The following is a 144,179-nucleotide window of genomic DNA, read 5'->3' as shown; positions in this document are numbered from 1 at the left end:
GCCGGTCTGCTCCAGCCTCTCCCCATCCCAGAGAGACCATGGTCCCACCTGGCCGTCGACTTCATGACCGACTTGCCACCTTCTCACCACAACACCGTGATCCTCACCATCATTGACCGGTTCTCCAAGTCATGCCGCCTTATTCCGCTTCCCAAACTTCCCACTGCATGGGAGACTGCTCAAGCCTTGCTCAACCAGGTCTTTAGATTTTATGGTTTGCCCGAAGACATAGTCTCGGATCGAGGACCCCAATTCACGTCCCGTGTGTGGAGGTCCCTCTGGTCTCAGTTAAATGTCAACGTCAGCCTCACGTCAGGGTACCACCCGCAATCCAATGGACAAGTGGAGAGGCTGAATCAGGAACTCTCTCGCTTCCTACGAGCTTACTGTCACCTCCATCAGGAGGACTGGAGCGAATACCTCATGTGGGCTGAATACGCCCAGAATTCCCTAAGGAAGCCCTCTACCCAACTTACCCCATTCCAATGTGTGTTAGGCTTCCAACCTCCACTATTCCCGTGGTCCGGGGAACCTACTAACCTCCCCGCAGTGGACACCTGGCTACGGAGGAGCGAAGCTACCTGGGATCTAGCACACACCAACCTACGACAGGCAATCCAACGAGTTACCCGCCAAGCCAATCGCCTCCGGAGAGCCGCTCCCCCATACCAGGTCGGACAGTGGGTCTGGCTCTCCACCCGGGACCTGAGACTCCGACTCCCCAGCAGAAAGCTTAGCCCAAGGTACGTGGGTCCGTTCAAAATCCTCAGACAAATCACTCCTGTGTCTTTCCGTTTAGATCTCCCATCTCATTACCGCATCTCACCCACTTTTCATGTTTCCCTGCTCAAGCCCGCTGTGGAACCGGGAGGAGAGGGGGACCAGGACGAGGCCGCTCCGGCAGAGACTCCTCCCCTAATGGACGCAGAAGAGAGCATTTATCAGATCAACCAGATATTGGACTCTCGGCGCCGAGGCGGGGTCCTCCAGTATCTCGTGGACTGGGAGGGATACGGCCCCGAGGAGCGGTCTTGGGTCAATTCTAAGGACATGCTCGACCCCCAACTTACTGCTACATTCCACCGGGAACACCCGGAGAAACCCGCTCCTCGTCCTCGTGGTAGACCTCGGCGCCGAGGAGGAGCTCACGTCGGGAGCCGTTCGCAGGGGAGGGGCTCTGTCACTAATAGCGCCTCTGTGGCCCTTTCCGACCGAACACAGCGGGAACCATCACCCGAATATTAGTTCCGCCCGGACTCTTTTCTCACACGGACCCAGTACTTTTCCGTCTCAGCTGTGGCTCATCATCCAATTAGTTATTGCCTTTATAAGGCACAGACTTTCTCTTGTTCATTGCGAAGTCTTATCGTTCCCTATGGTCGTAATTCTGAGCGTTTATCTCTGTGTTGGATTTTCTGTGTATGACTCTGGACTGTGTACCCCGTTGACGATTCCTGCTACCTGCCATTGCGACCATTGCCTGTCTATTGAACTGTGTCCCGGATTACCTACGTTGGTCCTGTTTTCTGGTGATTATTCCTGCCTGTTGACGATTCTTAATAAAGCCTTGCAGATGGATTCGAATGTCTCTGACTCCGTGTTACAGTACGTTTCTGGTAGAATGTCCAGTATTTAAGCAGAAATTAATATAAATGTGCAATTAGTCGACCGGAAAAATCTTTTGTCTGGTAACTCTAATCAATACATTTACTATTTACTTAGTTATAAGTATCCAGTTATTTAGCCTATATTGAATTTGAATTTGTTCCAAGTGTTTAAATATGTGTTCTGTTTAACTTGAATGCTATTTTTTTGCATTGTGATTTTATTTTCTGTTTTAGATGCTCTACTCAGCAGATGGGGACAGCCGCCGTCACCCACAGGCTGTGCAAAAGTGGCTGCGCTATGCGCCAGACCGGGCAGGAGGGACTGGACGACAAAATATTCGGCATCAGAGGACATTGAAGTGTAAATAATTAAATAAAAAGGCTAATAAAAATGAATTTGTTTTAGTGTGGTGTGTTCAGTGTTTTATACGAGATTTCAAATGTTCTATTACTACTGGCTGTAGATTAAGCAGGCTATTTAAATTATGGCATTACATTTAAAATTAACATTTAAAAACGATTGAAATTCCATTGAAATCACGTTGATCCTTAGTTTAGTTGAAATTTCAACATTGTTTCAATATTCCTGATAATTGAAATACCATTGAAATTCCGTTGATCTATGGACAGGATTTCAACATTGTTTCAATATTAAAACAGGGTGCAAAATGATGTAGAATCAACATCAGAGTTCGATGTTGATTCAATGACTTAAAAGGAATGTTGATTTAACATATAGTTTCAATGACTGTTTGCTATCTGGGTTGTTTAACCTGTTTGTTATAGTTAATTTGACTATCTTTAAATCTAGAGAGAATATTGGTCAAAACAGCATGCCTCTTTATACACAATTATGTTTTCAAATGTAGCTTAATGTTGTCAATATTCAATTGATAATTAATGATGGCATATGTTTTGGATAACATTTGCCACATTTCTTTTTAAATCATGCTTTAAAGCCAAATATGTCGTTCTTTTGACAAAAAACAACATAGAAAACTGTTAGTGTTTTGTCGTGTTTTATGTTTCTCTTAAAGCAGCTAGGGTTAGATGTTATCAGGGGGTTGGGGGCAAAATGCCAGCAGAATTAATATGCACCCAAAATTCAAAATGTGGTGGAAAAATTGCCCTAGTATGAGTTATTTTTATAATTATAACATATGATATTAAAAAATATTTCCAGAATATTGGCGTGATTGCAAATGTGAGAATGATTTTATAAAACAGTTCAGTAAACAAAGAGTGAATATTGTGATGTGACATTTTAGACATAATATTCCAAATATTCTCTGTTTTTGCTCTATTTCTCCAATGACAATAGCTCCAAACAAGCCACAGAAAGAGTTATGCGTATTTGTGATTCAGTGACCTAGTTGCTTAGTTCCAGAACGAATCTGCCGTTTTTAACAAATCAGTTGAATGAATGATTCTATGACTCGTACATTAAGACAGTGATTTGGCGCCACCTATTGGCGGTTTTAACTTAATTAAAACATATATAACTTATATAAAGGGGATGCCAGTTTGAAGAATGCCATTTGGTGGCATAGGAACCATTATACTTGAATTGTGAATTGTTTAATACCTTAATGGTCTTCTGCAATGTTTGAGGCATATTTATTTTTTCATGCTTTAATGTTGGCCTAATTTCAGTTACATTTACATTTTAGGCTATGTAGTTTGAAATTTTATTTATTTTTTAGATTTTTATTGTAGTAACCACTCAGCTGTATGTGGAAATGCATATTTAAAAAAATGTTGCAAATAAAACCATAGTCCACAACTTCTGTAGTTTTAACTTATTTTAATATATAAATTGAGTGAAATCATCAAACGTTTGAATGACTTGCCAGTGACTTGTGACCCAAGCTACGACTTGAATTGACTTGCTTGACATAAAGTAGTGACTTGACTTGACGTGACTTGCTTTTCACAAAATTGACTTGGACTTGCTTGAGACTTGAGGTTAAGACTTGAGAATTGCTTGTGACTTGCACATGTGTGACTTACTCCCACCTCTGAAAATATCACACAGTATAGCTTTAAGTAGCCTAATGTATTCCTGTGATGGCAAAGCTGAATTTTTAGAAGCCATTAAGTTTCACATGATCCTTCAGAAATTATTCTCAATGTTGAAAACAGTTGTGCTGCTTAATATTTTTGTGGAAGTGGTGATACACTACCATTAAAATTTTTGGGCTAAGTAAGAAAAAAAAAGATATGCATATTACTTAGAGTAATTTTCTCAATGGCGGTCAATTCTAAGCACAAGAAAAGCTAAAATCGGGTTAAAGACAGAAAATGCTTTTTCCACAATAAGAAAACTTTATTTAATTTAATGTGAAAATGTAATTGTATCTCATTATGGAGGTCTTCGCAATACTTATCCAAGAATAAAAATCCAAATACATGACAGGCCTGAGCTTTGACAATTCTTTTTGTACACCACGTACAAACCACTGAAACCCGGTTGATAAATGCAAAGGTTTTTTTTTTTTTTTTTTTTTTCAGAAAACACGCAGCTCACCCATTTATTTGCATTTGTTTACAGCACAGTCTTGCCCTCAGCAATATGGCGGACGCGTTGACGTATCGTTCCAAAGCGGCCAATAGGGCGTCTATGTATTTATCATGTCTATGCCTAAACCCAGAGCCATATCTCTATATCTATATCTCTATATGGCTCTGCCTAAACCTACCCGTCATTGTAACCTTAATCAATGAAATAAGCTGCAGAGCGGGATTTCCGCATAGGCTAACTGGTCTGCGCCAGTGGGATTTTTTTTATAGAAAGATTAAAAATAAGGGAGAAAAACGGGAGGGTTGACAGGTATGGTGATTACTGATAGGCCGTCTGTCACCCGCAAAAAAACAATCAATCACATTTTAGAGACGGAGAAAATCATGCCCTGACTAACATTAACTATTTTCTACTCAAGGACTTTGACAGAAATGTAGTGGAGTAAAAAGTAAAATGTTTCCAGAAAAAATTATACTCAAGTAAAGTGCAGATACTCAAAAAGTGTACGTAAGTACAGTAGCCTTACTCAAGGAAATGTAGCCTACTTTGTTATCTCTGCCAGGTACCTGCATGACTCGTCATACAGAGAGAAGTAGCGTGATATCACATTCAGGTATAAATTCCTTTTAAATGAATTATTAAATGGTTTAATTATGGTTTATACATGCTAGTTTCCATGTCAGAGTTTCAGATAAATCTTTTCATTACTGGAGTTGCCAGTTTGCAAAGTTTCAAATGATTATTACTTGTTTATTATTTGCTTACTCATTTTCATTCACTCCTTCAAGTGGACTATAAAAGTGGACAAATGTAGGGAACATTGAAATGGTACATCAGAGCAAAGAATGCAAAAGAAGTGCTGTACTATTTTGAACACACCCATTTACAGTCATCTATCCTATATTTTCATTCTCGTAACTTCCTTCTCTCGTGAGTTTACGGGTGTTTGGACAAACAACATTCTTCTTTCACTTTTGGGGAAATCCAAAGGGGTGTCACTGTCGAGAAAGAAAAAAACAAGTTCTGTGTTTGTCAGAGACAAAGAGTGTGAAACTTTGCTGGATTGTAACTGACTCCGTCTCATTCAAGGTGAGTTTAACACTGTCTTTCTCGTGCGATCTGTAAATGATTTGTAAATGTAGATTGTAAATGTAGGCTAGATAAAGAATAATAATTGTGTCGTGGTGAAATCAGGTAATAATTGTATACTATATTTACTATATATACTATATTTCACTACAGACAGAGTAAAGTTAGGACAGGTAGGATACATGCAGCAAAGCAGAGGGTAGAGCCTCAATATGTTTTATTAAATGAATGAGGCAAAACAAAAGTTACAAGCAACAGCGACTGTGACCAAGTACAAGGGAAAACACATTATACACTAGGGCTGATGAATAGCAAGAAACAGGAACTAAACCAACTCAGGAATAGACAGATAGTGTTGCTATCTATTAGTTAAAACATTAGAGATTTCATTATTTTGTTATTATAGATTAAATAGCTTGTAATTTAAAAATTACAAAATTAAATGTAACCCTTGAATACAATTTATTTTAGTTATGAATGAATGCTATTTATTCATGAATTACAGAAAGCTAAATTGTAATTTGCTGGTTTAGTATGGTATCTATGGAAGCTTGTTTCTGCCACAGAATAAATATAACAGAATAAACATCTTGCAATTCTGTCTTTTTATCTCAGAATTGTTTTATATAAAGTCGCAATTGCAAGTTATAAAGTCAGAATTGCGAGATATAAACTCGCAATTCTGACTTTTTTTTCTCAGAATTGCATGTTTATCTCTTGCAATTCTGACTTAATGACACTCAATTGGGAGATATAAAGTCAGAATTGCATGTTAAAATTCAGAATTGTGAGATATAAATGCAATTCTGAGGAAAAGTCAGTCTTTTTTTCCTTAGAACTGGACTTTATAACTTGCAATTGCGAGTTTATATCACAATTCTGGCTTTATAACACGTAACTGTGAGTTTATATCTCACAACTCTCACTTTATAACATGCAATTCAGACTATCACGCAATTCTGACTTTATATCTCACAATTCTGAGAAATACAGTCAAAATTGCAAGATGTAAACTCGCAATTGTGAGATAAAAAGTCGCTGTTATCTTTTAAAATGTTTTATTCTGTGGCGGAAACAAGCTTGCATAGGTAATGTTTCCGCCAATGTTAAAATTAAAACTGCACCCTTGCCTGTAATGATACATTTATTTAAATACTTATACTTTGGCTGTACTCAAAATTAAAAGCAGTAAACACAAGAGCCATTATTACCTGTTGGAAGGTTAAACTCTCTTGTTTCTATCTACTCAGATTTGCAGGATGTCTCTGACAATGTCTCAGGGTGAAGGGGTGACAGTGATCACCATCACCTCAAACCCCAACAGCAAATGGCCGATACTGTGCCAGATCCTGGGCACTCTGTGTTACAGTCCAGTGTGTGCCGTGTCACAGCATGTGAAATCAAAGATGATGGGCATCTATACGGCGCTTGGGGTGAGATAGACGCAGAAACAGACATTACAACAAAAGGCTGAAATACACTACATGACTTTAGGCCAGATCTTTGCCCTGATTTTCAGCATTTGGAGTTGACAGGTTTTGCAGAAAATCGTGTATGATGGTGACCAGATTTTTTAAGCTTCAAGTCAGTGACCAAAGTCGCTTTAAGGCAAGTCATTTCACTCGGCGGCCATCTTTGAAACGTCTCTCAAGCAGCTATTTCAGTCATGCAAGTACAGCTCCTTTTTATATAGGAGGGAAACATCAATTCTCCAAAGCTGTTCACCAAGCTTACCATTAAATTTCATATTTGAAATCACCAATGAACCAGGTTTTTTTAGCTTCAAGTCAGAGTATAGCTGCTTTACCCCCATCGGGCCGAATGTTTTTAAGAACAGTGAGGAACGGTTCCAGTTTCCACTTGAGCTTGGTTCGGCACGGCATGATTACAAACCGTTCTCAGCCCGGTGTTCTCAGCACAGTTTCCTTAACCGTGCTGGTAGAATGAGTGTAGTGAGGTTGCCACTCAGAATTGTTCACTTGTCTGTTGTCTGGCTGCCAGTTTCTCTGTGGCTGGCCAAGCATGCTATTTGAGTGAAGTTAACACAAATGAATAATAAAATGAAAAGAAATATCTGATCATCCTCCATAACGTGGTCACTATTTACATCTCATATCGTCTGTAATTTTAGAACACGCATTGTTTTCATTTGTCTATTCTTATTTTTTTTCCAAATTTTCGTAGTGTTTTAAAATCTCTTCAGATTTTAAAAGTCGTGTAGTGTATTCCAGCCTTGACTATTTATCATATGATGATTAACTGATTGAAATATTGGAATAAAATAAAAGTAAATGGCGTTTTTTAAACATGACAAACATAGATTCTATATTTCAACACTGAAATACAAGTAATTAAACTGTATAACATTTTTCACACACTTTATGGACTTTATATTATGTTAAAAAGATGTGTTTTTCTGCTGACTCATTTATAAATGGTTTTCACCCATGGGTAAAACTCATACTTGTTGAGCTTCAATGATAAATTAAAGAAAAGTTATAAATGTTGGATTTGAGGCTAGATCTAGACTTTGAAATGCAATTGCATTGAAAGTGATGTAATGTAATTATTGGACAATGCAATGCAAAACATGTAATGATGTACATTTTGAGATTCATCACAATACAAACTGGTGTATAAATTGTTCTTTCATTCCATAGATTGTGCAGATTATAGTAGGAATCCTCAATATTTTGACCGGGATTTTATTTTTAAGCTTTGGGATACATGATCACATTATGATGTCTAATGTTCCAGTTTGGCTTGGTGGTGTGGTAAGAATTATTCCTCATTCTGCTTATTCTTGTGTTTCTAAATTGTGAAATAAGTTTCACAAAGTTAATCTGAATTAACAACCAGGGTGTTGTTAACATGAAGTTCACATTTTGATGATTTTCAGAATGATGGGAAGTTTGCTGATTTTCAATACTCTAATTAATCTTGTCTGAACTTTCGATGGACAAATTTGAAGAATTTTTTTGCTTTTATTTTAGTTCCTTCTAGTTGGAATCGTGTCTATTGTTGCAGCTCAGATTCCCAGTTATTTTCTGGTAGGTCTTTAACAGTCACATAGTATTCTACATTCAGACATCTCTGATTTGGAGAGGGTATTTTTAAGATGTCATTGTGATTTTATGTATTACAGAGTCTCGTCGCTGTGGTGCTGAACAAAGTCAGTGCTGTTCTGGCTATGATAGGCCTAGCACTGTATTCATGGGACTTGATGAGCTTTCAGGGTACTGAAGTTCAGTACTTTGAGCATATGAACTATGATGTTAAGGTAATTATCCTTTCTTTTATTTAAAAGGCTTTTATAATTGATTTGCTTTTTTCAGTTACAATTTCAAGTCACACAAAGACTCTCAATTAGTTGAAACCAAAGTCGCTTTAAGGCAAGTCATTTCACTCGGCGGCCATCTTTGAAACACCGCTCGGGCAGCTATTTCAGTCATGCAAGTACAGCTCCTATCTGTTTGAGTGGGGAAACATCAATTCTCCAAAGCTGTTCACCAAGCTTACGAGTAAATTTCATATTTGAAATCACCAATGAAATCCCATAATGCTCAAATCATGACGAAAAACTGCATTTGTCAGGCTGAACCAGCCAATGCGCGTGTGCAGTCATAAGTGGGCGTCTCAGAACAGTGACTGTTTCAACCCTATCTCACTGCAATTCGTACATATTTTACAAGGTGGCTAATTCGTACAAATTCATATGACCTCACTCGTACGAATTCGTAAGATTTTTGCTAAAAAGTACATATTTTATGAGTTGCCTAATTCGTATGAATTCATACGAATGACCTACCCCTGACTCCGCCCCTAAACATACCTGGATTGTAAACATAAATTGTACGAATTCATACGAATTAGCCACCTCGTACTCACACAGTGTTGGACAGTTTCTAAAGCAGCTGGAGCTTCTAACGGCAGCTGCAGTGGCACAATGACTTTACCAATTACTGATTGGCTCTTTTACTTAGAAGGCGGGACTTATTCCGCCATATTGCGCGTTGCACTTTCTCTCATTCATAGTATTATGAGTGCACCATCTTTGTATATCTAAAGTCTTTGTTTATTTATGAATGTGGCCCACAAATCAATTTTCATTTTCTGGTTTGGCAAGAGTGTGCTAAGGGGTCTGTGCAAAATATGAGAGAGACAGAGAAAACAAAAAATATTTTACAAAATGTATTTTTAGGGCTGTCAAAGTTAACATGTAAGATTGAGATATTCATTTAAAGTACTTTTTAAATTAATGTTTATCATTGTAATACATAATAAAGCAATACTTTTTAACACATTTTCCAAATGTTATATTATTACTGATACATTTTAATTTTTTCATTTATTTGATAGCCCTATTTTTTAACAGTAGGGAAAAACATGCATCTTTCTATGGGAAAAAGCAGAAAAGTAATGAAATTAAAATGCTAAGTGATCATTTCAGTTTCCTTGAAACAAACATAAGCATATTTTTTTCTCTCCCTCTTTTCAGGTTTATCTAACGTTAGTCTAGATAAAGAGAGATACACTATCACTTAATACAAATGTTATATCTCCCAGATTTCCAATTTGCTTTGGCTTCAGTACAGTGACAAGTCACTTGGATTGAGACACTGTGTAGGAATCTGCTGTCAGATTGCTTTTATTCACTGACACGCTGATCTTTCCCAACTCTAGATGATCCGTGAAGGAGTGGATGTCACTATGATGATCTTTTCAGGCCTTCAGCTCTGTGTGACCCTCAGTTTCACTGTCCTGACTTTGAAAGAATTGTTTGTGTTTGACACGGGTGTGAGTGCAAAGGTGCGGTATTATCACTACTATTAAAACAGACCAACTGCAGTGTTCATGGTGATTTCAGAAAGCTGTTCAGTGGATTAATCTTTCTTTCTTTTTTGCAGTCTGATCTTCACTTTTACAAGCCACTTAAAGAAGAGCTCACTGTCAGTCATGTATGTTAGAAAATCAACATAAAAAAATCAAATATGCATTGTAGCGTTATATACATGTACAATATTTCTCTCTTATGGAATAGCAAAAATCTCTTTTTGCAAAAAGACAGCTGCTTTTTTTGAATCAGTGACTAATTTTCAGATTTTAATCTAATAAAGATATAAATGCTAAATGTATTGTGGCAAGATTGAGACAATAGCACTTTAAAAATGATAAATTACTGTTCATATGTTTGGACAGTCAATTTATATTAAAAACTGACTTTAAAGAAATTGATGTATTATTTCTATTTGACCCCTGCATATTAATGTCCCCGTCACAAACTGTCACAAAAAAAGTTGTTTTTTTTAGTTCAATATAAATAAATGTTACATTTCCATGAATGTTATATTTAGACATTTCTCCGGTTAAGGACACCATATTATTTACATTATATAATATTATACATGTCCATATTAACTTGTGTATGTTTTTAAACACTGATCATTAGTCATCAGATCCTCTATATACACTGCAAGTTTAATGATAATCGCAGGCTCTGAGATGCAACTTTCATTATATGCCTCCTCTCACCTGACTTGATTTATGTATTTCGCCCTCTCACATTCATGCCATGCTTTGAAACGCAGTGCGTTCAAGGCCAGAACTGAGCTACTAAACTCATTGTGAATGGTAAACATTGCCTGCCAATCTCATGCTCCAATTTAAATCGAATGTCTAAATGAAACTAAATCGATTGAATAGTTTTATCTCCATGCTAGAGTACGGATGCTTTCCTCAAGTAGGGCAAAAGAGATGCTGGCTCCCTCGAAACCTTTAACAGCTCGTGTTGTGGTTTATATCTTTATAGAACCTTAAAGCGTTCCGTCAGGCACTTCATAGAACTTTTTAGGTTTCACATCAAGGGATCATTTTATGGATTTAGTTTTAATTCATTCATATTTTATATATATATATATGGACCCTGGACCACAAAACCAGTCACATGGGTCAATTTTTGGAATTTGAGCTTTATGCATCTTCTTAAAGCTGAATAAATAAGCTTTCCATTGATGTATGGTTTGTTAGGATATAACAATATTTGGTCGAGATACAACTATTTGAACATCTGGAATCTGAGGGTGCAAAAAAATCGAAACATTGAGAAAATCGCCTTTAAAATTGTCCATTTATGTTGGCGATTGTGCTGCATTCACTCACAAAAATAAATGTTTTATATATTTACGGTAGGAAATTTACACAATATCTTCATGGAACATGATCTTTACTTAATATCCTAGCGATTTTTGGCATAAAAGACAAATCGATAATTTTGACCCATAAAATGTATTGTTGGCTATTGCCTCAAATATACCTGTGCTACTTCTGACTGGTTTTGTGATCCAGGGACACATATTTGAGGGTATTTCACTATTAGAATTGTTGTGGAATGCCTAAAAACACACAGTCTTGCACTTCTGGACTATTGCGGCGGAGCCATTATTTATTTTCATAAAAGCGCCTGTTATCATCTTCCCTCACATGCTGCAGGATCAAAACAGCACAAAGTCTTTTTGAAAGAAATTCAATTAGAAGTTTTCAGTCTCTATGTTTCGACCATATAGCTAGAATGTAAATGAATGGATGCCTCACAAAATCATGACACAAACCTAGAACTCGACAGGGATGTCCCCTGTCTCCTACTGTTTACTGATTATGTTTGATTATTATGAGTCTCTTGCTCAGGCAAACAGACAAGATGAGAAAATACTAACAATATACAAGCATATAAACCTTCTTTATGCTGCTGATACTAGTGTATCTGTTCAATCTTTAACCTAATTTGACCTTCAATGGTGTTTTGATGGTTTTTAGTGCATTTTATGAGATTATCTTACAGGTCGTATGAAGATATACAATGAAGATATATATATATTTATGTAAAAGACCTACAGTGGACATATCTTTAAAAGCCATTGAACCATTCAGGGTGTGACGTTATGCAGTGCACCATGGTTGTTACCATGTTATGATGCAACATTCACAATGATATTTTAATATTCTTTGTTTACCTAACTGTCATTGGCTTACATTACACCTCATTACACCTGAGTAACTTTTTCCAAATATATACTTTTTTTGGAATGATATATTCTTGTTTTAGCAAGAGCAAAATAAGAAACAATAAAAAGAAAATAAAGAGAAACAAGATATTTTTCACTGTTCGCTGTGATTTTATAATTCATCCATCAGAGAGTTCAAATAGGGAAAAGAATTGGATGTCACTCCTGAGCAATGGGACATAGTGTGCACTTCTCAGCACACTTCCACAAGCTCGAGAGTGTGGTGTGAGTTCTGTTGGAAATAGCAAGCACTTTTTTTTTTTAGTAGCCCAAGAATTAAAGCTGTACTCCTTTAGCTCGGCTCCTGTGCTGGAGAAATTGTAGTGAGAAATGCTCATCATTCTTATATTTTTTCACAATGCCAAACACTAAATGACTTCTACTCTCCAAATGGGTAGGGTCAACTATTAGTAAAAGTTTGGACTTCTACTCTCCAAATGCCAAAGTGCTTTTCTGTCCTTCAGTAGATAGTCCGACAGAAACAGAAAAATAAGTAACAAGCAGTGTTAAAAAAGTAATGCATTACTACATTATTTTACTCTATAAAAAAGGAACTAATTGCGTTATTTGGTTACTTTTAATGGAAAGTAATGTTACATTACTTTTGAGTTACTTTTGTGTTACATTGTGTCTCATGTGACGGGAAATTCATTCATTTTGAGTAATGCTGAATCTGTTTTTGTGCAAGTGAGATGAGTAAATACGCTCACATTTAGTTTAGATCTACAGTAAGCATCGTGTTCACACACACACACACACAACGCCTCTGCACTTACTCCTGATTTCTCTGGACAGGAGAGCTCTCAGTTAATTAATGGGAAAACAAAGTAACTTGCATTACTTATTTGAAAAAGTACATTTTTTGTTGTAAATTTAAAAGTAATCCATTACTTTACTAGTTACTGGAAAAAAGTAATCGGATTATTAAACTTGTGTTACTTGTAAAACGTTACGCCCAACACTGGTAAAAAGTAAATGCGACCGGACTCACGACTATGTTTGTTTGTAAAACAGTATTTCAGTAACAGTATTTTACACTTTAACCGCATTTCAAATACAACAGAATTATGATATAGATATAAATATTATTAAAATGTTCAATAAATATTAAAATTATAAACAAAAAAAGTTGGTCAAAAAAGTAATTGCAATAAATTGTCCAAAAACATTACATTCCTTTTGCTGTTAAGTATATTCAAGTATGTTATTTCTATAATAAGTACATAAAGAGTGCACTTCTTTTTCACAATGGAAAGACGTGACAATTACACCAAAACATGAGTTTAAAGATTTTTTTTTTTTCACACAGCTCTTTTCTATACAAGGACAGTTAGATAACCATCTGAAATTACCCAAAATGAATCAATATATTCCAAGTCTTTTGAAGCATATGTTATCTTTTTATACACAAAATCTTCCCCATTTCTGAAGCATTCAAAACTGTTTTGTGTACACATTGAAAAAGAGACGTCATTGAAGCCCAGTGCCATCTTCTAGCATGTGTTACAATCAAGCACAGCACGCCAGTTGAAATATTCGAGAGCTGGAGGAACATTTTCAGGGAATAACGAAATTTCAGTACGTTCCTCAAACAAAGCTTTCGATTGGTTCAGAAGGCTTCATATGGTGCACAAAACCTATAGACCACTATTTTGGTACTTCATTGGTATGTTTGACCTTTTTGAAGCTTTGTATGGAGATGAGCTGCATAAGATTCTCTAAATAACTGCAAATAGCATGAGAGTGAATACATTTCATTTTGGGGGTAAAAGGAGTGTCTTTTCTCAAATTTCTCGTAGTATGCAATTTTATTTCTGTGCAGATATGCTAATGACAATATGCTGCACATTAATTGCATATTACCCTCCTGTATCATCTTGAAAAGCGTTCCACAATGCTAAGTTGTGTGATTTCCTCCTAGAGAGCTGGAGCGGAGCCAAATCCTCATGGAGGAACATAACAAGTGGAAACATGCTGTGCACCGTGAATCTCAAAGACTGAACGAAACAGTGCACTTCCACGTATCACTCGAGTCTGGGTAAAACATGCTGATTTATCACATATATTCAGCGGTTCACAGCTTAATGCTGTGAAAGTTTTGCAACAAAACCAGCATCATCCTCAAAGCTGACTATGAGAAAACTACAAGCCCTTGGAATAGGGAGGTATTCAGATAATGTTCTGAGAATTATGACTGTTGCTTTGAGATAAAGTCAGTCTGTTGAGGACAGAGCTAATGTTCAGCGAGTGGCCATGAATAAATGGCCCATTTAACTGTTCTTATAATAAATTCATATAATTAATGGTAACACTTTACAATACGGGTGCACTAATATGCATTCATTTGTGCTCTAGTATTAACTAATAGTGTAGATTAATGTGTTTTACCGGGATTCTGCTGAGCCAGATGAACTGGTGCATGTTACCTAATGCCTTGTTGGTTATGGCACAGGAATATTTATTTATTTTGATGATCTGATTTAGATATTCTATACTAATAAGTAACTTTGGGTGACACTTTAGTTTAGGGTCCAATTCTCACTATCAGCTACTTGCTTATTAGCATGCATATTACTAGGATATTGGTTGTTTATTAGTACTTATAAAGCACATATCAATGCCTTATTCTGCATGACCTTATTCTACATCCATTCTACCAATGCCTATACAATACTTGAACTTAACAACTACCTTACTAACTATTAATAAGCAGTAATTAGGAGTTTATTGGTCCAAAAGTCATAAACGCTTGAACTTCTGATACTAAGGACAAATGGATTTGCAACAGTCTCATTGTTGCGTCCAGTGTGGACTATGGAAAGCCAAAAGGGTCAGAATTACACTAAAGATAAATCATGTTTACATCCAAAAATGACATATTTGACAGTGCTAAAACTGTTTTAAACACCAACTTTTCGGATGTAAGCACATCTTTTATAGCAATTATCATAATTATGACCCTTTTGGCTTACCATAGATCATAGTAGATTCTGGTGTGAGTGTGGATGTGTGGCCTGCCATGACAATTATGGCATATTACCTAATAATGAGTAAGGCCTATAGTCATGTGCCTCAACAATTAAAGTCATAACATAATGTTATCTTTGAAAATCATTAGCTAATGATTCATTAAAACAGGCGGTTGGAAGTTGAAATACTGGTTTTGACCCATTGTAGAATTTAACACATTCATTTATTAGTAATATGTCAGCGAGTGTGTCTAGATAAGCGCACGACGAGCAGGATAATCCAAATGGGCTTTTAATGGAATAATGAACAAAATAACCAGGAGAGTACTAAGGAGAAACACAACCACGTAGCACATTGGCATTAACAAAGAACAGACAGAAACAGAGGGCTTATATACAAGGGCAAACTGAGCTGACAGGTTAATGAAACACAACTGAACTGAACTAACACAATCAATTAGAAACCATAGTGACAAACTGACAGGGGACAAAGGATGGCAGAACTAATTAACAACTTAAGCATACTAGACATACAACAAAGAAAAACAGAACACACATGACATAATACTAGATGTTTAGGGATCCATGTTTAAAGATGTTTATAATCCATGTTTGTTAAATCCATGATGAAACATTTTAATTAATATCAATTAATATACTTTAATCTATTATTAATATACACTCTTTCTCATTTAAGAATTGGTTTAGTTCTTCATACACTCAAGATTATCTGTGCTTTAGCCTATTTGAGCATGAATGAATTCATATTAGTCCAAAGGAATTGTGAAGTGATATTGTGTGGTTCTGTTCATGGTCCTGTTATTCCTGAATGTTTTGTGAAGATTTGAGTTTGTTCTTGAAAATTAATGTTAAAAGCTACTGCACTTAGATCCTGATTCATCTGTGCTGCAACCAACGCTGACAACACCACACTGCAGCGCTGATCATTTGCAATGGCCTTGAGTGTATATGGATTTAAATGAATACTGTGGGGGATGTATAAGGACAGCTGAAGAATGATTTATTATTTCAGCCATATTTATTCACTTCTTTTTCAGTAAATGTCACAGCTTTCATGTTTCCCACGTGTCATGTGAAATATGCGGTAGCTGTTTCTTTGTGGTTTTCTGAGAATACTCAGTATTTTTCATGCACAGCTGCTTGTGGGCCGTGTGGTCTTGTGATTTTAAATTATAACAGGAGCATTGAACAAGAGTTAAAGGAAATGCAGCTTTTTCTAGTTTCAGTTCAATATTGGCCGTCTATTGTCACGTATGCAGTTTTATTGAAAGGGTATACAATCTCAGTCAAATACAGGCAAGAGGTCAGAGCACAGTAAATCAGTCCAATCAAACTAACCAATCAATCTAGAGAGTTAGACAGGAACGGGAAAACCAGGACACAGGCAGATATCAAAAACCAGGAACATGGAAAACAGTGAAAATGCTCAAATTCATACGTACAACTAACAAGACATCACAGAGACTAACAGAATGAAACAGGCTTTTATAGTGTGAGCTTAACAGGATAATGAGACACAGTTGAATGTGATAATGGATGATGGTCAGGGCAAAGGATTATGGGAAATGGAGTATGTGGATGTGTGGTGATTGATTTGTTTTTACATTAAAATACATTTAGATGCCATTGAGGAGAGTAAAGGACTGCTTTTGAGCTAACATAAATTATTTATCCTTGTGAAAATTAATCTTAAGCTTACTCTTCTGAGTTTCTGGTAGCCTGTATTATTACATTTTTCTTTTAGCTTGGTATGCTTGATTAAATATTTGGAAAATTAATTTAATTCAGAGGAATGCATAATAATGTAAGATAATTTAAAAGGGGGGGGGGGGGGGGGTTCTATATAAACATTTCTTCTTTGAAAATATTATTTTAACTTTATATTCAACATTTGATTTTGCATGTATTGTATACACTAATGTTCAAATATTTGTGGTCTAAAGATTTTTTGAGATTTATTAATACTTTATTATTCAGCGAGGATGTATTGAATTGATCAAAGTGTCAGTAAAGAAAAAAGATTTGTTTAAAATGAATGCTGTTCTTTTGAACTTTCTATTCATCAAAAATCATAATATGAAAAAAAAAAGTTTTCCCCCACACACAAAAAACTTTATAAATCACAGCTCAACTGTTTTTTAACATTGATAATAATAAGAAATGAATTGTTTCTTGAGCAGAAAATCAACATATTAGAATGATTTCTGAAGGATCATGTGACACTGAAGACTGGAGTAATGATACCTAAAAAGCATTGCATCACAGGAATACATTTTATTTTTAAAATATATGAATATAAGAAAATATCATTTTAAACTGTGATAATATTTTACTATATTACTGTTTTTACAGTATAATAAATGCAGCCTTGGTGAGCATAAGAGACTTCTTTTAAAAACGTCTAGACCTGTTATTCATGTATTTTGGAAAGACATAAAAGGGGAGGAAACGGTCAGGACATTCTGAGAATGAAGCAGAAGAAGTTTGTAAGGAGGAACAGAAAGCAAATATTACAGTACATACCTGTACATGAGACCTGCACATCATTTTCTATCCTTTTTTATATCTACACAATTTAGTAGTGGCCCTTTATTCCTCTTTTCAGAATCAAGTGTGGATTTTGAATGTTTTGTTTGCACTTTCTGTTTACTATGGCAGTTGCTCAATAAAAGCCATTAAAGATTGACGGATGCTTTTTTTGCCTGGCTATCCTGATGGGCTTCAGCACAATAGTGATTAAAGACGTCTCAGCTTGTTGTTGCTCTGGTTGTATTAGAGTGTTTATAAACTCAAAACTACTTAGTCATTGTGAAGTATAATGCAAAAAAAAAAAGTAAAAATCCACCATCCAAATCCATATGTACATTTATACAACAACGATGTTTACTAAAAATGGAAATGTTTTTTCTTTGCGTTTGCGGAATAACGTTAAAATCTCGTTCACGGTAGAGAAAGCGGCTTATATGTACACAGGGAAAGTAACCATGAAGACTTAGGCTAAAGGTAAACACAGCTTTTGTGTCTTTATCAGCTTTTCCATATATACTGTCCCTGATAATAATCACATATACTTACCGCTTGCTCCATTTCTGCAAATCAGTTTTTGTGAATGAATGACTCTATCTAACTGTTTCTCTGGTCTTCGTCTGAGGACGAGTAATAGCATAGCAGATGGAGATTATACATCGGTACTACTATTCCTGCACTTCCCAGATGTGCAATGTTGAATTTTCTGTCGAACTTGAACCACTGAATTTGTGGAAGTGAATTTGTAAAGCGAAATAAAACGGACCGAAAATTGCCTGTTGATATTATAGGTTTTATTTTTGGAAGTGAAATGTGAAAGGTGAATATGTATTATTGAATTTTTAATAATAAAAATGTGTGTGGAATGTTTTGAATTGAAGTGTTCACATCTTAAATATACGACCATGTTGAATTTCAGCCCATATATAAGCCCTAAAAATACAATGCATTAAAATGCCAAGCACATTCTTTTTTCTTTCTTTTTTTCAATTAATGCAATTCAGCTAGCTTTTTTTGTTTCAAATATCTTTGTCATTATTTTACTTCCATACAAAACACATTTAGATGAAAACAGTGTTGTACAAATGGCCCCTTATTCGAGAGATCAAGAAGGATTTCTGATGTGGGCCAAAGAAACTTTTTAAAAGGGATTCAGAGATCAATTTTGTTTTGTTTCCACTCCATCATACTGTTGTAAAAGTGAGCCTGACTTGCTTCGCACTTGCAATGGATGCTATAATAAAGCCTCAATACAGCACTTGAAAACACCCCAAGAATAAAAATGGCACTTATTCTCCACTTGTCTCCACATGTTTAAAGGAAACTGAAAGTATGACATGGTAGAAAATTCTCAAATGAAACCAAGAGCTGAGGCAAAGTCCATATGTGATCTCTCAAGTAATAATCCGAGCTTCAAATTTGCAATAAAACAACCATTGTCTTTTTTTTTTTTTTTTTTTTCTCCCTGTATGGGTTTATCCATGTCATAAATATTTATGTTGTCCAATCCTTCAGAAAAACAAAACAACAACAAAAAAGCCTAATCTCTCTTCATAAAATATTTGAAAAGCTAGCTTCAGCTAAGGAATATTAATGCATTAAGGATTTTTCAAAAGAAGTACCTTGTCTGCCTATGGATATTAGTGTCTTGTTGAGGAGAGCTATTCATTTTCTATGTGACCATTCCTGCCAGACAAAAAAATAATAATCCCACAGTCTTGCAAAGATAGTGTGAACTAAGCCATATCTAGGAACCAGAACCTGCAATGCCCTAGCAACCATCAAAAACACCCTAGCAACTTCATAGCAATTCCCTCGCAACCAGACACATGAATTTTGCATTTAGCTTTGAAATCACACCTCTCTTGTGTACAATCTTGTGAACCTCCCTCAGATGTATCAGATGTTATTCTATTTTTAAAAAGTCATGAAATGTTCACTCATGCCCTGTGTCAATGAAATTAGCAACTTGTTGTGGCCTTTTAACATTATATAAAGAGCCTTTGATCAACAAGAAATAAAGTTTGTAGAGTGAGGGCTGCACAGATGCCTCACTGCTTTTATTATAGTGCTTATTCAAGTGTGTTTCTCTCCAACATCCTCTTAACTTCAGCGTTCAGATTGGATGACACACATGGATGCCACAAATAATTAAGACTGAAGTGTTTTGGATGCTTTTAGAGTGCCATGCACATGCTATATATATAAGTTGGGGCATTCAGACTCTTCCATTTCATGGCTATGTGTCTTGATAAATGAAAGTAATGTTTTTTAAAACAAGGTTGTGGCCTCTGATATATTGTCATTCGTGACACTGAATTCAATCTTGCTTTGTGAGGTTTGACATTATAAAGGTGGTTCAGAATCCAGCCAGGAAACAAATGTTCATGTGGCCAGTAAAAACTGATGTTTTAACACCAAGTTGTTTTAATAACAGCGGATAATACAGGTAATGACAAGCAGAATTAAGAATCAAGTGTATTAAGTTTTTTTAATGCCAAACTTTTAAATGTTATACCTATTTTGTATTTTGTACTAGGCTATATGTGGACTATATATGGTCACACTTTAGTTTATGGTCCAATTCTCACTATTAACCAATTATTGACTATGGCTTTTGATTCAATAAACTCCTAATTACAGCTTATGAACAGTTAGTAAGGTAGTTGTTAAGTTCCAGTATTGCGTAGACATTGGGTAGGATTAAGGGATGTAGAATAAGGTCATGCAGAATAAGGCATTAGTATGTGCTTTATAAGTTCTAATACACAGACAATATCCTAATATGCATAATAAGCAACTAGTTAATGGTGAGAATTGGACCCTAAACTAAAGTGTTACCATATGGCTTTGGTTGAATGAATGATTCAATGATTCAGTTATAACAGTCATATGTTTTGCATCTATTTCACTCACCAGTGGATCATGGATTTAAAGCAGGAATGAATGATCATGGCACAGTCTACAGTCTTGGATTGGATTTTAAAATCAATGGTCGATAATGATTGACCTTTAAGGTGAACGTATTTGCTGATCCTGGAACAACATTGCAATCAACCAATCAGATTTGAGGATTTGAGGCTTAAACCCAGAGTTAGGAGCTTCTACATCAGTGTTATTCACCTATCATTTCCCTCTGATTTTAGGGGAAAGTTGTTGGGTTCAGTTTAAGGGTAGGGATAGCGTCAGGACTAAACTTTTGGACAGGACTGTTGTTCCAGAATCAACTAAATATGTTGATCCAGGAAAATGTCGAACTTGGCAAAATCACAGTGACCCTTTTTAGAGCACCTTTTTAGAGTGGGTGTTTGGTCAATCTAAGAGAAACTAGTGAAGACAGATTGACTTTCGTCCATGTTTAATTTTGTTTTGTCCAACTACTTGACCTTGAACGAAAGAAGACTTTGCACATCAGCACAGCTTTCATATATGAGCCACAGCACGAGCCAGTAATCCACTGTAGAGACAAGCCAGAGAAGGAATAAGCTCCATCGCTCACCTCTACCCATTTCCTTGGCACAGAAACCTCTGCACTGATTGCAATTGTATGTAAGGATGTTGATTCTGCACTCATTTATGGCTTGGAAATTGAAGCTGCACATGAGGCCCTTGGGGCACCTCAGACACAGTGTGATCTCTTTACAGAATGAATCAATTGAAGCCTAGTTGCCTGCTTGCTTTAACAAATAGCTCTGAACAATAAAGGGATATTTGCCTTTGCATCCACTGAATATATTAATTTGAGATTCTTGTTTCCGCTGCTCCTGCATGCTGAACAATGAAACGGTACATAAATTGCTTATCATTCAAATTTGATGACTTTTTCAAGGACAGATTGTAATTGTATGTTTATAGGCTGTAGTGAAGGGCATGCCTGGAAGAGAAATGCTTTCCAAACAGTACCGTTTATTGGAGACATGTTTTCATTTGAATACTGAGTAGTTGTTTAGCGTTAGAACAAATGTTTAGCAGTTGTATTAAAAGTGAGGTAAAAAATGTTATATTTATGCACCACTAGAATCAACACATTACAAAATACTGACTATTTTAAAGCAGGGTTGCTCAGCACTACCCCTGTCTGCCATTGGTAAAAAAAAATCAGAAATCCCGCCTTAAACTCACTCTATTGGTTGAGCTGATGTTGCTATGCTGGGCAAACAGATCACTGTTTTGATACAAAGACTCTCACAGTGTTTGCACTTGAACGTGCACTTAAAGGGACATTGTGTAGGAATTTCTCCCATCTAGTGGTGAAATTGGATTTTGCATTCAAACCATAGACTGAAAAAGATTCAAACGAATAGTGCTCTCCAGCGCCTCGCTTTTTCAAATGCGTGTTGCATCTACGGTAGCCGTTATGTACCAAAAAGCTATGACAGGATGTCTTCTAAATAGCACTTCATTGAGCTTTCCTTCAGGTGAACAGGTTTGTTATTTCAAGACCGTAACATTGACTTACCTGTCGAGAAGAAAGCAGGCAACTACAGCGTCTCTTTTGAAAGCTTTCTGCTGCATTAGCTCTTTCCACCTGGAAAAAGCTATCCTGACATTAACCCTTGTTTTTTGTAATCTCCGGTCACGTTTCCTTTTACGGACTATTTTGGACTCCTTATCCTGTGACTCAGCATATGGTCCTCCTCCATTATAAATAACCGTACAGTGCAGGCTTTTAAACTTCCCGGGCCAGTGACAAGCGCCTCTCACTGCTCTGCTCCTCCGCTTCTGCTGGCTTCAGTCACGTGACGCTGGCTCTGAACGAAACCGCGTTGTGGAAACGCGTTGGCCTAGTACTTTTTGTGCCTCTCTGCTATTATAGTTTTTCAAGATGGCCGAACTACATGGAAGCCTCCATGGACCTACCCATCCCATGTATATAAAGATAATAAATTCTTTGTTTACGAGGATAAGTCAGATCATTGGCAGAGGTATTTGTACACCATTGAGGACATATTTATGAATAAAAATATTGATTTTAGATTATAAAATACCTAAAAAATTACACTTTTAAAATATTAAAAGTAGGCTATATTTACATAAAAAAAACTGTATTGTAGATATAATATTAATTAAATAAAAGTCCACTTAAGTAGAGTACACTTTCATGACTGTTTAACAATTCTTTAAAAAGCACTTTATAATAATAATATAAAATCAAAGGTTTTACATTAAAGTACATTTTTAAATCATTGTTTTAATCTTTGTAATCCTTTAAATCCTTTGCCTTGTTCACTAACACACTAAAGCACATGTAAAGTACTTGTTTAGAATTTTATCTAAAGTGTTTTTTTTAAATTACATTTAAAGTTAATATTCTTTATATATACTAAAACGTCATCATTATTCATTACAAATTAATTTAAATACGTGTCATGAACTGCTCTGAGACACAAAGGCTGAGGACCCAAACGCAGTTGTTTATTAAGGGGTAATCCAAAATCGTAAGCCTACTATACTAAGCCTACTAAGGTCAAAACTAGTGATGGGACTGTTGATACTGGGGCTCCGATGCTTCGACGCAGTTTTCAAAGCACTATTGTATCACACACTGTACCGGTGCTTGTATCGAAATGACAATACCACGTGATTGATTGATAACGTTTGAAGCTGCGAACAACAAGTGTGACCACCAGATGTCACTAGCGCGCATTGTATTAAAAGCTTTGAGTAATTGACCCTTCGTTAAGCCCCGCCCTCCTTAGTTACTGTTGCTACGCACCTGACAAGCTTTCGTGTCTGGCATGTTTAGTACAGTATGTATGCACCGGTGTCAGACATTCCCAAGGAGATAATTAGTCATTTTTGGCAAACAGGTGAAATATCTGAGAGAGCAAGACAAAACGAACTGCAGTATGCATTTGAGGGATATATCCACGACATAATATGCAACCGATATTCATCAGAATTGATGCTAAAGCCTATACTGTAGGTCCCAGCGCAAGCAGCAACCGCCATACGCTGACCATTCAAATGGGAAACACACAGATTGAGGAAGAGCTATGTTCATGCACAGCAGGGTAAGTGACATTTGAAAATAATCTAATAATTATAACTCAAACAGCTTATCCATAAATCTTGTGGAATAAACACAGGACATTAGCCTGACCACTTTGCAATGATAACATTCTCCCGCTTATATTTTTAGTGCGCCAGGCTAACTTTACTGCTCACACGTCGTGTAGCAAACGTAGGTGTTTTTGTTAATCCTGTCGACATTTAGTTGTGAATGGGGCCTCCCACACTGCTTGATCCACGCCCGGCATTTCTCCCCTTGGGTTTTAGGTTTCGGGAAGGGAAAAAATTCCATCCCCCTGTCCAAACTTTTGGGATACCGAGTATCAGATTTTCACAATCCATACGCATAACGCTTCGGCATGTCTCCCTCGCTCGAAAGCTTGCCAGACCTCCCGCGCCTAGTTACGGTTGCTAACCCACGATTGGCCTGTGGCGGTTTTCGGGCGTGGCTTAGCAAAGGGTCAATTAACCTTTTTTCAGCACAATTTGATGAAAGCCTCAAATGTTTCAGAAAGCCTCGGTTTCCAATCACTAGTCAAAACCACGGGCAAACAATCCAGATTGCAACAGAGTTCAAGACACATGCAAACAGGCAATGGATCAAGACCATGACACGGAAACAGGATAAAGCGCTCAGAATTGTAGTATGACACTAAACAAGACTTCGCAATGAGTGAATGAATAAACAGGGCTGATATCAGTAGAGTTAACAAGAGTACTGAGAAACAGGTGGCAGTGATCAGAACATAATGAGTCCAGGCAAAGTTTTATGGGAAATGTAGTTCATGATGGAATGGCAAAGGACTAGGGAGGAGTGCCCTCTGGTGGAAATCAAGGACACTCCAGCAAACATGACTACAATAGAAAAGACATTCAAGTATATTTTACCACATATGCTTGTCATTAAATTCAACAGTACACTTTAACCATATTTCAAATAAAAAATATAGTGAAAATACAAGTGATCATGAAATTACTTATAAATTACTACTTAAGTGGGTCAAAAAAACACACTCTAATGTGCAATTAATTGCATTTAATATACATTTAAACTATAATACATAATTTGTTTGTAAATAAAATGCAATTAAATGGTGTACTAACACATTACAGTTTGCACTCAAGTATTCTTTTAAAGTGTATTATTTAAGTGCTTTTTAATAAGAGTATAATAAGTACAATAAGTAATTATAAGTACTCTTTTTAAACACTTTTTAAAGTACTTTTTTTAAATATGCTAAAGTGCATAAAGTGCATTAAAAATAATAATAAAAGTAATTATTCATTTATTTCTAATGTGTATAATGTAAAGCATGAAGTTAAGTGTCCGAAAACATTACATTCAGTTCACACTTAAGTACATTAACTATATTATTTCTGTAATAAGTACACTTTTTTAAAGTGTGCTAAAGGAAAGGAAAGGCACTTTCCTATAGGGTAAAATTCTAAAAATGAATTAAACTCAAATCAGTATTTCATGTCCACATATTTATTCATTTGGTAAGTTTATTTTGCAGTAACGACTGGTTGACTGTACATCATCCCTTACATATTAACCTGAGATAGATATATTTTAATATTAAATAACATAAATCTATTTTATTGCACACCTCAGATTTTATTAACTTAACGCTCCCTTGTCTCCTATACAAACAGATACATCTGAATCAGCATCATGAGCGGGAGGAAATGAAACATCTCGTGAGATTACAGCATCTCAAGAGTGTTTCCTTTCAAGAAACATTGAACCTCCTGCCATTTTATCACGCTCCTGTCTCACAGCAGCCCAACCCGACCTGACACTGTAAGCGTCTAGGAAAATGAATTGTCGTGCATTTTTATGCTTTATTATGCAGTGAGATACAGCGTGCCCTTCACATTACACCTTCATCTTCAGCAGTCTAGAGATGTCAGCCGCAACACAGCTTTAAGAGAGGGTGTTGAATTGATACACAAAGCTGCATTCTTCAGTGATGTTTGCACGCGCTTTGTCCTTTCAACAAGTTTCAGTCGTCATTCTGTATTTTATTTTCATTTAAGTTGGGCAAACATGGCAAAAAGTATGTTCTTATAAGTCATATATTTAATGGATTCTCTTATTTTAGAATTGATTATATGGCTCATAACACAAATAAATAAATATAAATTTAAAAAATACAAAAGTTCAATTTTACTTACACAAAGATGTAATTTGAGAGATGATCATCAAGACCTTGACAACTTTTTGTCCGAGAAGTTTCATCCTTTTGCAGATCAATGCCAGTTCTTGTGAAATAAAATATTTCTGCACTAGACATGGAAAAACTCAAACTATCGATTTGACAATGGTCCTGCAGGGAATGTGTTATGAATATTTAGTGTGTATGTTTGACTAATGAATTTTGCATTGGACTTGTAATTAACAACTAAAGGACATCTGGGTTGACAATTGGATTACAAAAGTGTGGCCAAACACTGTCTATGATATGCTCACATATTTTCAATTACATACAAGTCTTTTGTCTGTTTAAATCATGCCTGGCACACAAAATGATAACAAACAGAATGGATGAATAAACACATTTTGTTATGTTCTCCGTCTTTATCTGCCAATTGACTTTTAGGGCTTAACACACTCCTGCCTCAGCAAGAAACATAATTATTTTTCCATTAAATTTGTGCAAGATAAGAGTGGGAGTGACTTATGTTTGACAGCACAGCAGGGAATAACTAAAGAATGGGGCATGAAAAAAATATATATTTTCACTACAAGTACAGAAAAGTATGGAAACATCTATACCTGCAAAAATTGGAAAAAATAATAATATAGCACAAACAAGAACAAGCACAATGCTTGATCGTGCTTCACAATAATCTTGACATCAGTTGGTTCAAAATAACTGCAAAAATGGCTTGGAAAACTTCAGGTATTTTAAAGAAAATGTCTAGTAGCATTTGTTTGCAGATTCCACTTGGTTTGGTATTGGATCCGTGTGTCTGTGATGGCTAAAGTCTTAGAATCTACCTTTTGAATTCATGTTGGTTTTATTTAGAAAAAGCTTTTATATCAATTCCAAGAAACATTTTTTTATTTAGTTTGACTCTAAAAATGTCATGTGATGTGGTGTAACTATCAAGTAAAAAGTACAACCTGAATGCATGTGAGTATCCAATCTTAAAGTCCCCCTGTGGTGAAAATCCAGCTTTTAATGTTGTTTATATGTCTATGTGGTGTTTTTAATATGCTTTAAGACAAATGTGTAAATTCATAAGTTAGCATCATTGTTGAGTATTTTCTCCTTAAAACTGCAGTGAACCAAAGACAGTCTCAAAAACACTGGTGTTTCTGACGTCACAAACTACCTTGTAACCAATCAGATCAACGTGTGATCGTCAACGAGTGGATCTCTGAGCTGGTGTGAGTGAGTGGAGGCGGGGCTAATTAGCATATTCATAGAACCGCGTATACTAAATGAGGCAAGGGTGTAGAGATTTTTTTTTTCACAGAAATTTTTTTTAAATATGTACTTTTGGTGATCAAAGATGAGTTTTAAGGCATACAATTAGTGACTACAGGGGGAGTTAAATTATTTAAAAATTTGTTTAAATAGGCTACATTAAGGTAAAATATGTGTTTTTACACATATCGTGAATTATTCATTTGTAAGTATCTTCAAGTCTTTTGGAAGTCCCACCACTTGACATTATACAACCTGAACTGACCTTGACACACGCCCCTTACTTCTGATTGGCTACAAGTGTGTTCTGGTGTTCGGTCTGATCCACTTAAGAGCGTTTTTCAAAAATCGCTTACTGCACCTTTAAATATTGTATTGGCCTCTCTGTCTCCTTATTTAATACTTAACCAAAATATATTTGACGCGATACAAATAAAAACACAGACTGCATAGAAAATCTGTTATTTATACGAGGGGGAAAGGGTGGTCAGTGCCTGCTGGCACAACAAATGTTGATTAGACGGCACACATGCACTCCTGGCTGATCCGGATTCATATCCGCTGGATTCTTTTTTGCATTGTGACAGCGCTGAATGGAATCAAAGTGTGTCTTTTACTTCAAAAGATGTAATGACAGCTCAGTGAACCGATCATCCAAATGCCTGAATCTCCTTTGCATATTTGAATATTGAAATAGCATCAGCACCACATGTAACAACAGCTCAAAATGGAGGCGAGCCGAGCGTTATTGAGGCAGATGGTGTCGGTTTTTTCTTTCCAGTAATATTCCAGCTCTCTGGATTTGTCATTCTGCTGTCTTTCACAGAGGGTGTGGGGAATGTCATCCATCACACGTATCATTTAATGCCTCAGACCTTTATCAGAGTAGATTCACATTTAAGGTGGAGTTTTTATGCACTGACATTAAGCTCACATGATGGATGATATGCCAAACAAAGCCTGAACTTCAGTCCTCAATCATACAGCTGCAGGTAATGATTCCAAATGTCTACACATTCACATTTAATGATACAAATGTTGATGTTTACCACCCAGCCACAAACAATATCCTTAGATTATTTATCACTGTGTTATACATTACAGATGGGCAGGAAGCTTCCCAAAGATTCTTGATTAAATATTCCTTCTGTGAACTATATCTCAAGGCAACTGTATCATGCACTCAATACTCAGATAATGGAAGACTGAAGACATTTGCCCATGTGTTTTTCACAGCTGCGTGGCAAAGAACTTTAATTTTCAGAGCAAATCGACAAGAACATTTGAAGAATAGTTTAAAATCGTTTTAAAACAGTCAAAAATGGAATTCTGCCATTATTTACTGCACGTTCATTTCGATTCAAGCCCATATAATATAATATGACTCTTTCTTCCATGGAACACAAAAGTAGATGTTTATTTAAATGTTCCGGCTGCTCTTTTCCTTACAATGAAGGTAAACAAAGAGCTGTCTAGCCCCAGAAAATGCCAAAAATGTATTAAACAGTATTAAACATTTGAAGTTGTTAATATATATATATATATATATATATATATATATATATATATATATATATATATACATATACAGTATATTAGTGATGTCAATCAATTAAAAAAATTAATCACATTTTTCTGTAATTAATCACAATTAATTGCACCAAACATTAAAGTTTTTAATATATTTTTATATTGTAATAATTTCAGTTAATCTCCAAATTAATGTAGAAACAACAATAAGGACAGTATATTTTAAATATTTGATTTAACAGGTAGGAAATATACAGAAATTGAATAAAATTATCAAACACTCAAACACAATCTTCACTGCATAAATTATCATTTAAATATAGATTCATCTTTATTAAAGCCACGAAAGTTATTCAGTCAAGAGCAGTGAATGATTTTCTCTTTTGTATTTTGATTTGCATTAATGACAGACAGCAGCAGCAGGTTTATTACGCTGCTGTCACTTTAAGATCTGAAGCACATGACACGGATCTGACACATATAACATGGCCTCACAACTCTTTATAGTCATTTAAAACTTTATTTAACTCATTTAAGACTGTGTTTACGAGGATACTCGACAAAGCTGGCATTTTGGCATATACTTTTGTGTGTTTTTGTCCGTTCAAGCTCGAAAGAGAACTCAATGTGGCCAGTGCGCTGTCTGACGCAGCTTTCTGTGCGCATGAGTCCTGTCTGCTTCTGTCACACAGACAGGAGATTCACAGACAGTGTACCAGTACAGATTTACCTTCTTTTTTTGCATCTTATCGCACTTGAATGCTTTAATAGAAGTTGAATGAATGATAGTGTGATCGTATACTGTAGCGTAGCCAAAGGATGGTGGGAAAATGTATACATATATATCTGCATAATAGTTTGTTTCTGGAGACAGAAAGTGCTTAAAGATGTTTCAACAATGTTTCGGGTCCCAGACCCAACCTCGACCTCCTGGTTCTACATTTATCATCCTTTAGTCTGAGAGCCATTGCTTTGACGTAAAAGAATGTGGGACTCTTGGTATCTGACTCCATCTAAATCAGATGCACACAGAAGCATCAGGCATCAGTTTGGTTTTCACACTGAGAACCACTTATCTCAGAGGTAATTATGATGGGTTTTAGGGGATACAGAAAGTTACAATACATGAAAGAATGAAAATCAGTGTGTCACAGTAAATTGCTCTCTTTTGGAAAATACAGCAGTCCACATTGAATTCAGTCTGGCACTTCTCTCACTGAAACTTGAGTTCAATTTAGAGTCCAAATGGACGCTATGCGAGGCCAGCCACAATAAATAATCTGAAAATAAAATCAATAGGCAGCGCAGAGACTTTCCTGACAAGAGTCACTAAAAGGATTTTCTATTTAAAAAGTCGCTATCCGTGCCTTCCTCAAAAATCACATGGTTTTCATATTCACTGTAGTTTATATATATATATATATAATGATGTAATGAATATAATACATTAAACTAGAATATTGTTAAAAAAGTAACCATAGAAACTAAATTCATACATTTGATAAATTAAATTAGAAATACAGATTAAATTCGTTATCTCTGTTTAAAAACAACTAATTATTGCCTAAGAAGTTCATAAGTGCCTGATTAGTTCATATGTGAGCCTATTTGCACATACAGTACTGATTTTATCTGCTCATAATATTTATTTATTGTAAAATCTGTGTGTTTTTTCCGGTGTCATTTATATTTTGATTAATTTAAGCTATTAAAAGGTGCTATAAGTGAACACTGCACAGCGCCTTGTATATGTTTGTTGGCTGACACATTTTGGTGGACGGGGTTGTAGAGAGAGGGCTTGTACTTGAAAGGATGGGTGGTCTAATTCAGTGGCTAAGTCTAGTGAAGGTTTGACTTACATCTCGCAGACTTTTGCTGTGTTCACGTCATGTCGTAATTACTGTAATTTCAAGGTGACAAAATGTGACGTTCTACTCGGAGCTGGAATAGTTTTTTTTATGGCAGCACCATCAACGCCTAAATGAATCTGCAGCGCTCACGTGACACAAGCTGAAGCCCTCAGAAAATTCCCAGTTTCCAAGTTGCAATTACAAGTTCTACAAGGTCAAGTTGGAAATCTCCCAATTACAGTAATTACAACATTTTACGCACATATTATAACTCGCAATTGTTTATATCTCGCAATTCTTACTTTTTTCTCAGGAAACATCTTTGTGAGATATATACTTGCAATTGCGAGTTATTAAGTCAGAATTTCGAGATATAAACTCAGAATTGTGAGATAACTCAATTAAGAGAAAAAAAAGCCTGAAATGTGAGATAAAAAGTAACAATCACTGTATCTTTTTTTTTATGGCGGAAACAATCTTCAATAAAAATTGCACAAAGTAAAGAAAATATGTATCAAATTTATATAGTTTTTATCTCACAAACTTCCCGAACATTTCTTTCCTGAGTTTCAACAGAGAGCATGCCTCAGTAATCTATGCTTTCTAACAGTTTGTACAAAGTGCTCTTGACAGTAAAAATATGGTGACTGCCAGCACTGGTGAGCAATTCACACAGCTGTTTGACTAACTACCTCAAGTGTTTGAGTGAATGCAGACCACATACCTGGAATTAGTGTGAGAGGCAGGTAATGAAATCAAGGTCCTTAAAATGGAAAACAACAGCTTTGGTGAAATCTGTTGCTATGTCTCCTGAAGAGCTGGTTTGGAGACAAGCACCCATTAACAGCTAGTAGCAGCATTTACAGCTCTGCTTTGGTGGAGGTGCTCTACAAGACATAAGAGCTGCACAGGCCTTGTTTATATATAGATGCAGTGGATCTGGGGCATCATGGGAACCCAGGGTAAGTGTTTCAATGCAGTTTTTCCTCCATATCAAACCCTTGAACAAACAGCATTGGTCTGGTTCATATTACAGCTTTTTGCGTGTAAGAAGCATCTCCAAGTAGCATTGGAGCATTTGACTGCATTTTATTTATAACATGGCCATTCTTTTTTTTTTTTTTTCATAAATCAAGGATTATTATTCAATATAAGACCAAATGCTACCCAATTATATATATTTGTTTCTGCACACTCTTAATGTTCTAAATAGAACTAGGGTTCTTGACTCCATTTTAAAGAACACCTTATGCCAAAAAGGTTCTAAGGACAAATGCTTTAAATGATTGCATAACATTTTCATGTTTAATGTTTTTTTTTTTAAATTAATTCAAACTAAATCCATAAAATGATCTCATCATGGGACGATTGAGAACCAAAGGTTCTAAATATGAAGCATCTAACAGAACAGTTTAAGGTTCTATATTAAACAGAGTGAGTTTTAAAAATGCAATTATGAAATAAACTGTATTTCTCGTACAGAATAGCATTCATCACTGCACTGAACCAGTCAAAGATATTTGGAATAGCATCTCAAGGACTCTGGAAGCTTAGACATACACAAACACAAACACAAACACATGCACGCACACAAACACACACACACACATTCTCATCTTCTTTCAGGCCAAGGTCATCATTTTAAAGCAACAACATCTCATGACCATTCTAGTCTGCAAACACATCCCACAGGAATGAACTGGATTAATTAATGCAATGAAAACATTATTGTAAATGGCTGTACATGACTAAAAACCATTTAGTAGTTAACTCTCAGTCATATGTAACTCATAATCCTACACCAGGGTCACTGAGAACGATGCAGCCAATCAAACATCTCAAATTGTACATGCAGGGTCACATGAGTGTAAATACACACATCATAAATGACTTGTTCTATAGAACATATATGATGTGGATTCAATACATAGATCCTGCATTCAGCTGCCTATATGGACACAAAGATCAATGAGAACTAATTGAATGAAAATAAAAAAAACTAATGTTAACAAGTGGAAACTTATTGTTAAGTGTTACAATGTACTTAAGTAAAACCTTTATTTGACATTACAACAAAGTGTACTTTTTAAAAGTGTACTTAAGTGTGCTAAGAGTCATAGGCCTGGTTTCGCAGACAGGGTTTAGATTAAGCCAGGATTAGGCATTAGTTCAATGATGGCATTTAAGTAGCTTTATAAACATGCCTTAGAAATAAAAACATTACTGGTGTGCAACAAACAAAGGACAACATCGTTTACAATATTTTAAGATCTGTCAGTGCAAGTTGCTTTCAGTTAAAACAGCTCAAACGTGCATTTTAGTTTGGGACTAGCTTAAGCCTTTTCTGTGAAACCGGGGGTACGTCACTAAAATGCACTTTCTTTAAGTACACTACAAGTGCACTTTCAATAAAATTAAGCACACTTCTTTTTCACAAGGGTATTTTTTTTATCACATGTCTTGATTAACCCACTGTGCAGATACAACCCAAAATATTTGAGCAAAAATACAATAAATGACACCACAGTATTCATTCTACATCTGCACCCCTCAGTCAATCGCAGCAGTTATGGCTATAATAGCTATAATATGTAGTCTGTAGAGTATTGATCCAGCACTGCTCCACAACCCATGCAGTATTGCCGTCTGGTGGCACAAACTCTTGTCTCAGAGGTAACATTAGTGCTCTTTACTGAATGATGAAAGGAATGCTAATGTTTGCACAGGTATTTTTGTATTTTGTGCAACTTGGCACAACTTTCCAACAATTATGTATCACCCTGGCTCTGTGCAACTCCAAACTCATAAGCAATTTTTTTGAGTTGTTGTCCTCATAAAACTTTGCTTTGAGGTAAAAAAAAAAAAAAAACTGCACGCATTTTGTGGAAGAACATTGTTTTGGTTGTGCTTAGGTCAAGTGACGTATGCAATTTCCCATGAAAACCATTAATTAAACTGTTATTCATTTAGTTAATTTTGAACAAAAAAAACAAGTTACGTAGTGTAGCTTTCATTTATTTTTGCTTACTAAATGCAACATGTCTCACTCAACCAATAAACTCTTGTCAAGTCAACCACAGATTTCTTATTCAGCTAATTAGCATTTTGAAATGCAAGACATTTTAATTGGTCACCATTTCATTTGCATCAAGGATGTATAAGAGAACTGGGCAATCTTACAAACAATGACATTACATTCAATCATTTTATAAAAATGCACATGTGGCTGATCACTTAATACACAAAGCCCAATAATCAAAAATATGAGCTCCTAACAACACCAAAAATCACATAGCAAATAAATAACAGTTATGATGTCAACAACAGCATAATAATAAATGCAGAAAAGAATATAACACCAACTGCTTAAATTAGTCATGCAGCAATGCATGCTGGGAGGTCGCAAATCAGCAACATTATTCAATATGAACTTGCTTGTTCAGACAACTAGGAGCTGTGAAATACTGTTGCTCCAACATATGATTCAAAGTAATTAATTCCTTAGTATCTGTGATTCAATAAGCCCCGTATGCTCGATAAACCACACAGATTACTGGAGACGAGCTTATTTAGAGTAGAAGTGCATATGCAGATGAGTGTCCGGTGTGTTATAGCACAACAACCTAATTGAGTCAATACGCTGTGAACCCTCGGCATACAGAGTCAATATAGTTGATGTTAATATAAATGATTAATAAAAAATGAATAAAACATCAAATAGATTTGAATGCACTCAGAGTTCAGCATTTTTGAATATACCCTTGTGAAAAAGTAGGGCCTGCCCTACACTTTAGCATACTTGTAAAAAAAAAAAAAATAGATAGGCTATAACGACGAAATAATAATTATACGCAAACTGAATGTGATGTTTTTGGACACTTAATTTAATGTTATTTACAATTAAATGACAATGTATTATAGTTTAAATGTGTAGGAAATGCAAATAGTTACTTAATAGTGCTTTTTGACCCACTTAAGTACTTAAGTACAATTTCATAAATACGTGTTCTGCCGAATGTACTGACAAGCATTTATGTTAAATTAATGAAAGGGTTTTCAATAACAATCTGTGTTTTACTTTAAGAAAGCAAAAACATGGTCATGAAAGTGGACTCTCTTAAGTGGTCTTTTATTTTATTATATTATTACTGAAAAAAAGGCTTACTTAACGTGAGTTAAGTTATTTTAAATTGTAATAATATATCACAATATTACATTTTTTTCTGAGCAGAAGAAACTTCAAAAACATTAAAAATAGTAATGTTTCCAAACTTTTGACCTGTACTGTATATACTGTATGCTGTATGTATATATATATATATATATATATATATATAACTTCTTTTCATCATGGGTAGTCATCATGACTTTACAACATTTGTTATAGCAAATCACTATCTCAGGCCTGTGGGTCTGCTGCCATTGAGCTCTGTCTAGTTTGCAAAGAAATTAATCATGTGACAAAGCATAGGATTTAATCTCTCACCCATACAGCTGAAGATAAATTATTCATAATGGCAAGCATTTGAAGTGAGTATAATTCATGTAAGCAGCTATGAGTACAATCTATTATATTTGCATAGGAGAGTAGCAGATTTAATGTATAATTGTGTCCATAGTTTCTCCACTTGCAATGGATCTGAGCTCTTTTGTCCTCTGCTGTGACACAAAACCAATAAGCCCTTGTCTCTATTTGTATTTATGGTCTTGTAATAGCTTTTTTTTTTATTACTTGATTTAAAGGAAGGTTCACTTTGTAAGCATGCTGACAGCATTACAGAGAAAAATAAATGGCACATCACAGTGAATAGCTGCTATATCAATCATCTCAGGGAAACTCTGAAAGATCACAACAGAAACACACATTTATACTATGCAAACTGTTAAAGTGGGCCATTCATAAACATTAACAAATTTAGATAAACAATATATTTAGATTGTCTTCAGCATAGATGTGGATGATATAGAATTTTATTCAAAAACAATGATTTGACAATGGTTTTTAAATCTTAAAATAACAGATTGGGTTTTTTTTATCTGAATTGATTCAAAAAAGAAAGAGCAGATAAATCAGCAAGGAAAATCATTAAAAAGTCACTGACCCCATCTGCTGGTTAATGTTGTTCAGCTCAGTCCACATCCAACATATATCACAGGCGTTCAGGGTTGCCAGTTCTGCGCACAAGGGAATATTAGTTTAGTTTGAACACTGGGGGGGTTGAAGTGTAAAACCGTTTAGTGGGGTCCCAGGGCATGCTCCCTCAGGAGGTTTATTTGTTTGTTTTTGCAAAATGGTCTTTTGTGGTCTCATCCACACATGCATTGAACAACTACAATAAAGTAATAGCCTAGTTAACAATTACTTGTTCACATAAAACTAGATCTTCAACCCGCACGGGGAAAAAATCAGCCCACGGCAACATTTTGATATTTGCATATGGATGCTGACTGAATCCCCTGAACATAAGGTGAAATCAGGTAAATAGGGCGACATTTTGACTGTAGTGTAGTCTCAGATGGCAAAAATGGTCTAATTTAGACACTGCATCTAATGGTAAAGGTACTATATACACTATGGACAATATTGGGACACACGTCTTAATTATTAAATTCAGGTGTTTCAATCTGACATTTACAAAAAATGGGTCGTTCTGAAGAGCTCAGTGAATTCAAGCATGGTACTGTGATAGGATGCCACCTTCACAATATATGCTAGATATTCCATGGTCAACCATAAGTGGTATTATTGGAAAGTGGAAGCATTTAGGAACAGCGAAAAATAGGCCACATGGTGCGTAAAAGTCACCAGTGTTCTGCTGATTCCATAGATTTCCAAATTTCCACTAATATCAGCACAAAAACTGTCCAGCAGGAGCTTCATGGAACGGGTTTCCATGACTGAGCAGCTGCAAACAAGCCTCACATCACCAAGTAGAATAGCAAGCGTCGGATGGAGTGTAAAGCATGTCGCCACTGAGTGGAAATGTGCTCTGTGGAGTGACGAATCTGGGTCTGAGTTTGGCGGATGCCAGGAGAACATTACCTGCATTACCTGCCTGACTTCATTGTGCCAACAGTAAGGTTTTGTGGAGGATAATGGTGTTTCAGGGGTTGCGCTTGGCCCATTACTTCCAGTGAAGAGAAATCTTAATGCTTCCACATACCATTTTGGACAATGCTATGCTTCCAACTTTGTAGGAACAGTTGGGGAAACCCTGTTTATGTTCCAGCATGACTGTGGCTCAGTGCACAAGTGCCCATAAAGACATGCTTGGATGAGTTTGGTGTGGAAGAACTTGACTGGCACAGAGCCCTAACCTCAACCCCATCGAACACCTTTGGGATTGAACTGGAACGGATTTTGTGAGCCAGGCCTTCTGGTCCAACATCAGTGCCTGACCTCACAAATGCTCTACTGGATGAATGGGCAAATATTTCCACAGGAACACTCCAAAATCTTGTGGAAAGCCTTCCCAGAAGAGTGGAAACTATTATAGCTGCAAAGGGGGGACCAACTCCAAATTAATGTCATATGTATTTAGAATGCTGTCATTACAGTCCCTGTTGGTGTAATGGTCAGGTGTCCCAATACATTAGTCCATAAAGTGTATAGGTAAACTGCTAAATAATATAGCCTAATAATAATAAATCTGTCCTTGTGTTAGACAGTCAGTAAACTTGGAATTAGTTCTCAATGGTGTGAGTATTGGGGGTCCAAATGGCACCATGGTCTTCCTTGAATCCACACTTTCATGATGTAATGCTGCTTTGACTGTCAGGTAGAAGTCTGCAGAAGTGCCATTGTAAAGGCCAAAGTATGGGTCTATCCCAATACCCACACTTGCGGTCTTGGCCACTTGAGAACACGTACATGTTGGGCAGTAAGTGCGCAAGACTGTCCCAGGTCTGGAAAATGCCAAAGCTCAGTGCTCTTAATGCACACTAAAACTAATCCACACTATCTCTATTACCGCTTCGGAGTCAGTTCTGTCATTCATCATAAGCACATGTGCCCTGAAAATGCAAGATTTCAAAGGAAACTTTCCTGTGTAAGTTGAATGTATTATAAATCAAACTTGGTAGTAAAGCATAAAGTGTTGCACATTTTATTGATGAGAATGTGTTTTTGGTAAAACATTTGCAGCTGCTTTTTATCACTTAATTAGAAACACCACAATGAGTAAAATGTGATGTCAGTCTGTTACTGTTACATAGAGACTAACAGACATAAAGGGCAAGACCGCAAGTATGGGTATTGAAACAGACCCTAAAACAGGCGTAAACTTCATTGTTTGTGTACACTTGAGTATGTACAGTGCGTATACTGTATATTTCATTATCTGCATATTATGTGCATTGTACACACAAGCAGACAGATTTTTCTAAGCCCAAATAGTTTATTAGTATATAGTAAGTAGAGTTTAAAGCATCTCAGCTCCACCCCCCTTAGGATGCGAGGGGAGGCTGCAAGGAAAGAAAATGAGGACGGAGGAGTCGAAGGAAAGCAAAGCAAGTATATTGAAATATTCTTGAACACTTGAGTGTCACTTCACAGCGTCATCAGCTACGCTCAAGGGATCTGCCCTAATGTTGTTAAGGTTTGGTTTGGTTTGAAATTCCTAATAAATAGTAGGCTAATAACACAAGATGCCCTGTTCAAATTTGTGAGATGTATGGTTTATTTAAACTGCAAAGGAAAAGCATAAATTAAAATGCAGTAGTCAACATTTGAAGTTTTGGTTCCACTTCAAATGTTGACTACTGTAATTGTGACAAATGTGAAGGTGAAGGAGAATTTACACATGCGTCAGGTTTCGACAAGAAAGACTACAGCTGTGCATCCTCGCTCATAGCTCCTCTGAAGCTTCCTCACTCCTCATGTCCTTCAAGATGGCTAACTTTGATTGGTTTCCAGGAGGTCACGGGCTGGAGGATGGAGGAGCGAGGAAACGAGGAAGCATCAGAGTACGGCTATTGAGAAGCACCCAGTAAGTTTTGAATGCTTACATATCTTCTAAATGCAAATGTTGTCATTGTTTTGGAGCACACTAGCTTATAGATAACCGTAAGACACATATTCATAGCTTACTAAAAGCCAAAAATTCAATGTTGATGTCATGGGGACTTAAAAGATTATGAAGGCACATGAATTCAAATAAAATAAATTAAAAACATTGATGCGGACGGATAAATAATTTATATTAAACACTGCAATATTCCATAAAAAAAATAAGATTAGACGACTTTAAAGAAGTAAATGATTCAATGACTCGTTCAAAAGTCGCCACCTACTGGCGAAACGATAACATGCAGAAAAAAAAGACCACTGAACAAATCTCAGCGGTCATTGATGAATCGAAATCCCCACCACCACCACCACAACTCAGCATCCTAATTTTGTTTTGTCAAGTGTGTAGGTGCATTGAAACTTGATGATGACGTGCCATCCAGCATGTTTGACGCGTCCCATGAATAAAGTTGCGGCTGTCCGTGACGTCAGGTCACACAGTTCTCCTCCTCACACCGGTGCGGCCAGTTATCTCAAGGCGCACTGTTCCCTAACCATACTATTATTAACGTTTAAGTACAAATCGTCCTCTTTTCTCATCTTTTTTCTTTTCCTTTTTGGTAACCCACCATCATCAAAGCTGAAGTTCTTTTAGAAAAGGTAAGATGTTTCTGACTTGCGTTAGCCAGTGGGTTGCTGCTTGTAAAATGGCTCCGATTGCTCTCCTGTTCTTGCTTTCTACCTTTACTAGACTATGACCGCTTCCAGTCAGTTATCCAGGCGAACTGACCGACGTTACCGGGTTAAACCTAGAGGTTTAGTGCTGTATGTGAGATACTGTGTGTTTATATGTTAACTGTTTGGCTGTACCGACTCGCTTTATTGTCGCTTATGAGAAAATGGCGTCTGGTTATTAAATCAGCTGTTTTCTCGCACCACCCTGCCGGTAAACCGCACATTTGACCATAAACCGGCGTGTATTTTAACACCAAGTGATCCGTTATCAAACTTGATGTCTGGTTTAAGTTTCCACTTGTTTATATAGCTGACTTTAAACGTTGGATAGCCCGATCGTGGCTGTTTTGTTGTGTGTGTGATAATTAGCCTCAATGCTAATGGCACGAGAAGAGCTCTATGACAACAACTCAGTGTGATTTGTCTATCATTATCATCATCAACGTCGTCATAAAATGTTAATTATTTTACTGCTCCGATGCCGCCTTTCTTAATTGATCATAAACCTTTAACGTTAAGTGAACACAATTATAATGCCGCTCAAATGTGTTGTTTAATAAATCAAGAGTCTTTTGTGAAATCTGATCTCATGGCAGAGGCCTTGTGCTTTGTTCAGATTTGATGGCAGTTCAGTTCTTTACATTTATCCTCGTCGTTTTTCTCAGGAACTGAAGAACCCTGTAATCTCTGATATGTTTTAGTTGATGTTCAATGCGTGTCATTTTCCTTTATCGTGTAAATCTAATAAATAATGTGTTTTTTTCCTCTCTTAGGCCGTGTTTCTACACCCCCACCCTTTCACTCATTCTTTTTGAGGATCTTTCATTGTCAAGCCGCCAAAGTGGAGAGTGTGATTGCAGAGGGGGGTGCTTCTCGTTTCAGGTACAAATTTCACTACTTATTCACTGTTTTTCATGTACCTTATGCCATTTGAGAAGACTGTTAACTTAGCTTAGGTTAAATTAGTGAAGAAGTAAATATCTGAAGCTTATTAATTAAGCTTGAGAACATATTCAATTCACATTTTTTTATATAGTGCTTTTCACAATACACATCGCTTCAAAGCAGCTTTACAGAAAATGCATGCGTCTATATTACAATTTCAAGTGATCTGTTATCAGAGGTGACTGTTCAAGTTATAAATTTCAGAAATGTACATACAAATCACGCAGTTGGCTAACAATATATTAATTTAAACAATGTATTAAGGCAGAAACAATGAGCTCATTGAAGTAAAGAGTAAGTTGTTAACAAAGATTAGGATATATATAGAACATTTTTGCATAACATGTACATACCACTTCCTGGGGATTTGGGGTATAAGGAGTTGCAAGCATTTCAAATAAAATCTCTCTACCCCAATTTTCACTTTTATAGTGCTTCTTCGGCCGGAGGAGGAGGTAGGGGTGCACCTCAGCACTATCCCAAGTCTGTCGGCAACAGGTTAGTTTCAACCGTGTAAACTTGGTTGATTTGTAAGTGATAGTGCCGTAGACATTGGCTATGCTTCCATCCACGTGTTTTTATGCGCATTTTGGGATATCACATTTAAAAAAAAACTGCTTGATGAAGACATCAAGATGTGCATGAAAAAACGCATGCGCTCGTTTGAGTCAGATAAATGTATCTGTTAAGAAAACATGTGCATAAACTACAATGGAAACACATTTACCGAATAAATCCCTAAAAAAAAATTTGACTGTGCGATGGGACTGCATAACTGGACTAACCAGCAGACCGATCTCGTTGCACAGCATTTGAAATGCTGTATTGGTCATTCTGAAATGCCTGAGCAAAGTGTGTCATCAAAGTGGTTTGGTATTTATAATTACGTGACAAAAGGAGATTGAACCCATTATAATCAGTGATGCGACACGACACAACAAATAGTGAACTCATGCAACTGACACAGAACAAATATATTTGCAACGGTCGCTTTGCCACGTCCAGTGTAGACAGCCTCGAGCTGTTTGCGCACATTGCGACTTGACAGCTGTCACTTCCAGTGTAGAGAGGGTGTCAGAGAGGCAGAAACCTTTCTGTGTTCTTATCTACATCTAAGGGGGTCATTAAAACGGTGCCAGATTTACGTTCACAACCGGTCCATGAACAGTTTGAACTAATTTCCTAGTAAACAAATAATTTGTTTGGACAAATCATCACTTTGGTTATGCACATCACTTTTATGTCGGAAAACAATTTAACTTTGAAAAGCTCCGCCTCTACATCGTGACCATCAATTACACCTGTGGTATTTACTAGATTTGTCAGATTCATTGACTCTTCTGAATAGCTGCCAGCAATGATTAACTGCACAAAACTAAAGTTTTACTGAGGTATTTTCTTTTAGTTTGAAGCATAAATAAGATGGTTAAATATGAAGTCACCATGAAACCAAGAACGACAGGTTGATTTATTTTCTATGGGATATTGCAGTATAAATTATTTATCCATGAACATCATTATTATTATTTTTTTTTAATGCATGGGCCCTCATAATCTTTAATCAAAATAACTCCCCCTTCCAATGACACTTCTGATGTTTTTACTGGCACAAAAATTCAGGAAGCGGTTTTACTCATGTCACAACAGGAAAGAAAAGATTATCAAACTTGTTTCATGCCAACCTGAAAGTGCCCGTATTGTGCTTTTTCAGTTATTACCCTTCATGTATTCTGTAATAAAGCTGATTGTGAATGTAAAATGTCTGCAAATTTTCAACGAACAAAGTGTACAATAAATGGAGTTAATGTCTCCCAAAAAAAAGTCTTCAGTAATGCCCGCCTATGGTCTTCACTGGTTGCCCTTGAACAAAGTCTACTTTGACCCGCCCTCAAACACAAAAGAATGAGGACTCGGGCTTGAATTGATATGATGAAACCAATGCCATTGTTCTTGTTCATATCACTGTGTGTGCAAGGAAGAGCTGAAATTCAGATATGGGAATGAGCGTTTAATTTCCAAAACGTGCTGTAAGCGGTAGACCAATCGCAACAAACTGGGCCATCTGACCAATCAGAGCAGAGGATGGTCATGGAAAGGCTGGTTTTAGAGAGACTATGAGAAAAGAGGTGATGCTGCAATGTATATAATGAGAGAATGAAAGTGTTGGATGCATGTTAAACTATTGTAGGAGACCTCCAAAACAAAATTAGGAACCTTTAAAATGGCATAATAGGGGCACTTTAATGTCTTGTTTACTAAGTCACAAACATTAGTAGCTTGTGAGGTAAAATGGTCTCGACCCCATGTGATGATAAATAAGAGAAGGCATTTAATTGTCTTAAAGTAGAAAGTAGAATCCTTTCCGATTGGCTCAAAGATATTTTAGTGTTATGTCTGACATTAGTAAGTCATTGAAGCCTTTTCAAAACATTAAACATGTGGCTTTGTTTCTAGCGAGTTCCTGGGGAAAACCCCAGGGCTTAGCGTTCAGAGATGGGTTCCTTCACGAAGCACTAGACGAGATGTCAACTCCTCCAACGAAAAAGAACGACACGATGCAATCTTCAGAAAAGTGAGAGGGTAAGGCACTGAAATTAATCGCTTCAGTAGAGTTTGCCCTGATTTACCTTTCAAGAATGATGTATTATACTACAGAAAGCAGAATGCGCTCCCTAGTCCTATTCTAGACGTGTATAAAGATAAGCGTCTGGCATAGCAGAACTTTTCCTCTTAGATTTGAATATATCCTTGGTTGCAAACACACTTGAATTGGCTTTTTTAATACTATTTGCAACAAAAGTTTCTGAATAAGTGACTGTTTTGCTTCTGTGTCTTTCTAGCATACTTAATAAACTGACCCCTGAAAAGTTTGACAAGCTATGCCTTGAGCTCCTGAATGTGGGCGTAGATTCAAAGCTCGTCCTCAAAGGAATCATCTTGCTGGTGAGGATTTGGTCCATTTATACATGTAGACTAGAGTTGTAATTAATTAGTGATTTAATTAATCACTCTTTTTAATTAGTTTTTTTTTTTTCCAAAATGAAAACAATGTCTAGCATTGATTTTTAAAAGCTCTAAATTAAGCAAACTGTTTTTCCAAGCAATTCAAGTTAACCATTTGTAATAAAGAAACTAAGACCAGTCATTATATTAGTATTATTATTAATATTAATGATTAAATTGAACATGGCTTGTCAGTTTGGCTGCATTTTATTATTTGAAGTTGCTTACCTAAAAGACACATGCTTTCAAATGATGTTGACTTTTCTACTTGTTCGCTTCAACTAGATTGTAGACAAAGCCCTCGAAGAGCCAAAGTATAGTTCGCTATATGCTCAGCTATGTCTGCGTTTGGCAGAGGATGCTCCAAACTTTGACGGCCCATCAACAGAGATCCAAACATCACAAAAACAGAGCACTGTAAGATTTTCCTATTTATTCATTAGCAAGAAGCTTCACAACACACAGTGCTGTATGGGTACATTTATTTCACTATTTCATCATGCTCCTACAGACATTCAGGAGACTTCTGATTTCCAAACTTCAAGATGAATTTGAAAACCGCACCAGAAATGTTGACAGTAAGTAGTGGAAGTGCTTACATTATTACTGCTGCTGTGCTAAATTGCCAGATATTTACTTATGTATTTTTATTTTTTTAAGTCTATGATAAAAATGACAGCCCTCTCACCTCTGAGGAGGAGGAGCAGCGTGCCATTGCCAAGATCAAAATGCTTGGCAACATCAAATTCATTGGAGAACTTGGCAAACTCGATCTCATTCATGAGTCTATCCTTCATAAATGCATCAAAACAGTGAGTTATTCATAAATCCTCCATTTAAATACTTGTCGGCCGCTCAATTTCCATCCTAATGTTGCTACATGTGAAAACTCTTAAAGCTTCTGGAAAAGAAGAAAAGAGTCCAACTTAAGGATATGGGGGAGGATTTGGAGTGCCTCTGTCAGATAATGAGAACTGTGGGGCCAAGACTAGATCATGACAAGGCCAAGGTAAGCTGCTTTTAGACTACCAGGGCTTTGAATAGGTTAAGACGCATGTATTTCCTTAACACCCCTTTCTCTCGTAGTCTTTAATGGATCAGTACTTCGGCCGTATGCGATCCTTAATGAACAACAAGGACTTGCCTGCTAGGATTCGTTTCCTGCTTCAGGATACTGTGGAGTTGCGAGAGAACAACTGGGTGCCTCGGAAAGCTTTCATTGATAATGGACCTAAGACTATCAACCAGATCCGTCAGGATGCAGTAAAGGTGAGTTTAGGATGTTGCCATAGACACTGGTGTTGTTTCAAAGCAACATTGCTAATATCAGAATTTTCTGAAACCATTTCAACCTCTGATTCCAAGAAATTAAGGAGAAAAATTCCCAATGCTGACATTGACCTGCCGGCTTAATAGTTATTTTTCTCTCAGGATTTGGGTGTTTTTATTCCACCGATGACTCAAGGAATAAGAACTGACTTCTTTCAAGAAAGTCCTTTCTTGCAGACGAGAATAAAGCCTGATCGAGAAACTCTTGGGGGATTAGCGGATATGTTTGGGCAGATGCCAGGTATGTCCTGTAGTGCGTTGACATTTCTAGGACAAGTGGTGCATGACTGGATTTGCACTGGTTCATTGCGAGCTTAATAACTCTGTTGTCTGGTTGTAGGCGGTGGGATTGGAACTGGCCCCGGGGTCATTCAGGACAGGTATTCCCCCACCATGGGCCGTCGCACAAACCCTCTTTTCAACGGGCATGGTGGTCACATGGCCCCTGCAGCCCAGCCTTTCATGAAATCCAACCAGGTAAATGCCAATCTACTAAAGAACTGATGTTTCAAGGCATCAAAATATTAGTCTGACCTTTTTTTCCTTTTTTTATTAATCAAAGGGGCAGAATCCGCTTTTCCAGAACCAGACTCATTCATCTCAACAGCAAGCTCAGTCCAAGGATTTGCCACCACGTTTCATTAAGAAAGGACAGCTTAATGCTGATGAGGTATGAATGATTTTCACTTCAGATGATGTACTTGTATAGCTGTCATTTGTAATAAATGGTAACGCTTTTTATTAGTTTACACCAATTTCAGTGTTGGGTACAAAAAAGTCCAGACTTTGTAGCTTATCAAAAGTAACAAGTCACAAAGCTTATTCAACTTACTTAATAGTAGGTGCCCTACAAATAATGTTCAGTGAAGTTTTGTTCACGCATCAGCTGAAAGCAGAATACTCTAAAAAGACTAGGTTCAGCAAAATGAACATTGATTAAAAAGGAACCGATATTGTCAACCCAGCGCTTGCGTCCATGCAGCTGACGTGTGCCTGTTGTAGTGTGGGCTTAATTTGAAGAATTTTTTTTGTGATCTCTGATTGATTGACTCCCATTAATTTATGTTTCAGATTAGCTTGAGGCCTGCTCAGTCATTCATCTTGAACAAAAACCAAATGCCAAAGTTGCAGCCGCAGATACCTACCATGATTCCTCCTAGTGCTCAACCTCCACGCACATCCACACCACCTCTGGGACAGGTAACGAGTACTACATTTCACATAGAAATGGAATTTCTTTTTATTTTAAAGGTGTGTTTAACTCTTTTGGTTGTTTGCAGCCACCGCAACTTGGCCTGAAAACCAACCCGCCTCCAATTCAGGAGAAGCCACAGAAGACGACTAAGAAGCCACCTCCTGCTGAGGAACTGCTTAAGATGACTGTACGTACCACTCAACAATTCATTTATGAAAATTGTTCTCTGAAACCTTTGAGTGAGTTGTTCTTTAAATTTGTCTGTGACTTGGCAGGAAGCTGTTGTGACCACTTACCTGAGCAGCAAAAACATGAACGATGCAGTGAATGGTGTGCGAGAGATGAGAGCTCCCAAACACTTCCTGCCTGAGATGTTGAGTAAGATGATTATGTGCTCACTGGAGAACCCAGATGAGGACCGAGAGCATGTCAGCACTCTGATCAACACGCTCCGCGTGGAGGGACTGGTCACAGGGGAGAACTTTATGCAGGTTTGTGTATACACAATGAAATTTGCCTTCACTGCGTCTTGACTCAAATTGGGACTCATCCTTTCCTTAAATGACACGTTTTTACAGGCTTTCCTCAATGTTCTGGACCAGTGTCCCAAGATCGAGTTGGATGTTCCCTTGGTGAAATCTTACCTGGCTCAGTTTGCTGCCCGGGCAATCATTGCTGAACTCGTGAGCATGGCAGAGTTGGCCCACCCACTGGAGAACGGCACCCACTTCCCACTTTTCCTCCTCTGCTTGCAGCAAATGGCCAAGCTGAAAGATCGAGAGTGGTTGACCGACCTGTTCCAACTGAGCAAGGTCAACATGCAGAAGATGCTGCCAGGTTGGTGCTTTTGTGTCCTCCCTGTATGGAAACGGGTCCCTTCAGTTAATGCAATGACTAACACTGATCAATAAATACTCTTAAGTGATCAGGTCCATGTAAATATCAACAAATAAAACCTTTGATTTTAGTTATGTATTAGTAAATGTTGAAATTAACCAACAATAAAAAATACTTTTATTAATCTTAGGGGTGGTTTACACGGTTTTACAGTTTTCAACTAAAAACGGAATGGCCGGTCATTCACACAACAACGTTTTGGGGCCCTGAAATCGCGAACTTTTGAAAACTGGTTTCAACACGCAAGTTTTTGAAAACGATAGCATTTGTTGTCTCGGTGTAAACTACAAAAAAAGTGAATTTGTGAAAATGGTGGCATCATGCGCATGAGTATTACATGTTCAGTCTATAGGCGTATAGTTTTTCTTTACCATGTTACATTGCTAACTACTGGCCTGGCAGCAGAATACAGTGGTTATAATAGTTTTCGTGGATCCGTGTGAAAGGGGATCATTTTGACAACATTGTTGTCTGTACAAAGAAAAATGCAAAGGAAACACTTTTAGTACATGGAGTGCATTGAGCAAGGCACGTAACTCCCAATCGCTCCCCAGGCGCTGCAGCAAAATGGCTGCCGGGTGTGTGCATTCACTACTCGCTGCTCCTAAATTGTGTGCACAAGGGATGTTTTCCCACCGGTCAATCGACGTGTGACTACCTGTATCACCGGCTGTTTTTTTTTAATTGCTAATTTGAAAGCGAAACTTAAATGCGCCCTTGTGGCCGTGCATATTTTAGTTTCGCTTTCAAATTAGAGCCAATTCGGCGGCGGATTGCCTGAATGGTCATAGCCTATTATTTCTTAATGAAAAATACAACAACAAAACATTACAAAGACAAGTTTGCTTAAATGGGCGCTTTTACATTTCGCTTTGACGCCAAATATTCCGCCATCTTGTCAGTCAGCTCCTCACTCTTGCGTTTTTCACGCACTTTCATATGAATGCCTTATTTTGCATGACTATATTCTACATCCCTTAATCCTGTCCTATACCTAAACTTAACTACCTTACTAAGTATTAATACGCTGTAGGCCTATTTAGGAGTTTGAGGCAAAAGTTAATAGTCTAAAGTGTGACCAAAGTCTGTTTTTGTGTATCGTATCTTTAGTTCCATATGTTATCAAAACGTGTTTGTCAAAATGACAAATATTACAAACACTTTACTTACTTGGTTTTATTATTAATTATAAAACACGAATTAAATGTCAACACCTTTCTCGGTCTATGATTTCAGCCCTCAAACTCTTTCAGACTACACTACATCAGCCTGATTTTGGACTAATTTAATAATTGAAACAATCTGTATTGTAGAAAGCGCTATATAAATAAAGGTGACTTGAGTTGATTTAGGAGTCAAAATTGCGTAATCTGACACAGTGACTATTGTAACAAAAAAAATCATGTAGTCTGAACCTGGCATAACATCAACAAAGCAAATTACTTTGTAATGTAAAAGGAATGAGTTTATTTGGTGTGGACTCATGTTCATTTCCCATATTCCCATCTCTACCCACAGAAATAGATCAAAACAAAGATCGCATGTTGGAGATTCTGGAGGGGAAGAGCCTGAGCTTCTTATTCCCTCTCATGAAGCTGGAGAAGGAGTTGCTGAAGCAGATCAAAGCAGATCCGGCCCCGCAAACCATCTACAAGTGGATCAAGGACAACATTTCTCTGAAACTGCACACTGATAAGGGTTTCGTTAACATTCTGATGACCAGGTATGATGATGATGATGATGATGGACCTGCTGGTCGAAAGCATTTAAAGGGTTATTCTATGTACCCTTGATTAACCCCCTCCAAATTCTTCTAGCTTTTTGCAGTACATCTTCCATGAGATGTATTCCACTGAAGAAGAAGAAGAGCAATTATCTTCACCTACGAAAGAGCAGCTGGACCAGGAAAAGCAGCTGCTACTCGCCTTCAAACCGGTGATGCAAAAATTCTTGCATGATCACGTGGACCTGCAAGTCAGTGCACTGTATGCCCTGCAAGTCCACTGCAACGCCCATGCTTTTCCCAAAGGTGCGTCGAAAAATGGAGGAATATCTATTTATCCATCTATCAGAGAAAAGGTTTTTCATTTGTTTGTTTTGTATTATAAAAAATAAAATGGAAAACTTATTTCAATATATTTTCATTAGGTTTTTTTATTTGTTTAAAAAAAAATTGTGAATTTAATTTTTTTAAACTTATTTATTTAAATTTATTTTCATTTTTTATTTGAATTAATGTTTGTTTTAAATGTTTTTTTTTTATTTATACATTTATTTTTTCATATATATTTTGAATTTATTATAAACAAACTAAATACACTTTATTTCATAAAATAAATCAAAGTAATAAAAATATATTAAATAATAGAAAAAGAAATATTTAAAATTTGGTACTTATTTGATTTAGTTTGTTTAAAAACGCACCTTATGTGGTGTGTTTTTTTTTGTTTTTTTTTAAATAAATGATGCAGAATGATTGAAAGTCGTGGCAATGCATTGGTCTAAAGGTGTGGGAACCGTGGAGTTTGTTTACTGAGAGATTTTTGAGAGTAATAAGAGGAAATGCTTGTTTTCCTGTTTTTAATCGTCTCTCATCTCCTTAGGAATGTTACTGCGCTACTTTGTCAACTTTTATGATATGGAGATAATTGAAGAAGAGGCCTTCCTAGCATGGAAAGAAGACATTACCCAGGAGTTTCCAGGGAAAGGAAAAGCATTGTTTCAGGTAACGCGCGCCACCATTATCCTATTGCTTTCATCGGAAGACACGCCACTTACATGTTTTTCTTTTCCTGTTGTTTAGGTGAACCAGTGGCTCACCTGGCTGGAGACGGCAGAAGAGGAAGAGTCTGAAGAGGAAGCCGACTGAAGAACCAGCCAAAGCCTTGACGTGTCATCTCTCCCGTTTAGTTTCACGATCTCCTGTATTAACCGCCGCACTGCTGTTTTCTGCAGTGTCAAGCCAACGTATTACGTCACGCTTCTCTTTGACCTCATCGTTTAAAGCATGTAATGACTAAGAACCACAGATAAATGGTATTAACAGCTTGAAACTGCATCGTTTTCTTTTTATAAATTTTGCTTTTACGAACATGCATTTGCAAGAGCCTTTTCTGCTGCTGTTCATCTCAGCACAAAACCATAGAAATGCACTTTTGCTCAGTGTCATATTTTGAGTTACTGCAATATTCACTTTTGTTTGTTACAAAGAATCCTCAGTAATCATTGGTTACCATCAATGCTTTGTTCATACCTCACAGTAGTGGGCGTAGTATGCGGTGTGTGCGTGTTTGAGTCAAATGAAAACTCTCCAGGTCTGCAAGGTGCTCGAGTCTGAAAAATGGTTTACTTTCCAGTTGTTATATGATTGTAAAATGTATTTTTTTTTTTTTCTTTTTTTTTTCTGCCCTCCTATGTCTTATAATAATGAACAAAGCCATGTGGGAGTGATGAAATTATGCGGCCTTTTTTTAAAAAACGTGTTTTTTTTATTTTATTTTTGCCTCAACCCATGTTCGTCCCCTCCACTACTTGTCAAGCTGATACTTGAATTTTTTTTTTTTCTTTACAGCACGTTCAGGGATTAACAAAACACAGCCTGTTTAGATGCGACAATTTGATCCGAACAGAAGTGTCTTTTTTTTTTTTTTTTTTTTTTATGCATTTTAATTGGTAAAATAAAGATGAAACGAGATGAGAAATTTGTTACGGATGTTCAATTTACAGTCACTGTTTTACAACCTAATGTTTTCCCATGATGTCTATGGATATTATACATATTTATTTAATCATGAGGGGGAAGTCGAAGCTTTATCATTAGGTAGGACGACAAACGGTGACCCACTCGTGGCCTCTGTACAATGATTTGCTGTTTCAAGTGTTACTGTACGGTGCAAGAGCTCAGAATGTTCATTGTACCACTGTTGCTTTCAATAAAGTTACACACCAGCGTTTATCTGGCCTTATTTTAATGTGTGCTTGGGCGTGAATTTGTGGAACAATGAATTTTTGTCATCAACTGAAGGTCAATCTTCCAGTTTAAGAATAATTGGTGACTTGGAAATAGAAAATGCGTTTTTCTTTTTTTTTTTTCCTTTTTTTCTGGATGAAAGTTATGAGGACAAATTTGAACCTCTTATTACATTTATATCTGATAACACTTACAGGCCTCAATGTTCAGTTCTGATTTTTGTGCTCAATTCCAGTTTCTGAACACCCGAATAACAACTGAATTCATACTGTCACGACTTGTGTAATTTGATAATGTGTACTTGCGGAGTGATTCATAAATGTTTATTCAGGAGTGAACTAAAAACAATGGAAATGCAATGTAAGATGATGTTACGGTTGAATATACTGTATTGGTATATGAGACGCCCCATAAATAAATAATGCTTTATGTAAGTTTTTTAAAGATGTTAATTTTTATCTTGTTTTTCTGTAGTTCTTATGTATCTTTCTCATTCGTATTGTGCAATGCTTTTAATAGTTAGGCTATTATTGTGTTATTGATGCCATGTTGGAAACATTTTCTAATAAAGTATGAGGGAAAAAGGCACACTGGCAGACTAATTGCATCTACTGTTCAAATATATATTTTTTTTTTCTTTTATTCAACAAGTATGCATTAAATTGTTTTAAAAAAATGACAGTAAAGACATTATTAATGTTCGTTTGAACTTTCTGTTTATCAAAGAATCCTGAAAAATCTATCATGGTTTCCGCAAAATATTAGTTGCACAAAGTTTTCAACATTGATAAGCAAAATCAGCATTTTAGAATGATTTCTGAAGGATCATGTAACACTGAAGAATTGATTTTGAAGAGAATTGATGCTAAAAATTCATTGGTGACATTTTAAAACAGAATACAGTTACTTTAATATTAATTTTTTTTTTTGAACAAATAAATGTAGGCCTATACAATGTACATATATATAGAGAGAGAGAGAGAGGAATTGGAGAAATAATATATTTTTTAATTATTATTTATCAATGAATAAAAAATTTAAATATTGTCGCTGTCAGGAACCTTTCGACATTTTTATTTGTTTATTTATCATAATTCCACTATTTGTCACCCATCACTTCAGTCTGTGGGTTTAACAAATATTTAACCAATAAAAAGTACTAAAAAGAGCTTGTGACTCCATTGGCTCCTCATACGAGGGACATTTGGTCCTCACTAGCGCTGGTTACGTTTTCATCACCTGCAAGCTATTAAGTTTATTGTAGCTATTCACTTATTGTGAAATATTATGACACCCAAATAGTGAGGACATTTCACTGGTCCTCACCAGTTAAAAAGGCTTATAAGTCGGCCAAAACATGTTTTTATTTAAATCCAGTGTTTTGCACGTTTCTGTGAGGGGTTGTGTTAGGTCATGGAAAATATAATTAACCTAATATACTGAAAGAAACGTGTGTGTGTGGGCAATTTGCCTATTTTTGTTGGCTTACGTACAAATTCAGAATATGTAAAAAAAAAAAATAATAATAATAATAATTTAAAACCTAAACAAACTGCAAAACTACCAAACAAGACAAAATAGAAAACATTTTCAAAATACTTTTTATTCAAAGGGATTTGATATTGTACACCAACTCTGAATCACAGTGTGTGATTGTCCCTTAAGATCAGATAGCACAATATATGCCGCAATGCTCATCAAAAACGTCTGTTAAAGAGGTTTGAACATTTCTTACTCAAAAGACTAAACAGAAAACACGTTCTCATTTAAAAAAAAAAAAAAAACACAAAAAAAACCCCCTAAAATCTGAGAAACATTATCCTGGATGACATAACTCCGTACGCTGTGATCCGAACATTACAAGAACAAAGGCTTTTGGTTTCCCCCAACCGACCGAACGCTCAGTCATCTCAGTCGCTGTCGTCATCAGATCCTCTGTTGGAGGCTTCATTGTTGGACCCCTCGGGCTCAGATTCGTTCTCGGACCTCTGCGGAGAGCCCTCGTTCTCTGACGCCGGGGCCGGAGACCCGGCCGGAGACCCAGCCGGAGACCCAGCCGGGGATTCATCATCAGAGCCTTCGGAGCGGCTCTTTTTGCTCTCGTTGTCCGACTGCTCGGAGTCGGATTGCTGCTGCGGTCTCCTCCTCTTCACCGGGCGATCACTGCCGGACTCATCCTCGTCTGAGTTGGCGGAGCGCTGGGGGCTGCCGGCCTCGCTGCCGGATCGGTTCCGCTCCTCGTTGGAATCGCTGTCAGAAGCGATGCGTTTCCTGTGGCTTTCGTCATCGTCTGAACCCGAGCCGCTGTGCCTGGTGTTCCTGGACATAAAATCCACAACATTAGGAAATGAATAAACTTTAAGTAGCGTTGAAACTGAAGTAATGACATAGGGGTGGGCGACACCGGTGTAGATTTTGGACTATCGCGTGTATCGCGGTTACGCTCCCGTGACGTTTGCATGTGTTTTTAAAGCTACACTGTGTAATATTTTAAGTTGATTTTTTAGCAAAAAACACGTTATTTCAAAATGATACGTTCTCATTAATGTGTAATCACTTCAACCAACTAATTAAGTATTCTCGTAAGTGTATAATCTGCCATTTAGAATACATATGAGCGAGTCGCTCGAATGGCGGAAGCCATGTTGCGCATCCAAATTGAAAATACATTAGATAAAGAGGGACATACAAGCTTCGTCTTTCGCGTTCTTACACGCAGTGGCACCGTGATGAATGCGAGAGGGAGATTTGCTCGCGTTTGCCGGCAGATTTGAAATAATACGGCCACCGTAGGTGTTAAAACGCACTCGAAATGGGAGGAGCTAGAAAGTAATATTCAGTTGGTAGTCATATACAATTTCACCGCTAGATGGGAGTCCTAGATGGGAGTTTAACAGTTACTTAATTGTCACCATAATGTGCCGTAATGATGTAATGGATACAATTTCAAAGTTATTTTCAAAGGATGATTTACTCTACTTTTATCGCTACTGTAGACATCAGTGTTTATATCCGACCTATAAACTTCTGTGATAATATGAACATTTGTAACAGAAATACTGATAGTGTGATGTTGAAAAGATGTGTGATTGTGAAGCTGTTTAATGCCTATACATGACAACTGCTCTCTCTGGGTCAGCGGGATTTTAACGATTAATCGTGAAGCTCTAATTAATGCAAGCATTTAAGTTCAGATCTATGCATGACAGTTAACAGGCTCATTTAAATAATGAAACGCATGCATGGAGGAAATATACAGGGTGGATTCCTCAAGTGACCGTCTCTTACCTGTCTTCTGCTATTTTCAGGCCATCCTCATCGGAGGAGGAATCGGAGGATGAAATGATGGCCTTGGACTTGATCTTCCCTTTAAGAGACGGCGGCATGCGCTCTGGCTTGGACTTAAAAAAAGAAAAATGCAATTAGATGTAAATCTCTACATCCAGGAACACTTGCACATTAAGCGGAGCATCTGTACCTTCTCGGCCCTCTTGCGCTCTCTGGGTTTGCGCTGCTTTTTAGGCCTTGAGCCTCCTTCCTCATCATCTGAACCAGCTGGTCTGTGGAGGCAAGACAAACACACTGAAACTCAACCTGGCCCAGCTTGAGTCGGCTTTAACTACAAATCACTAGGGATCAGAAAATATATCATTATTAATATTATTAACATCATTAAAAAATATTTGATTTATAATTAAATTTAAAGAATTTATAACTACTCAATTAGATGACAAAAAAACTAACAAATACAAGTTCAACATGATCATATTTTGCACCTTTTGAAGCAAAAGAATAGCATTGCTAAAAAAAAAAAAAGATTTTAAATTTAAATGTATAATCATTCAGTTACATAAATCAAACTAAGGTCAAAACCTAGAGTTAAGGATTTAAGAAAGTTTCTGAGCTCGGTCATATTTTATTGCACTTTTTCGCCTATATGTAAAACTCTTGATCATATGGATTCCTATTGAAATTACTGGATTTTGCCCATGAAATTTTGATTAGCAAGGGTAAATGTGTCCACCGTTGTTATTATTAGATAAAATAAAATTAGATTGTGTCAATTAGTTCCCAAGGCAGCATTTCTAATTTTTGTTTAGTTTAAGTTCAAGCACTAAAACTACTAACTAGAAATGAAATAAATCAAAACTAATGCTGAACTAAAACTATAACTGAAATAAAAAAATTAATTAAACCTACAGTGATATAAAAAAAACTAATAAAAATGACAAAAGCACATAAACTTAACTTTTTAACTATACTGAGAGTATAAAAATAAAAGCCAATTCACAATATTAATACAAACTATAAAGGTTTATGAATAATGCTAAAATAACACCGCATTCCACCACAATCTGCTCTCGTTAATGTTTACCTCCTCCTCTTCTTCCGGGGTTTCTTCTCTCCATCCTCTCCTGCATCCTCAACTTCACTGCCGCTCCCAACTTTCTTCTTCTTCTTCCTCTTCATTGGCAGGTCTTCATCAGAGTCATCATTGACAAAGTCATCAAAATCGCCTCCTTTTTTGCGCTAATAAAGAGTTAAAATGAACATGTAAATAACTGTCTTGCGTTTTTAATTACTAGATCCCAGCTCTCCAGAAAAGCTCACCCGTCCACTGCCTCCTTTCCTCTTCTCCTTTGCCGAATCCTTCATTCCCTCAGAGAAGGTGAGCAGGTTCTTGGTCTTCTCCACATACTGGGCTCTCTGCTCGAGCAGCTTCTTCTGCTCCTCAGCCACTCTGCTCTTCCTCTCCTCCTGTTCTTTCATCACTTGCTGCCGCAGTGTGTCTCTCTCCAGCTCCTGTTTGGCACGATGCTCCTTCTCCTCCTCATCTTGTTTACGAGCTCGGGCCACATGGTACTGAGCCTGGCTTAGCAAGTCAGAGCACTGCCTGAGAGACAAAACATACATCTATACTAATCAGATCGCTGGAGATTCTGTCATCATTTATTCCCACTCAAGTCATTCAAAAACCTTCAAAAATCAACCTTTCTGTTTCCAAAAAACAGATCCCCAGTTTCACAGATGAGGCTTAAGTCTTATCCCAGACTAAAATGCATGTTTGAGCTGTTTTAACTTGTATTGACAGATATTAAAATATGTCAGTGTCAGTGTTTTGTCTCAAGATGCACACCAGGAATGTTTTTTTTATAAGGCCCATTTATAAAAGCTACTTAAATGTCCTAATTGAACTAAGGCCTAATCCTGGCTTAATCTAAACCCTGTCTGTGAAACCAGGCCAGAAAGAACAAACATAGAAAGGAATGAAGAATGGATCGAACAAAAGACCCATAATGGATGGAAGGAAGGAAGGAACGAAGTATGGAAGAAATGAAGAAACAAAAGAGGATGGATGAATAGAAGGATGGGAAAAACTAATGATGATGATGGATGGAAGGGAGACCAAACGAAGGATGGAAGGAACTAACAAACGATGGATGGAAGGATGAAATGGACAAACGAATGAAAAAAGGATGGATGAAGGAACAAACAAATGCACGATGGGTGGAAGGAAGGAAGGGACGGACGGACGGACAGAATGGATGAACAAAAAATGGATGGATGGAAGGAATGAACGAACAAAGGATGGATAGAAAGGAGGAAGGAAGGATGGATGGACAGACAGGTGGAATGAATAAACAAACGATGGATGGACAGATGGATGGATGAAAAGAACAACGAAATGAATGATGATGAAGGAAGGAAAGAACAAACAAAGGATGGAAGGATGAAAGGGACAAACGAATGAAAAAAAGATGGATGAAGGAACAAACAAATGCACGATGGGTGGAAGGAAGGAAGGGACGGACGGACAGAATGGATGAACAAAAAATGGATGGATGGAAGGAATGAACGAACAAAGGATGGATAGAAAGGAGGAAGGAAGGATGGATGGACAGACAGGTGGAATGAATAAACAAACGATGGATGGACAGATGGATGGATGAAAAGAACAACGAAATGAATGATAATGAAGGAAGGAAAGAACAAACGAAGGATCGAAGGAACTAACAAACGATGGATGGAAGGATGAAAGGGACAAACGAATGAAAAAAGGATGGATGAAGGAACAAACAAATGCACGATGGGTGGAAGGAAGGAAGGGACGGACGGACGGACAGAATGGATGAACAAAAAATGGATGGATGGAATGAACGAACAAAGGATGGATAGAAAGGAGGAAGGAAGGATGGATGGACAGACAGATGGAACGAACAAAGGGTGGAATGAATAAACAAACGATGGATGGATAGATGGATGGATGAAAAGAACAACGAAATGAATGATGATGAAGGAAGGAACAAACGAAGGATGGAAGGAACGGACAATCAAAGGATGGATGGATGGGATGAACGGATAAACAAAGGATGGAAGGAAGGATGGAAAGAATGAACAAATAAATGATGAAGAAAGGAAGGAACAGATACGCAAATGATGAAAGGAACAAAGAAACGAGCAATTGAAGGAAAGAATGAATAATGGAACGAATGAACGATCGAAGGAAGGAATGAACGAACAAACAATGGCTGAAACCAACGATGGATGGATGTATATATATACATATATCTATATAAAAACATTAAGCATGCCATATTTTCAGACTGGCTGGGATTTTGTTGTCCCGCAGTTCTGGGGAGTTTGTCTGAATCGTGCAGTAAGACGAAACTTCCAGAACAAAAGTCTGTGACTGTGAAAAGCAACTTTACCTGGCTTCACTCGCGGCCAGCGCTAGGTCAAACCTCATTTTGTCTCCAGCCTTACTGAGGTAGCTGAAGTACCTGTGAGAACAACAACAGACAGTTATGAGTAGTGCGTCACAGGTCATGGAGTTCACACACACACACACACACACACACACACACACCTGTGAGCCAACTCCAGCTCCTTCACTGCACTCAACACAGCCTTCAGATTACTCTTCTCATCCTTCAGCACCAGCGTGGCCAACCTCTGCAGAACCAGCGCCACGTTAAACAGCAGCACAGTGTCATTGGGAGCCACATGACGAGCCTGGAGGAAAACAAGTCAGAAACATTTACACTTAATGTAAGAAGAGCTCCTCGAGCTCCTCCCGTCCCATTTTAGGGCAAAATCGGGTCCATCAGAGACGTCCAATAGATTTCTTAGGCGCGCCGAAAGAACACCACAGACACAGTGTAATCACCGTGAGTAAATCTGGGAGTTGTGAAAAATATGATACACCGGTGGTTTGCCAGATGAGAAGTTTATCTATGTATTTATCTTTTCATTTCTTTTATAACCGTTTTAATTTTCCTTACATTTTGTGATTATTTTAATTCCTTTCTGTAAAGCACTTTGAATTGCCATAGCGTATGAAATGTGCTATATAAATAAACTTGCCTTGCCAATTAGGACTGCTAATAGATTCAAATATTTTAAATAATGCAATCTAAATAATTATTCATACTTAATACAATATTAATAAAAAATAGTCATAAAACATTTTGGGGGCATTAATCTCATATCAATGTAATGAAAACACCTTTAAAATGTTTTTCTTTTCAAAATGTACATTGTTTTAATGAATTTGGTCTGAACTTAAAGGGATAGTTCACCCAAAAATGAAAATTACCCCATGATTTACTCACCCTCAAGTCATCCTAGGTGTATATGACATTCATTCTTTTCGATAAGTTTGTGTAAGAAAATTAAATTCATATTTAACACGTTACAAAGATGCACTTTTATCATGGATAGATGCACTTTGATTGACTTCAAAACAGAAACGGCCATTCACTGCCATTATACAGCTTGGAAGAGCCAGGACATTTTTAATAGAACTCTGATTGAATTCGTCTGAATAAAGAAAGTCATATACACCTAGGATGACTTGAGGGTGAGTAAATCATGGGCTAAGTTTCATGTTTGGGTGAACTATCCATTTAATATGCAACACGTCAAATTAATTGTTCAATACTATGTACTGAATTATGCAACATATTAAATAATATAATATTATTCAGCTTAATAATATAGTCTATTTGACATAATTATAAGAGGCAGCCTGATTTATAATACAAGACAAATACAACCTAGAGTCACTGTAATAAAGCAGAGATCCCCCCCCCCCCCCCCCCCCAAAAAAAATCTTAGCTAAACCGCTTAAACCTAAAATACTTACTTTTAAACTATTTCAATAATTCACCAAAATTTGCATGTTCACAGTTCTCTGAAGTTGGTTAATGGTCATATGACATGCAGGTAAACAATTTTCTTTAGCTTTTTTATTTTTTCATTTTAAAATTAGTTTTAATTTGCTTTTCATAAAATCCAGTTTGGGAAACCCTGCAGCAAAGAAAAGAAAATGCCAAGTTGCATGAAGATTTCCCCACCCTGAGAAGAGTCTGTTTGCACTCCTGCAGCTTGCCACATTTGAAGAGCGCTCGGGCCAGGTACAGCAACACCTCTGTGTTCTGATATTTGTAGAATTTCTTCAAGCAGTTTTCATACTGAAGAGAAAAAACAGGCGGTGAGTACAGATCCACAGCGAAACCCTCCCCGTTCAGAGGAGTTTTCCTCCAGTTTATTCTCTCACCATCTGCACAGCGCTGATGTACTGCTTCTGCTCCACATAGATGTGTGCAAGATTCAGCCAGACATCACTGATCTCTGCTGTGGCCTCTCTGACCTGGGCAAAGACATCCCGAGCCTCTCGGAAATAACCCTTATGTGCCAACACAGCCCCTGCGTCACACAGCAGAAACATGCTCACGATGAGCTGAAGCACAGCGATGGGTAAACACAAGTCCACTTTAACCACGTCTACACCACGAAAGCAATCCGGTCAAATGCATTTTCAAATGCTCAAATTGTTTTAGACCCCGTTTACACCTGTATTTAGCCTCGTACACTTGTGACCCGATCGACCAAACCGCATCTTAAAGGATTAGTTCACTTTCAAAAAATGCATTGCTGATAATTTACTCACCCCGATGTCATCCAAGATATCCATGTCTTTCTTTCTTCAGTCGAAAAGAAATGAAGGTTTTTGAGGAAAACATTCCAGGATTTTTCTACACAGAATGGACTTCAATGGCAACCAACTATACCAATGTTCAAAGAAGGTTCAAATGTCCCTCTCAATGCAGCTTCAAAGTCTCGACACAATCCCAGTCGAGAAATAAGGGTCTTATCTAGCAAAACGATCTGTCATTTTCTAGAAAAAATAAAATATACATATACTTTTTAACCACAAATGCCCGTCTTGTACCATCTCTGAGATGCGCCACGTATTACGTCATCACGTTGGAAAGGTCACACATTTTTTTTTTAAATAATAATAATAAAATTAAAACAAAGATGTCGGACGATTTTGAAGTTGGAGGAGAAAATGAGATGACATTTTTCGCCCTTCCCTACCTTTTTGAACCGGAGTACACAGACAAATAACTTAGACAGATGACGTAACGCATAACCTTTCCAATGTGATGACGCAATGCGTGGCATATCTTTTTTTTAGGGCTGTCAAACGATTAATCGCGATTAATCGCATCCAAAATAAAAGTTTGTTTTTACATAATATATGTGTGTGTCCGGTGTATAATTATTTTCTATATATAAATACACACACATGCATGTATATATTTAAGAAATATTTGCATGTATATACTGTGTATATATATTTATAATATATATAATTTATATTATATATAAATATTTTATATATAAATAACACATTTTTCTTAAATATATATACATGTGTGTGTATTTATATATAGAAAATAATTATACTCCATACACACACATATATTATGTAAACACAAACTTTTATTTTGGATGCGATTAATCGCGATTAATCGTTTGACAGCCCTACTTTTTTTTTTTTTTTTTTTAGAAAATGACTGATCATTTCGTTAGATAAGACCCTTATTTCTCGACTGGGATCGTGTCGAGACTTTGAAGTTGCATTGAGACGGACATTTGAACCTTCTCTGAACATTGGTATAGTTGGTTGCCATTGAAGTCCATTCTGTGTAAAAAAATCCTACAATGTTTTCCTCAAAAACCTTAATTTCTTTTCGACTGAAGAAAGAAAGACATGGATATCTTGGATGACATCGGGGTGAGTAAATTATCAGCAAAAATTTTTTTGAAAGTGAACTAATCCTTTAATACCAGGTGTAAACGGCCTAAGTCTATACTGCTAGTTACGGGTCTAGCCTTGCAAGGCCAATTAAAAAGCAGATAAAGCACCTATTCCATTGGCAGCATATAGATTTTTGGCATCATTCCTCAGAACTTGTTTGTAAATCGCCAAAGCTCGATCCTGGTGCCGCTTTTCCTGTGAAAAAAAAAAAAAAAAAGTAAATAAAACAAATTCAGGAAACACATGACGGTTTGTCAACTGAATAACGCAAGGCACCTTTTCTCTGTCTCTAGTGGGCTGATGCAGCGTCTGAAGCCACACGTTTCCCAGCGCCAGCATAGAGTAGGTGTCGTTCTGAGTTGAGGGCTGTTTAAGGATGCGTTCAAACTTCTTCTGGCCGGGTCCCCACTCCTGTTTGGCCAAGTGCAGGTTACCAATCAGCGACCAGGCGTCAGGGTGGTCCTACAAAACACATATTATTAATACAGATCTGAAGAAATCACCAAAAAAACTCAGCACACCTAAAAAAGGACAAAAAGTCTAGGTGCGTAAAGACAAGAAAAAAAGCAAATGCTTATATATAGGCCTATATATATATATATATATATATATATATATATACACATATATATATTAGGGCTGTCAAACGATTAATCGTGATTAATCGCATCCAAAATAAAAGCTTGTTTTTACATATTATATGTGTGTGTACGGTGTATAATTATTTTCTATATATAAATACACACACATGCATGTATATATTTAAGAAATATTTGCATGTATATACTGTGTATATATATATTTATATTATATATAATTTATATTATATATAAATATTTTATATATAAATAACACATTTTTCTTAAATATATATGCATGTGTGTGTATTTATATATAGAAAATAATTATACTCCATACACACACATATATTATGTAAACACAAACTTTTATTTTGGATGCGATTAATCGTGATTAATCGTTTGACAGCCCTAATACATATATGAAGAGTTCAGATGCAAAAGCCTCTAAATGCCATCTGAAATTTTCTTCTAGAATGATCATTTTTATCAAGCTCGTATATTAAAGTTCAGTTATTTCACTTAAATGGCAATGAAAATTACCTATTAATTGTCATTTAAGTGAAATTACTGAACTTAAATATACAAGCTTGATAAAAATGATCATTCTAGAAGAAAATTTCAGATGGCACTTAGAGGCTTTTGCATCTGAACTCTTCATATATATATGTAGAAATGATATATATAATGATTAGTTGTAATAATATAATATAATATTCAACTGAGAATACAAATGTTATACTAGACAATTCATCTCAAACTCAAACCATACAGAATTCCAAGGAAAGATGACTTAATTATTGTTTTTTCCATGAGATTTTTGGTCGCCATGTGCCGTTTGCAACCATGTGAGTTCTTTCTTGCACCTGGCGTTGTAATTAAGCACTGAAGAAGGTCATGTTGTTACTGAAACGTTTGCTGGTCCTAAATACAGCTGTGGTTTTTCTCACATTTGCTTTTTTGTTGTTGCTTGCAGGCCTTTTTTGCAACTTTTCACCTTTTTAGATTAACACAGATCCAGAAGAATGACAATATATGTAGGCATATGTATGGCGAGCAAGAACTATCTACCTGATTGATCTGAAGGGCTTCTTTAAACCAGTCAGAAGCTTCGTAGAAATTTCCCTTGTCACGTGCCATCGCTCCAAGACGCAAGTAACCTGTTACAAAATCAAATAAGACAAATGAGCGGACTGTTTCCTGAAAAAAGCCACACAAATTCAACACTCTGTGATGATGCATACAGTCCACATAGTTGGGATGCTCTCTCAAGATGTTCTTGTAGAGTTTCTCAGCCTCGTGAAACTCGCACATGGCTTCATAGAGTCTGGCCAGGTTATAGGAGGTTGTGACAGAGATGGCGTTGTAGTAGTGCTCATCATGCTCGCCCTCAGCTTTTGCCCTTTCCAAAGAAGCCAGGAAGTATTTCTACAAAGAAATTGAGATGTGTGATTGACTTATTTAACACATTCCTGATGCTTTTTTCCACAACCAAATTGTCCATGACATTCCATTCCAATAATTTCCAAGTCAAATGTAATTGCGGAGGTAATCAACAGCAGAACCAGAACATTAATTTAAAGGTGAAGTACGTAAGATGTTAAATACATTCCCTCAATTCAGTTTATTGTTCATTGACTACTATTAATATGCTATGTATAGGTTTATCTCCCTCAAAAGTATACACATTGAGCCTCCCAGGCACCATCAAAACATTGAGATTGACAGATCTGAGCGGACAATCTCTTTCCAGCTCAACCTATAGCAAGAGTTTGGAGGCGTGGCTAGTGTAGCAGGCGGAGCCAGAGGGCGTTTAGCTAATGAGGGACCATGACTGATGAGTTACATGGGACATTTTTTTAGCTTCGGTTAAAGGAATGCAAGACAAAATTCGACCTTCAAAGATTAGACGGGTCAAAGTGAACGGGGCATTGAGATGCAATGCGCTACAATGGACACTTCAATACCATACAACATCACCATGCACCCGTTCAGAAAGACAATTGTACAGTTCATAATGTTTACTTTGATGTGCCCAGTGTAGACAGAAACAGTTTCTGCTCATTCTAAATCAGATACAGGAAGTAGCACCGTAAAGATTACATTTATATCAATGCATTATTGAGAGAGCGATTGAAGAATGAATTCATTCTTCCTGGCAGCGTCTCTCAACTAATAGTGAAGCTGTGGGTTTTAGTTACTAAGAAATATATGCTCGAACCTTTCAGTTTCTAAGCTATTTTATTGATAAATCACAGAACAGTGTTGACAATGATTGTTGACGCTAATGATTCTGTGTGCGGATGTGTGAGCTATAGTTAGTTAGCATTTCTTCAGAACGGCGATTAACTTACGTGTACAATAAGATGTTTAAAACGTGCATTCACCCAATTTTGAGCATCCTGATGGTGTAATTAAACATGTCATGTGGAGCGCTCTCGGAGTATGCATTTATTTGTCACTTTAACTGTTCGGAAATGGAGCGAAAAATATTTCTTATACACGTACAACACGGCTAAAAGTATTCCTAGGGCCCTATTTTAACGATCTAAGCACAAGGTCCACTTCTGCAATGGCGCAGTCTATTTCTTTTGCTTTAAAATAGCAACGCGCCAATAATGCACCTGAACACACCTCGTTTTCAGACCAGCACGCCCATGGGTGCACAAATGGGCGCAAATGCATTTGCTATTTAAACAACGTGGCGCAGGACGTGAAAATGATAACTGCGTCAGGCTGAAACTAGCAAAAAACACTTGCATCACGCTTGGCACTGCATTGCGCCGGGTGTAAGATAGGGCCCTTTATGTGTTGGACCGTTCATTAAAAGTAGCCAACTTTTACCTGTTGAGACATGTCTTCACAAACCCAGTAAAAGCTATTTGTGATGTTTTGAGTATGGAGAGGCGTGACACATGAAAGGGGTGTTTGCAAGGTTGCTGGAAAATATGTTTTATTTTTGTAACTCCGCTAAGTGCCACTAGTGTCGCAGAAACAACATACTTCACCTTTCATTTGAGCCAAAAATTTATTTTTTACCTTGGCCTCGCCGAGGTTTCCCAATCTGAAGTGTAAAGCCCCCAAATTATTGAGGATCTCAGGGGGAACATCAGCCTGGACCTTCTCTTGAAGGATGCGAGTGGCAGTGCCATATGCGGATAGAGCACCCTGCAGGAAAGATGGGCGATTCACAGTGAGAGAGGTGTATGTTACACGAGTCAAAACACAAGCGCGTGTAGAAATAGCACTGTTACCTGAATGTCTGTTTGTTCTAAAATTTGGGCGAGCTCAATCCAGGCTTCCACATCATCGGAATATTGTACTGTGACTTTTTTCAGATGTTCCTAGAAGTAAAAAAAAACAGACTTATAATCTCTGAGAAAAGCATTTTTTTGTAATTCAGTTTTTGATATGTAATGTCTTACTTTAGCAATGTCTCTCTTCTCCTGGTCATCCGATGTGGCATAAAGTGACCCAAGGATTTTCATGGTTTCATAATTGTTGGGATATGCCTTCAGGACCTTTTCAAAGCACTGCGCAGCGTTCTCCTTGTCTCTACGATACACATACATCTGGCCCAGGCCAAAGAAGGGCAGTACAAAAGTAGATGAAGCAAACTGAGTGGCCTGATAGTAGTACTGGAAGGCTTGGTCGTAGTCCTCCTAAAAGCAAAGATGTGTGCAAGTTTATTACCAATGGTCTCTACGATTAACTTAGGCTTCCGATGCTTTTGGGAAATGCAGCCCAGGTCAATTCATGTTTGGCCTCGGTACACATTATTAATCTTCAAATATTTGAAAGTAAATTTCAAATGAATATTACACTTGATACTTAAGTTTGTCTAAAATCTATCTATCTATCTAGTCATGCCTATTTATTTATTTATTTGCTATATAGCCATGTTATAGGTGAGATAATATACAGTTAGTTAATAGTGCAAAATAATGACCGTTCAATACAAGTGATCCCAGACCTCAACACTCCTGATCATCCTTTTGGCATCAGCGTTGTTATTGTTAACTAAAACAAACTACTTCAAATCTGTTTTGGAAACTGAAATTGAGCTGAAATAAAATAAGATTAAATATAAATATTAGATGAAAAATGTAAGCAAAATGTAAAATTTTGCTACCTGAAATAAATTAATTTAAGTATTGCTATTACTACAATTGAGATGAACATTAATTAAAAGCTATAAAACCCTTATAAAAGCAATAAAAGCAATTAACAAAATTATTAAAACTATAATATAAAAAAATATATAAAATAAAAGTCAAATTCAAAATATGCGTTATATTTAGTGGTCGACTGATATATCGCCAAGGCCGGTATATATCGGGCGATATTTGGCATTTTTAAAATATCGGCATCGGCCGATCAGTTTTTCTGTATTGGAAGCAGGACTTTTATTTTGGCGGCGCTGTATGTAAAATTAGCGTTACCTTGTCTTTATTTGAAAAAATATGATTACCAGAGCGCATGAAAATACCAGATTACTGAGTGCCCTGTTACAGTGTTTACTTCCTTTTTATTCACGTTCATATATTTTTAAACAATTACTTTATTTGTGAAAAATACTGAGATAGGACTGCAGATTCAAGAAGTTGCCATCTAAAGTATAAGCATGTTTATTTTAAAGATTTGTTTTCTAATTTATTTCTAATTTATTAAATATTGATTAAAATAAATATAAAGTATATATATTAGGGCTGTCAAAAGATTAATCGCATCCAAAATAAAAGTTTGTGTTTACATAATATATGTGTGTGTACTGTGTATAATTATTTTGTATATATAAATACACACATGCATGTATATATTTAAGAAATATTTGCATACATATACTGTATATATATTTATATAGTTTATATTATATATAAATATAATTTTTTTTATATATAAATTACAAATTTTTCTTAAATATATACATGCATGTGTGTGTATTTATATATACAAATTTAATTATACACAGTACACACACATATATTATTAAAAACAAACTTTTATTTTGGATGCGATTAATCGCGATTAATCTTTTGACAGCCCTAATATATATATATATATATATATATAGGCCACCCTGCTCACTAAGATATCGGCATCGGCCATCGAAAAAACAATATCGGTCGACCACTAGTTATATTTCTCATTTACAAAATATATACCCATACTGGTTATTTACTATTTCTCAAATGAAATAAGACCTTTTCTTACCTGGACATGGAAGGAGCGAGCTAACTGATAGCAGCTCTCAGCTTGCATAGCCTCCACCTCTGTGTTGTGAAACGCATGAAGAGCCAGATGCTGCACTTTGCTGTAGTCCTGAAAACCACAAAGAACATATAAAGTACAAGATCTCCACTTCTACACTGTAGATCTCGAGAGGGATCTAGCTTTACCTTTTTGAAGAAGAAATGATTGGCGAGGTGATTGAGCACCATAGGGTTGCTGGGGTCAATGGTGTAGGCTCTGGAAAGCAGCTGCACGCCGTTCTTGATGGAGTCGGCCTCTTTATTGTTGAGCTCCAGCACAGCCAAACCCACCAATGCTCCCACACATTTGGAGTTGAGCTCCAGAGCTCGCCCAAAAGCCAAGCGAGCTTTCTCTAGTTTGCTGAGCTTGACAAAGCAGTGGCCCATGCCTAGTCTCACCTCAGCTGCAATAAGACAATCACACAGAAATGAGCTCCGTCAGTCTTGACCAGATAAAAGGTTAACCTGTTGACCGGCACTTTGGAACACAGACTTATGATAGTACGGTCGCTAATAGAGCTGTCAAAATAAAATATTCATTTATTTGAATAGTTATAGGGTTAATTCACCCAAAAATGAAAATTCTGTCAGTAATCACTCACCCTCATGTTGTTCCAACCCCGTAAGTCTTTCGTTCATCTTCGGAACACAAATCACTCGTCTCGCTTGTAATTGAAACTTGCTGGCCCAGAAAGTTAGTAAAGACAATGTTTAAAATAGTCCAAGTGACTACAGTGGCTCAACCATAGGACGTAGGCTCACTATTGGCCGACGCTGGTCATGTGTGTGATGCTGGCCAATAGTGAGCCTACGTTCTGACGTACAACCCAGAAGCGCTGCGCTGTTACACTATGTGAACTCACTCAGGCCCACACAGAAGAAAATGAATAGTTGAATAAAGTTGTTATTTTTGTTTGTTTTTCCACACAAAAAGTATTCTCATCGCTTGATAAACTTATGGTTGAGCCACTGTAGTCACTTGGACTATTTTAAACATTGTCTTTACTAACTTTCTGGGCCGGCAAGTTTCAATTACATTGAAGCCTAATGGAGGAGTGATCCAGCTCTCAGATTTCATCAAAAATATCTTAATTTGTGTTCTGAAGATGAGCGAAAGTCTTACGGGGTTGGAACAACATGAGGGTGAGTAATTACTGACAGAATTTTCATTTTTTGGTGAAATAACCCTTTAAGCTTATGTCTCCTCATATTGGCTAGCATCACAGAATATGATCACGCTATTGATTCCGCTCACCGGCTCTGCGAACCGAGAGAGAGTGAACAACCGAAGATGGTCAGCATCTAAACCTATCCTATGATCAGGTCAACAAGTAAAGGATAATAGTATTTTCAACATCTGGCAAACTCACCTGGACAGCCAGGGTTAGTGCGAAGAGCTTTCTTGTAGTAGGCTAGAGCTCCCCTGTAATCCTTTTTGTTGAAGGAGATACACGCCTTACCTGTTGAAGGACATAAACATAAATTATCATTCATAAGACAATATCTATCAATAACCATGAAACAGCATTCACATCCAATCTAACTTCCCTATTACGCTTACATAATAATGTGACTAATGTGGACTGATAACTGCACATAAAGACTAGGAACATTTATTACAGGATATCATACTTTTTAAGACCTTCACAAATAAAATTAATACAGTATATCTGTACAAAACAAACCATGTACACTATCGGTCAAAAGTTTGGGTCTCTTATTCTCACCAAAGCTGCATATATTTAATCAAAAGTACAGTAAAAACAATAATATTGTGAAATACTATTACAATTTAACAGAACTATTTTCCATTTTAATCATTTTGAAATGTAATTTATTCCTGTGATCAAAGCTGTATTTTCAGCATCATTACTCCAGTCTTCAGAGTCACATGATCCTTCAGAAATCATTCTAATATGTTGATTTGATTTCTTATTATTATCAGTGTTTAAAACAGTTTTTGCTGCGTAATATTTTTGTGGAAACCCCAATTTAAAACTTTGGGGTCAGTAAAAAAGAAAGATACTTTTATTCAGCGAGGATGCATTAAATTCATCAAAAGTGACAGTAAAGACAAAAAAATACAAAAAAATATATATTTCAAATAAATGCCTTTCTTTTGAACTTTCTATTCATCAAAGTATCCAGAAAAAAATTAATCACATTAAGCAGCCCAACTGTTTTCAATAATAATAAGAAATGTTTCTTAAGGTCTCTGTTTTAAGTTGTAATGATATTTCACAATATTACTGTTTTTACTGTATTTTTGATTAAAAATAATGCAGCCTTGGTGAGCAGAAAAGACGTCTTTCAAATACATTACAAAAAATCTTAATTATCACAATTACTTAATTATTACAAGAGCACTGTGTTTTGACTTTTGACATTTATTTAATTCAATGAGCTCATATAGTATAAAGTTTAATAACCACATTAGGCGATATCATATTTTACTGTCCCCACATTTAACATATAATCTAAGACCTCTTAAAATTATAATTTATAACGTTAAATCAAATCAAACTGGAATTAAGAAATATTAAAGGTAAGCAAGGTGGATTTTGATTTCATGTTGGCTTTAAATCAGACATTAAAGTATGTAACGATCATGTGACTTTTACCCAGGAGTGCAGGGATGTTGTTTGTCGACTGGTTAAGAACAAACTGGAACTGAGCGTCTGCTTGATCCATCTTATCTCCTTCCAGGAGACAAAAGCAAGCTCTTCCCAGCAGATGGCTCTGTGGAAATGAGAAATATCATAAGGATAAACATCCCTATAGTAATAAAAAAATAACAGCGATTTCTACAATATGACTATGAACCCTGATTTACCTGATCGTACATGATGATCTTGTCTGCCATGGTGTACAGAAGAGTGGACTGGTTGATGAGGTCCTTCTTTGCATCCTTGTTCTTCTCCTTTCGAGCCTGTTGTACATAATAAGCAGCGAGTGTGTCCAAACACGTCATCTGGTCCTTCTCGTGGTCTCTGTAATCGAGGTTTCCATCAATGCGTGCCGCCTCCAGAAGCTTGACAAAATCCTCTGTCTTGCCTTGTTTGTAGTACTCCAACTGAAAAAGCAATAGTCGTGAGATTTCTGTGCACCAGAAAACCCTAATGAAGTCATCACACACAAGCTTGTCACTTACAGCGAGTGCAATCCATATGTGGAGCTGTGTGTGCTCCTGTTTGAGGATACTGATGACTTCATCTCCTTCTGGAAGCTGGTCGAAGTCAAGCTCAATGACCTGAGAAAGAAAAAACATATGAACTCATATATATCAGCCACCATATCTGCATCGGCCGATACATGTTCATTTTTAATGTTATCGGCCTGATAAGAAAATTTGGCCGATATATTAGAGCCGATAAATATTGGATTATTTCCTTCAGATGTGCACTGTTCGTCATGATGGTTTTGAATTGCTTGAAATATGATTGAAATCATTTCAAAAAAGAAAAATACAGTTAAGTGCAACATGTGCAGCACGAGTCTGTCATATAAGCTACATAAAATTATAATGAGAACATTATTATTGTGTGCTTAGGGCATTGCTTTTAATGGTGGGACTTTTGTTTTTGTAATCAGGCTCTCAAACATTATATAAAAATTTTGATTATATCGGTTATTGGCTTTCAAATATAGAGAATTATCAGTATCGGCCAAAATGTTCATTTCAGTGCATCCCTATGTGTGAGCCGTTACTGAGGAAAATAGGATCAAATTCCACCAGTGAGTTCGGCTGAAACGGACAGTAGAGCTCAAATAGCTGCAATAAATAATACAATAATAAAAATATATATAATATAATAAAATCATGGTTTTTGGTAAAAAAAAAAAATCCCTGAGACATGTTGCACGGCATGACAAATTAATAATAATAATGATGAAAAATATACAATGATATGACAATAATTTAATTATTATCTTAAATTATCATATAAAAATATAATATAATCATATAATAAATATAATTTTTTGTTGTAAAAATGCCTATTAGTCACTTACTTACTATTGAACAATTTTTTAGATAGAATTAAAACATTTATTTACAAAAAGAAGTGAAGATTGTAATGTAGATTGTAAATCAAGTATTTATATTTGATTTAATTATTATAATTGTGCGTTATTATAGTCAAATGGAATGGAAAAAAATGTCAATGTTTGAACGATTTTAAATTTTACATTAAAACGCATTTGGAAACAGTATATAAAACATAACAACTTACGAACTACAGAAACAATGCTAATATGTACAATGTTGTTCAGTTGTACAATTACAAATGTTGTTGTTGTTGTTATTGTAAATAGCCCTGGCATATTTGATTATATTATATGTACTATATATATATATATATATTGCTTAACGTTAGTTCTAAATAATTAAAATTTAAATAGCACAACATATATCATATAGACATAAACGTCCAATAGGAAAGGCTTATAATATGATTGGATAATGTTTCTTGGCAGAACCATGAACTAAAAATATTTTACATCATTGCATAAGTATTGTATAATTATGACTGAGTAGCCCAAGTCTCGCGGAAGTACTTCTGTCATTCGCCTTTGTTAGTTTATGTGCACTTATCAAAAGCGCGTAAATGATAGCATGTTAGCAGATGATAGCTATTCATAGATCTGTAATAAAAATACACTCAGCACCACACAGTAATAAAACGAGTCCAAACCTCATCAGTGTCCCTCAGAGGGATTTCAATAGATCCCCGAGACATAGTTGCGACTCGAGCCTAAAACCCAATATTGCAGGTTTCGGTTTGTACTTGTTCGTAGTTCGTATCCAACAGTGATCAGAGATGCAACAGCAGCCTCTCTCTCACAAACACACACACACACACCAACTGAACCTGAACAACAAAATACACTAACACTACACTTCCGGGTTAGCGGTCAGACGCTTCAAATTAAAAGTCCTCAGAAACTCCTCATACATGCGCTTGACTCGTCCATCTTTAAATCGACAACATTTTAGTGACCTTTCTGTCTTTACTAGTTCTTTTTCTTTTTTTGGTCATCCTGCGCTGTGAAAAATGATTAAAAAATACAAACATAAATCAAAGTTAAGGAACTAAATGCTGTTAAAAATGTTTTTTTTTTAAATAGTTGAGTTGAATATAGCATGTTACACAGATAATAATAATAATGATAATAATACTAATAACAAATATACAACGATGTGATAATAATATAATTACATTTTAAATTATTATATAATATTATATAAATAAATAATAATGACCACAACAAAATATGCAATATGATAATAGTATAATAATATCTAAAATTACTAGTAGTATTACTGCTGCTGCTGCTGCTGCTGCTGCTGCTACTATACCAATAATAAATATACATTTAAATTATAATGCATAATTATATCTAAAATTATTATATAATATTAAATAGATAAATAATACTAATAATAAATATACAATGAAAAGATAATGTATATATAAATATTAATATATTATATAGATACATAATAACCGCAACAAAATATACAATATTATAATCGTATAATTATATCTAAAATTGTAATATTACTAGTGGTACTACTGCTACTAATAATGATAATATATACATATACACTCACCTAAAGGATTATTAGGAACACCATACTAATACTGTGTTTGACCCCCTTTCGCCTTCAGAACTGCCTTAATTCTACGTGGCATTGATTCAACAAGGTGCTGAAAGCCCATATTGATAGGATAGCATCTTGCAGTTGATGGAGATTTGTGGGATGCACATCCAGGGCACGAAGCTCCCGTTCCACCACATCCCAAAGATGCTCTATTGGGTTGAGATCTGGTGACTGTGGGGGCCATTTTAGTACAGTGAACTCATTGTCATGTTCAAGAAACCAATTTGAAATGATTCGAGCTTTGTGACATGGTGCATTATCCTGCTGGAAGTAGCCATCAGAGGATGGGTACATGGTGGTCATAAAGGGATGGACATGGTCAGAAACAATGCTCAGGTAGGCCGTGGCATTTAAACAATGCCCAATTGGCACTAAGGGGCCTAAAGTGTGCCAAGAAAACATCCCCCACACCATTACACCACCACCACCAGCCTGCACAGTGGTAACAAGGCATGATGGATCCATGTTCTCATTCTGTTTACGCCAATTTCTGACTACCATCTGAATCATACCTGTCAAGTTTTGGATTTGAAAATAAGGGAAATCCCCCCCCCCCCCCTCCTCTATATGAAGAGCATTTATTTAAAGGCTTATTTGTATATTTTCTGTTCATTTATCATTGCTTGTCTTTACATTTACATTTTATTTTCATTCCACACATTCTTTTCATTTCATATTGCTTTTCTTTTACAGATTTTCTTTTCATTTCACAAAACTTTTCTTTACTTTTAGTGAGTTATTGTACAAATTTGTTGCAGACTTTGCATTCGCGGTATTTACATGAGGATTTTGTTTTTTGGCAGGAGTGCCTTCCGTCTCTGTAGCGTCCATCATCTGTCTCTGTTTTTTTTTTTTTTTTTTTTTTTTCCCGCATTGTCACCATAGACTGTAAGGGTTTGTCACTCATCATCTGACCTCACACATTAACCTCGCGACAACTGCCACCTACAGTACCTTTTTGTTTTTTTGTTGTTTTTTTTTTTTTGAAATTTTCAAAATAGTAGGCTACTGCAGGTGGCAGTTATCGCGAAGCTACTGACAGACTCGTCAGATTAGGAATTTTTTTTTTTTTTTTTTTACTCCGCCCGTGCCCGGGTTAGCCTATTATTATTTTTTAATAACGCATGTTAAAAACCGGGAGATTTACGGGAAAATACTAATACGGGAGGACGGCGGGAAAGAAGGGTAAAATACGGGACTTTCCCGGCCAAAACGGGATACTTGACAGGTATGATCTGAATGTCTCAACAGAAATCGAGACTCATCAGACCAGGCAACATTTTTCCAGTCTTCAACTGTCCAATTTTGGTGAGCTCGTGCAAACTGTAGCCTCTTTTTCCTATTTGTAGTGGAGATGAGTGGTACCCGGTGGGGTCTTCTGCTGTTGTAGCCCATCCGCCTCAAGGTTGTGCTTGTTGTGGCTTCACAAATGCTTTGCTGCATACCTCGGTTGTAACGAGTGGTTATTTCAGTCAAAGTTGCTCTTCTATCAGCTTGAATCAGTCGGCCCATTCTCCTCTGACCTCTAGCATCAACAAGGCATTTTCGCCCACAGGACTGCCGCATACTGGATGTTTTTCCCTTTTCACACCATTCTTTGTAAACCCTAGAAATGGTTGTGCATGAAAATCCCAGTAACTGAGCAGATTGTGAAATACTCAGACCAGCCCGTCTGGCACCAACAACCATGCCACGCTCAAAATTGCTTAAATCACCTTTCTTTCCCATTCTGACATTCAGTTTGGAGTTCAGGAGATTGTCTTGACCAGGACCACACCCCTAAATGCATTGAAGCAACTGCCATGTGATTGGTTGATTAGATAATTGCATTAATGAGAAATTGAACAGGTGTTATAATAATCCTTTAGGTGAGTGTACATAAATATGATAATAGTGATATCTAAAAAATGTAATCTAATATTATATAGATAAACAATAATGTTGTTGTTGTTATTAGTATTATATTTAGAAATGATATTTTCTGACTGAGAGATGCGTTGGAGGTTGGATATGTTTGAAGAAATGGACAAGGACAATGAGTGGGTGGCGCTGATAGTGATGAGTGCTGGCCTTGATTCATTTGATATGGAAAACTGCCGAATGTTAATGAAATGGTCCACTACAACATTGTTCAGTCCTGCTAGAGGCACACGGGCGCTGAATGGAGGGTGTTTGGGGGAGGTATAGCATGTCATCTGGTTTTGATGTGTGTCAGTGTGTGTCTATGATGAAAAGAGGCCAAGGCTCTCTAAAGATCAGCTGTTGCTTTGAGATTTACAAGCAACACGGATGTTTCACACACACAGCAGTGTTACTGTATGTTTGACTGTGCACAGATCAGCCATGCTGTTTAATGGCATTCTTGTGTGTTCTAAAAGGATTACATTCAGCTAAAAAGGTATGTCATTTTCCAGAGCATTATATGAGTATACGTATTCATCATTCTGTTATTTCTGATGTCTCAGTTGTTGTCTGTCTATATTTCAGTAGAACTATGGAAGAGTTAATATTGACTAGTTCTGGAAAATGTATGTTTCTTGGTATTGCAGATATGATTTGTGTAAGAGTGTCTTTTCTCTGCTTGTCAGAGGCTATGGCCTCAGAGAAGCCGAATGGACAACAGGGGTCTTTAGAAGAAGACGTTGTGTCCCATCTCTCCTCTTTCAGACCCGTGCCACAGAGTCATGCATCCAGCGTCCCAAGCCTTTCCGTTGACTCCGGGACATATTCACTGGAGCGCTGCCATATGCTCGAGAGCTGTGAAGGTGATCTGATGCTTCAGTCTAATAAAGATAATCACAGTCATCTTACCTGTGACTTCTCATTACTTTCGATTTTCCTTCAGAGAGTGCTCTGTGTGATTGTGCCGAAACAAATGGCTTTTCAGAGGAAGAACTCCTGAACATTACTTTTGAAGCATGTGACACTACTGGCAAAGGTGAGACCTTCTCTTTCAGCAGTGCTATAGACAAGCTTGTTACACTACAAAATCTTATACACTACTGTTCAAAAGTTTGGGCTCTGTGTAACTTAAAAATATAGATTTTTATTTGGCAAGGGCGCATTGATCAAAAGCAGTGTTGGGGAAAAATACTTTTAAAAGTAATGAGTTACACTATTCTACTACTCCCTAATTGCATTACTTAGTTACTTTTTATGGAAAGTAATGCATTACATTACTTTTGCGTTACTTTTTTATCACCTGGTCTGGGCTTATTTGTTTGTTTTTAATAAAAAAAAATAATAGTAAAAAAAAAAGTTATATTGTTGGCAAATGTAAAGGCCATTTTACAACAAAAGTGAAATGAATAAGCCTCAGACTGAAGAAGATGCAAATTCACACCTGTACAGTAGAGGGCGCTGCTCAAACAAACCTCTCAGCTGTGCTGCCGTTCTGGGTCGCAGAAGAATATGACGCAGGGGAAGAAAGTTCTAATACTTCAGCAAAAAAAAGAATTAAACAAAAACATTTTTGCTCCCTTGTATGGCTGAATTGCATCATCAAAGGTCAGCAGCAAAGACTGTGGTTGATAAAGTGAGATTAAAGACATATTTGCACTATTTAACATAAATTATTGCAGGTTTGTGTAATATTCTGAGCACTGTTTTTATTCAAAGTAAACCTAAAAGTAGCTTGTCACATTACTTTACATTAAAATTAACTATAATGTAATTAGTTACCTTTTAGGGAGTAATGAAATATTGTAACAAATTACTTACTTAAATTACATGATTTTTTTTAAAGTAATTTTCCCCAACACTGACAAGTGAAAGGAAAGACATTTACATAATGTTTTAAATAAATGCTTTCTATTAATCAAATATTCCTGAAAAAAAGTATCATGATTTACACAAAAATATGAAGCAACTGTTTTCAACAATACTAATAAGAAATGTTTCTTGAGAGGTAAATCAGCATATTAGATTGATTAGGGGGGTCATGTGACACTGAAGACTGGAGTAATGATGCTGAAAATACAGATTTGATCACAGGAATACATTACATTTTTAAACAGAAAACAGTTCTTTTAAACAGTTATTCTCTGTTGCCTACAGGAGAGGTTCAGGCCTCCACCGTGGTGCAGTATCTCCAGGCCATGACTCTCCAAAGCTCCGGTCAAGACAAGCTGACCCATTTACGACATATGTTGGACCCAGAGAGCCAGGACCAGCCTGTTAGCAGACATGTGTTTCATGCCACCATGAGAGAGTGGATCAGCCAGTGCTGCCGAGACGGGTGAGAGACAGGTGAACGTGATCTCACCAAGTACCACACATCTTTGTTGATCCTGGAACAACTTTCCAAACAACCAATCAGATTTGAGGGACAAGTTTACAGTTTATGTCAAGTTTAGGCTTAGAACCAGGGTGAGGTGCTTCAACATCAGTGTTATTCACCTATTATGTCCCTCTGATTTTAGGGAAAAGTTACGGGATAGAGTAAGGACTGCATTTTGGGACAGGAATGTTATTGCAGGATCAACAAAATATGTTGATCCAGGAACATGTCTTACTTGGCAAAATCACGGTGACCGTGAGGATTACGAGCAAACACGATGCCAGGGTTGTGACTATATATATAATGTGATATTGCTAACTTTAAGTGTATAAACATTGAATTTCATGTACAGAACTCCTGAGGATAAAATCCAGGCAACAGGATCAGCCTTGAGACAATTATCTAGTAAGTGAAAAACTACCATTTAAAAAAAATATATATATGTGAAGTCTTCTATGCTCACCAAGGCTGTGTTTATTTGATCACTAAAAACAGTAATATTGTAAAATATATGATATTTTAAAATGTAGTTTATTCCTGTGATGCAAAGATGAATATTCAGCATCATTTCTCCAGTCTTCAGTGTCACACGATCCTTCAGAAACTACATGTTGAAATATTTTTGCAGTTTTTGCTGCTTAATATTTTTGTGGTACCCATGATACTGCATTCAATAGATTTGTTTTTTTAAAGAAATAAATACTTTTATTGAGCAAGCATTAAAGTGACAGTAAGGACACCTATAATATTGCGAAAGATACTATTTTAAATAAATGCTGTTCTTTTGAACTTTCTATTCAGCAAAGAATCCTGAAAATGTTGAAAACATGCTTTCTTTGCTGAATAGAAGGTTCAAAAGAACAGCATTTATTTGAAATAGAAATCTTTTGTGATATTATAGATGTATTTACTGTTAATATGTAACATTTGTAACTGTGACATTTGAAACTCATACTGTTCCTTAGGGACTGACTATCATCTTCCTTTAAACGAGGCCACGTTCACAGATGGAGCTGAATGTCATTGGTTAGTTCAGTCATTTCATTGCATCTTTTTACTCGTTTTGATTTGATCGGGTCTTCACGAGCATCTGCCATTTCAGCAGCAGTCTCTGATTCTGTCTGATTTCAGTGAGTCTGGAGATCTGTCAGCTTTAGTGTCTGAGCTCACACACACACAGCACAGGTTGAGTGAGCAGAACATCGGTCTGCTGAGGAGTGTTTCCCAGTGTGAGGACACCATCCTACAGCTCAGTCTCGAGGTGTCAGAGCTGCACACCAAACTGGCCAGGTATATCCACTCCAACATGCACCACAAAGCAGAGACCACTGGATCTCAGCATATGCATGTTAGATATGTGTGACCCTGGATCACGAAACCAGTCATAAGTCGCACGGGTATAGTTGAGGCAATAGCCAACAATACATTGTATGGGTCAAAATTATCGATTTTTCTTTTATGCCAAAAATCATTAGGATATTAAGTAAAGATCATGTTCCATGAAGATATTTTGTAAATTTCCTACCGTAAATATATAACACATTTATTTTTGTGAGTGAATGCAGCACAATCGCCAACATAAATGGACAACTTTAAAGGCGATTTTCTCAATGTTTAGTTTTTTTTGCACCCTCAGATTCCAGATTTCCAGATTTTCAATTGTTGTATCTCGGCCAAATATTGTCCTATCATAACAAACCATACGTCAATGGAAATGGATTTATGGCTGAGATACAACTATTGAAAATCTGGAATCTGAGGGTGCAAAAAAATCTAAACTTTGAGAAAATCGCCTTTAAAGTTGTGCATTTGTGTTCGCGATTTTGCTGCATCCACTCACAAAAATACATTTTTGATATATTTACGATAGGAATTTTTAAAAAATATCTTCATGGAACATGATCTTTACTTAGACTAATACGCTAATGATTTTTGGCCTAAAAGAAAAATGTATCATTTTGACCCATACAATGTATTGTTGGCTATTGCCACAAATATACCCGTGCGACTTATGACTGTTTATTGTGGTCCAGGGTCACACACACACACACACACACACACACACACACACATACATATATATACGTATATTCTCTACCGTTCAAAAGTTTGGGGTCAGTAAGATTTTTTAATGTTTTTAAAAGAAGTATCTTCTGCTCACCAAGGCTGCATTTATTTGATAAAAAACAATAAAAAAAAACAGTAATATTGTGAAATATTATGACAATTTAAAATAACTGTTTTCTATTTTAATATACACTGCTCAAAAAAATAAAGGGAACACTTTTTAATCAGAGAATAGAATCAAGTCAGTTAAACTCCTGGGATATTGATCTGGTCAGTTAAGTAACAGAGGGGGTTGGTAATCAGTTTCAGCTGCTTTAGTGTTAATGACATTAACAGCAGGTGCACTAGATGGGCAACAGTGAGACAACCCCCAAAACAGGAATGGTTTTACAGGTGGAGGCCACTGACATTTTTTCCCTACTCATCTTTTCGGACTGTTTTTCACCAGTTTTGTATTTGGCTAGGGTCAGTGTCCCTCAGATTCAGGATGGCTCATCAATACGTGCCATTGCCAGAAGGTTTGCTGTGTCTCCCAGCACAGTCTCAAGAGCATGGAGGAGATTCCAGGAAGACAGACAGCTACTCTAGGAGAGCTGGACAGGGCCGTAGAAGGTCCTTAACCCATCAGCAGGACCGGTATCTACTCCTTTGTGCGAGGAGGAACATGATGAGCACTGCCAGAGCCCTACAAAATGACCTCCAGCAGGCCACTGGTGTGAATGTCTCTGACCAAACAATCAGAAACAGACTTCATGAGGGTGGCCTGAGGGCCCGACGTCATCTAGTGGGCCCTGTGCTCACTGCCCAGCACCAGGGAGCTCGATTGGCATTTCCCATTGAACACCAGAATTGGCAGGTCCGCCACTGGTGCCCTGTGGTTTTCACAAATGAGAGCAGGTTCACCCTGAGCACGTGACAGACAGACAGGAAAGGGTCTGGAGAAGCCGTGGAGAATGTTATGCTGCCTGTAACATCGTTCAGCATGACCAGTTTGGTGGTGGGTCAGTGATGGTCTGGGGAGGCATATCCATGGAGGGACGCACAGACCTCTGCAGGCTAGACAATGGCACCCTGACTGCCATTAGGTATCGGGATGAAATCCTTGGATCCATTGTCAGACCCTATGCTGGTGCAGTGGGTCCTGGGTTCCTCCTGGTGCACAACAATGCCCGGCCTCATGTGGCGAGAGCATGCAGGCAGTTCCTCGAGGATGAAGGAATGATACCATTGAAGGGCCACCACGCTCACCTGACCTACATCCAATAGAACACCTCTGGGACATTGTGTTTCGGTCCATCTGACATCACCTGGTTGGACCTCAGACTGTCCAGGAGCTCAGTGATGCGCTGGTCCAGATCTGGGAGGAAATACCCCAGGACACCATCCGTCGTCTCATTAGGAGCATGCCCCGACGTTGTCAGGCATGCATACAAGCACGTGGGGGCCATACAAACTACTGAGTACCATTTTGAGTTGCTGCAATGAAATTTCAGCAAAATTGACAAGCCTGCTGCATCATTTTTTCACTTAGATTTCCGGGGTGTCTTTGAATTCAATCCTCTGTAGGTTGATCATTTTCATTTCCATCAAACGATGTGGCATCCTTTCGTTCATAACACATTACCCAGTCCATATTAGTATAGATATCCAGCATGATATTTTTCCCCATTGAGATCTTATGTGTTTTCAAAGTGTTCCTTTAATTTTTTTGAGCAGTGTATTTTAAACTGTAATTTATTCCTGTGATCAAAGCTGAATTTTCAGTATCATTACTCCAGTCTTCAGTGTCACATGATCCTTCAGAAATCATTCTAATATGATGATTTGATGCTCAAGAAACATTCATTATTATTATCAATGTTGAAAACAGTTATTTACAATTTTTTTCAAAATTCTTTGATGAATAGAAAGTTCAAAAGAACAGCATTTATTTAAAATAGAATATTTTCTAACATTATAAATGTCTTTACTGTAACTTTTGATCAGTTTAACTCATCCTTGATGAATAAAAGTATTGATTTATTTTATTTCTTTCCCCCAAAAATAAAATTAAAATTCTTACTGACCCCAAACTTTTGAACGGTAGTGTTTAATGTTACAAAAGCTTTAGATTTCAGATAAATGCTGTTCTTTTGAACTTTCTATTCATCATAGCATCATGAAATAAAAATGTAAATAACTGTTTTCAACATTGATAATAATCATAAATGTTTCTTGAGCATCAAATTTCTGAAGGGTCATGTGACACTGAAGACTGGAGTGATGATGCTGAAAATTCAGCTTTGATCACAGGAATAAATGACACTTTACTGTATATTCACATAGAAAACAGCTGTTTTAAATTGGAATAATATTTCACAATATTACTGTTTTTGTTTGTATATATATATATATATATATATAATCAACATAGTTGTACTCAATCAATCAATCAATCAATCAATCAATAGTAAACAATGTCATCAATATAATATAGTAAAAATGTTTACATGTATTCTTTTGTCTTGTTCAGTGCGCAGCTGTATGTGGCGCGAGCACGGTCCCTCTCTGAGGAGCTTGATGAAACCCAGTGTGCGCTGAGGGAGAGCCAGGACGAGGCCGCGAGAGCACAGGCCAGCAACTGTGTATTAGTATGAATCATTCATGCTCATGAACTTAATAATAATGATATGGTTTTAGAAATGACTATTCTTACGCAATAACTTGACATTTGTCTTTTAGATAAAGGGAAGTGAACGCTTGAAAGCTCTAATCCAAATAACTGAAGAAAAGGTATTGACTTTGTCTTTGATAAAATAATATATTGTGAAACAGGGCCGTTTCTATTTCACCAGTACTGGGGCACAGGACCCCATCAGAAAATGTGTCCATATTTTGATACTTTTATATATACGTTTATACATCATATAAAAACACAAACATATGGTTTTCTATCTTATAAAATATCCCTTTACTATTTCAGTTTGAGAAATAGTTGCAAACGAAACTGTCCGAATGAATCAAACTGAAACCTTTTTGCGAACACGTTTATTTAATGATCAGGTTAAAAAAGTGTGTATGGAAACCCATTTCCGCCACATAAGGGAGACAAAATCATACATTGGTAAATCTTAATGAAAAAATGTAATAACAAATTAGGAAATTATTAAGTCATAACATTATGATAAAAAGTTGTAATGTCTAAAAAAAGTCACAATTAAGACATTAAAAATGTGAAAATATTAGATAAAAGGCGAAATTCTCAAAGTCATAACATATTAAGTCAAATTATGAATTATATAAAAAAATCTAAATTATGATCCATTTTTTGTTATAATTTTGACTTTTTATGTCATAGTTTTTACTTTTTAAGTCATAATTTCAACTTTTTATCTCTTAAATATGATTAAGTATGTCATAATTTAGTCTTCTCAACTAAAATTATGATTTACAATAGTATGATTCTTTTCTGATGAGGTGGAAATGGGCTATATAAGAGATTCATTCACGAATAGTTCTGTTATTTATTTAGTCACAATATCTTCCACAGAGTGAAAAATTAACCCTTGAGAAGAACCTTGCTGAAGATCGAGTGAACAAACTCAGAAGAGAAAACTCTGAATTAAGGGTGAGAGAATCAATCAAGTGTGCAGTTACTTTACTGGCCACAGGGGGAGCTATATTAATACTCTCTGATGATGTTTACAGGGAAAATTAGAGGAATCTCATATGGAACTGGCTGTGAAAAACAGGGACCTTACAAAGGTGATATTAAACTTGGTGATGATTGATTTTAGTCCTAGAAACAGAGTTGAGTATTTGTGTCTTTCTTCATGGCATTTGTTGTTTATTTCACATAGAAAAACATCCTGCTGGAAAAGCTGAAGGACACTCACTATGAAAGTCACCAAATTATCGAGGTATTCCAATGTCGAGTCCATTTTGAACTATGTGAAATACTGGTTTGACTATTCAGTGATGGCGTTCTGTTGTCTGCTAATGCATCTGAAGGGCCTGCAGTCAGAGTTGATGAGACTACAGGAGCACTCACAGAAAGCACTCTTCAGGTAAACTCCACGGACGCAGCTCTTCGTCGCTCTGTTGTTTCATTTGCAGGAACATTCAGTAGGTGCTTGTGAAAAGCAGCAAAAACGAACCATTGTTTGTGCTCTAAATCAGGGGTTTTCAAACTGGTGTCTGGAAAAGTCTAGAGAAAAACTGTAAAAAATAAATAAATAAATAATAAGATTAAAAATAAGTATATAAATTAGATTAAAATAAATATAAAATGTGATTCAAATTAAGTCACATATTAAGTAGATTCAATTGGATTAGAATAAATAAAATTAAATAAACTAACAAATTAATACATTATTTATTAATAAAATAATTAATACATTTAATACATTAATCCCAAACCGCATGTTACAGTACCCCCTGGAAGGTAGCTTCCATATTTTGAGAGTCATACATAATTTTACTAGTCATTTTTCCCTGTGATAATAGTCAATAGAGTATTGAACATTTAATTGTGTGATAAAAAATTAACACAATCCTCTTACATAACATGTGTATGTATACATAGTTTTGTTTCATGGCTTTGTTAAACATTTTTTGGCAGGTTAAATAAATACCACTTCAGCTCTGATGGTCGACAGAGGACAGGTGTGACGAACCATCAGTCTCTTCAGCGTGAGATTCAGGATGCTCAACCGGTAATACTACATTAGTTCATTCACATACAGTAGTAAACTGCTTACAGTACGTTAACCCTCTGATGCATGAATTATTACATTCCTGAACTCTTAAATTATGCATCTTTAAAGTTACTCATCTGTTCACCCTAGTGGATAACTTGCATTTATTGTTATATATTATAAAGTATCTCTTACACAACTTAAGTACAACAATTGTTTTAAAATAACATGCTATGATTTTCCTTGAAAATACAGATTCTGTTAGCTGTTTAAAAGACTGAAGAAAGAAACCCTTGTGAAAAAGAAGCGTGCTTAAAAGGTGCATAGGCTACTTGAAATCTCAAGAATATATATTTATATATTTTTAAAACTACACGTGCTTGCAAATAATATAATATTAATGAAATATAAGGCAATGTAAAGAGAGAGTAGCCTACACTTGCACTAATATTTCTTAACACACTTATGTACACTTAAGTAATTATGAAAATTGCAAATAAAGATGTACTTGAGTGGGCCAAACGTTTTCTAAAGTTCAGCTAATTGTATTTAATATAACTTTAAACTATGATAGCCTGTAATTACTTTGCAATTTAGTGAAATATTACATTCAGTTCACACATAAGTATTCTTTACTCTAATAATTACTCTTTTAAAAAGTAGCCTATATTAAAGTTTACTTCTTTTTCACAAGGGAAGGCTGCAATAAGTTTCAATCCGCTTGTCTCTCTATCTGCGTTACATATTTTTGCCAGTAGGTGGCGATATGTGACTGCCTTAATGATCATATCCCTGTTATATAATCTGTTCAAAAGGGACTTATCCATTCAGAAACGAAGCAACTGAATAGATTGTTTTGTCTCAGCTTCGAACAGTTCTTGTTGGTGGCCCAAAAATAGACCAGAAATAGAAGGAACTAGGAATATGTCTTTAAAATGTAAGATACTTGACTTATTGTGTATTGAACTGTTGTTTAAAAGCAATATAAGTGAAATGTGACGTGAAGTATGGTAACCATACTCTGCATTTAACCCATCCAAGTTAGTGCACACACATTAGGAGTAGTGAACACACACACAGCAAACCATGGACACACTCCCCCGAAGCCATTTTTGCTGTGGCGCCTGAGGAGCGATTGGTGGTTAGACCTCAGTCATTTCCTGCAGGTATTGAGAATCAAACCTGCAACCTTCAGGTTACCAGTCTGACTCTCTAACCATTAGGCCATGACTTTCTCAGACAAACTTTGATGTTGGCTTGAGAAAGCCCTGACCTTGGAGCGGGATTCGAACTCGGGTCTGCCCACAGTGCTATTGCTCCGATATATCACAGCCATAATCGTGGCATTGGTCTGATTATCTAGTCGGACATACTGAACTTTCAAACAGAATCGTCCATGGTGGTTTCCATGCAGAATCTGTAAAAAAAAAGCCATTTGGTTTTAAACAGTTTTACATGTGGAAGGAAAATGGATGTGCTAGCTGTTTATGTCCTCTTCTACTTTTCTTTCAGTCCCAGAATGTGGCCATGGAGTTGATTTGCGGTTCTCTCAGCCAGATCTTACCCACCGTCCCCCAGAGAGGAGACATTCAGAACCTCCAAAAGATCAAGCCTGTAGAGATGTCCCATATCCTGCATGCACAACTCTCGGAGACTGTGAGAAACACACACACACACACACACACACACACACACACAACACCAACATCATATACTGCTGGGGTTTTCTCTCAAATTACTAAAGTAATAACAGTGAATGAAATATATTGTACAGTTTATTAATATTGTTATTCAATCATACCAGAATTTGGACCTTTTCTTATTTTGGGAGTTGTTGGTCAAGTCAAGTCACCTTTATTTATATAGCACTTTATATAATACAGATTGTTTCAAAGCAGCTTTACAGTGATAACAGGTGATAAAATAATGTGTTTTCGGCTGCTGTTCAGCTGAAGTCAGTTCAGTGTTGATTCAGATCTGTTGTAAAGATCATCAATTATTAAATTACGGTTAGATAATACATTTTATGGTTTCAGCCATAAAACAGTCCTGCAAAAATATAAAGTCATCGTCCAGCTCAGTTCAGCTCTCATACAACAGCGTCAGTGCCGTCAGTTAGTCACATTAAGAGTATAATCACCTGTCATTTTTGTGCATAATTACTGAAATTGTGTGACACTGGTTATACTTTACATTTTAAATATGCTTTTACAATTTATTAATTATAATTGTCATTTTCAAAATTATATAATTGTCCATTCTTGTAATATTATTTTTGCATTTATTTTAAATTTAATATTATTTTTACAATAGTATTATCAGTGATTGCATTTATTTGATATATTAAAAAGTGCACACACAGTAAAATATATATATTTTTAATATAATCTACTGGTGAAATCAGGCATTATGAGGACTATAGGCTACATGATATTCAATATTAAATATATATATATAGTATCATTAAACCTCTAGAAGCTTTTATTTCGTCCCACATGCTTTACATATAAATATAAAGGAGGTGTTCAATGGCTCGTTCATGTTAAAAAATATGTGGAAAAATGACAAAAATACAAGCTCTGTGAATAATGCAGAGTTTGCTTGATTTTTTGCTAATTTTGTGATTGCAAAATCCTGGAGGGACTGAATTACGTGTGTATATATACATTATGTCACAGGGGTGGTTGTATAAACACACATAAAGATGATGGCAAATAGGTAAGATTTAATAAATTCAATGAGTAATCCAAACAGGAACAGAGCAACATACAACACATCCACTAAAGACGACACTAAACGGATAGAGAACCGAACACACATACAGGTGATGTTGATGGTGATTGATGAGCGCACAGCTGAACATAATAAGTGTCTGTGATAACAAATGAATGATTAAGGCAGACGATGATGAAACACATAGAGTCCAAACAAACGTGATTGACAACATATGTGTTAACTAAAACTAAAACCATTAAAAAAAAAATTCTTGAATAAAATAAAATAAAATAAAATACACCCAAAAAATGACTTATTTTATTTCACCTAGTGTGCCAAGGAAACATTTCTCATTTGTATTTAATTTAACTTAATGTACTAAAATAGCTAAAACTAAAACAAAAGAAAGAAAATTATAGCCATATAAAAACTGATTAAAACGACATATAGCCTACACACAACCAAATGACTGAAAAAAAGTGATAATATTAATAAAACCTACAATATTATCTCAAAGATACTAGAACAACACTGTAATCTACCCTTAAAATGAACTGTTGTTCCAAACATGCTGTACTTTCTTTCTTTGTATTATCTGCTCTTCAGGACAAAGTTGGCAACAGTGCGAGTGAGAAGTTACAGAGACTCTCTCTCCAGGACCAACAACAGCATGGGAGATCAAGGCATCAGCTGGTGACACTGTAATACATCATTTTCATTATCCTCTGGCATCTTTTAAAGGGATGGTTCGGAGTAAAATCAACCTAGGGTCCTTTGCACCATGACCTCGAGCCAAACACCCCACCATAAGCCTTTTTTTTCCCTTGGTCGAACATTATTAAAATTAGAGCTTATTTAGAGATATCAGCCGAATGGCTTAGTGCAGGCGCTAATGGATCCAAGGATGTATCTTGTAAATTACCCCACTAATAATGCCCAGAATGGTACCAAACTTATACGGTAGTACAAATAGGTTCTGTACTCATAAAACGAGGCATTGGAAAGTTTGTAAGTACTACGGAGCCCCCCTAGTCCCACTTTGTCAAAACAATTAATTATAACTATCTCGTGGCCTCAAGATAGTAACTCGTGGCCTCAAGATAGTAACTCGTGGCCTCAAGATACTATCTCGTGGCCTCAAGATAGTATCTTGAGGCCACGAGTTACTAAATAAGCTCTAACTTTAATAATGTTCTTTAAAAAAAAAAGCTTCTGGGGGGGTGTTTGGCTCGAGATCATGGTGCAAAGGACCCTAGGTTGAAATTACTCCGAACCATCCCTTTAATGTTGCTTTGTGTTGCATGACATTGATGAACATGTTGTCCATCATGCTTTCCAGTCTAAAAGAGCTGGAGCTTCTTGAAGCTCCGCTGGCAGTGCGAGGACAGCATAAGGCCAAGCGTCAGACACAGGAGGCTCACATAGCGGCTGCCATCACCTGGTGGAGGGGTCAGACTGCCCGAGATCCACAAGAGGCTGTGGCACACATGCAGAAACAGATCCAAAGCCTGGAGGTCGATCGCACGAAAGATCAGGTGGAAGAGACGAAGCGTGGCGTGAGGGAGCTTCTCAAAGACCAGGGAACCAGCACACGGGAAGATGCTCAGATTCAGTTCAGAGATGTGGCTGTGATCACTGATTCATCAGTAGAAGAAGACCTGCTGAAGTCCCTGAGGAGAGTGGAGGACATGGTGAAGCACATGGGCAGCGAGAAGATGATGAAGGAGAGGATAGAGGCCATCAGCATGAGGGTGGAGAGAGCGTTAAGCAGAGCTGAAACCACTGAGAGTCAACTCAATGCCCTGGAGGACACACAGGTCTCTGCGAACACACAGGTGTGGGCTGACACAATTACTGGAATTTCCAAATGCATTTACACTGCCAGTCAAAAGTTTAGAATAATTCAGATTTTTGAAAAAGCTGCATTTATTTGATCGAAATTACAGTAAAAATAGTAATATTCTGAAATATTATTTAAAGTAACTGTTTTCTGTTTGAATATATTTTAAAATGTCATTCCTGTGATGCAAAGCGGTATTTTCCACATCAGAAATCATGTGCTGATTTGGTTATTATTGGTGCTTCATTATTAAGAAAAAATCTTATTATTATCAATGTTGAATTTTTTTTTACCTCTTAATATTTTTGTGGAAACTGTCATACATTTTTCAGGATTCTTTGATGAATATAGAAAAACAGCATTTATTTGAAATAATATATATATATATATATATATATATATATATATATATATATATATATATATATATAAATCTTTTGCATGATACATATAAATGTCTTTACTGCCACATTTGATCAGATTAATGTTGCTGAATAATAGTGTGCATATATATACTATATATATATATATATATATATATATATATATATATATATATATATATATATATATACACACACACACACACACACACACATTCAATATTTCTTACCCCAAACTTTTTAATGTATCACAGCTTACACAAAAATATTAGTCAGCAAAAACAGTTTGACAAAAACATTGATCATAAGAAATGTTTCATGAGCATCAGATCAGCATATTAGAATGATTTCTGAAGGATCATGTGACACTGAAGACTGGAGTAATGATGCTGAAAATTCAGCTTTGCATCACAGGAATAAATTACATTATAAAATATATTCAAACAGAAAACAGTTCTTTTAAATTTTAATAATATTTCACGATATTAAAGTTTTTACTGTATTTTTTATCAAATAAATGCAGCCTCGGTGAGCAGAAGAGACATTCCAAACTTTTGAATGGTGATTTATATTAGATGAAGTTTGTTACCTGCATACTATGGCTATAATTGATCTAACATGTTCTTTGTTTTGTTCTAGTCGTTATGTATGTCTCAGTCTGTGGCTAATGGAGTCCTGGATTGTAGCTCAGCTGACATCCCGTCCTTTTCCACACCACAGCCTCTCACTCAGGAAAGCGCCCTCACTCCATTTTCATCCAAAAACGGTATTGACTACTTCTGAAGATATCTTTGTCATACTTTGTATGTTGTTGTTCCACATGTGACATTGCAGAAATAGAAACAATTTCTAAAGGGGCTTTCGCACAAAAGCCGCTTTTTGGCGTGTTCGCACCGCAGGAACTGGGAATGGTTTTAGGATTTTAGATTATAATTTTAGATTTTCACATGGACAGTTGTAGGGACTAGCCACCCGGGCTGTCCCCTGAGAACAAAATGTCCCCCTAGGGCCATTTTTCTGGTCACTTACGTCCTGCCGCTCGGTTGTTGTGAGGGACTTTTATTTTGACGGCACTGAGAACGCCAGAGCCTGAGCACACAGCGCTCCCTCCGTCTTCATTAGTTTCTAATGTTTAACAGTCCTGTGTAATATGATATTAGATAGAACTGTTAAACACAGAAAGTAAACTGGACACTCAAGGGCATAAAAAATGGGACAAGCCTAAAATGGCTTAACACTAAGCTTTTTTTGTCTTAACCACAAATTTAACAAAAAATGTAAGCAAATGCACTACTTTTACACATATTTATATGAGAAGTATTCTATTTTTAATTCAGCCTGTGTAAAAGGATTTTTCAGTAGGACTCTGCTGGTTACATCATGATGCCAGTTGCGAAAAATGGCAGTCCTTATGAGTGAAACACTGAATTATTTAATCACTCATATCTTTTAAAACCACTAATTCATTCAGGAATTAACCATTTTTTTATGAGTGAGTCGTTGAATCTTTCACTCAACCGAGTTCATTCATTCAGCCTCTACTGTATGTTGTTTAGAGTCGCAGAACTATTCATTTTGCTTGGCCTTTCTTTGTTTTTCCAAATAGTTGACATGACAAAAATACATACAGTAACTGGCAAGATTGTGTATAAAATTTAAGATGCTCAATATCAAGTTTTTTAATTAACTGCTGAGTAAAAGCAATGTCACAGATTTGAGATTCGATTCATGATGAACACTGACTGGCAACAAACGGAAGTGCTAGAATAATGATAAGGCAATCTTGTTATCCATTGTTTGGAAACATTATTGTTAACTAAAAATAAAACTATTAAAAAAATCACTGAAATAAAGGTGAATAAAATATAATTTTTAGATGAAATATTTAAACTTAAATTAGAAATGAAGTTTATGTTGAATTAATGCTAAATATAAAAATAAAAAAGAAACTAATAAAGTTGGCAAGCACATAAAATTACTAAAATAAAAAAAATATATATATTCATATATAAATAAAACACAATTTTTTTTTTGTTAAACAGAAAATATTCTTACATAGAAGTGACACCATTATTACCTCATCAAGTACTTTTGAATTATTAATCCCATGTTTTCCTTATAAAAATTTTGCAGACAAATAAAAGGTGTTTACAGCACTTACAAAATGAGATGGGGTGTCTAAAAACAGAGAACAAGCAACACAACCGATCAACAGAAATAAATCATAAACCAACTCAACCTTACACTAGGCATCTGCTTTTTTAACTTAACTCAATGAGTTTTTCTTTATGTGTGGTATTTGTGTGTGTGTTCTCTCATGGTGTAACCTCCTTCCTGCTGTGTCTGTAGGGAGCTCTGTGGCGTTGGCCCAAGTGCAGATGCTGTTTCGAGTTGAAGGAAATACAGATTCTCAGTTCACACATGCGATAAGTGTAGACTGTTTGTGGAATAGCAAGTTGCTGTGCTTGTTTGCTCACTAAACAAAAGCAGATGTCTGTGTAAGTGTGTGTATATCTGAGACAAACACTGTCTTCACAAGCCTTTTCCCTCTGGATGATGAAAAGTGTTGCATTTGCTTATCAAATGAGTAGTGCGAAGTGAAGTGAAATATGCATGATATAATACGGCTGACCGTCTCGCATATGCTTTGTGTTTTATGGCTGATGTCGACTGTTTCATGGAGATAACACTGCGTGCCAGTGTGTTTCAAAAACAATCACACTCTCACAGCAAAAGATCACAATGCCATAAAATCTTTTGAATAAAATTGTTTTGATAAACCAAACTTTAAAGACAAGAGTCAGTGGTTCAACATTAAAAATATACACTACCGTTCCAAAGGTTTTGGGGTTGGTTGGTCTCTTCTGCAGTTGTTTGATCAAAAATACAGTAAAAGCAATAATATTGTGAAATATCATTACAATTTAAACTGTTTTCTATTGTAATATATTTTAATTTATTCCGGTGATGCAAAGCTGAATTTTCAGAATCACTCCAGTCTTCAGTGTCACATGATCCTTCAGAAATCATTCTAATGTATCAAGAAACATTTCTTAGTATTAAATAATGTTGAAAATGATAATATATTCATGAAAACCGTAATATAGTTTTTCTGTATTCTTTAGTGAAGATTCATAAGAACAGCATTTATTTGTAATAGAATTTATTTGTAATTTTGCTGTCATTTCTGGTCAATTTAATGCAGAATTTCTTTTTTTTTTTTCTTTTTTTTTTTTTTTACTGTAGTCACCTCAGACCGACCCATGCATGGAATCTCAATAAACCTGTGTGACTAGAAATGTTTCTAGATAAGTCATTTTGTACTCTATGCAATAAAGTAAAACAGGTTTGGAACAACACGAGGGTAAGTAAATGCTTGATTATCTATTAAAGGTAATCAGAGGATGTTTGTTTGGTTTTATAACTTGCAAATGTTTCAGCATGCTATAAAGCACGTACACAGAACTGAAGACTATTCTAGAGAAGTTTATAGCTGAGCGGCGCAATGCAAAGCATTTACTAGATTATTTCACCGTACAGAAAAGCCTGTTCCTCTGGGAGAGGATATTTGCATTTGGTGTTTAGCTGTTGTGGTATGGTTAAAAAAGTTCTGTGATCTTTAATGAAGTTCCTCTTTTTAGTTTTAGTTTCTTGGTCAGGTATTAAAGAATTGCACATTGATATTCATCCATCTAGCAGGCACTTGATCCAAAGCAACATTATACAATTAGATCAATTTGTTCATTCCCAGCACAAGCAAAAATATCATGCATTGCTGTAGTCATTGTCAACATATCAGTTCTCATCTCATCGCTGTACGTCACAGTCTTTAATAAAGATCCGAACAGCAGAATGAATGACGGTCAGTATTCATCATCCTCTCCTCACAACACTCTGAATAAATAACAGCTGCTGGAAGTCCTTCAGCTTGTTTTCTTCTCCTGAAGCACTAAAAGTGGAGATGTCCGTGATAATTGTTGAATGGAAGTGAAGGGGCTCGTTTAACCCAGGCAATGTATTATACACTTGGTTATTGCATTGACTGATTAGATGTTTTAAGATGAAAAACTCATAAATTATCGTTATTTGTAGAGCATCACTGAACCTTTTACGACTGCAAGACTGCTGTCCAACTGATGCACGCGTCTAAAGGAAGTGAAACAATGAGTCTGTGCCTCGCCAAGTGCTTCCAGTCAGAGGATCAAGCTCCTCATGTAAATGGTTGCCAGGTTATTGTTGCCCTTAGATATGGAGGCAGGGAGGGAGGGAGCGAGAGAGGCTGAAAGAAGTATTGAAAACTCTGCTGTCAATCAAGCGCTACGCCTCCTTTAGTGCGTCATGCTGTTAGATGGACGACTATTTAATGTGCATTTTAACACTTGTGCATTTGCATGACAGACCCGTGACTTGCAAATAAGCCTGGATCTCTTCAAACAGGTGGATGGCTTCTATACACGCGAGCAGAGGACCACAGCAACGAGGTAAAAAGAAAAAAAGCTCTTTATTTTTATTATATTGGTTTTCATTATTGTCTTTTCAGTTTTGACTGAGGTGTTTCACGTTAAATCTTGAAATATCCCAGAGTATCTCCACAGCAGATTACTTGTGTTTTTGTGTCATTTGCTGTGCTTGCTAAGGCAAACCTCACTGTTACCATGGGTAATACGGACAGGTTCAGGGGTTGTTTGTTAAACTCTGGATAAATGATACCAAAATGCTACCTAAAATCATGCTGATCATTGAAGATAGATTTTTATTATTATTTTTTTGCCATCCAGAGATATTGAACGAAGTGTCCGAGCCATATCTAGACTAGAGACCAAAATGTAATGCAGGCCTATTTTGACCGATTTCGACCAATTAGCAAACACTCAGAAATCCATAGTAACCTTAAAGCATTGTTGTGAATGACTGAATGTTCTTTACGGTTTAAACTTTTATCGCCAATGAATCACTTTTTCACTTGAATTTTAGGTTTTTCAGGGAATTATGGGGAATTTTTAAAATACAAATAGCTTGAGAATAAGAAACATGTATATTCATAAATGTTTATCCACAATGACTTTTCCAGGTCTAGAAACCACACTTGCCAGATAGCAATATGATGCCAGATAGCTGTTTTAGTTTGTTTTAAAGGCACAATATGTAAGTTTTTTTTTATTTATTATTAAAATATCCCCAAAACACTAAAACAATGTTATATGATTTGTTAACTTGTGTCCAATAATGTTTAAATCCAGAGAACTCAGCTATTTAACCAGTGTAACAGCCCATGTCATTGCGTTGCATGTCAATGACGCCACGTTAGCCTCGATTTCCGGTTTTACTATGGAAACACCGATTTGAAATATTATTTGTTTTATTAGACAGGTGAGCAACTGTTTGAATACCTTTATCGACATAAAACTAATTGTTATATAGCTCAACACTGTTAGTCTTATTGTTTGAATCTCTTGTTTTCTTGATTTATCCCGAGTACCATGTTTGTGTCACGAACTGCTCCGAGACAGGAAGGTTGAGGATCCAAATGCAGTTTTATTGAAAGGGTAATCCACAATTGTAGTCGAAAACAGGCAAAGGTCATAAACACCGGGTAATCAGTCCAAACAATAACAGGGTCAAAGGGGCACAGGCGAAAACAGAGGAAACCAAGAAAACCGGACAGAAGATCGGAAACTAGGAGAATGCTAGGAATTGCAGTGTAACACTAAACAAGACTTCGCAGGGAATGACAGAAAGAACCAGGCTTATATAGGGTGAGCAAACAAGAAGATGAGACACAGGTGAAAACAATGAGTGCTAATGAGTCCAGGCAGATAATTATGGGAGATGTAGTTTGTGAGGGAATGACAATAGTCTGATGTGGAGTGCCCTCTGGTGGCTCTCAAGGGCACTCCAGCTGGTGACCATTACAGCATGTCTCAGATACCCCTTTTCCACCAAAAAAAAAACTGGTTCTGAACTGGTGCTGGTTCAAAGTTGGTTCAACTTGCAAACCTTCTCAGAACCTGTTTGTTTTTCCACTGACTAGAAAGCCCAGCGAACGACGTTGTTACGTCACTGTGTACGTTGCCATATGTCTTAGCTTTCCCAACTTTAAGCATAACAATTACAATGGTGGACTACATCGCCTTTCTGCAAATGTTTCTCCTGGCTTTGTGATCCTATATTGGGGTCAGAAGAAGACGTTTAGAACACATTTGTGCTGCTCGTCTGGATTACTATAGACGGAGGTTACGTTCGAGAAGAAGTTCGACAATAACCCCGCCCCCAGCCCCCGACGTAAGCAAAAGAACGGTTCTAGTCCAGCAAAGAGTTGGTGCTGCTTTGGGACAAATTTTCCTGGCCGAGAACCGGTTCTTTGGCTGTCGAAACACAAAGAACTGGTTCGCGAGTAGGCACCGGCTCCAAACCGGCACCAGCACTGCCTTGGTGGAAAAGGAGTAAGAGACAATTCTGTTTAGTCAAATGGCTAACATAGCATAATCAAAAAGTGCTGACAGTAATACAGAATTTTCTCCACCATACAATATATTTAAAAATTAATTGCATGACATTTAGAAATTTTAATTCGTCAAGTAAAGTAACATGTATGAGTATTACTTCAGCACTCGTGGCTGTTTCATTAGAATGAAATACAATTATGTGAATTTAAGTGATTAAACGTAACAAAGTTCAAGTTCAGGGAAGAAGGAGGTGGAGATTATACATAACTTTAATTGTTAAATGAACAAGCAACGTTAAATGAAACGAAAGGATCGGCAGCAGCCGAATACAGCATATAAGCATAATAAAATGTAAAATGTCCCACGGCTCTCGGCCCCACCCTGCTTCATACCACAGTAATGTTAATAAAACTTTAATATATGAGCTCATGAACATGATTTCTGCCTATGACTCCCGTCGGTTGTGGAGGTGAAGGCAACAACTCCCATGATTCCACGCTCATTCACTGCATAATCAAGCTGCGCCTTTGTTATTGTTTTGAATAAGATACCTCTAGTGGAAACTTACATACTGTGCCTTTAATTAAATTAAAATGAGACAAAACATGATTTAAAGTGATCTTGATGCCCCCTTGGATCTTTTCTGAGGCCCCCTAGTTGGTCCCAGCTCCTTTTAGCAAACTGGCTTCATAAAAAAGTAAATAGTTTATCTTTTCTTGTTACTAATGAGAATGTTTTCTCTTATAATCATGGACTAATAAAAGTAGGACTCCAATATTAATTCTCTGGTAGATAAAATTCAAGACTTGCTTTAAGGAGGACACTGAGTCGTATCTAGGGACCGGAATATGAAGATCTGTGCCTTGGGCCGATAAGCAACCACTTAGAAACCACTCGAACACCCTCTAAACCAGCATGAGCATTTTAGCAACCACATAACAACACACAGGCAGCCATCCACAACATTACAGCATGACACCAATCTCACGTTTTCTTTAGAAAGCATAAAAATTTTGAATGTTTGAAGACTTTACCTTTACTTTATAATTTATTAATATTTTCTGTAGCTTTGTCAAAGCACTGAGTCTATGTTCTGTAAAGCAGCTGGTTTAATGCAGGTGGATGTCACACGATATTTGCATATTCACTTCCTCTGAAGTGTCATGTTTTTGCTGAAGTTCAGATGCTTCTTGTTAAACTTGTATGTGTGTTCATTAGTGGAAAGAATGTAGATTACAAGGTGCCGAAGACAAACCAGTTTCCTACTCATCCTTATAAAATTTAAGGAACTAAATCTAAATCAGAAAGAGGCAGCTGTCCAAAACACACAGGCTGAGAAGGACAGACTCATTCTTCAGCTGCAGCTCATTGGAGCATCAGGCGAACCGGCGCGCACACACACACACACACATACACATACACACTGCAGTAGCAGCCCGGAGAAGCATGAGAAGGCTTCTCCTTAAATGGTCAAAGCTCCCAGGAGTCACAGGAAGGCTGGTGCAGGGAAAAAAGTCAGGGAGAGGAAAAGAGAGAGGACGCTGACGATTGTGGAGCTTTGAGGAAAAATATCAACAGCACAAATACAAAGAGGGCTTTGAAGGAAATAGTGTGCTGTTGAGAGAGCATCTTTCACCACTGTTGGCCAATCAGGTAGAGTTTCAGCAAGTTTTTCTTTGCATGGATTGATTTGTTCTCTTGAGACAAGAGCTTGCGGCGGACACTTCCAGAGAGAAGCACTTTAAAGTACACAACATGGTTTCCTGGGAGGTGTGACATTATTTTTTGTATTAAAATGTGGAATCTGATGGCCTGAAATGCACTTTTATGATGTATAAATTGACACATTTTTATCATGTGTACAAAAAGTCTGAGACCACATTTAAAATCTGCCATTCAATCATCATCTAATTTAAACATGGGCATAAACTAAGTTTTAGATTTTGCACTATTTCTAGGTCACTTATTAAATATGCATATTTGTGTATTTGTGACATTGATCATGTGACTCCAGACGGTCAGATGTTCTTGTTTCCACTGAAGCTCAAGCTACTGATGCTTAAATCGTGCAGGACAACATGATCATCAGATTTTACACAAACTGTATGTCAGATTGCATGCTGCTGTCATTAAAGCTAAAAAATAAACCAAAAAAGGGGTAACCTTAATTTATTCCTGATCTAACCATTACATTTAGTTTTGTTGATTTAACCCGGTGTATTTAGGGTACGTTTACACGACAATGATTTCCTTCATTCATACTGACGACACTATTGTCGTAGTGTAAAAAAACACTACACACCTATGGACTTAACGCATAATACACATGCGCATGACGTCACCGTTTTTACTAATTCGTTTTTGTAGTTTACACGGAGACGATAACGGTATAGTTTTCAAAAAACTTGCGCTTTGAATCCCGTTTTCAAAAGTTAGCATTTTCATGCCCCCAAACATCCGTTGTCGTGTAAATAAACGGCTAAAACGCATAAAAAGTTTAACGTTTTTAGTTGAAAATAGTGTCATGTCCCCCCTTAGGATCATTCTTTGATGTAAAATATTGTTTTTTATTCAATATTCTCTTCAGTGTACAATATTCTAGAATTCGTGACAATTTTCTGATTCAACTTTTTACTTAAATTGTTACGCTGAAAGTGTATATTCAATTTTAAAAAAACTATATCCAAAATACCATTTCCACTAGTGGTCCCATACTTTTCACCCCATTGTACTCTTCACCATCTTTCTCAAAAGATGTTGCAAAGGTGAAATTCAGAAAATGGCCTTTATCAGTCCACGCTTTTCTTTTGTGCACCAAAAGAATTAAGAAATTTTCCCCAGTTCGTTGCTGTTCTTGGCAGGTTTTTGGTGATGCTCACCACAATCGCCTCTTTCTCAAATCTTTTACAGTGACTGTATAGCAACCACTTCCTCTTTCACGCAACCAAACGTTCAGCAAATCTGGCTCACTGTCTCTGTGTTACATAACCGGTGAAGGGAGCGGGGCAGAACATGCACTTTTCTCATGCAGCCGCGTCAGAGCTTTTGCCACGAGGTAACGCCGAGGTCATCAGGGCCCCGGAGAGACTTGCCACCGAGATGGCCTTCCATCCTCCCCAAAATTTGTAAGAGTTGAGCTCTTTGTGGTGACAGTCAAAGGTCAATTAAAAATAGAACCGGTCAGTGAGAAGAGAGCCTTCACTGACCACAGAGAGAGAGAGAAAGCTCACAAATAGACTCATGGCCAGCAGGAAATAATCAGGGTGATTCGATTACACTGCAATATTAATCTGCATGTCATGCTCGGCAGGGGAACGGCTCCTGGACTCCTGCTGTCTGGCCTTCCTGTATTTCAGTGACCGATGATCGCTGAAATCATTTAGAGTGCCCTATACCATCTCAGATTTACCCTATTTTTGTGATAGTCTTGGTTATTATGATATTGTTAAAGAGGTGAAAGCAAGGCTGACATTGAACCTGACCCTCTCTGGACACTATCATAAAAAAGTTTGGGGTGTTTTTGAAAGAAGCCTCTAATGCTCACCAAGGCTGCAAATATTATGATGCAATATTGTGAAATATTATTACAATTTAAACTGTTTTTTAATACATTTTAAAATGCAATTTATTCCTGTGATGCAAAGCTGAATTTGCAGCCGCCATTAGTGTCACATGATCCTTCATACACATTTCTTATTATCAATGTTGTGGTGCTGCAAATTCTTGTGGAAACCGTGATAAATATTTTTCAGGATTCATTGATGGATAGAGAAGTTAAGAGGAGCAGCAAATCTTTTTTTTTTTAACAATGCATGTCTTTGCTGTAACTTTTGATCAATGTAATGCATCTTAAAAGTATTAATTTCTTTCTTTCAATCATCATACTGACCCCAAACTTTTGATCAATGTAATGCATCTTAAAAGTAATAATTTCTTTCTTTCAATCATCATACTGACCCCAAACTTTTGAATGGTTGGGTAAAAATAGATAGTGGAGAGTGAAAAGTAATGACAGACGTTGCAGGCTGGACTTGAACCTGCATAATCCACATGACCACCAGAGCTCAACATGTCTGGAGAATGATGTGCAAGATGCCCCAGACAGCAACATAGTGTCGGCCCAGATCCGGACCACATCTGGGATTTCCGGCTGACACTATGTTGCTGTCTGGGTCTGATTTTATTGCTCAGAGTTTGCTATTTCATAGAAGGAGACATGATGTAGTTTTTTTATTTTCTTATATGTTAGCAGTACGGGTAATTCGTACATTTTTGCAGTAAGGATATAGAGTTATAAAATGATTGTGAATGGCACAAGAATTTATTGGAAATGTTTCAGTTTACATTGAGTTTTTGTTGCAGACTTAAAAATATTGGCAAATCTGAGCACGTTTGAGGCATTATTGAGATCTTTGCTGAAACGCTACAGGAGACACATGTAAGATTACTGGGATCTTTTTTCAGGAGAAAAAAAACTCAAGAGCCAGAATTTAAGAAAAAGTCTCCATTCAATCTCATTGCTATCTTAAAGAAACATTTGAGACCACATTTGGGATTTTTCTTTTCCTGTGAATAGGAAAAGATGACTGTGTGCTTTTGAAACTGTGAAACTCTCTTGTCAAGTATGTTTCATCGCGAAACATGATTCATTCCCATAAAAATCAAGCCAATATAAATCATCAGTACTGTGTAGATTGTGGAAAAGATTGTTTTGTGCATTTAAAACCTCTATCTCTTCCTCTCAGAACGAAGGAACATTCTCTAATTTTAGTCAAAGTGTTAAGGAAATCCTTTTTGATTTCATCACTTTTAAATGTCAATGATATTTTGAATGGCATTTTCTGATAAGATAATAAAACACAGAGTACAGCAGAACAGAGGAAAGATTCTTGAACTTCATCTGGCATAAAATCATCATTGAATATGTGTATATTGTGTGTTTTTTTTCCGTTAAGGTCAGCAAAAACCCAGGACTAGTTCAGGACTCTGGTTCACCATCTGAGCTTTGGCTGAAACGCACTGTCAGTGTTTGTTCTGAGCCCGTGTCTACAGGTAATATCTGAAAGCCATTACAATGTTCTGTCCTAACTGTGTATGTGTTGCTCAGAGGTTGCTCTTTCATAGTTCAGGTGTTCTCAGTTATGACTCAAAGAAGTAACTTTGCCTCAAATGTTTTATCTAAAATAATAAACGTGACTATTGGCATACAGTAAGAGTAGAGAGCTCTTTGGTCTAGAAGAATCTGATGTTTGAGTTCATATTGAAATCTCTGACTTTTGATTGCAGAATTTGGTGTCTTTGCAAATTTTACCACAGTTTGAGACGTAGCGGATATTTCTTGTAAATTCTAGAGGCAAGGCAACACATATCTTCTTCACAGTAGAGAAGATTGCAAGAGTCTCAATTCGATTTGATTGCTCTCTAGGAAAAATAAGTGTAATGGGGGTAATTGAGGTATTTGAGACATCTCTTTGTCTGCTTAACATTACTGGTTCCTCTCCGTCAGGTCTTCCATCTGTGGGAGCGATAAGCCTGAAGAGTCCTGCTTTACTCTGTACGAAGAGCTCCTTGCCGGAACCGTCAGCTTGTGAAGAGCCCACGCCACACAACAGACAGGAGAATGTAGCTGGGTCAGTGTTTACATTCCTCTACCTCTTACAGGACAAGGCTTGTGTGTGTTTATGTAAAATCCTCACACAAAGATGATCCAGCGTGAGGTGAGACTGTGCAGGAACCAGAGTTTATACTGTCACCCACCGTGGCCCCAATAAATTACTTGGACTCCCAACTTTTAGCGTTGACCAAAAACCCCAAGGACAAACTCTTCTTGGGTAATGCAATAGGAGATGTCTCCATCCACTATTATTTTGTACAAATATTTAGGGACCAGATTAAATGTATATGAATAAGTTAATCTTGCACCATGTTGGTATAAAACTACAAAGAAAAAGTAGAAAAAAATATGTTGAAAAAATGATTAAAGTGCATTAAACATTACATTAAAAAAATAAAACTTTAATTTATTAAATATTTTAAATATATGATTAAATATTTTATTTGTTAATGTTTTGTGGCCTCTCACTTTTCCATGTAATTATATCCTTTATGAACTTACATAAGCAATAGGAAGTTTTAGTTTTAGAAAGTAAAATTTAAAAGAAGAAAAAAAAAGTCATTTTGTGAATATGAATCAATAAAAATGTAACTGTAGTCTGATTTTGAGTATTTTAAAATGGAATTTAATATAATTAAAAGTATTTAATTTTTTTAATCTGATTACGTAATCCAAATTACATATAATTGGTTACTACCCAGCATTGTCACCAGAACACCTCAATGCTCATTTTGCAGACTCTAAAACACCACCAAGCAACCTCTCAGGACAACATGATAACTAACTAGTAACCAATAGGACACCATAGTAACCACTAAACATCCTAGTTAAAGGAGAACTCCGGAGATTTTTTTGTCAATTTGGAGTGCTGTCAATACAGAGAACAACGACAAAAATTGGTGTTGCCTACACCGTGTTATCCTCTTTTTAAAATTTGCACCCTGTTGACTTCAATGGGGCAATATTTAAACCTGCTTTTAGCCTCTTAACATCCTTGATGTGTCATTACAAGTGCACAGGTCATGTGAGTGATTCCTTCAGAGTGAACACGAGTGAATCTGACTGCAGTAGATGTGAAAGAAATGGATAAAAATGATGTTATTTAAGCCAGCGCAAATACCTGTATTTACATCCTGTTTTCGGTTGAAGTCCAAAGTAGTCGATTGTCGAGTTCACGCGCATAGGTTTAGTTACCTATGATCACGCGCGTGAACTCGGCAATCGACTACTTTGGACTTCAACCGAAAACAGGATGTAAATACAGGTATTTCTCCTTTAATAGAGTTCTCCTTTAAGAGTTCTCCTTTAATAAGCATCTCACAGTACCCCAAAACAACTGCATAGTAACACCCTGGCAACACCCTGCAAACGCCTGGGTAGTATATTATCATGAGTAGTATATTATTATGTTGTGTTGTTCTGGATTGAATTGGTCACTTTTCTTTATTGTTTTCCTATAGTTTAGACCGGCCAGCAAGCAGTGACAGCTTCTTCCCTGAGTCAGAGGCCAGTGGGAGCACCTCAGCCTCAAACAAGGAAAAGTGCAGGAGTCCGGATAAAGAAGAGGCTGGATGTCAAGGAACTGAGCTACAAAACAGCAGAGGACAAACAGAGAGTTCTGGGAGGTGCCAAAAATCAGACTGTAGTGTTAGAACAGAGGCCTTAAAACTTTTGAAACAAGGACAGTCTTCCAAGTCAGCGGACGTTTGGGATAACCAAGGATTCAGCTCACCAGGGGAGAACCAAGTAGAGGATACCGGGAGGTGTCAAGAGGAAGCTGAGGAGTCAGATTGCATTGGGAGGAGTCAAGAGGAATCTGAGTACAGTGGAAAGAGTCAAGCAAGGACAGGGAACAGTGAGACTCAAGAGGAACCCAAAACAAGTGACTCAGACACATCTAAGAGTGTCCAGTCTGCGGATCTCACTGACACTCCAGGGGTGAGTTATATCCATTATTATCAAACACATTGTTGAACCATATCATTTTATCTGGTACTGATTCAGTGTCCACAAAGAGCTGTGCACCTTGGATATATTTACTGATAAAAACACATTGTTTACTGAAAATTCCTTCATTTAATGTCCATTACACCTTTGGAATCAATTGGCAAAAACCTGTTACTCTCCTTCCTGCTTTTAACCTGAACTGCAGAATGTTTTTCACATTTAAGGAATGCATCCTTTCCAGTGTTTTGGTTCTCATATTCTGCTAATTAAGGGAGGGGTGTGAGTGTTTTTGTATGATCTAAGACAGGGGTGTCCAATCCTGTTCCTGGAGGGCCACCTTCCTGCAGAGTTTAGCTGCAACCCCAATTAAACACACCTGAAACAAATAATCAAGGTCCTCAGGTACTTACTATAAACTTCCAGGCAGGTGTGTTAGGCAGGTGTGTTAGGGAGGGTTGGAGCTAAACTTTGCAGGACGTTGGCCCTCTAGGAGCAGGATTGGACACCCGTAATTTAGGAGCAAGGCCAGTAAAGGCGGGCGTACACTGTGTGAGTTCAGACACTCGGGAGGCAATTGCAAAACATCTTTCGCGCTAAACACGGAGACTGAAGCTTTCAATGTTGCTGCTATGGCTTCGGATAGAAAAAAGAAAGATAGAAAGAAAATGATAAATGTGCAAATTAGAGAGAGAGAGAGTGTCAGTGTATGCACATGCAGTGGTTGCAGCCACTGGGCTATAGCTTAATAATATTCATAGATCTAGCCTATGTGACGTGGTTGCGTAGGATTTGTCAATAGAGGACAGCCTATTCACTGGTGAAAATAGGGCCGACTCCCCGAATTTTTTAAACATGTTTAAAAATGATCCGTTGGTCGTGGGTGCTTGTGACGTACTTGGCTCGTCTCGTAATTTCTCTCACACACTGCGAACCGTGACAATATGACAAAAAAAATCTTCTGCGAGCTCGTATGACTGCAAAAATCGCCCGGCTTAAAGGGTTCACAAAAGGGACATCCCTAAAAAAACATCTCAATCTGTCTTGTGCTTCCAATAATAAAATGTGCAGAACCTAGGATGGAAGCACATTTATTGAATAAATTCCTTAATGCTGAACCAAACCTTCATGTGATTGAATAATTTAGAGAAGATTAGCCCCTTTCTCACAGTAATCCCTGTAAATTACCGTAAAATTACCATAATGATTTTACCGGTCAATAAAAAAAAAAAATGCTGTTCACATAAGCAATGGCGTTTTGACTTTTTTTTACCGTTAAGAGACCATTCCCACATCATCACCAAAATAGTGGTAAATTCTGTGATGTCAGTGATCGGAAATGATCTTTAAACGCTGCGCTGTTATAAGTCTTCATTCACTCGCATGAGGAGAAGCGCTTTAGTTTCTCTATCTGACTTCGTACATGCTCGTACCGGTAATCACCATTCTTTGTTCACACACACCATCTTGCCTGTAATTTATTGGTAATATTACAACTTCTCATACCGGTAAATTGCCAGAACCGATACTGGTATTTTTGAAAAGGTCCTGTCCACACATGGGGCCCTATTTTAACGATCTGAAACGCAAGTATCAAACGCGAAACTCAAGTAACTTTGTGGGCGGATCTCGCAAATCTAAAATGGGTTGGTCTGAAGTAGCTACATTACTCATAGGTGTGGTTTGGGCGTAACGTGAAATAAACCAATCAGAGCGACATCTCACATTCCCTTTAAAAGCAGGCGTGCTTGTTCCATGGTGGATTGCTATTATAACGGCAGATTTGCCAGGCGCACGCCAGGAGCGGTTCACAGCCGAGGAGACCGACGTTCTCGTCAGGGCCGTAAAAGAGTGACATTGTATGGGGACGGGAGAAACCCACCCAAATTAGCCCAAATTATTAGACATATAATAATTTTGTTAAATGTGTAAGCTAGATTTATGCCTATTTTTTCACATCTTCATGGACACCACAATGATTTCCCTCATGTGGAATATTTTCCGTTGTAATTATGCATGGTTTGCAAAAATGGCAACTTCTGTGTAAATGAGAGAAGCAAAGTGTATGCGTGTTGTGCACACGCTACATTATGCCTGGTTCACACCGGACGCCGAAGCGACGCGGAAGCGGCGCGGAACGGAAAATCACGCGCGGTCCGGCGCCTGCCTGTTCACACCAGACGCGTATTCTCCGCGGCGCTGCTGCTCAGTTGTTGTTTATTCAGTGCTATTTTTTACATCATGGGTAAGTAAATAACCTCATAAAATGAGGACGCTCCGCGTCTGGTGTGAACGACACCATAGGTTAACATGGGTGCCGAAAGGAAGCGGCCTCCGTTCCGCGCCGCTTCCGCGTCGCTTCGGCGTCCGGTGTGAACCAGGCCTTATGGCCAAGCATGCGCCCTTAAAATAGCATCTGAACGCGCCACTGAAAACGCGCCACTGACTTTAGACTAGGTTTTTCCTGGTCTGTGGTGGAATTGTTTTCTGGAACTGCAAAATAGCACCAGGGAACGTTTGCGCCAGAACGCGCCTCCTCTTTGCGCTGAACCGCCCCTGGGAGCGCAAATTTATTCCCTAGTTTACCGACGTGCCTCTGTGGAGGGAAAAGTCCGCTGTGCGTCGGGTGCAAAATAGGAATGATACATGCGTCGGTGTAAGTCAATTGCGCTGGGTGCAAGATAGGGCCCAAGATCTCTTAACGGTAATTTACCAAAGTCTGTATGTGTGAAAGCGGCTAATGAAACTGACCAACATCTTTGCATGGCATCTGAAATATTCCTCTGGTTGTTTCTGATTCAAAGAATTCTGAATTCAAATACCTTGGAGTATTCAAAGAGTATGGAGATACTGCAGATTGCTTGCAAACAAACAGAAGGTTCATGGGAACTTTTTCTGTGCAAACTCCAAGCTGCAAATAGTTTATTTTATTGAACAAATAAGCCACAGAATCTTTTACTTCCATTTGCCTTTATATTCTGCATCAATCTCTCTAGAAATTACTGTTTTGTTCTCTTCAACCCACTGGATGGAAACACTGTTTTATCAGAATTCTAATTGTTCCTATAAATAAAATTCACAAACTTGGTAGAAACCTGTCCATTTCGACTTGACTTGATTCAGAAAGTAACCAACATCATAGCAACAACACATCAACTTACTCAGAACACCTCTGAATTAGGGTTGTCCTTATTTTTAAAGTCTCCAATTGTCATGCTCTTAACCCTTCAAATTGTTCCTTTATATAAGAAAATACAGCATGCCAATTTTTATGGCAGTAACATAATAATTACTGGTAGCTCAATAGCTTTAAACTTTCTGAGATTTTGATGATTTTCGTAAAAACAGATAATTTGATTTGGTATTGTACTTGGCTAGTAAAATTCCAAAAAAATCTCCATAAAAGCATCTAATGCACCATATATTCCTAAATATGTATTTTAGATACATATCTCAGTTTACTTATTGTAGAAACTAAATCCAAATTAATCCATCCATGACCCGGTTTAGCAGATTTACCTTTCCTGGTGGAATCAATACATATTTCTATTGATGATGGTTATTGTTTGGGTTTAGAGCACATTTTTTGGTTTAAAAAATTACATTACGTTCCTTGAAATTGACCCGGAACTTTGGCCGAATCAAGCAGATTATCAGGAGGCACAGGCAACCATGCAATGAAAGTAGTCAATGATCACGCCGAGAGAGGAGTGGCTCTGATTCAAGAATACAGTGTCTATCTCACACACTCTGAAGAACAATTGCAGTTTCTCCTTCATGTGGTGGAAGATCACCGACGGATCTATCCAGACTGCAAAAAGTCAACACTGGCTGCTGAGCATCAGAAATGAGGGATTGTTGAAAACTTTGTGCATTTTTTGAGATTGTTGTCATTGTTGTTACGTCAGTGTTGCTCTGATTTCAATAAAATGTAGTTCATTTGCAGCAACTTTTAATATTACTTGCATATCATAATACCGCCGCACAGCTTAACATAGGCAATCTTCCACATGATTGAGCTACCTCTAAATATAATTTTGTCAACATTTTTGCATATTTCTAATTTTGAAGTTAAAAGGAACAGTTTAAGAGGTTAAGACACTAACATTTTGCAAAAAAAAAAAAAAATTGGACTTGATAAGGACCAACCTACTCTGAATACCAGCATGATTTCATTAGTCATTAATAGGATTTCAATGTTATGGAGATGAGTGATACAGGTTTTATTTGTGCTTATTAAGGAGTCCTCTCTGCCTTTCACAACATGTAAACACTGTACAGTTTCTCTTCCCTTATAAGACATTCACTAAAATAGCATTTGTCTCTGAAATTGTCTCCTATTTTGTTTGGGTGTACAGGAAGCCAAAGATAGCTTTGGTAGCATTTAGATGAGATGAGAATGGATTTAAACGAATATGGAATGCATTCCTTTGGGAGAATGAAGGAGTCTCCTTTCTCCTCGATCTGTATCTTGTGACCAAGCTGTGTTTATACAACAACTCGAGAGACAAATGGCTTTACACAATTGAAACTGCAAGCCCCATTGTGATTTGCTGCATTAATGACTCATGGATATTTTTAGACGTGTGTTTATGGTAGAGATAAGATGTTAGAGTTAATAAAGGCAAGTGCTTCACTGTTGATGTTGTTCACACATTTATTCTGCAAAGAAGATTTTTTTCGTCTCTTGATGTTGACCCTTTTGGCACTAGTCCTAATCACTGGAGGAGTAGTTTTGTAGTCTGTATAAGATGCCATCAGTAACTGTTACTTTGCTTAAGGGAAACATTTCCTCTTGAACCTAGTTGGGAGACAAAAGATTGGGCTTTGTGATAGGACAAATGCCAGAGGAGGAAACATGCATACTTTTTGCCATGAAGATAGGTAGTTTTACATTGTGGTTAAGAGGTTCCTTTACAAATAACCAAATATATTATTTTTATATAATATAAATGTAAAAAAAAAAAAAAAAAAAAAGTAGTTATACTACTGTTATTATTTGGTGTTCTCTTGGTGTTACAGGTATTCACCAATATGAGTTGTTGAAGGGGTGAAATTAAAATAAGAAGGATCTTGATTTTTTGTAATGCTTGTTTTGTCTTATTTTAAATAATTTAAAGACCCCCTTGAAGTTTGTCAGCCCTTCTGAGAACCACTGGTTTAGTGAGCATGTTGGCCGATAGTATATAATGCCAAAATATACATAATACAGTTTAAACACAGCAAATGAGAGGCATGAAATGAACACTCTTTTTATGTTTTTTTTTTTAATGCAGTAATCACATCAAAAATTCTACAGAAATAGTAACTTTTCCATTAAAAAAGCTAGGCTTATGAGCTATCAGAATGGCTAAGTGTCATTCGTTTAATCAGGCTAAGCGGCCTTTCACTATTTGATTGTTTTCATTGAGGTACCTTGGAGTTTAGTAGTAGTATATATATGAATATCAGCTTGCAATTTATTTTACAGTATGTGCACTTACTTGTACTTACAGTGTACTTACCAAAGAAAGTACTGGTAATATAAGGTATTTACATGTGGTAAGGTTAGGTTTAGGGATAGGTTCAGGGTTAATACCTAGTTATAACCCAGTTATAACTAGGAATTACTATAATGAGTACATAGTATGCACATGGGCAACAGGACTGTAAAATAAAGTGCTACCGAATATGGCAATCATTCAGTAGCAGATTACCATCAATGTACAACGGTACTATCACAAACAGTTGTGTTTTGTAAGAGACTGTATAAGATAGTTTTTTTATGTGTTATGTTGTGTTATGTTGTGTGTCTGTACAGGACCAAGAGGACCCATCTGCTGTATGTCAGTTCACACGCTCACAGGGTGAGCAAACTCCACTAAAGAGAGCTCATAGTTTCGTGACAGAGTCTGTCACCCCTTTTATCTTCCCCCACACACGCTCTCGACCCCCTCTCACCCCTGCCATGCCCACCCTGCCCGAGGAAGAGGAAGACTCCCCAGAGGAGCTCGACAGTACATCCAGCTCGCCCTCCACAGTGAGTCTAACTATATTTTTCACATCACAGCCGTGACGCCTTTTCATTTCATCTCAGGTCCAGATCAGGCTTTTCACTGTAGGAAATGTTTTAAGTCTAAAGATATGTAGTAATGGCACTTCCGGGAGGATAGATGCATGGGTTCTGATATATTGTGTGGGCACATTAAGTTGCTTCCATTTAAAAGCTATCTTCACACCAACATTCAGTCTATTCAGATCAATGCGGGAAAAACAGCTGGGCAGCGGTGTACAACTTTCTGACATCCACTTGTCATGGAGAAGAAAGGAAGTCAAACAGTATTTGCATGTTTTTCAGACAGGTGTTCAGATTTTGCACTTGCTGTGGTGATCAAGAGACAAGAAAGCTGGTACCAGATACTTCCTGTGCTATTCACTGTAGCTTAGCAAAATCGTTAATGCCACCAAGTCATAGTTTTATATAACAGCTGTGTCTCTGGGCAAGTGTGAATCTTAAGGCCATGACACACTAAGCTGGCCAAAGTCTGGCCTTTCTTTAGCATCTGTCAGATCAGTTTTTGTGGTGTGTTGTTCTTTCACCATTCCTGATTTCTAACATGCACTAACCAGGTTTGGCTCGATCTTCCGGCTATCAGAGCAGAAACGAAAGCTGATGCTCTCCATGTGTTTTCCCGTCATCCCGGCGTGTTCATATGTAAATTGCGTGAGCTTATTTTGTCCATTAGATCGAAAGATCTGAAAAAACACATTCATTTACCCGCCCATAGACCCTCCCTTTGAAAAAATCAGGACAGAAGTGGTTGAAAGTGGACAAAAGAGTCGGATTAAAACACCAGGTGTAAACGAGAATTTGTCTCCCTCGTCAGCTTGTGATCCGATCGACCAAAATGCATCTTAATACCAGGTGTAAACAGGGCCCTAGTTTCGGTTTTCTTTTTTGAATGACGGATATAGACTGCTGCCACCTGCTGGTAGACAGTTGTTTCCTGCTAGTTGGCTATTGTCTTTAGTCTTTGCGTTGTTCAAGCGCAACTTTCCGGTCGAGGCACAGACGATGCGAAGCGACAACACAGTCAGCTTTCATTATTTATATACCACAGCCTTTATTAGTTGGCCAGCTTTGTTCACAGTGCAATGAAAAAAGATTAGGACACCTCTCTGTAAATTTTTTTTTTAGGATTTATGGCATGCAAATATTCATTTTGGTCTGAACACACCAATATAAGTTGTTTATCACACCAAATTTTCATACGGAATATTTGTCTTGGTGTGAACAGGCCTTAAGCCTGAGTTTCCAGTAAAGTTGTGGGTCATTTTTTATTCTAACTTTCAACACCCCCCCCCCCATCCCATCCCCCATTGTTTCTTGTCCTATGTCTGAGTGGTTGGTCAAACAGTCCCATCTCAAACTCATGTCAGTAGTTGAGATATAACAGACCCAATCTGACTTCTATGGGGTGTAACGGTACATGTTTTGTACCAAAGATTCACGGTACGGATCTTTTAGTTCTGCTCACATTTGTGCCGAATGAATGCAGCATTGTTTTTACCACCGCATGTGCTGAACTTATAATACATAATTTGAAACCCTGACATAATATTTATAGCAATATTTTTTTATGTCACAAACATATTTAAAAAATAATGGAGAACAGTGAGCTGCTGCGGGAAAAGTGCACAATCCAAGTTTTAATCATGAGAACATAAAACCGTACCTTATCTGTAAATGTTAGAAAGTATTTCCATTTTACAAAAAGGCTCATCCAACTTCACAGACTTCACTGAAAGAGCGCCGACACACGCATGCACGTCAAACAGACAGAGTGCAATAATTCTGACTAAAATATACATTTCGCTAAAATATGTAGCATTCAAAAGTGAAAGCACTTCAAATCTATTCCTCCATTTACAACAGCACCATAAACTGCAGTACGAAGAGTGTGTTGCATAGACAGATTTTTTTATTTAAAAACAGAACCATAGTTTGTTCAGTAAAGCACTGTTTAATAAAAAAGAAAAAAGAGGCAATTTTATTCCCCCCCCCCCTTACCATATAATACTGTGCCACAAAAATGACTTGTCCCACTTTATATTAAGTGTCTTTAAACTGCTATGCACTAACCTTTAAAATAAATAATTTGATACAATGCACTTATTGCATACATACATGTTTTTACATTGTACTTGTATTTACAAATGCCTACATGTAATTACAGCTGTGTTTAATTTCTGTAATTGCATCTATAATTACACTGTCCCGACTCTTACACCTTAACTTACCCTTAAACCTACCCACACCAAACCTGTCTCTAACCTTACCCGTATCCAGCAAAAGTGTAATTATATAGTTAAGTACTGAGTAATATTAACTAACTTACTATTAACTACATGCACTATAGTGTTAGGGTAGGATTAAGATTTGGTTGAGGGTTAGTTGCATGTATTTACTGTTATTACTATAAGTACATGTAACGTTACAAGGACACTGTAAAATAAAATATTACCAAAGTGTTTTGCAATACAACATGAACACATCCACCAAACAAAATTTTTTAATGTAAATACGTGGTTAAAGACACCACATATAAAATGTGCCGAGTCTTCTCTCCTTCAAACACGTGCACTAACCACCTCACCTCTGACATACGATCCCTGGTTCAGCAGAGGAGAAAGAAAATGAGTGAGTAATCTTTTCTTTAGACTTCCATTGAAAATGCAGTACTGTAAACACTAATCTTTTCCTGAAAGACAACATTCCACTCTCAATTAGGATTCAGATGTTATCAGTACTCAAATGCCAGAATGGGTATTTGAAATCCTAATGTCACGTTAAGCAGTTACGAATGTATCGGTCATGGCCTGTGAGTGAGAAGAACTATTGCTCCACTGAAGACAAGCTTCAGGACTCAAGCAGGATTTACTGTTCTGTTTTTCTTTTGGAGACCACAGACTGTTTGAACATTAAAGCCTGTCAGGGGTTGTTGTTTCATTGTGTTATTCTTGAGTGAGTTCAATCCACTCATGCAGTGACTCTTAAAAGGTTGGGACTCAGATAAGACCACTCTTTAAAATCATATTACACTTCAGTTATCTAATCCCAGAATAAAGGCCAAACAAATAAAGCTTCCACTCTGTACCGAAGACAGCAAGGACTTAAGCGCTTCATTATAGTTCTTGTGTATGAAAGTATGATAGCACTTGATGTTATGTGCAATGTTGTAAATCTCAGTCAGTGAACGCTTCTGATGCTAATCCAAAGGGTTTGTTGCACACAGAGAATGAAACCTTTGTAATAGAATGATTCTTTAACTATGAACAGATTGCAATCCTGCAGTGAAAGTATTTTTACATAAATTATATGTAGTATACTGTATATATAAATATATATAAAAAATAGATCAAAAGTCTTCACAGATCAATTGTAGATCAACAGTAGTTACAGAATCACACAATATTGGAAAAAAGAAAAACAATGTGATTGGATGATTGCAAAGACTAATATTTTACTTCCTCTCTTAAAGGGAATGTTATCAGAGCATGTTGTTTTTCCCATGGGATAAAGCTAAGTATTTTGAGTTGGTATGTGTGAGATTTTCTTTGCAGGGGCTAAAAAAAGTAAAGCTGCACAGTACAGTTGGAATAGTTTCCATACTTCCTCAGGACTGAATCACACTTTCCACTACAAAATGCTACAGAAATTGTTGTCACCATATCCGAGAGATGCTGTGAAGCAACCTTGTGTTTCTTTTGCAGTACGCTCCAGTTGAAAGCAAGATAGTAAATGTAACCATGACTCCACCAGCTATAGTGCTTCCAAGTCAAGTCATCCAGCAGGACTCCTGTCCTTTGGAGAAAGCAAGGTATTGATGTCGTGACCCATTACAGGATTCCTAAAAATATCTTTTGATTTATTAGCCTTTAAACAGCAGTTTTACTAATTCAATCATTGTAAAAAGCTGCTCAAATAAGTCACTGTTTGTACTTGTGCTGAATGTGAACTTCTTCAGTGTTGGTATAATGTGATTTTAATCTGTGTGTGTCAGACCACACAGCCCTAGGCCTCGTCTCTCCCGAAACTCTGCATCATCATGTCCCATCACCACAGTGGGTATGTTCAACTATACATGTAAACATACTGTTTTAGATATGTTGTAGTATTTAGAGATCATTATCTTTTCATATGGCATAATATGCAATGTAAAAATAGTCATGTGAAGTAACTCAATGGGCCGGATTTACTAAACAGGGCAAAAAGCGCTAATGAAGGTGGAAGGTTCTGTTCTAGATCTACTGACGACGCGCAAATTCAATCTACCAAGAGCAGCGCAAATTAGCGTCTGGTTTAAGATATGCTTTTTGGGCAGTAAAACCAGTAAATTGTCTACCGCAAACCTTAGTAAATCGTGTTGCGTGATTCATTTAAATACTCTCCTCCCATAAATTTATCTGAAAGGGAAATTCCTACAAAAGCATATGCAATAAGGTCAGCCGGAAAAATAACTGTGTCCATGCCTTTTCAGTGCTAATTTTTACTGCGTGTCTTTAGTAAATCCTGACTGTGGTTTTTTTTAACGCCAAAAAAGGGTTTGCGCTGGCGCAAGCTGTTAGTAAACCTGGCCCTATGTAAATTTGATTAATTCTTATATTATACATTAGGGATGGTTGTGATAGAAGGAATCGTACAAAATAACTGAAATGCTTCCACTTTGATTTCTGTTTACTTTGTTTCTCCCCTGAGATGAGTTGGCGGGGTGGTGTGTTGTGCAGCTGTGCTTAGGTTGTGTGTGCTCATTTGTGTTTGAGATGATGATGGACACGTGATAGACCTGGTGAAGGATCCTCTTCCTGAGCTGAAGTTGTCTGAAGAGGACCGTCAGAAGAATCTGGAGCTGCTCGATCAGGCCAAGAAAGTCAGCGATCGCTTCCTGCAGCGCAGGGGCCGACGCTCCACCTGTAGCCTTTCTGACTCCCCCACAGGTAACAAGATCACAACCCTAGTTAGGACAGTGCTTCTCAAACTGGGGGCCATAGAGGGCCTTTAAATTTAAACTTCATTTAACCCTTTAACAGTCACATTTTTGCAAAAAAAAAAATGATTGCTAAAATTGTGTTCTTGACCTCATTTAGCAACTTTTCAGGTATGTTTTTTTTTTTCAGATGACCAATTCACTAAGCGGACACACAAGTCAACCAGACGGTTGACTTGCCCATTTAGGGTAATTTTCGGCATGAACTGACAAGAATTAAGCATTAATGGAATTTTTCATTTGTGCAAATGAAGTTGAAGTTTTTTCATATAAAAACATTAACATTATCCATGAATTAGTAAAACAATTATTAAAAAAACATGTTTTTATTATAACACAAAGTGCAACAGTCAACGTAATATAATACAAATCTCATAAAATTTTAAGTGAATAAACAAGTACAACAAAACAAAATATATAATGATAATAAATTATTATTAAATTAAATTACAAATAATAAACATAATAGATCTAGTGACAATCTGTATAGAATTTAAGGAAAAAGACAAATAGTCAATGGTATATAATAGAAAAAAATTTTAAAAAAATTATTGATATGATATGGTATTGGTAACAAAGCATTGGTTTTTATTGTTCAAACAAAGGAACAACTTCTCATCCTTAGAATAGATGCATTTTAATGGTTTGATTATATTTCACATTCAATGTACAAACTAATAAATTAGAATAGAATATCAAACACATACACTATATGAACAAAAGTATTTAGACACCCGACCATTATACCAAAAGGTAATTTATTCTAAATAAATAGACATTGATATGTGTTGGTCCCCCCTGTGCAAGGCTGTATATGTATTTAGTTATGGTCGTGTTGCTGAGCTAGCTAGCATCCAGTTCAGTTTGCCCTAACTGGGCAACTCGACCGAGCGGTCACGCATTATTTCTGCGGTAACACATAGAAAAAATGTATCACCACATTGCTGCCATTCAAGACAATATACTGTTAGTATTTCTAGAACATGAAATCCGCTTTAAAAAAAATTGTCTCAACTTTTAGCTTCAATTTCAGCCTGTGTTTGAAGAGAGGCGTCGCGTCAATACACGTCCGGGGGTTTTTTTTTCAGCTTCTCAGCAACAATATATTTTAACAGCATTGCCAACAGTGGATATAATTGCCATTACACACTCTTTTCAATAAAGAGTATAAGGACAAAGAGCCAAAAATGGGGTTTGGCGAGTTTTAACTGCAGCAATTTGATCACGAAAAAAGTTCAACCGTGCGGTTACAATGCAAAGGTGCAGTAAGATTTCTGAGAAACACTGTTGATATTTAAAATCACCAAAACAAACACGCTCCTATCCAAAGCATCTTGATAGCCCTGCCCACAAATCACAAACACGCTATGCAACACAGGCTCCTCCCCCCTCATGAGTGGACATGCCCCTTACTGCTGATTGGCTACAAGTGTGTTTTGGTGCTCAGTTCGATCTACTTTCAGCAGTGTTACTCAGAATTCACTTACTGCACCTTTAATTAGAAAAAGTCTGTCTTCCTGTTTTAGTGGAAATTATATCAACACATTGAATAATGCTGTGCGTTTCAAGGCACTTCAGTGGACCTTTAATAAAAGATTTCCTTCAACAGTAATGTTCCAGTTTCAGTCATGCAGTGGTTTTCTAGGCAGTTGCGCATATCATGTAAAAGTTACAATGTTTAGGTTTTACATGGTCTTTCTTAACAGGAACTTAGAGATTGTCTCATGTTAACATATACAATGTTTAAGTCTTGTTTCTATATCTTGAGAACTGTGTATTTTATCGTTTTATCTCAGTCACGTCCCATAGACTTCCATTGAAAAATGCAGCACTGTAAACACTATTTCCTGTGGTAACTGACAGCCTGTCAAGTTTTCAACTGAGCAACTGGACAATTGCTTGGTTATATAAAATAATTTCCCATTGATAGTAAAAATGAAGAACACTTCTTCCAAGTGGTGATTGTTTTTGTTGCAATCTTGAAATGTTTATTTCAGAAGCAGCTTGTTTATTTTCAGCTTTTGCGATTTCCTTGCTTATCAGACTTTAACATCAAATCCACATGTCCTCAAATGTCTTGAGCACCAGCCAAAATTCCTCCTTTATCCTGCACACCAGCCACAGCATACCGACTTGAGCATATTCACAGGTCGATAAGAGATAAAGCGAAGTAATATCCAAACTTTGTCCAAAAATGGCTAACGTTGTCTTTGGGTTACAGCTCTCTCCCCGAACCCAACGCCATGCTCCTCCCCCGGACTATCCAGAAGCAGTTCCCTCTCCGCACCCTCACAACTAGGTATCATGCTGTGCTTTCCCTTTCCATTCCAGTCCCTTTCCATGGTAGATCTAAGCTAAATGGTTTCGTTTTCTCCACCAGGTCCTGAGGTCTTCGCAACTCCTCCAGCAAGTCCCTCCATAACTCAGGTGAGAGTCACTTCTAATTCCCTTCTATATAGCGTTGATATTGTGTCCCCTTGGTGATGATAAATGTTTCGTTGTTTTTGTTTGTGTATCTGGTCAGCATCTGGAGGTACCATCTACCCATGACCAAGAGGACACGAGTAAGCCGGAGCAGGAGGTTTGTGTAACTAATCCTATTCCTTCTGCTCTTCTCACTTTAATCTTCCTCCTTTAGTGTTTCAGGTATAAGAACATTAGCAAACATGTTTGAATTTTTTCCTTTTTTCCTTTTATTGTAACCTATAATGTTAGTCAAGTGCCAATTTAGTTCATCATGACCTTTTCCTTTCTAATGCAGTCTAAAGTAGTACATGTGAAATAAGTTACAACAATGTGTTACTGCGTTTACTCACAAAATCTGCATTACATTGAGTTGAAATGTATTGCACAAACAGTTCAAACTGCTAACTAGAGTAACTTATTATGAAATAATATGCTTAAGTGTGAACTGAATGTAATTGTAACAGTTCGTAGTGTGGGTAAGAAAGAAGTGGGAACCAGCTAATCTTTAACATGAATTTTAATGACAAAATAAAATTCAAAACTGAAAACAAAACGTGTTGCAGACACTTTTCAGCTGACTTCCGCACATGAACACAAAAGAAAAACAATATAATTGCCACACATCTGTAAGCATGCACTTCGTGCACTTGTTCTTTCCTTAATCATTAAACTCACTCTTTTGTTCTTCTGCTTCAGACCTTCACGAGGCTAGTAGAGTGGATGCCTAGCGACAAGAAAAAAAAGGTGTCCTCTGGAACTTTAACCCCACGTTATGCCACCACCGTACCAGCCAGAGAGCCCGCCGTGGTTCAGAAGGAGAAGCCAGACCATCATGGATCCATGGACAAGGGGACGAACTCTGAACACACAGCCCAGAAAAAGGAGGAGACTCCTGGCCGTGGTGTCAGTCAACCTCCAGCCACAGGGGTCGCCAAACCCGTGCCCCGGCCCCCCACACAGCAAGCCCCATGCACGGCCGAAATCAAAACAATAGGGGCCTTCCCACCTCTAATGAGAGCCGTCTCCTGGGACACGGTGGGCTCCATGAACATGAGGAATGCTGCTCCCAAAGGCGAGGAGAGTCTGTCCTTCCCTGACAAATCAAGGGAGTCTATGTATAAGTCCTCTGGGTACAAGGACTTCCCTGTGCCACCTGGGACCGTTAAAAAACTGTCCAGTTTGCGTGAGGTAATCCTTTGTTGTCTTTGGCCAACCCGATAACCATGCTTTTTCAATAGTTTAATGTTCCTTTTTATGGCTTTCTCTGAGATTTAAGCCCAGTTGGCAGAATAAAGGGAATGTTATGTCCCTGATTTAGCGGAATCACTTTTTGAAAGTTGGTTTATGGTTTTCATTCCTCTTCTAGGAGCACAAGCTGGTGCGTAACCAGAGCATCTACAGCACAAAGCTTCCTGACCTGAGTGAAACAGCCGAGCAGGAACGAGGTGCGATCATCTTGAGTCAGTCTGTGCATAAACTTATTGCAGCTTATTTTAGGGGCCAAGCGCCAAAGGTTCATAGGCACCTATTGTAATCATTAGTGTTCCTATTTTTATTCTTTAGATTTGGCAAACAGATAGAGGACAGTCTGTCACCATACCAAATTTGTAGTCTCTAACTCAATCCCTCTAGTGCCATCAGCTGTCCAAAGTTTCACTCACCTTTATGCTACTAACTTTTGAACCGTACGGGCTAGAAATGACTTTTTCCTCTGATTCCTTGGCTCAAGACGATTCGATTGCACCCTATAACGTCATTTTCTGTTATGAAAATCCGATTTTGTCGAAAATTAAGCCAGATCATCTTTAGACCATGCCGACAAAAAGTTATGAAATTCAAGTTGATTCGTTAAACTGTTCTCGAGTAACTTGCGAGCGAATTAGAGGAAGAGCACGCCAAAATGAACGTGAGGCTATAACTCCTCAACGCAGTAGCGTATTCTGACCAAACTTGGTGTGTGTTATGACAACCATGACCTGAGAGTGCCTGCACAGTTTTGGGGCAGTCAGCTTAATAGATTCCTTGGGTCATGGCGAGAACATAGATACCAATTTTGCCATAGTCGGCCGAACGTCCTGTCCGCCATTTTGAAACCTACTTTTTTCGAACTCCTTCTAGGCCGTTGGTCGGATTTTCACCAAAATTTAATCGTATCAGCTTCAGACCATGCCAGCAAAAAGTTATGGATTTTGCATTGATAGACAAAACTTATTTGTATACCGCATCAACAAAGTTGAGGCATAATGCCAAAAGATTCTGAGGTTGTATGTCTGCAGTGCTTTGGCATATTGACACCAAAGTTTGCATGTGTCATTAGCCGCATTTCCATTACCCTTCAAATTGCGCAAATTGAAATTGTGAATTGAAAATACGCTTAATGGAAACACGTAATTTTCGCAAAAACTCCCATTTATCGCAAAAAAGTTTTTACGCTCGCATGAGGTGGTTTTTCAGGCAATTCGAAAAAGAAATATTTCGCAAAACTGCAATGGAAACAGTTTTCGCGCATTTACAGTCAGCTGACGTAGATGACGCGGTGTGTTTGGACAGAATACGAGACAGAGTTCTTAAGAATTCATATAAGACAAAATAATTACAGCAATAATGGATTCTAAACCTCAAATAAATGCCACAACCAAGACCTCGAAGCAGAAATGAGGGAGAAACACACAGAAACACCTCATATGTGCCGCTCACAAGTATAAGGGTCGTTCCTTACCATTAATGCTTGGAAAACACACATACATCTCCTTCCATTAATAATAATGGCTAGTGCAGTGGCTGGGATTAGTACATAAACCTCCATTTTGGAATGATTTTACTGATCGCGAGAGGAAAAATGAAGTTTTAGTCGTCATTTTGCAATAGTTTTTTGTCGACATAAAGAAAAAATCGCAAAAGTTTTGCACAAATCTTTAAAGGACAAGTTCGGTATTTTACACTTAAAGCCCTGTTTACAGATCGTTTCTGATGAAATAGAACGGTTAAGATTAAAATTTGGACACATGCTGCTGTCCCGAGAATTTTAGGTTTATTTCACTTTCCCCCCCCCCCACCTACACAATGGCAGCCTATGGGCACTGGAACAATCCTTCCTAAAATGCATTAAACTTTCGTTTACAAAGACGTGAAACTCACCGAGTGGTCAGGGGTGTTCACTGATATGCTCACACTAAAATCGCTGCAAAAGATGCTTTCCAACAGGTTTTATCGCAGTTTTTGTCCAACTCCATTGACTTGTATTGAATGTGCTGTGTGAGGTGTGGTATTACTCCGCCGCTTCTTCTTCTGCTTCTTCTGTGTATTCAATGAAATGCCAGCGGTTTGCTTGCAATTGGCAAAGGTGCATTATCGCCACCAACTGGGCTGGAGTGTCTATTATTTAAGCTCTCAACGGAAGAATCTACGGGTGTGAGACGTTTGGAAAAATAGATCCACAGTTTTACAACGAATGGTAAAACACCTGTTGGAAAGCATCTTTTGCAGCGATTTTTGTGTGAGCATATCAGTGAACACCCCTGACCACTCGGTGAGTTTCACGTCTTTGTAAACGAAAGTTTAATGCGTTTTATGAAGGATTGTTCCAGTGCACCTATACACCCATTCTAGAGGTTTTGGGGAAAGCGAAAGAAACCTAAAATTCTCGGGACAGCAGCATGTGTCCAAATTTTAATCTTAACCGTTCTATTTAATCAGAAACGATCTGTAAACAGGGCTTTAAGTGTAAAATACCGAACTTACCCTTTAATGGAAACACGCCTATTGTCGCCTCACTCTGACCACAACACATCAATTTGGTCACAGCACCACCTATTGGTCGAAAGTGATAATCCATTTAATCATATTAATAGTGACTGTATTTATGATTTTTTTTAGCTATTTTCCTTAAAATCATCTTAATATGTCTTTAATTGCTCATTGTTGCATTTGGTCTGATGTTGAAGCCATTCTGGCATTACTTATCGTGCCTTCTTCTCTGCTTGGCCCCTTAATGGCTGCTTGCAGCTATATTTATATATATATTGTTGGTTTGAAGGGATAGAATACCCAAAAATGAACATACAGTTTGCCCTCATGTCATTCTAGATCTGTATGACTTTCTTGCTGCTTCTTTGCAATACACAATATATGATATTTTGAATAACTTTGGAGTCCAGACAACATTTCATTGTATGGACAAATAGACTTTTTTCTCAAAATATCTTCTTTTGTGTTCCACAAAAGAAAGTAATTTGGCATCACTTTATTATGATGGTCCCTTTTAAACATTCTGTTGACTAAGTAACTTTGCTACATGTCAACTAACTTTCATTAGAGTATTAGTAGACTGTTTGCTTAATATCTGCTAACACTTTATTGTGATGATCCTCCAACAGACATTCTACTGACTATAAGTAACTTTGCAAATAAATATTATTCTAACCCAAACCCTACCAGTCTACTAATACTCTACTAACACTCTAATGAGAGTTAGTTGACATGTAGGTGCAACATTACTTATAGTCAACAGAATGTGTTGAAGGGACCATCGGAATAAAGTGAAACCAGTAACTTATGCATATCTGAAAGGACATGAGGGTGAGTAAATCATGCATGAATTAAAAAAAATTGGATGAACTATCCAAACAAATCCTACTTCTGTTTTAGGCAGATGAATTATTCTGGTTATGTGTTCATCCAAAAAAAAAAAAAAAATCAGTTCTATGTAAACTGTCCCTTTCTGGCATCTCAAATGTATCATGCAGAAGTTACAGGGTTTAGTACTGGCCAGGCCTTTATCTCATAGTCTCATGTGAAGAACACTTGACTATACTTCATATATTTTAACATGTAACATTTTAGCCTGTTTTTACTAACTTTTCAACATTATTTTCTATGCTGTTTCACAAGTTGTCAGTTTGTTTCTCTGCTGTTGCCAGTAGAGCTTAAAATGATAATTCACACAAAAATGAAAATTCTGTCATCAGTTGTTCCAGACCTGTATGAGTTTCTGTTGAACACAAAAGAATATATTTTGAAGAATGGTAATCAGACAGTTGCTGGACCCCATTGACTTCCATACTATGAAACAAATACTATGGAATCAATGGATTTGGTTACTGACATTCTTCAAAATATCTTCTTGTGTGTCCAACAGAATAAAGAAACTCATACAGGTTTAGAACAGCTTGAGGGTGAGTAAATGATGATTATTATTTTGGGGTGAACTATCCATTTAACGTTTTTTTGAACCCAGAACATGGGGCGGAGATGTCACCCACTTTTATGGGATTTATTCTATCACTGATCTGTTTTTACACTGATTTATATTACTTGTTTAAAAATACATTTGAAATGTAACTATATTCTTACACCACTAGGTGGCACATGTATGTCACAATCAACACATAGTACTTGTAATAATTTCTTTTACAGCTCTCTTAAAGGTACACTATGTAATCTTTGACGCTCAGACTAGAGGTTAATAAACAAAACTGCATTCATTTATCGGAAGAACACTGTAGCCGGAGCTACTTCTCTCTGTTTATGTCTATGACGAGTCATGTCGAGACTTTTCTGCAGCGTTTGTCGTCCCGCCAGGGATTAAATATTCCGAATATAAACACTTATTATAGGCATACCGTAATGATTCAGGATAAAACAAAAACACGGTTTGGAAGATAGACTCATTATGTATGCATTAAATCTTAGTGACTGGTTCATCTCTCAGGTCCACTCTCTCCACTCACAAGTTCTCCCAGTGAAGAGGAGAAATCTGACGCCATGCCCAACATTTCAGATGTCATGCTGCGCAAGCTCAAACTGCACAGAGGTTTACCTGGCTGGTACGCTCATAAATCCATTATTTGAACATAGAAATATTAATTACCTACTAATAATATCCCCTCCTCCCCCTTCTTTTTTGTTGCAGTGCACCTCCGCTCTCAGAGAAGGAAGTTGAGGTGTGTATATTCTTGAGTTTCGTATATAATTGTATATAGATTTATTTTTATTTTAAAAATGTCCAATTTTTACTCGTATTAGACCCTTGTTAGTTTTTGACTCTGTATATAATAAAAGTAAATACAGTCTAGAGGTGTGGGAATCATTATGTTGTCATAACTGCATCACAGCTGCACTTGTTCAGTACAGTGTTGTGCAGAATGCGGCTGTTTTGATATGTAAGTAAAGGCCATGGCTGAGCCTGGCTTAGGACATGGCAATTTGATGGGCTTTAGTGAGTTCCTGTCCCCTGTGAGGAAACTAACATGCCTTTGTGAATACAATCTGCTCCCAGGATGACGCTAGTGAGGGTCAAGGGCTGGACGTACTTTCCTCTCTAATATTCAGACAATACTGGCTGTACTCCTGCCGCTCTCTTTGATCCTGACAGTAAAGTTCCCACGATATTAATGCTTTCCTTAGTCCTGCTCCAGTTCGCAAAAGCACAACCTCTTGTAAAGTCAAGTTATTCATCGACCATGTGTATTAGAGAAGTCTGTGTATTAAACCCTACTAAATCGACAAATCAAATGTAAAAAGTTTAGGGTCTGTACAGTATTTAATTATTTTTGAAAGAAAGAAGGAAAGAAAAGTTTCCTTCTTTTCAGCAAGGACATTAAATTAAATTAAATCCTCATTAAATGAATCAAAAGTTTCCTCAAAAATATGGAAAAATTTGAAATTTAACAGACATGTTTCTTTAGCAGCAAAGTATCATATTAGAATGATTTATGAAGGATCATGTGACACTGAAGACTGGAATAATGATGCTGAAAATTCAGCTTTGCATCACAGGAATAAATTACATTTTAAAATATGTTCAAATAGAAAATAGTTATTTTACATTTTAACCATATATCACAATATTACTGTTTTTACTGTATTTTTTTTTTATCAAATAAATGATAAAAGCCTTGGTGAGACTTTTTCCAAAAAAAATTAAAAAAAAAAACTGTACAGTAGTGTAACAATAATTTTGATCATATTTCTTTATATAATCTGTTCTCAGGTCATGATCTGTACCTGAATAGTGTTTATTATTATTATTACCCACAAATATATTCTATACATACATATTAACATTTAAAGAAAAGCTACAGACAGTGGAAACATGGTGTTTAAATATCATTTTCAATGTAATTAAAAAATATATAATATTTCAGATTATTTTTCTTTGTAATGTTTATGTCTTTAAAATGCTCACCAAATGTTCATTCAAATTGTCTGGTAAAAACTTCTGATTACAAACTGAACAGTCAAATGAGTTCATTAATGTGACTAAAGTCAATATCCTGTAAAATATATGACACATAGCACTTCCTGAGAATGACACATTTGTAAACTACTTTTCTGTATGGTTTCTGCATTTATCTTTTCCATTGTGCCAGAGGCTTATTGACTTACAAACATGTGAAATCAGTTGTGTTTTCACAGTGACAAATACTTTCACAGCGAATGGATGTATTTTGTCTTTTAATGGCCATGTTTGCTGTCTTCTCCCTGCAGAACGCCTTTGTGCAGCTCTCCCTGGCATTCCGCAATGACAATTACACGCTGGAGTCGCGGCTGAAACAGGCGGAAAGGGAGCGCAACCTGACTGAGGAAAACGCGGAGAAGGAACTGGAAGAGTTTAAAGGCAGTCTCAAGGTCAGAGCTCAATGCAAACAGCCCACATAAACACACATGTTGGGAATTAACTGGAAAATAGCTTGATTTTTTTTTTTTTTTTTTTTTGTCTGCATGCCATTCCAGAGCACTGTGTCAGTGTGGCAGAATGTTGAGCAGCGTGAGTTTTACCAGCAACTCTTAGAAACGATTGCCTTATTACATCGCCTGACAAACCGCCTCTCCAGCAGGGCTGAAATGGTGGGAGCCGTGCGGCAGGTGAGATGCTCAACATTCCAGCGTCATAACTTCATGTGAACTTCTAAAGTTGCGGTCACTTGAACCAAATTTCAGTGAAACTTTGGAGGCAAAAAAGCTCAATTGTTAGTAGTGTAGCGATGAATGATGCACAGCTCACACAGAAGTTACTTTCAAGCCCAGAAGCATTTTGTTGGTCAAAGCAGCGAATTCACGTGACCAACTAAACCCGATGTGGAATCTGAGTGGGGAACTTTTTTAGATGTGGTCACATTAGCTAAACTGTGCATGCAAAAACAGGTCCTTTGTCAATAGCAAATAGATATATTGGGCCCTATTTTAACGATCTGAAACGCAAGTATCAAGCGCGAAACGCAAGTAACTTTGTGGGCGGGTCTTGGGCGCTGTTGATATTATACCGGCGGGATAAATGACTCTTGCGCCCGACGCAAATCTAAAATGGGTTGGTCATTACTCATAGGTGTGGTTTGGGCGTAACGTGCAATAAACCAATCAGAGCGACATCTCACATTCCCTTTAAGAGCAGGCGTGCTTGTTTCATGGTGGATTGCTATTATAACGGCGGATTTGCCAGGAGCGGTTCACAGCCGAGGAGACCGACGTTCTCGTCAGGGCCATAAAAGACAGAGAAGTGACATTGGGGATGGCATGCGCCCTTAAAATAGCATATGAATAACATGCGTAACACGCCACTGACTTTAGACTAGGTTTTTCCTGGTCAGTGGCAGAATTGTTTTCTAAACCTGCAAAATAGCACCAGGGAACGTTTGCGCCAGAACGCGCCTCCTCTTTGCGCTGAACCGTCCCCGGGAGTGCAAGTTTATTTCCTAATTTACTGACGTGCGTCTGTGGAGGGAAAAGTCCACTGTGCGCGGGTGCAAAATAGGAATGATACAGGCGTCGGTGTACAAAGTCAATTGCGCTGGGTGCAAGATAGGGCCCATTAAGTTCTGCTCATACTACAGTATAGTAGTCGCTTTCAATCCAAGCAGCTGCACTGACCAACATGAACACGAGTGAAATCTACATGAGGAACTTTTTCAACCTCAAGCAAAACTCTCGAATCCACAGATTCGTATTGAAATGACTGGATTTCACCCACAAGCAACAGTAAATGTGACCACACCTACACGCAAAACAGAATTTTCCCCTTAAAAAATTGCCGAACAATGGTAAATGTGACCTGCAACTTTATCATTGCTCTACACAATTTTTCCGGGGCGAAATCCAGTTATTTAAATACGAATCTACGTGATCAGGAATATTGTGTGATGGTGTGGTCACATTTTGTGGATAAAATTCAGTCATTCCAATAGGGATCCGCACAACTGGGAGTTTCAAAAAAGGGCAAAAAAGTTTCCCACACAGATTACACTCATGTTCAAGTTGGTTGCACAAATTCACTGCAGTGACCAACAGAAAGCTGCTTGGTTTGAAAGGGACTTCTGTGTGAGCTGTGCTTTTTATGCAAAAGAGATTTTGGAGAAGAGTCTCTCTCAGCTGAAGTGCTCTTCATGTTTTCATGAGAAAACTATCCTTTGTCTTGGTGGAGGCACTAGATGGGAATGTTTATTTTCTGGCAGATAAGAGATGTTTGTGATAGATTTAGTTAAGTGGCATGCTTGCCCTTAGGTTAATGTGCAAGCTAAAGTAAACCAAGTTAACAGAGAAGGGCTCAGCGGTATGTCTGTTGCTAGTGGTGACACTATTAGGCCTTGCATGGGTTCACTGCAAGTATCATTACCTCAACTCACAATGCCTTGCTCTTACATCCTGTAACTTTATAGTGACTGATGATACAAATATTTTTGAGGGTGAATGATCATAGAATGAACATCTTATTAACACCCTCAAATACTCGTCACATTTATTTTAACAAATGCATTTGAAGTCTACTTTTGCATAGTAGATTTGCATAGTAGAAAATTAGTGTGTGACACGGATTAAATATTTGATAATTTGCTCAACGTCATTTAAGACATGACCCTGAATTAACATCCTTGCTGGTCAAGCAACAACATTAGTCAGAGACCTAGCAACTACTATATCCTTTTTTGGGAAATAATCATTTTATTTTAAGAATATCATGCTTGTTTCTTCCATAGAATAAAAAATAAAATAGCTAATTGTAAAATTTTACCTCATAATTCAGATTTTGTTTTTATTACAATTGCAAGTTTATATCTCGCAATTCTGACTTTTTTCTCGCAATTGCGAGTTTAATCTTGCAATTTTAGCTTTATTTCTCACAATTGCGAGTTTATGTCTTGTAAAAAAAATCAGAATTCTGAGATAAAGTCACAGTTACCTTTTTTATTTTTCGACCAAAAATCCCAGAGTTCTGGAGATGCACAGTACCCAGTAGACTGAGCATATGATAATGTGCCTTTGCTTTGGCCGTGGCAGGAGAAGAGAATGAACAAGGCCACTGAGGTTATGATGCAGTACGTGGAGAATCTGAAGAGGACGTATGAGAAGGACCACGCTGAGCTGATGGAGTTCAAGAAACTCGCCAACCAAAACTCCAACCGCTGCTATGGAGGTTCAATAGACACTGGAGGTAAATGGAAATCATCCAGGGCTTCAAAACCACAGTTGTCTTGCCCCCAAAACATGCCTGTTTATGTTTCATATTTCACTTATGCATTTCGTACAGATGATGGTGTTCCACGTACATCAAGGTCCATGTCTCTGCAAATGGGAAAGGTAGGCTGAAGTCTGTTCCTAAAGAATTCAAAAAGCCTGATGCCTTAGGAAAACTATTCTTTCTAAGTTTTCTAAGTTTCTTCTAACTTGAACAGGAAGTTTTTTTAATGGTCAATAGCTTTTGGTTTGCAATTATTTAGATGTGCCTGCTAGTCAGATCAAGACAGTATTAGGAAGAACATTTTCATTCTAAAGGACATTTTATTGGATAAAAATTTGGATATGCCTCAAAGTACAAGATGACTTGTTAATAGTTTTATTATAGTATTAGTAATAGTTATAGTAATAGTAATAGTAATCGTTTTATTACTATTTTTTTATTTTAAAACGTTTTATTCCGTTTTACACAAATGGTGAGATTGTAAGTCATGTAGGAGGACTCGCATTACATTTTAAATGCCATTCAAAAGTTTGGGCTCACTACAATTTTTTTATGTTTTTTTTTTTTTTAAAAGATGACTCAACAAGTCTGCATTTATTTTATTGATCTAAATTACAGTAAAAACACTACTATTGTGAAATATTGATTCAATTAAATATTGGTACTAAACAACTGTATTCTATTTTAATATACACTGATCCAAAACATTATGACCAGTCACAGGTGAAGCGAATATTGTTGATCATCTCCTAATAAGACTATATATTAAGGTCTGGGTGGATTAGATGGTAAGCAAACTATCGGTTCTCGTAATAAACGTGTTGGATGCAGGAGAAATGGGCAGGATTAAAGATCTGAGAAACTTTGACAAGGGACACATTGTTATGGCAAGGCAACTGGGTCAGAGTATTTCTGAAACAAGGCTTGTGTGTTGCTCCCGGTCAGCGGTGGTGAGAATTTACCAACAGTGATCCGAGGAGGAACAAACCAGGCCGAGGCTCATTGATGCATGAGGGCTACGAAAGCTATCCTGACTGTGGCACAAAATAAAAGCCACAAAAGTTTAATGATGGTAATGGCAGGAATGTGTCACAACACAGTGCATCTGCTGCATATGGGTCTGCATAGACCAATCAGAGTGCCTATGATAAACCCTGTCCACCACTGAAAGCACCTACAGTGCCATTTTCTTTTACATCACATGGATGTCTGTGTAGTTGTGCGCTGTTTACCTGGGGAAGCGATGCACCAGGATGCACTGTGGGATGACAACAAGCCAGTGGAGGGAGTGTGATGCTCTGGTCAATGTTCTGCTGGGAAACCCTGGGTCAGCCATTCATTTGGACGTACATTTGACACGTGCCATCTATCTAAACATTGTTGCAGACCAGGTACACCCCTTCATGACAGTAGGCGCGTTTCCATTACAGATATGCGCAAAACTTTTGAGATTTTTTTCTCTTAATATCGATAAAAAACTATTGCGAAATGATGTAGTTTCCATTAACCAATGTTATGCGACTAAAACGTCATTTTTTACTCTCGCGATAAGTCATTCAAAAAATCATGGCAACGGACGTTGGTAGGTTTATATGTATCACAGCCACGTATCGCACTAGACATTATTATTGTTAATGGAAGGAAACGTACTAGGCATGTTATCCAAGCATTAATGGCAAGGAAAGACCCTTATACTGTGAGCGGCACATATGAGGTGTTTCTGGGGTTTTCTCACTCATTTCTGCTTCGAGGTCTTGATTGTGGCATTTCTTTGAGGTTTAGAATCCAGTATTTCTGTCATTCTTTTGTCTTTTATGAGTTTAATTAAGAACTCCGTCTCGTATTCTGTCCAAACACACCGCGTCATCTACGTCAGCTGACTGTAAATGCGCAAAAACTGTTTCCATTGCAGTTTTGCGAAATATTCCTTTTTCGAATTGCCTGAAAAACCACCTCATGCGAGCGTAAAAACTTTTTTGCGATGAATGCGAGTTTTTGCGAAATTGAAGTGTTTCCATTGGGCGTATTTTTAATTTGCAATTTCAATTTGCGCAATTTGAGGGGTAATGATGTTTCCTGGAGGAAGTGAAGTCTTTCAGCAGGATAATGCACCCTGCCACACTGCATTCATTGTTCAGGAATGGTTTGAGGAACATGATGAAGAGTTCAAGGTGTTGCCCTGGCCTCCAATTTTCCCAAATCTAAATCCAATTGAGCATCTGTGGGATATGCTGGACCAACAAGTTTTATCCACGGCAGCTCCATCTCGCAGGATACAGGACATGAAGGATCTGTTGCTGATGTCTTGGTGTCAGAGACCACAGGACATCTTCAGGGCTCTTGTAGAGTCCATGCCTCGGTGGGTCTGCGCTGTTTTGGCAGCACGCGGAGAACCAACAGCATATTAGACAGGTGGTCATACTGTTTTGGCTTATCGGTGTATGTTAAAATGTAATTTATTCCAGTGATGCAAACCTGAATTTTTCAGCATCATTACTCCAGTCTTCAGTGTCACATGATCCTTCAGAAATCATCCTAATATGATAATTTGCTGCTCAAACATTTCTTATTATCATCAATGTCTAACACTTGTGCTGCTTAATACTTTTTGTCATTTTTTTCAGGATTCTATAGATTAATAGAAATGATTTACAGTATTTGAAATAGAAATCTTTTGTAACATTATAAATGTCTATACTATCACTTTTGACAAATTTAATGCATCCTTGCTCAATAAAATAATTAATTTCTTTCATAAAATGTTTTTTAAAAATTCGTACTAACCCCAAACTGTTAAACAGTAATGTATATTTGCTGAAAGTTATTTTGTTAACTTTAGGAGTACACTAGCATATAGATAAGTTTGAAGCCTGGAAGCAACAAAAGTCCAATTTTGGTTTCATGGGATCTTTAAGTTCCATGGTTCATTGAAAATGTGGAGATTTACTTCTGTTAACAAGTACACTGATCTGAAGAACCTGTAATATAACACTTTTTAAATCTCTAAAAATATGATTGCTGAACCAAAGGTGCAGCAAACAACCATTTAAAATCCTTTATTTTTAATCATGTACCAATAACATCAGATCAGAGAGGGAGAGAACATGAGTAAACATGTTCATATGATGAAGTATTTCGTTTCAGAGAGTGTGTCTTTGTCTCTCTAAGGCTTTGCCCAGACGGAGAGTCAGTGTAGCTGTAGTTCCCAAGTTTAATCTGCTGAACATCCCGGGGCAGACGCCGGTCCCCTCTGGCCCTAATATTGCACCCGGTGCCCTTCCTGTGGTGGTGAGTCCTATCTCAAGCACACTGCCTCGTCAGCAGACACGTGTTATTAATGATACCTTATCTTTAAGTTCCCTACATGTGGCATATTATCAAGGTGAACATTTGAGGCCAAAGCCATTCATCAAAATGAGACTTCTTACTTGATTGTATTCTACTTTTGTTTTAAGTGTGAGGCAAACACCATTAAGAACGGCAGTTCGTCAGACCCTACACAACAAGATGTGCCTGACAGACCGTAAGTCACTGCCTTTCTCGACTTTGCTGTCACATTCCCCACATGATCACACATTCATCAACCTCAGTTTCCTTAAAACAATGCATCAATTTGAGCCTTATCAAAATATTCGCGTCAGGAAAATGTTGCATGATTTGCACCTACACTCTTAAAAATAAAGGTTCCTGAAGGGAGAAGGGAGTTTTTTCAGAGATGCTATAGAACTATTTGAATATGAATATGTGAATTAAAGCCTAAATTCAATCTGTTCATCACATAAAGCGATCGAGTCTCTTCAGAAAATTTGGACTAAACCGCTCAATTCACATGGATTAGTTTTACGATCTCTTTATGAACTTTTTGAAGCATTAAAATGGTAGTTGCGGAGCTGTTAATGGAGGGACAGAAAGCTCTCTGATTTGATCAAAAAGATCTTCATTTGTGTTCCGAAGACAAACGAAAGTCTTATGGGTTTGGAACGACATGAGGGTGAGTAAATAATGACAGAATTTTCATTTTTGGGTGAACTATCCCTTTAAGTGAATAGTTCTTAAAAGAATAATTTTATATGAAGAACAGAACTTAATAATCTGAAGAACCTTTTTCCACTATAAAGAACCTTTTGTGCAGTGGAAAGGTTCTTTATTAGCATCAGTGGTTCCATGAAGAACCTTTCCATTGCACAAAAGGTTCTTTATAGTGGAAAAAGGTTCTTCAGTTTATTAAAAAAAAAAAAAGGGTTCTCCACACATAGGGAAAAAAGTGGTTATTGGTTATAAGTGGTCACTGAAAGGTTATTTGGAGAACCACATTTGCCGGTTCAATGGCATTGCTGTGAAAACCCCCTTTTTGGAACCTTTATTTTTCAGAATGTTCTATGGAACCACAGATGCCAATAAAGAACCTTTATTTGCATAGCAAATGAAAGATTATAACTTACCCAACCTTCTCGTTTTTTTTCTATGTGCTTAAAATAGCACACAAGAACTCCCACAAAAGTCCCATCTGCAGTCAGTTTTACATCCTATTTTGTGATTAAATCTAAACATTTGGACAGGAACGTTTGACAAAAAGCAGTCATCAGTGTCCGACCATATTGTTTTAGTAAGAAAAGGTAAAGAGCTTGTCACCGTACTGTCATATCCTAATGCCGGGTTTTAACTCAAAGACAGAAAGACAATAACAATCTGGTAAGATGCGTGCTATTCTAAACCGAGTGATGTTTAAAGACCTCCCAAAGGACGTTTAAACATTTCATGTCACACCTTTGTCAGAGCTGCAGAGGTATGTGTGCCATGTGGCATTTAAGAATCTCCTTTAGGGCAGAGGTTATTTTTGTTATTACCTGTGGTTATGAACTGAGAGAGCCAGTTGTGTTGTTCACACACATCTGCGTAATGGCAATTTTTTTTATTGCGCCATCCCCATCTTTCCTTTCCTATGTGAAACAAAGCAGTGGAAACCCTCTGACGGAGCAGGAAAGTGAAGCAACGCCAACCAAAGTTGTCTGCAGTCCAGAGAAGATTACGGAAGAGATCAAAGCCAAGATTGAAGAAGAAGCGTATAACAAAGGGTAACACGCTTGGTGTTTTAATCTGTGTGGATGCACAGTGACTAGTTACATATCATGCAGTTGCATAATTGTAAAACATTCTCTAGAAACAGTGCCATTTTTATCACTTCTTTTGAAAACCAAGGTTGGGTAAAATTGGGGACCACCATAGTAGGATGCTTCATCCTCAATATTGATCAGTTGTCGACAAATATGTGGGTTAAACTTTATTTCGATGGTCGAATTTAGACATTCTGCTAACTATAAGTAACTTTGCAACTACATGTCAACTAACTCTCATTAGAGTATTAGAAAAGACTATAGATATAGAAAGACTGTTCAGTCCAATTATTTATGAATAGGAGAAACTGCAACGCACAATATGGCAGAATAAAACCCGCCTTCTAAGTAAAAGAGCCAATCACTGATTGATAAAGTCATTGCATCACTTCAGCTGCCTTTAGAAGCTCCAGTTCACATCGAAACCTGAGACTCGTGCTTAGGACTGCACATGCGCATTGGCTGGTCTAGCCTAAAAAAAATAACATTTTAATGCTATTTTAGCATAAGAAACAACGGTAGCACTTTATTTTACAGTCCTTAATTACAGTCCTGTAATTACAATAACTAGGTACTAACCCTGAACCTACCCCTAAACCTAACCTTAACCCATGCATTTACTTTACATCAACCAGAACTTTTTAAGGTAAGTACACTGTAAAATAAAGTGCAACCGAAACCACCTTTAAGGGACACCTTTAAGATTTTGTTGCTGAATTGAAATATGTTATTTAATTGTGAGTTCGGCAAGATCTCATTAAAATCTCATGAGATTAGTGGTCAACAAATATGTTTTACCTTAAAAGGATGATTTTTAAATCATATCCCTAGTCCTAAATATGTTGTTAGAGCTTTATTATAGCACTACATTATTTCAACCCTGTTTCATTAAGTTTGGAATTCATAAACTGCAGGCTACTTAAAATTTGTATGATTTGAAGATGCATAAAAGGTCAGTTTTATTAGACTGCAAGCAAATATTGCACCGCATCACATTATTAACAGTCATTCTTGTGCTTTATGCCAAGAATAATAATTTTTCTGTAAAAAAAAAGAAAGAAAGTTCCATATTTTTTCTATATGACAGTTGAACTATTGAGCTTGATGAGGCAAATATACTGTAGGCTACACTAGCATTCTAAAGTTTGGGGTTGGTCAGATTTTGTAATGCTTTTAAAATAATTTTCGGTAACACTTTACAATAAGGTTTCATTAGTCATCATTAGTTAACTACTTTAGTTGGCATGAACTAATAATAAACTGCACCTCTACAGCATTTTTTAATCTTAGTTAATGCTAATTTCAACATTTACTCATTATTAAAATCATATGTTGTATTTCTTAATATTAGTAATTGCTCATATTCGTTAATACATTAACTAATGTTAACAAATGAGACCTTATTGTAAAGTGTTATCAAAGTCTCATGCTCAACAAGGCTGCATTTATTTGATACAGTAAAAACAGTAATTTTGTGAAATAGGATTACAATTTAAAAGAACAGTTTTATATACTTTAAACCTTGCTAAATAAAATGATACATTTCTTTTTTAAAAGTCCGTAATTAAAGCTTAGAGAAATGTACTTCTGTTTTTTATGATGTTTCTTTTAAATGTGAAAAAAAACAAGTTTTAAAGGGGTAAATGTGACAATATATCAGGATTGAACAAAGACATTAGACTACATAGACCACAAAAGCATGATATTTTGATTTCAGTGAAAGCTAAATAGCACAGCATACTGCATAAATGCATTCTTTTAAGCTTTACTAAACATTTTTAAGCTTTACAAATCAAAATACAGTGCTATGCATAAGTTTAGACACCCATGCTAAAGTTGACTAAAAAGAGGAATAAAAAATCATCTTTTGGAAATTGAACTTAATGCCTTAATTTAAAAAATTAGGAAAAATCAACCTTTAAGGACACCAATTTTCTTTGTGAATGAATAATGTATCGTAAATAAATAAATGTTCTTCCTTAAAATACAGGGTGCATAAGTTTGGACACCCCTATGTTAAATTCCCATAGAGGCAGGCAGATTTTTATTTTTAAAGGCCAGTTACTTCATGGATCCAGGATACTATGCATCCTGATAAAGTTCCCTTGGCCTTTGGAATTAAAATAGCCCCACATCATCACATAGCCTTCACCATACCTAGAGATTGGCATGGAGTACTTTCCATAAGATCATCTCTCAATGCAAATTAAACCAGCTATTAGGCTAACTGAAATAAAACCATGCCAATCTCTAGGTATGGTGAAGGCTATGTGATGATGTGGGGCTATTTTAATTCCAAAGGCCAAGGGAACTTTATCAGGATGCATAGTATCCTGGATCCATGAAGTAACTGGCCTTTAAAAATAAAAATCTGCCTGCCTCTATGGGAATTTAACATAGGGGTGCCCAGACTTATGCACCCTGTATTTTAAGGAAGAACATTTATTTATTTACGATACATTATTCATTCACAAAGAAAATTGGTGTCCTTAAAGGTTGGATTTTTCCTAATTTTTTAAATTAAGGCATTAAGTTCAGTTTCCAAAAGATGATTTTTTATTCCTCTTTTTAGTCAACTTTAGTATGGGTGTCTAAACTTATGCATAGCACTGTAAGCTTCTACTGTACATTAATTCGTCTACTGTATTATAAATATCTTCACTGTAGATACCAAGAAGGACTTAAGAGATCTAAAGAACTTCAGGAGCTGAACGAGGAGGAAGAGAAAGCAGAAGAGAAGCAGGAGTCTGAAGAAGAAACTAGAGAAAATAGCGATAAAGACAGGAAGTCCAATAGGTAACCCTGACTTCAAGGTGTTTGGCTGTCACATCATTTTCAATAAATCTCTAGTCACGTTGCTTTTGTGCCTTATTTCAGCAGGTTTGATGAGGCATTAGAGGTCATTGACCGGATATGCCCCAAATTCTTCCGACGGAATCGGGTGCTTTGGATTGTCCTCACTCTCTTCTTTGCTTCATTCGTATTGGTCAATGTCATAAACTTCTTCAGTAGCCGCTACAGTGACAGCGGAGACACGTCTGCAGAGAAGTCCGCCATTCCAGGCAAGAAGAAGTTTTTTGGACTGAATGTAGGGTCGAAGACTCCTGCCCCTGAATGACATTATTCCCTCTTCAAACACAGCTCATATTGTTTCTACGAGTCTTTCACACTGCATTTAGTAAATAGCAGAACTACCTGTTATTGTTTAGGGACCAAGTGTGCTTAGATGAGGAATCAGATTTGCATTGATAAGTTATATTACTTGAGGTTGGGAAAGTTACTGCAGAGAAACGTTTTATGCGACTAATGTCACCGTTGATATATGATTATACCACTCAAACCTTATGATTAAACTTCTCAGGTTTTGTGAAATATATATTTGAAATATTAACTACAATATTTAATACAGAATTTGGTACAGTATGTTTTCAATTCTTTGCAATTGTCTATGTTGTTTATTTGAATTGACATTCCAAGGTAGATCCTGAAGTGCAATATTTTGCAGCTGGTAGTTGACGGTTGTGTGTGGGCTTGTGCCTTCGGAGCACTGATTTTAATAGTACAGAATTTTTCACAACTTTGAAGAGCACTTTTAACTAGCATGAAAGAATTCATATTTGCACATGTGTGCTTGTGTTTACTGTTGTGCCACTTCACCTTGTAATAAAGGTGTTTGAAAATCAGGCCTGTTTGTTTCTGGAGTACATGCGATATTTATTGCTCCGGTTTTTCACAATATAGTAAATAGGGGAATTTGACCCCAAAATCCTATTTCAAAAGAAAAACAAAATTATTGATAACAATTTATTTTAAGGTGACGCAGTTACATGTTATTACATGTAATAACGGTAAATTATGCTTATACTACTGGACTGCTGAATGCTTGGATCTGATTGGTTGACAAACATTCTAAGGTGTGTTATTATTTTCATAATTTCATTTACTTTTCTTTACTTTAAAAACATCATCTGAACATTGTTTTGAGGTGTGGTGACCGTAGTATAAGTGGAATAATTGAAAACTAATGCACACCCACTGTAAACCCTAACGTTCAAAATAATTAATTGGTTTGAGTAGGGCCAACTTAAATTATAAAAAAAAAAAAAATTTGAGTTCACAAAACTGACACATTTTAAGTATGTTGAATTGTTTCATTGTTTTAATTTCTATGAACTTGTTTCTTTTAATTTAGACAAACATGGGCTGGGATGTCTATTTCCCATGCTTTGCCATGACACTTAAAAGGGAGAGTAAATGCTAAAATTAAGTGTCATAAAATGTTTTTTTGTGCCAGATTAATGTTAAGTGGGAGATTTAGTGTTTAAGGTTCCACTTTATTTCGATAGTCCACTTTAGACATTCTACTAACTATAAGAAACTTTGCAACTACATGTCAATTAGCTCTCATTAGAATGTCTGTTTGGGAACCATCGAAATAAAGTGTTAGCAGAAATTAAGCAGACAGTCTACTAATACTCTAATGAGATTTAGTTGACATGTAGTTGCAAAGTTACTTATAGTTAGTAGAATGTCTCAAGTGGACTATCGAAATAAAGTGTTACCGTGTTTAATGTTTTGTTATGCTAGTTTAGAAGAGTTTCTGTTATGTTGAATGTTTTAAATTTCTTAACTGATTACCTCAAATTATATGAGTTTTCCCAACTTATTCGGGTTTACAGTGTGTGTTACAGTTACAAGCAACTAACCGTAACTGTATTGTAAGTATATGTTGTTAATTCATATTATTCAGTACTCATTTGAGTAAGTACAATGTAACTACGTCACCTTAAAAAGGTTAAAATGAAGTGTAACCAAATAATTACAGTTGTGGTCAGAATTAGTGGCACCCCTGGTAAATATGATCAAAGATGGCTGTAAAAATAGATTTGCATTGTTTATCCTTTTGATCTTGCATTAAAAAAAAAATCACAAAAATCTAACCTTTAATTGAAGTAAAAGAATTGAAAGTGGGGGGTAAATCACATTATGAAATAAATACTTTTCTCCCAAATACATTTTATTAAATAGTTGTTTCAAACCTCCTTTTGCCAAGATACAGTAACAGCTCTGAGTTTTCTTCTATAATGCCTGATGAGTTTGGAGAACAACTGACAAGATATCATAGACATTCCTCCATACAGGATCTCTCCAGATCCTTCAGATTCACAAGTTCATGTTGGTGCTTCTCCTTCTCAGTTCACTATTTCCCACAGGGTTCAGTTTAGGGACTGGGACGGTCATGGCAGAAGCTTCATTTTGTGCTCAGTGACACATTTTTGTGTTGATTTGGATGTTTGTTTTGGATTGTTGTCCTGATGGAAGATCCAACCACGGCCCATTATAATCAATCAATCAATCAATCAAAGCTTTATTAAGAACACACATGGTCCAAAACACACACACACACAAAAAAAAAAAGATGATAAATATAAGATTTCTAGGCTGTCAGGTTTTGATTTTCTATCTGTTGGTATTTGCTAGTACCCATGACAGGTCTTTGGTGTTTTATGCCCCCAACGTCGCCTTCCAGGCAGCGAGGGGATGGGTAGGTTTAAGGTTGAGGGTAGGGTTAGCTGCCTCTAAGGAGCCATTGGGGGCATAAAACACCATCGAGCCCCATGACACCATGTATCTGAACAAGATGTCCAGGACTCAACTAATCTCTTCAATTCTCCATCTGTGATCCTTGGAGAGTCTTTGGCCACTCAAACGTTCTTCCTCACCGTGAATAAAGACAATACAGACACACGTCCTCTTTCTGGCAGATTCGTAACATCTTTAGTTGATTGGAACTTCTTAATTATTGCCCTGATGGTCAAAATAGGGATTTTTCTTATAGCCACTCTCTATTTTGTGATGCTCAACAATCTTTTGCTGCACATCAGAACTATATTCTTTGGTTTTACTCATTGTGATGGATGATTAAGGGGATTTGGCCTTTGTGTTTCCTCATATTTAAACTCCTGTGAAACAAGAAGTCATAGCTAGACAACTTCATGCTCCTAGTCACCCTGGTTTGCTAAAACAATTTCATATTAATGGGAATATACTTCTACTCATAAGAAATTCTAGGGGTGCAAATAATTGTGTGAAATTCACTTTTCAATTTTATGATATATCAATGCAAGTTAACTTTCAGTTAAAACAACTCAAACATGCATTTTAGTCTGCTTATAAGCTTTGTCTGTGAAACCAGGGGGAAAAGTTTCACAGTACAGTAAATAGGTGAATTAAAAATACACAGGTCATATTTATATTTCACCCCCAAAAAAATCAAGAGTAAAAACAAAATAATTAAGCATAAAGATTTTTTATTTTTTATTTTTTGGGCATTGTACTATTGTTTTCATGACTTTCAAGTGCATTTTCCCTGCAAATTCAAATTTTCATTTCTGTAATAATGAGTCAAGTACAACAAATAGACCCGAGATGTAGTATGTATATTTAAATAATATAATTATTAAAAATAATAATAATAATACATTTTCTCAGAAATGAAAATGACATGTTTTTACATTATAATGGTATTTAAATATCATCTATATAATTTAAATGTCAATAAATGAAATTTAAATTTTACAGTGAAACATTATTGTGTTATTTTCTTTGGCCAAGATGCTGAAAATTCTTTAATATATATATATATTTTCTGTTTATACGGACAAAATATTATTGTCAGGTTCTTTCCAGAAAAATTATTTGCTCATTTTTTCCAAGTCACTTCCTGGCAGTGAGATGATGATGTTGTATGATTGTAAGTGTGTGTGTATGTGTTGGAGAGATGTTTTGCCGGAAGTGGGATAGAGCTGTGTCTGCGTTATATCACAGGAAGTTGGATCAGCCCGTTAATAAGCAAGCACAAGGGAACAAGAGGAAATTGTCCATTTGAGAGACCAAAGCCGAACAAACAACTCAAGAGGTCACAGAGATCTAAGCACATCATCTATCTGAGCCATCTTCATAAACAACAGAGAATCAGTTCAGAGCTGCTACACTCTTCTTCAAATTGATAAATGTCACACATATTAAGAGTCACTGAAAATACTATAGACTATAAAATTGTTTAATCACTCAACCTAAAAATTTTACTTCAAAGAAATTTTGCAGGTGACACCAATAAAAATAAAACCAGTTTATACAGATAAAGTTTTTTCATATAGCTAAATGAACTGTCAGATGAATAGTCAAATGAACAATAAAATCTCTTTAATCTCATGTTTTCTTCATAGGTTGCTAAATGGAGACTTTTGCTTGTCTCCTTCTTAAATGATTCTATAAAGAAAAAGATAGATCGCTAGTGTTTTAGAAGAAATGTCTCACACTTTGCCATGATATGCCAAAAAATCTGAGATTTCAAAATGCCTATTTCTGCCACATAAAAAAAAATACTTTGATAAATCATAATTCTAAAATAAAAAGTAAAAATTATGAGATAAGTCATATTATGAGATAAAAGTCTGAAAAGTTTTTTACTTTTTTTGTCATGATTTAGACTTTGTCATAATTTTTTACTTTTTATGTCAGAATTCTGACTTATTATTTTAAATTAAAACATAATTATGTATTTTTATCTCATAATTTAAATTTGTTTATCTCATAATTATGGCTTTTTGATCTCATAGTTTTGTTTGTTTGTCATAATGATTTACCAAACCATAATGTTTTTCTTGTGTGGAGATAGGCTTCATTGGTGATCATAATTATGACTTTTATAGCAATTATGATTTACCAATGCATGATTTTTTTCTTATGGTTTTTCATGTCATAATTATGACTTTTAATTTTTAGTATCTCAGAATTTAAACCTTTTGTAATAATTGACTTTTTATCTCATCATTTTTTTTACTTTTTGTCATAATTATGACTTAGTATCTCATCATTTTGACTTTTAATGTCCTAATTTAATTTTTTTATCTCATAATTATGAATTTTTAATTTTCTCATAGTTTTTCTCATTAATCTCATTATAATTTACCAAAGCATGATTTTTTTTATTGTGTAGATTATGAGAAATTATGAGATAAACTGATCATTAGGGATCAGTTTATCTCATAATTGTGACTTTTGCAGAATCATTATGATTTATCATATATATATGATTTATCTTATATTTATGATTTCTTTTGATTTTTAACGTCATAATTATGACTTACTTGTATCTCATAAGTTTGACTTTTTGTCATAATTCTGACTTTTACTTAGTATATCTTAATTTCAGCTTTTTGTAATAATTATGACTTTTTATCTCATAATTGTTTACTTTTATGTCATTATTATGACTTAGTATCTCATCATTTTGATTTAATAGTTTCAACTGTTTGTCATTATTGAAAATTAGCTTCCATAGTGATCAGTTGTCTCAGGGAATTTAGGAAAAACATCCGAGACAAAGTTGGGTTACACTAAGGTGTCAGTGTTACAGTGTAATTATACATTTTAATGCTGGGTAATATTAATTAACAACATGCACTTATATGGGATTGTGAATAGGTTGTGGTTCAGTGTTAGTTTCATGTAATTGAGCATCATTTACTGTTATTACTACAGTAAGTACAAGTAACATATGTAAGAAGGACACTGTAAAATAAAGCTGATGTTGAAATGACTGGACCATTTTCCTCTGGATTATGGATTTCCTGCCATTGGTTATGGATTTCTACCGTTCTTGCTATGGCACAAAGGATGTAAACGTTTGACTGTGTGGTGCAGTGCGTCAGCAGGTCTTCAATCATCACTGGGTGTTTTCATGGTGAAAACATTCTCGCCTTGGCCTGAAGCAGACTCCTGAAGAGCCCAGTCCCTCATAGATGCCAGCGCACCTCCTGTTTCCTCTTCCCCACTGCGCTGGCTTGGTCATGACACTTTGTACGGGTCATTTATGTAATAACCGCCCCTTTACGCACAGGCCGCTCCCCTGGGGAGTTTAGCCTCCCTATAACCTCTCCGCTTGGCACTCAGGACACATAAGAGATCACACTTTGCTCAGAAACTCACAGTGAGCAGACTTCACCACCATGGCAAGAGTCTGGATGATGATGATGATGATGAAGATGACACTTTTCAATAGTTTATTCATGTCTAGTCTAACTTTTGACATCCATTTGGTAAAAGGTAAGGGCATTTATTTATCTTAATCATCTTTGGATGTTTACTACTTAGTAATTAATTAGATGTCTATATTGAATGATTATATGGAATGACTTTATAAATGACTCAGACCGCTTAATAACAATTTGACTATTTTGACTCACCTTTAACAGTTTGTAATACAAAATGGTTAACTGCATTATATTTCTTTTTTGTTCCTCTAATGGGCAGTGAACCCTAAACAAGCCATCTCCGGTGTAACTGAAATTTCCATTGGAAATGGATACGCCTTGAATGCATCGGCAGCCAGAGATCTTTGTGAGCATCTTGGTTTGACTATTGCAAGCAAAGCACAGGTGACAGAGGCACAGAAACATGGTCTGGAGTCATGCAGGTAAAAACAACGTACAATGCTGAATGGACCATTATAATAAACTCATTAAATTGTCAATTTAATTAACATTTTTTCTTTTTAAATCTCAGGTTCGGGTGGGTAGACGAGCAAATAGCTGTTGTTCCCCGAGTTCAGGTTAAAGCGAACTGTGGCAATGGCAACACTGGGATTGTCGTGTGGCGTGCAAGTCCCAATAAAGAATTTGATGTGTTTTGCTTCAATTCAACAGGTAAAATATTTGGCTTGACTGTGAATAATTGTTAGATACTGTGGTTACGGATCCATGATTGGCAATCACGTATACACACATATTTTTTAGCGCAATTTTCCACCGGACAAAATTGCGATTGTTAACTCATGATTTCTGTTCTGTGCGTCTGTGCGCACCAATCTTGCACTTCTATCTACTCCTCAACCAGACCACCTAGAGACTTCGGGTTTTCGGCATTATGTTAAGGAAGGTCTAATCTCGGGAACGCACAAAAAAAATCCAGGAAAAGATTTACTATCTCTTAGTGTTGTGATCCCATGAGGTGAGAAAATTGCGCTAAAACACTCAGTGAGTTTTTATTACTTGTTTTCTTAAAGGTACACTTTGTAACCTCTTTTTGTTCAAAATGAACAACATTTAAATAACGAGTCAATACATCATCAATCCTATACCTCCAAAACGTGTTTTGTCTTACCCTGATTCACTATGGTAAGCCTAGGAAAAGGTTAGAGAATTAGAGAAAAGGTAGTTGTCACAATGAGTGAGAAAGTTTGCCATGGAGCAGCTAAATCTCAATCTCCGGGAATCACCCGTTTAAAAAAACAAACAAACAGAGGAGCGTCTGCTGGCAAAAAGAGAACGCCATAGCTCGTAATAAAACAAGAATCAACATTGGCTTGGCTTTTCCAACGCTATCTCACGACCAATTCGTACGAATTTGTACGAGTGAGTAAAATGTGGCTAATTCGTACAAATTCGATCAGGTTGGCTTTTTGGAGACAGCGAGAACTGAGGGTTTTGAAACGTAAAAGCGATGCGGAGATGGCGTTTTTATTACTGAATGGGTTAGTAAGGTATTTTATTGAACAATAAATTGTCATATGCAGCTCTCTAACAAAGTTGATTGTAAAGCATTATGTATTGTGAAGGTAAATTTGATTATGGTTGTTGAGGCGCTGTGCTGAAATATATTTTCAAGGAAGCACCGTGTCTATTAATGGCTACAGTAACGTCTTCAGCTAGTCAGCTTGAGATCCTTTCCATCTAAACTGGTTATGTCTCTTAAGCCTAGTAGTGAATGTTTTATGAGCAGCAGGAGAACCATATTCATCCGCACAGTCACACCGAAGCACACAGTTGTTTTTTAACCGCTAGAGGGCCAAAAGTTACATAGTGTACCTTTAATGAATTTGTCATATTCTAAATCATCTCCGTTCAAGGGCTGATCTTTGGCATTCACATCAAGATGGTCAAGTAAAGCGCAGTGTGCCATTTTCAAATTAAACCAATTAAAACTAAATGAACAGTTTTATATGGATGTTCCTGACCTTTCATGAGCTGTGCCCGTTTTATTTGATATATTACTTCTCAGAAATAATTCATACTTTTGTGAAGTCACTAGTTAGACACTAGTTATATTTTTAAAACATAGGCTTTTTAAAATTTCTAGCTTCTAAGGCAACTGAGTATGTGATTTATTTATTTTTTGTTGCATGCATGTGGTTTCAGTTGGTGCAATATTTTAGAGCAAATTTAGAATTTTATTTGAATTTTAATGCAAAATAAATGACGAATCATTAAGGTTCATACGCAGATTTTATGCACAAAGATGTGCATACATGTGGTTAGTGAATGAATCCCATTGAAAAGCCAATACGTTTTATGTACTCCTTTTCAAGTTATTCATATTCACAGAAATATGAAAATGCTATAATTCATACTTTTGTATTGTCATTTAATTATTCCATTGCTAACTATGTGTTTTAAAAAATTTCGGTAACACTTTATTTTACAGTGTCCTTGTTACATATGTTACATGTACTTACAGTAGTAATACAGTAAATTATGCATAATTACATGCAACTAACCCTCAACCAAATCCTAATCCTACATAGCAAGTACATGTAGTTGCACGTGCACACGTGTGGTTAGTGAATGAGACCTATTGATTGCAAATAAATGCCTGGGTCCAAATTTCTGATGCACATTTTTTTTATGTACTCCTTTCCAAGTTTGTGTGTCATTTGGCATCAAATCAACACAAATTGTTAGTGTGCCAAGTAAATAGGAAATTCTGGATGTGACATCATCACAGATTGGTTTCCTATGAGGGCCAGGGATGAGGTAAAACGGAAGGCAGTGAGTGGGATGAATTGGTAAATGCTTGATCGAGGTGAATGTAACCACTGAGCCATGTCTGTTATGTAACAAGCCTTTTGGTTCTGTTTGGTTGCAGATTTCGAGATACAAAACCAGGCTGCCGCAACCAGAACGACAAGAAAGCCAATCACAACACATTCATCAGTTTTTCCCACTGCTCAGTCTGGAGTTCATCTGAGGAAAATCCCATTTTCTAAAAAACCTTCCCCATCGTCTCCACTCAGTTCCGTTTCTTCCTCGGCTCCTTCTTCACTCTCTCACGGTTCCTCCGTTAACCACGTGGATGATGAAGGGAAACATCTGCCCATGAGCGGCACCACAATGGATGGTAAACTGCTGCTTTCAATACGACAGAAGTTATTGTTCAGCTAATGTCGGCATGAAATCAAAATCGATCCTATTTATTTCACTAGAGCACATTACTAGTCTTGTGGAAAACAATTTATCCATGCAAATTAATCCACAAAAATAAATAAATTAATACATAGCGTGCTGAATGGAACACCTGCTTTTCAAGATCCAATCAATTCCCAAAGGAAAAAACAAGCCACGCCCTCTATTTATCTCATTCAATATTCCGTTTCACTCAGAAAATACAGTCGGTCGCAACTTCTGGTTCACATAGACTTTCATGCATGAAATGGAAGTTGCAAAAGTCTATTGTTACAACTGTCCTTATTGTGATGTATAATGGAGTGAAATGAAGGGCGGGACTTGATTTTGGATTGTTGAGGAGGGGAAATCATTTTGATGAATAGTCATGAGATTATATATATAAAATGATGTGCACGGATAAATCCTAAATAATACACACGTAATATTCCATTAAAAAAAAGAAAACAGAATTTGTCCATTTTGATTTCATGTGACTTTAAACCCCAAAGCTGTCTTGTATTTACTGTTATCTCTTTTCTGATTTGCAGCTGTTCCAGCTGCCTTACTGATCACAGTCACCTTTGCAGTCATGCTTGCTGTATTTATAGCACTTTACT

General features: G+C 36.8%; 5 protein-coding genes across 6 annotated transcripts in view; 4 read left to right on the top strand and 1 right to left on the bottom strand.

Annotated features, from left to right (window-relative positions):
• Nucleotides 1-4,708: 4,708 nt before the first annotated feature.
• Nucleotides 4,709-12,326, top strand: tmem176l.3b (transmembrane protein 176l.3b). The gene is made up of 7 exons (XM_079865591.1): nt 4,709-5,217; nt 6,468-6,650; nt 7,878-7,991; nt 8,211-8,267; nt 8,363-8,497; nt 9,901-10,026; nt 10,125-12,326. Exons 2-7 carry the CDS (start codon nt 6,477-6,479, stop codon nt 10,182-10,184), a joined length of 666 nt encoding a protein of 221 aa, XP_079721717.1. The 5' UTR covers nt 4,709-5,217; nt 6,468-6,476; the 3' UTR covers nt 10,185-12,326.
• Nucleotides 12,327-39,081: 26,755 nt separating this feature from the next.
• Nucleotides 39,082-50,114, top strand: eif4g2a (eukaryotic translation initiation factor 4, gamma 2a). The gene is made up of 21 exons (XM_079865574.1): nt 39,082-39,291; nt 40,140-40,248; nt 40,744-40,809; nt 42,766-42,891; nt 43,152-43,254; nt 43,600-43,731; nt 43,826-43,892; nt 43,975-44,126; nt 44,213-44,323; nt 44,401-44,583; nt 44,746-44,884; nt 44,984-45,120; nt 45,206-45,313; nt 45,715-45,843; nt 45,924-46,025; nt 46,114-46,329; nt 46,417-46,675; nt 48,254-48,458; nt 48,553-48,764; nt 49,339-49,460; nt 49,539-50,114. Exons 8-21 carry the CDS (start codon nt 44,043-44,045, stop codon nt 49,602-49,604), a joined length of 2,073 nt encoding a protein of 690 aa, XP_079721700.1. The 5' UTR covers nt 39,082-39,291; nt 40,140-40,248; nt 40,744-40,809; nt 42,766-42,891; nt 43,152-43,254; nt 43,600-43,731; nt 43,826-43,892; nt 43,975-44,042; the 3' UTR covers nt 49,605-50,114.
• Nucleotides 50,115-52,288: 2,174 nt separating this feature from the next.
• On the bottom strand, nt 52,289-71,519 carry ctr9 (CTR9 homolog, Paf1/RNA polymerase II complex component). The gene is made up of 23 exons (XM_079865568.1): nt 71,341-71,519; nt 69,798-69,896; nt 69,480-69,719; nt 69,268-69,385; nt 68,017-68,106; nt 66,794-67,050; nt 66,609-66,716; nt 64,820-65,056; nt 64,649-64,738; nt 64,434-64,562; nt 62,639-62,822; nt 62,466-62,554; nt 61,093-61,278; nt 60,924-61,011; nt 59,266-59,414; nt 59,063-59,179; nt 57,574-57,719; nt 57,416-57,487; nt 55,317-55,599; nt 55,081-55,235; nt 54,184-54,265; nt 53,994-54,106; nt 52,289-53,024 (listed from the first exon to the last, which is right to left on the bottom strand). Exons 1-23 carry the CDS (start codon nt 71,383-71,385, stop codon nt 52,616-52,618), a joined length of 3,486 nt encoding a protein of 1,161 aa, XP_079721694.1. The 5' UTR covers nt 71,386-71,519; the 3' UTR covers nt 52,289-52,615.
• Nucleotides 71,520-75,032: 3,513 nt separating this feature from the next.
• On the top strand, nt 75,033-135,018 carry mrvi1 (murine retrovirus integration site 1 homolog). 2 transcript variants are annotated; one of them, XM_079865529.1, is made up of 41 exons: nt 75,033-75,076; nt 75,157-75,249; nt 76,368-76,548; nt 76,943-76,995; nt 77,556-77,616; nt 77,722-77,880; nt 81,170-81,287; nt 81,379-81,429; nt 82,187-82,264; nt 82,345-82,401; nt 82,497-82,556; nt 82,648-82,703; nt 83,258-83,351; nt 84,846-84,989; nt 86,655-86,749; nt 87,388-87,883; nt 88,911-89,037; nt 92,709-92,752; nt 99,673-99,769; nt 100,224-100,347; nt 101,792-102,269; nt 108,076-108,294; nt 112,029-112,135; nt 112,319-112,383; nt 113,079-113,252; nt 115,524-115,601; nt 115,683-115,729; nt 115,827-115,883; nt 116,465-116,956; nt 117,135-117,213; nt 121,479-121,593; nt 121,680-121,710; nt 123,257-123,397; nt 123,503-123,634; nt 126,041-126,194; nt 126,291-126,340; nt 129,390-129,509; nt 129,677-129,744; nt 131,180-131,296; nt 134,003-134,131; nt 134,213-135,018. In XM_079865529.1, the coding sequence occupies exons 1-41, from the start codon at nt 75,058-75,060 to the stop codon at nt 134,451-134,453; spliced, it is 5,301 nt and encodes a 1,766-aa protein (XP_079721655.1). In that variant the 5' UTR covers nt 75,033-75,057; the 3' UTR covers nt 134,454-135,018. The 2 variants fall into 2 exon arrangements, with proteins under 2 accessions (XP_079721655.1, XP_079721654.1); XM_079865528.1 differs by having other exon boundaries at nt 131,177-131,296.
• A 5,277-nt stretch (nt 135,019-140,295) lies between these two features.
• The window catches only part of lyve1a (lymphatic vessel endothelial hyaluronic receptor 1a), a 4,847-nt gene continuing 963 nt past the window's right edge, over nt 140,296-144,179 (top strand). The window contains exons 1-5 of the mRNA XM_079867959.1: nt 140,296-140,446; nt 140,654-140,816; nt 140,906-141,045; nt 143,264-143,515; nt 144,111-144,179. The exon at nt 144,111-144,179 is cut by the window's right edge and continues 10 nt beyond it. Of these exons, the coding sequence (XP_079724085.1) occupies nt 140,350-140,446; nt 140,654-140,816; nt 140,906-141,045; nt 143,264-143,515; nt 144,111-144,179 (721 nt within the window). The 5' untranslated portion in view covers nt 140,296-140,349. The remainder of the gene's footprint in view (nt 140,447-140,653; nt 140,817-140,905; nt 141,046-143,263; nt 143,516-144,110) is intronic.

This window comes from Squalius cephalus (genome assembly GCF_949319135.1).
Source record: "Squalius cephalus genome assembly, chromosome: 3".
NCBI classification, from domain to species: domain Eukaryota; kingdom Metazoa; phylum Chordata; class Actinopteri; order Cypriniformes; family Leuciscidae; genus Squalius; species Squalius cephalus.
The sequence above is the reverse complement of the archived record's forward strand: the minus strand, read 5'-3'. Positions and strand labels throughout refer to the sequence as shown.

Bases quoted from the DNA above. Each gene is read 5' to 3' on its own strand.
- tmem176l.3b (XM_079865591.1), top strand. From the start codon at position 6,477: ATGTCTCTGACAATGTCTCAGGGTGAAGGGGTGACAGTGATCACCATC. The intron at 7,992-8,210 runs GTAAGAATTATT...CTTTTATTTTAG, and splicing joins CAGTTTGGCTTGGTGGTGTG to TTCCTTCTAGTTGGAATCGT. The intron at 10,027-10,124 runs GTGCGGTATTAT...TCTTTTTTGCAG, and splicing joins ACACGGGTGTGAGTGCAAAG to TCTGATCTTCACTTTTACAA.
- eif4g2a (XM_079865574.1), top strand. From the start codon at position 44,043: ATGCTTGGCAACATCAAATTCATTGGAGAACTTGGCAAACTCGATCTC. The intron at 44,584-44,745 runs GTGAGTTTAGGA...TTTTTCTCTCAG, and splicing joins TCCGTCAGGATGCAGTAAAG to GATTTGGGTGTTTTTATTCC. The intron at 44,885-44,983 runs GTATGTCCTGTA...GTCTGGTTGTAG, and splicing joins TATGTTTGGGCAGATGCCAG to GCGGTGGGATTGGAACTGGC.
- ctr9 (XM_079865568.1), bottom strand. From the start codon at position 71,385: ATGTCTCGGGGATCTATTGAAATCCCTCTGAGGGACACTGATGAG. The intron at 69,897-71,340 runs GTTTGGACTCGT...TTTCTTTCTCAG, and splicing joins CTCTGAGGGACACTGATGAG to GTCATTGAGCTTGACTTCGA. The intron at 68,107-69,267 runs GTAAAAGTCACA...GTCCTTCAACAG, and splicing joins CAACATCCCTGCACTCCTGG to GTAAGGCGTGTATCTCCTTC.
- mrvi1 (XM_079865528.1), top strand. The intron at 76,549-76,942 runs GTGAGAGACAGG...TTTCATGTACAG, and splicing joins AGCCAGTGCTGCCGAGACGG to AACTCCTGAGGATAAAATCC. The intron at 76,996-77,555 runs GTAAGTGAAAAA...ACTGTTCCTTAG, and splicing joins AGCCTTGAGACAATTATCTA to GGACTGACTATCATCTTCCT.